General features: G+C 39.5%; 2 protein-coding genes and 1 long non-coding RNA gene across 3 annotated transcripts; 2 read left to right on the top strand and 1 right to left on the bottom strand.

Annotated features, from left to right (window-relative positions):
* Nucleotides 1-25,688: 25,688 nt before the first annotated feature.
* On the bottom strand, nucleotides 25,689-54,168 carry LOC148184215 (uncharacterized). Its single transcript, XR_015772803.1, has 3 exons — nucleotides 54,091-54,168; nucleotides 50,651-50,748; nucleotides 25,689-26,173 (listed from the first exon to the last, which is right to left on the bottom strand). It is a non-coding gene; the product is annotated as an uncharacterized LOC148184215 (long non-coding RNA).
* Nucleotides 54,169-56,241: 2,073 nt separating this feature from the next.
* On the top strand, nucleotides 56,242-99,033 carry INTU (inturned planar cell polarity protein). Its single transcript, XM_088057101.1, has 16 exons — nucleotides 56,242-56,363; nucleotides 60,041-60,627; nucleotides 77,165-77,250; nucleotides 82,600-82,803; nucleotides 86,346-86,464; nucleotides 86,761-86,850; nucleotides 87,253-87,330; nucleotides 88,144-88,327; nucleotides 90,673-90,726; nucleotides 91,899-91,961; nucleotides 92,986-93,207; nucleotides 93,565-93,987; nucleotides 94,501-94,598; nucleotides 95,209-95,398; nucleotides 97,110-97,264; nucleotides 98,129-99,033. Exons 1-16 carry the CDS (start codon nucleotides 56,242-56,244, stop codon nucleotides 98,238-98,240), a joined length of 2,787 nt encoding a protein of 928 aa, XP_087913227.1. The 3' UTR covers nucleotides 98,241-99,033.
* An 8,004-nt stretch (nucleotides 99,034-107,037) lies between these two features.
* On the top strand, nucleotides 107,038-130,316 carry HSPA4L (heat shock protein family A (Hsp70) member 4 like). The gene is made up of 19 exons (XM_005525538.3): nucleotides 107,038-107,222; nucleotides 110,631-110,688; nucleotides 111,309-111,449; nucleotides 112,390-112,512; nucleotides 113,879-113,978; nucleotides 114,855-114,988; nucleotides 115,620-115,864; nucleotides 115,950-116,026; nucleotides 117,202-117,353; nucleotides 117,835-117,941; nucleotides 118,349-118,482; nucleotides 119,702-119,904; nucleotides 121,946-122,047; nucleotides 122,539-122,676; nucleotides 123,026-123,151; nucleotides 123,776-123,883; nucleotides 124,849-124,968; nucleotides 125,299-125,460; nucleotides 125,902-130,316. Exons 1-19 carry the CDS (start codon nucleotides 107,116-107,118, stop codon nucleotides 126,094-126,096), a joined length of 2,532 nt encoding a protein of 843 aa, XP_005525595.2. The 5' UTR covers nucleotides 107,038-107,115; the 3' UTR covers nucleotides 126,097-130,316.
* The last annotated feature ends 13,863 nt before the right edge of the window (nucleotides 130,317-144,179 follow it).

Genomic DNA, 144,179 nt, shown 5'->3' with positions numbered 1-144,179 from the left:
CCACCTCTAGCTATTTTGGTCTCCTTCTTTAGTGGTTTTGTAATCCACAAAACACCATAATAGCTCGTACAAATCATTTCAAGAGACACATGGTTTACAGAGATCTACAGCCAACGCGAGGAGACGTTATTTTCATTTCATTATTCATCTTTCCTTCTCACATGTCAGCTAGAGTGGTTCAGATTCTGTCTTCCATTGACGTCAGTTGGAGTTATGCACATAATACTCAAGAAGAGGATTTATGATCCAGCAATTTTACCTCTGATTTTAAAAGGTTATATACACTACATCCAGGCCATGGTATGAACCAAGGAACATATGTTTAACCTGCTCCTTCTAAGGCATTAAATTCCATTTTCTTTATGAATTCTTCCCAGTTTATTCCTGTATCTAAGCATGAAAATGACTACCAAATTTCCAGCATTCTTCAAACTTATCATCCAAAATTTTCTGCACTTAGAAGAAGACAAAGTTGCACTTAAAACAGAAATTCCAAACTATGAGCCATGAGCAGAAAAGCTATAACTCTGCTTTCTCTCATCCATGCCAGTCCATGATCTAGTCCCTTGGGGATTTCAGAACATACCAGAACAGCATTCATAGTTGACTGCCATTAAATAAAGGATAATAGAGCCTCCCAATCTAATTAGGACAATGCCATTTGCTTTCATCTAGTGTTCAAAGCAGTAACAGGCTTCAGGCCTTGTCCCCTATTTTCACCTTTAGAAGACCTTCTCTAATCTTCAGTTTTGACAACACTAAACCTCAGCCAATTCTGAGGCTTTTGACAAGAGAGAGGAGCAGACCAGTCATATTTTTCTGACCAAACACACAAGACAGATCTGTCATGTGAAAGTCCTAACACAGGATTTTCTCTCCTGTACTGTTTTTACCCGCAAAAAGTCATTCACAGTGCTGCCCCACTGACTGACAAATGAGATCCATCCACTCCTATTGATACTATGAACAAATTTACCAGCAGCAGAATAGTACAACTGGAGTCTATTTAGTTGCTGGTGATTTCTTAGCAGCTTCTTATATTTCTTACCTGGAAAATAGGATATTTTTGTCCCCAAAATAACCCATTCACCAGACAGTATGGCTAAAGGAGCTCCTCCAAATACTTTGGATGGAACAAAACTGGTAAGCAGAGTTATTTCTGATTGATCTAGCCACAAAAGAGAATGATTTAAGAAGTCTTGAAAGAGTAAAGGAAACATATAAAAAGGAAGTCCAGAGAGGCTTTTTACTTTCATCTTCAGTTTTGGTAGCTTTTCCTCTCCCCAGTGCAACCCTTAGATCAGTTGAATCCCTTTGTATTTCCATAGGCTTCAGTGGTCTGACAGGAGGAATGAGTTTTGCCTTTTCATCTCTATGTAAATGTTTATGCCTAAATAGATACACTGGCCCAAATTCTGGGCTGTGTTCCAGCTATTTCCTTCTGTGAAAACGAGATGGATGTCCCCAGTGGATAATCAATTCCTTCATTGTGGTGGAAGTCCAGATGACAGAAGCTTAGCAGAATGGTTGTAGTCTTCCCTCAGGTTCCTCTGGGAATGGTGAGGGGAGACTTTGATGAGGGTAAGACTTTTATGAGGGTATGATGAGTTCTGTTTGACTGTTCAGTTGTCCCTAAGACCACTGTAATGGTCACTCTCCTAAAAAGTAAGTTCCCAGACAGTCATGCAGATGTTTGAAAAGGTGTATAGCACAGAAAAAAATATTTTGCTGATGCCCACTGAGAATTAATATTGATTAAATGGCTTGGAAAGTGGAGGGGTTTTATCTGTTTCCACATTTGATTCCTCTTTTTCAACACCTGAATTCTTGTCCATATCAGTGGGTTATCAAGCACTGGAATAGGCTGCCCAAGGAAGTGGTGGAGTCACCACCCCTGGAGATAGTTAAAACTGGAACTGGCAAAACAGAAACACATGAAGAAGGACTGAAAATCTATCTCATATGCAACTGAAGAGTTAAGACTACCACCAGTCTCTGGAAACAGGCTACTACAAACCATAACCTATAGAGCAGGCTTATTCCACTTTCCACTCTCTCTTCCCTCGCAGCACATGTGCTGCTTGGAAGAGTTCAGGAATCACAACCATTTCACATAAAGGGCAAAGTCCTGGACATTCACAGAAGAAGGAATGGCTGTCTAAGGTGTCATTGGCCATTTTAGGAAAACATTTTATACTCAATGACAAATTTCAAAAGCCCTTCAAATACACAGCAGTTAAGACTGAAAAGAGGCCTTGTTGTAGAGTCCTTAAAAATCACCAACTCCCCTACTTCAGCACAGCCAAACCACCAGGTGTGGGACTTGCTGTGAGCACCAGAGCATCACACTGAATACAGAAACTTGAAGCAATAGACCATATATATATATGCTAAAATCTCGAAGAACTCCTTTCTAACCCATCCTGTTTTAGCAGGAAACCTGGGCAGAGTCTGTGACCTCAGAGGTTAACTGGCAGACTTGCAGCCACTATTCACAACAGCTTCTGCATTGTTTACATATAAAAAATGCTTTTAAGACAAATAATGTGTTTCATATTTTCTCTCTATTGTGTTTTATAGTTTTTCCTTTTGTTTATGTCTAGAACTGCCTTCAGTTCTGGGGAGGTAACTAAACCATGCAATTTAACCTCCACAAAGAAAGCGTTGACCTGGGTTGATTTTGAAGGAAGGGGAAGAGGGAGGTTGCACTCCATCCAGAGGCTCTAAGCCAAATAGATCTGAAATGGAGGAGTGCCCAGATTTCTTACAGCGTGTGTGCACCAAACCATAGTAACTCATTGTGTACTGCAATTCCCTGCAATTTATCAGATGCCTGGAAAAGGGTGGTCTCAGATTTTGAAGCCCTGTGACCCCTATATTCACAGCCCTGGGCTCCAGAACAGGGGGTCAGTGTTCCCATGTCTGCACAAGGTCAGATGAGCTGCCCTTGGTGCAGCTCCTGATTATCTAATTTTCAGATACTTTTGATATGGTTGCATCAGAAATACAAACAAATCTCACCGACATTTGTGGAGTCATCCCTAAGGTCCGTCACAGTTTGCTCTCCATAAAATAAACTTTAAACTGATTAAAGAAGCAGCTCTGTCATGCATCTGTTTGACTTTTGCACTGAAGGTGCAAAAGTGCCCTATCACCAGCTGCAGGCAAATCAGGTGATCTTCTTACCATTCCTGTATAGGAGAATTTCACCAAGCATGCCATTTGTCTTTTTCCGATATTTCCTGCAATATTTCTTGCACTTCTGAACAGGACCTTCAGTCACTAAGCCAGCAATGAATAGATTCTCTATGGCTTGTTGAAATATATTTGGAGGAGAAGAATCATATATTCATATATTCAGACAGCATTATCCCACAGTTATCCCACAACCATATGGCAGATGTTCATGTGATAAGCAGGCACCAGACAAAACAAATACTGTGTGTGGATTAATTCAAAATCAGTCCTTCATTTCAAAACTCAGATAATGTTGCCACCACACCAGAGAAGGTCTGTGATAACTTGTGTACCTGGAGTTCAACATCCACAGTCTTTGATGCACTCCAGAATCTTCTGCTCTAAAAAATTCCTTAGAGGAACTTTCCTACTCTGTAAAATCAGTCATTTTCTTGAGGAACAGAATACTGCTATCTCTTTTCCAAGGTAATTTTGGGAATCAATTGCAATCTATAAAGTATTTTGATCGTGAGAATTTATGATACATAATAGCAATTTAACTACTAATCTGACATGGTGTTTTTAGCTATTAATCAAACTAAGTAGTGCTACCCAAGAGTTCAGTAACAGCACATTTATAAAGTCTGGTGCTATATTACAAGCAATTTTTTTCCAGTTGAGTATTTTAGGATAAAATCTAAAGAGAGGAATGCTAGTGTCTTTCCTCTAAATTTCCTGGCTTTGTTTCACAAATATTCTACTCCTTGGTATTGTCTCTAGCTTTTAATTTATATTTCATCAGCAGAAGAAGTTAATTATTAAATGATGTGCACATTGGCTATTTTCTGTTGTGGTGGTGAATTAATCAAAAAGGGACAGGAAGACTGTTGATCTTGGCATTCCAAATCATGTTTGACAGCTGATCTCATAGTATGAAGACAAACTGCCATAGAAAAAAACAGGGATACAGAAGAAACTTTTACCACAATAGGAAACTGTGTGATATAAAGGGAGAGAGGAGAAAAAAAAACCCCAAGAGAACATAGATGTTTTGTCATTGTCTGTTTTGTAAAGCATTTCAGAGTTTTAATTTAACATTTTATTTCCCTTTTGGAAACAAGTACACAAAGTCCTAAGAAACTTTATGCCTCTACCTGTAAAATCTATAATGATTTTACTCTTAGAACTAGAATCTGACATCCAAAAAATAAGGGAGATTTAACTTTATAATGTCTTGGTACTCTTTGCATGGTGGCTCATTTTCTTTCTACTTCTATTTCCTTACCAGACTAAGTTGACCAGTAGCTAAAAAACCCCAAAGCTCAAATTCCCTGTATTTTTTGAGGGACAAAATCATTGGAGTGCTCAGACTTCAGTTATAAAATACTGTACAAATACTACTCCTGTGAAACTTGCAATCAAAATTTAGTGTTTTGTACATAGCCCTTGCTTCCGGAACTGAGAGTTTACATCAATATCTTTTTTAGGATTTTTAAACCAACTTTTCAGACCTTGAAAAACTTAGTAATAAAAAAGACTTAGGACTTCAGAAATCAGAAAGCCTTTAACATACAAAATCATTGTTGCTACTTAGCAAATGAAATTACTCTGGAACTCTACAAAATTCTTTTTTATTTTTTTTGGTCCAAGTGTTAAAGAAAGGATAAATTGCATAGTAACCGGTATCAGCTCTACAGCTGCAAGACTGCAAAAGGAAAGGGGAAAAATGCACACATGGAGTAGAATGTCAAAAAAATAACTTAAACCACAAAGAAAACAGTTAGGTGAAAAAAAATCAGACCCAAGCTATGATTTTGAAAAGCTGTTCATGTTTTTAGGAGTTTTAGCGTCCTTATTTTTTTTTCCCATAGTTTGGATTCCCCAGACAGCTCAGATCTCTCAGCACACACTGCAGACTGGGACAGTCAGAAAGAATTTATATTAAACAGCACAGATTTCCAATGATTTAAGAGTTGTACAATAGTTATATAATTTCTGTCCTGCTAATAGCAAAACCTATATGAAGCAATAGTTGGAGAGGATGCATAATGTCAGGGGAACCGAGAAACAGTTACTTAAACACAACTGTTTATGATACAGATAGCCATGGAAATGGGAAATTATGACCCTCCACTCCTTTTGAGGGCCCAAACTCCTCTTTCTGTAAGGTCTCTTCTTCAGGGCTCCCTATCTCCTTGCCCTCTAGCCTCCTTCCTTGTTCTTGTTTCACTATTGCATAGAGAGATTCCACATAGTATTTCATTTCCATAAGGCACTGTCATTTCTGCTCTGCACTGACTTCCAGACAATACAATTCCAGTCATATTGCACTATGTCCTGAGGTTTTCAACAGGAAAATGAATTAGCATAGCAGATTCAGGTAAGCAACAGAATGATTTAGAACTATAAATGTATCTAATTTCAAACTTGAAAAATCCTGAAGGAATATATACCAGGAACTCACAGAGACAAGACTGTCAGGAAGATGCAGCACTGGGCAATAGTGTGGCCTCTATCAAATCGAAGTTTTCAGCAAAGTCTGAGGAGAAGAGAAGGAAATAATGGTCAGGACATTTTTTAAGTACTTGCTGAGTGATCCAGCAGTTTGCAGGATTGTAGGAAGAGTGTCCTTATTAAATTCACCAGTTCAGTGAGTTCTTAAGCTCCACTGTGACAACACCAACAGAGAAGTCTGGGAATTAGAAGTCTCAGAACACCTAAAGAGGTTTCACTAAGCAGAGTTTCAGGAATGGGAACCTTTCACAGGAGCTGAGGGATGAGAGGGAATTCCAGGGCATTCCTTCAGGAGTAAGAGCCACTAACCAGGCTGTGATGGCAGCAAGACAGTTTGGTCAGTGTCCCACCCAGACTAGCATGACCAGCTGATGGTCTGTGCTAAGCCACCTTAGTTTTCCACTAGCACCTCTCTTTTTCAACAGCAGGCTTAAAAAATTATGAAAACTTAATGTTTTGTGAAGTCATTTAATAAAAATCCTAATTTATTAAACAGTGGCCCATTTAAAGTGTCAAAACTTGCTTTAAAGAAAAATAAGTAGGAGCAGGGGTGAGAACCATGGGAGCCTTCCACTTACTTAAGCAAATAAAATTGAAAAAAATATCGTTCCAACAATTAAAAAGAGGTTTTATTTTTCTTAAAAGTGATTAATGCTCAGAGAATAACTCAGAGGCTTGAAAAGAAACTGTTCATGGATTTGACTACTGGAAATTTTTTTTTTTATAACTGACCCTCAGAACTGTTAAGCAGCTGAGAAATCATCTACTTTTATATATTTTATTTCAAAAAACATGGAATTTTCTTTAAAAGAACATATATTTTATTTTTAAAACTAAAAAATGGTTCTGTTGTCTGAGGGGAAAATATAAATGCAAATATATAGAGGTTATTTTAATCTTTTTTCATAAGAAAAGTTCAAAGGCCTCATAATATCCATAAACTACTGTCCAGCATTAAAGTCAAGGTGGGAAGCATTCCAGGAAGTGTCCACTAGATTAAGTTGATATGCAACATCAGGCATCAGTTTGAAGCAGTGTAACAAACAAAAAGTAAGAAAAAAACCTGAAATATTCTTAAAGATAAATAATTTTCAGAGATTGTTATAAGTCTGAGACATCATTTTTCCATTAAGATTCAACTTAGAAAATAATCATGGGGTTCTAAAACAAATTTAAGATTTTAGATCCTGGTTCTCTTTTGCTCTCATAAGATGAGAACTCTTTTAAAAGCAATTCCTTTGCTAATGCCAGAACCAGACAAGTACTGGCTTCAGAAAACCTCCACTGTTTTTCTACTACAGGCTTCCATTTAGTAAGAAATACATGTTTTTTAATTAAATTTCCTATGAAAAACAGTGATTTAAATTGAGGGAAACTGTGCCTCACAGAAACTCAGCAATATTATTGAAACCTACAGCTTATTTGAGAAGACAGGAGTGTTCACAAAAATCCTAAAAACACCCATTTCTCTATTTCTGAAGGCAAGTAAACCCTTCACTAATTCCTCCTCAAGCTTCCCCATCTGGGTTTTCCTGGGTGGAGAAGGGCAGACAATGCTGTGTGGTGCTTCACTGGTGTTTTCTACAGCCGTGTAGCTTGGTAGCTTGGTAGCACCAGGGCACCCCAGAGCGGTGCAGGGCTGGTCTGTGTCCATATTCCAGATGCAGCGCAGCTGTGTCCTGCAGCATTGCCAGTCCCCCAGGGAGAGGCCCAGGCTCAGTGTACCTCCTTCCTGTCCTGGGAAGCCAGATAGGAGGTGAGGAGAAGGGGATGTGATTCCCTATCTCATCCTAATCTGGAGGGAGGATTTGACCTGGCTGAGTACCTGCAGCCCAGAACTGTGGTGTTCTCATAGACCAAGCTGGTCAAAGCTCAGGAAAAGCCAAGCAGAAGAGCAGCAGAGGAAAACAGTCCCTGCTCCACAGAGAGAACCACTGCATTTCACAGCACAGTCTGTGCACTTTGGTAATGTCCTGCCATGAGTCCCAGGACAAGCACAGGCACCAAATCTCTAAGCATTGGCTTTGGAATTCCAGCTATCCACAACTGTTCAGAGCAAATGTGTCCAGTGACATCTCTTTCAGGAGAAAACAACTACATCTACCTCCAGCTGAAAACAATTGCTGTGTCTACCTCCTCACATTTCCTCGATACAGCTCCCCAGGTAGCTCACACCACAGCCCAATGTTTACCTCCTTCTCACTCACAGGAGCACAACCTCACTCATTCACATATGAACAGCAATTCTATTTACTTTACTCCTTTTTAGCAAATAAATGTCTTTTTTTTTTTTATTAGCATGTTCCAAATGCATTGGATGCCATGTCTTGAATAGGCATTGTTACCAGTGATGAAAAATCAGTTTCCAAGTTTCCTGCAGCAAAATTGGTGCCTTAAATCAGCACAGTACCATACAATGTCTTAAACCATTTTTCTCTCTTTGCTGCCTGTCAGCTCTGTACCCAATGTCTTTTATTTCTTATGGAAATATGTCATACAGGAACACAGTAAATTTTAAGGCCTACAAAGCACTTTAAACCATCATAAATTGGACCTGACACAGAAGGCCACCCTTTCACCTCCTGCACTTCTCCATCCCTCAGGCCACCACAAGTCTTTGGGCTGTGGTGCAATTACTTGGATTGATACCATATCTACCTGAGATCCAGGCTAAACACGTACAGCTTTTTGCTGGGTTAGGCTTAACTCAGATCATAATTACACCAGATCAAAGTTGGCCTAAAACTGCTGTGGTAAAGTGAAAGTCATCTGTTGACAAGAAATCCAGATGTCCTTTGGTTTCTCAGCCATCACACCATCTAGAAAGCAGCACAGATATCTTGGCAAGAGTGAATAGGTCTTGCAGCCCTAACTACCATCTCAGGTTACCAAATCTAGTAGAGTTCCAAGCTAATCAGGCTAATATTCCTCTAAATACAGGCATTTCCCTCCCCATTTTTGGGGATATTAGTTTTTAATGTGGACCTCTGCTGCACAAGGCAAATATTTGTAGAGGGTTCAAAAGACAAGCACCAAGTTCTGAACACTGTTAGAGCTTTTATGCAAAATGAGGGGAAGATCTGTTTGTTTTCCAAATTGCTTTCTTTAATTTACATTGACTTCCTTAAGTTATGATACCAGCTTCAGAATCCACATTTGGAAGTGCAGGGTGGGAAAATCAGGCTTATTACAGCAGGAAAACGCTTATTGTTTCATTAGCCTCCATCCAGGAAAACCAACACAGAGCATCAAGGCCAAAACTGCCAGTTCATGTTCCAGAATGGTTAATGGTAATTTATCAGATATGGGAATGGTGAGGGTGGAAAGAGAAAATAATGGAATTGTTTGCTCCCTTATGGCTTTAATTGAATAACACACATACACACACACACAAAAAAAAAAAAAAAATCTAGTTATAGCAAGAAAAGAAAAAAATCTTGGCTTATGTCTGCAGCAGCCCTAGGTTTTGGACAGAAGCAATGTTATAATGTATAATTATATAACTTGCTTGAACAGTTGCTTCCCATATGGGAAGTAACAGATTTGCCCAGCTGCATTTTGGCAAAGCCTGAATCTAACATTATTCAGGATATAACAATTTTGCTGAAATTTGGAAGTCTTACGAAGGTATCTTACACATTTCACTGATGGTCTTTGACAATACTTCTCTTCTTTAGGAAAATACATGGCTTCAACCCCTTCTGCAGAGGTCCTCAGCCATATTTATCTCCCAGGACTTTCAGCATGATTGTGTTCTGACTACAGACGACTAAGTCAGCACTCCTTTCGTCCCGTGATGAAAGAAAGGATGGAGCTTCAGGTTGCATGGAAAAGGTAGCTTTGAAAGTCTCATTTAAACATTTTGATTTTGGATAATCTTCTAAATAGACAGATTTAGTTCAGCTGCATTGCAATCTTCATCTCAGGTTACTTTGTGTCTTCCATATCAGTCAGGAACTGAAGCAGGGAAAATTCAGCCTTCAGTAGCCTCAAAGCAGCAACCAGCATTTGCTGCTTATTTCAGTAGCTTAGCTATAACCCCAAGGTTGATTACACTTCTTAAAATTCTGCAGAATACCAGACTTTCAATATCTATGAACCTGAGCTAACAGTGGCCAGAACTACTTTTTTTTTTTTCAAGAGTCCTTCTCCAATAGTTAGAACACTAATTGATCTCACCAGGTTCTCAGACACCCATTCTAATGTGAAGAACTGGGAGATTTTCGAAGTAACACAAAGGAAAGTTACAGGCGCAGATGTTTGGCACGTATAAGCAGGATATAAGTTGTTGAGTGTGAAACTCAGCGGAGAAGCCACAAAAACTGTCACAGTTTCACAAGACTGATGCCAAAGTGACCTAGTTACCAGAATATCTGAGTTCTCAAGTGTGAGTCAAATACATATCAATTGGAACTTCCCTCACAGCCAGCCTTTCAAATACTGGACAGGACATTACTCCTCAAAAAAACCCTGTTTTACAGGCTTATTTCACTTAATGTTGGAGGAAACAAAACAAAGGTGTCCAACTTCAAAACAGACAATGCAGTGTGAATTTTGGTAGTAGTGGTTCCACAAATGCCACTGCAGTCTCCTGGGGAGTGCAGCAGCCGCATAGCCCATAACATTTTCAGTATCCCAAAGGGAAATTACCTCAGATTTCCTGCATTCTCATTTGTCTGACACGTGTTTTTGTTACATTTTATATCTTTAAGTGTTTTATATTCCATGAAATCACTCCAAAAAGCAATTTACCACGTTATATTACTTTCTGCTATCTTTATGTATCATCAACATTTTGAGAACTAAAACTACTGTGGTTTGGAGAATCCATGGAAGGCATCTGGTACAATTAGCAGAGCTAAAGAAGAGAGTACTTTTGTTGCCAGATGGTCCTCTGTATTTTGCACGAAACAGTTGTTGAATAATAGACAGGAACAGGCCTGGGACATGGAAAAGAACTGAAGCATGTGGGTGAGAAGTTTGAATCCTCACAGGCAGACAAAGGAACTGCAGAAGTCCCCACACATCCTGGCCAGGTGCCACGAACCAGAAATGTACCAAGTCTCACCCCCAAAGGCAGCAGTCCTGAGTGGAGGTCTCAAGTGGGTGGAAAACCTCCTTGAACCTTATGACAATTCAAATACAGCATTCAGCCTGTCTTTATCTTTCCCCCATGCCAGTGGTGGGCAGCTCTGCGCTCAGCACAGCAGCTGCTTTGGGTCCCTGTGTCTTGCTCAGCATTTTGGACACCAGCTCTGATCTGGCTGGCTCTGATTCGTAATTTGCAGCTGAGTTTTGATACCAACCCTTGTCCATGACTCCTGTCTGCCACTGAATACTAGGGAGGAAAGGAAATTTGAGATGGAGGCACGATTTCTCCCAAATGGTAAATACAGTGAATGGTCCTGTGGAATAAATCCATCCCCACAGTGTGTACAGCTCAGCCGTGACAATAAAGAGAAGCAGCTCAGGACACAGATTCTTCTTTCAGGAAGAAACAGAAAGTGAGGAAATGCACCACAATTCATGCCTTAAGGAGCACCATTAAAGCAACTAAACAGCTGAACACATTGTCTTATTGAGACACAAAATACTTCCTCTACAGGAGTCCTGTTGTACAATCACTTTCTGAAGTGCAGAATTTTGCTGACTTTACATTCCAGCAAGTGATCTGGAGTAGCTTACAAATGTTGCCATATTTATGCAGAGGGAATAACTTCAAACTGCCAGCCCTCCACAGGCCATGAAAACAAACCTTCCCCTCAACCCCACTGTTCCTACTCAGTGTTTTGTGAACTTGAGGCACTGACAATGTATTTTAACCAGTTCTTCTACAACTGCTGTTCTAACTTTCTGCCACTGTCAAAAACTGGGATCCTCTGTGTTTTCAAACCAGTTTAAAGAAAGCTTTCTGTAATTTGCTTGTGTCCATTTGATATATATGAAGACAGAGAGGCACACACTCCTAATCAGAAGGTTTGAAAGAAAATTAAGCAAGATGATAGATTATACAAACCACCCTCTGGCCAGGGATGGGTTAATGCAGCGCTCTGGGCTCTGCCCCCCTGTGCTAGTAATAGGAATCAGGCTTGTAGGGAAGGATTTCTTGGTGACTGGCCAGAAAGAGAGCCTATAATCTGCAAAAGATGGGGTCTGGGGCTGAGTCAGGAACTGCCTGGGAGCGTTCTGCCTGTCAGAGCCTCGCTAAGAGCAGCTAAGTCTGCGTGCAGCAACCGGGGGTTCTCACCCAGCCCATCTTCCTTGGTCATGGAGGCAGGGCTGTGCCCAAAGCCAGGAGCAGCCAGACAAAATGTTTAATGCCCTCCAGCCCTGCCACATTTGGGGCTGGGATTGTGGTGATTCTTATTACAGTTGCTTCTGAAGTGACAGTGATCAAAGGCACATGAAGTGGGGACATTTTTGTATTGTTTGGTTAACCCCAAACCATTGGCTGCCCTCACTGAAATGACCAAGCGGCGCTGGAGACGCAAAATGGTGAAAAAGAGTCAAAGTTTTGTTATTGGGGTGTCTGGAAAGGTGTAACTTCACAGAAGGAAAGCACAGTTGGCGAAATCTCTTCAGAAGGGTCCATACCAGGTCTAAAAAATAGATGAAAGTTGCTGAGTGAGAAAGGCTACAAAAGATTCATTATCACTGTAACCTTTCCACGAGGAGAAACTGTGTCCAGTGTTCTGCAGTTCACCAGCTCAGTCAAAAATCACTCCTAGTGACACAGAGGTAGAAAACGCCCAGGATGAGAATTTTCTGTGTTCATTTCAGCTCTCTCAACTAATACACTACTTCTATTAAAATGACAATCATAATGGTCAAATACACACAAAAGTAAATACTGAACACCATTCTCTGTTAAGTCAAGCTGCTTTGAGTGAAATAATCATGTGTGCTTACTGGAAGATGTCTTCAAACAAGAAAAAACAAACAAACAAAACAAAAAAAAACCCAACCAAACTGTTGTTTCACTGTAGAATTATCAGACTGACAATGTCAAGAAAAATACATAAACTGGAAAATTCATTTGCTTTCAAATCCAAAAAGTAACTGTCAGGAAAGATCCATGGTGCATCTTCCTATTTTACACATTTTACAAAAGCCTTCCAAAACCAGTGATGTCATCTTTGTGCACAATTTATATCAAGATTATCATAAAACTATTGATAAGCTAGAAAATAAATACCTGTTTGTAATTTCTTCTATAAGAAATAAATCAGCATTTTTCTTCTTTTGCAGTCCTCAGTGATAAAAGTTTAATAAGGAGCACTTAAAGAGCCAGAGTGCCCTCTCGTGGTCCTGTATCATCCCTGTTACTTCATTTTAGGAACAAAACAAAACAAAAAAAATTAAAAAAAGAGAAAGGCTGGGTTGTGATTATTCTACACAGAAATCTTATAGCCATCAAGCCAACATTCCTAAATTTTCTCTTAACAAAGATAATTTTAAGAGCTAGACAATTAAGTATGCAGATCTAGACTACCAGATATCAGCCATGGAAAATGAAGTCCAGAAAAGAAAGCCCATGCTTTATCTCCACCAATTCCAGACATCACAACAAACTGAAATGCAAACCACAGCTTAGATAAAGTTCTCAGTGGCTAGCTTGGCTTGATAACATAAAAACCACACTGGCATGACACAGAAGCAAGGAGAAGTAAGGAAAGCGAAGAGAGACTTCCAAAAATTAATTCTGCTGTATCCAAGACAGAGGATTAATTCCTTCCAGGAGCTCCTTCTCCTGGAGTGGTACCTGCTGGAGGCCAGGTATGAGGCTGTGTTGTGCACAGATCTTGAGTCACTGTCACACATTTTGGGCCCCTCTCACTGTAATCTCAGCTGCACTACAGCTAATACAGACAGGGATGAGTCAGTTTCCAGGGGATTTCTGCCCTGTGCTGGATGGAGAAGGAAAGGATTTAGCCCTTCAGTTTGTCCATCCCTCATCTGTTTCGCAGTTCTTCACAGGCTAACTCCGGTTTTCTCTCAGGAATGGCAGCTTCCCCTACAGCAACAAATGGACAATTTAAAACTAAAAATGATAGACTATTCCCCAGTTCAGAAGAAGAACATCCTGCAAGCAATCAAAAGCAGATGGGTATTTGAATGCCTGGCTCCAGCAAGATGCCAGTCACGGCATGACTGCCAGTCATGGCTGGACCAACATCTGCACTGTGAGAGGTGCCACTGCGGGCAGAAGAGTAAAATATTCTGATAAAAGATACCAGCTGAGCTGCAGAACATGTGCTGCTAGGTCACCACTGGCACACTGCTGGTACGAGGAGGAAATCTAAACTTTCAGAACTAATTCAAAGACAAACAGATATCACCAACATCAAAGGCAACCAACTCTACGTCCGCTCCCAAGAGCAGAGCAGCAGAAGCTCTCACTGAGAATACTTCAGATCGCTTTCCATGGGATCTCAAACATTCCATACTAAAGGTCCAATAAACACTCCATTCAATTTTTTTTTCTAATGTGTCCAAAAGCAACAAAACTAACACTCATTCTTCAATGAGACTAAGAAACTAGTTGTAAAGCAAGGCAGAACTGGAATTAAGAATACATATTTTCTAAATATCAGATCTTTTAGTTCCAATACAGTTTTAGCCTTGAACTATGAAACAATGATTTAATGTACTACTGCCAAAGTTACCCAGAGAGAGCGAAAATACCCTCTCTGGGCAATCTGTGTGCAAATGGAACAGTTTATTAATGCTTACTTAATTGAGAACAAGTAAACAAGGGTCTTAGCCACATTGAACCAATTTCTTGAGGCAAACTTCATGGTCTGAGTTTCCAGAAACACACTGGAAAATTAGCATAAGGGAATGTCTTTCACTGCTTTGTTTTTAAGCCACAGAAAACAATGTTAGGCCACACCCACAAAAAGGTCCATTTGACTCCCTCTGGCTGTAAGAATAAACACAGCTTTCAGGGGAAAAAAAAAAAAATCAGGTCAAAAAATCTCTGTTTAGCACATATTCCAAACCATTATATGTGACAGAGAGACATCAATACCATTTTGTGTCCTGAAAGCCTCAAGGTGGTTTTTACTTCTTTGTTATTGCTGCTGATTAACAGCTTCATAATTATCCAAAATTTCCTGTTCCTCAGCTGAAAATCATCACCTTAATGGTGACTGATTAGCACAACTTTGCCAATTAACCTGTCCCCATTTGCCAAGGTCAGCTGAAGCAAAAACATGTCTTACTAACACAAATGGACAAGAAGAAATGTGTGGTTCCTCTCTGAAAAGTGGTTTTGCTAAATAAATAAATAAGAATTATTTCTTGCTTAGCACAAACTGCTTTCTGCTGCTGAACTTGAGTCTGCTCACACTACTACAATATCAACCCCTTTACTGTTAGAACAGATGCTATGATCTGAAAATTGGATGGGGTGAGGTGCAGACAAAGTAACAATATGTCAGTGCTCGCTAATTTCAAAATACTCATTTTGGATTCTTAGGTCAATGTAGCATTAGGTATTGTATTCATAACTGTTACCTACAATGCCTCAAGTAAAGACTTTTCTGATGGTACCACAAAGCAAAGTGTAGCACACTGCATCTAATTAGGCAAGACTTGCAAAGGAATATTGAAAATTTAAACGAATCATCCTTTATTCTATAAATGCTACATGCCAGGGAAGAGAAACCTCTCTTTAAATCTGAGGAATCAGTAGAGAAAATATCAGTAGGTCATCCTGGTAGATTACTGTAATACAAAGAAGTGTAAAACACCTTTATGTGTGACATGAACAGCCTTGAGGTCACCTAGAATTTTCACCATACCAAATGTGCAGCTGATATACAGAAAAATGTAAAAGAATGAAGGAAAAGCAGTCCACTCTTAGAAAAGTCTTGTGTCATGACAGAAAACTATCAGCAGCATTTTTTCTGTAATTGGTAATGCTTACTCAAAAGATCTTATTTTTCAGTGGTTTCACTTAAATCATTGCTGTTTGTGAGCAGAGAAAATGGAAGATTTTAATTATCCTGACATGAAAACCACAGGCATCTGAAGTAGCCTTTGGGTTAATTTTCTTATCAGTAAAAATAGGGGACATCAATGAGATTGATTCGGTTAGGAGAGCTGCTTGGGTAAGTGGAGCCTTAAGTCTACTCTAGCTGGCAATAAAAGATCATTTCCTGAGTAAACAAAGATGTAATTTTGCAGTTTTCTCCTTTTCTTCTGCCCACACATCTCCTTTTTTCCCAAGGGTCAGCATTTTTAAAATTTCAATCTAGAATAAACACATGAAAGTGGCTAAGATATCCTCTAGGACACAGAATAATTTAGAAACGTATCTGCTCTAGGAGGTAATGCTTAATCTAGCAATAAATCCAACACCTACATGTAAATCAAACCCAAATAAGCCCTGTGTTTGGGTGTGAGGCACATGGATATTCATCAGCACATGGCAGTGTCACAAAACTCAGTAGCACTGAAGTTTCCTTTCCTTACAGTGGTCCTGCTTCCAATCACAAAGGTGAATTTAGTTGGTAGAACAACCTCACCAGTCTTTACCTACTGCAGGCAAGAGCTGAGGTATAAAATACAAACCCTTGGGTTTCTGCATTTCAAGGACAGTAAGGCTCCTTTTCAATTCACAATTTCTGTTGACAATTACTGAGTTATTGGAAAAATGCTCTGGTCAGCTATGACTTACAGAGGTTGCTTTAAAACGACTCCATCTTGTGGGATCTTCCAGTGTAGTTTTGACTGGTTCACCTAATTTTCAAATCTGACACATTTTTGGGTAATAGAGATGTTCCGTTCAAATCTATAGAACTGAACATCCTGTTGTGGCTGCACAGCACAGGAAACTCATCCCAATACTTTTCCAGACTTTTAGATTCATGGAACAACACCTTTAGAGAAATCAGCTCTTTTGAATGCACTGAAGAAGAACAAGGATGCCCAGATATGCACATTGTGAGGAGAGGGGGGATGACCTCTCCTATATAAGTGAAACTTGAGCCAACAGCCTTTAAAAGTTTTCTGTCCTTCCATTGTTGGGTCCAAAATAATCTGACTTCTCTTCTAAAACAAAGCCTAATTCTTTTCTATTGATTTTAAAGTGCATTTTAAAGTTTGTATTTTCACCAACAGGTGGAGCATCAGTTCTGAAGTCCTTATCTGTTTGTGATCTAAAACAACTTAAATATTTACTAAACAGTAAAATAAAGTGTGTTTCACATCCCTGCTGCTGTGAAAGCAAGGGAAGTTACACAGAGTGAAAAGGAGACCAACTATTGAGCCAGGACAGGAAGAGTAAATAGGGAAGTGTGCCAAATAGAAATGTAGTGTCCAGTGTCATCATGAAAATATAAGCTGTTCTTAGTCTGAGCTGTACTAAAAGAATTTTCCCTTTTTAACTGATTTTCTGGAGCAAAAGTTTCTGCAGCCAGTAAGAACAACTTCTAATAATGGCTAAAGTATTATAAAGTTTGATTACAGAGAAGGTAAACAAGACAGACATGTTTCAGAGGTTTACACACACAGATCACATTGGAAGAAGAATTTGTTTTACTCAACAAAACTACTATAATTTCTATATTTTGGACAAATTGTGAAATTTCAGGGCTGAATTATACTTCTGTATAAGTGCAACTTCCATCAATGTCTTAAAATAACCATTCCCCAAAAGTTACCAAAAATAACATTCCCAAGCAACTCCATATTCATCAGGCTGTTATTTTGGGTCTACTTAATAACAAATTTTCTGTCTGCTGAAGTATCAAATTAAGATTTCCATACTAGAATACATGAAGCTTTCATGTACAAATAAGCAGAAACCATTTGCTTGCTGAGGTTTTGGCTTTACTTCTGTTTATAAACTGTGCAAAGCAACAATCCTCTAGGCAACATTTGAGGGAAAAATATGAATTATTACTCCTTGCAGAACTGCAAAGGTAAAAACACTATCAGATCTTTTAAGATGCCTAGAGGAGCAAAATACTGAAGTTTTTTTCCTTGGTGCAAACCAAGATGTGTAGGCACTGCCATTCACAGCAAAAAGAGCTTTGTTGGGTAGGAAGAAAAAGAAAGGGGTACAAGGAAAAAGGAAAATTTTTGCAAGTATAGGAACTTATCAGCTCAAAGGAGAGGGTCATATTCTCACTTTAAGTAAATCAGCATAAATTCATTGATACTCAGTTGTCAGACTCAGAGTTTAGGAGGCACATATGGGCTGTGTTCCAGTAACCCAATTCATCAATCAAATTTACCTTCTTCAATAAATTTCAGCCTCAATAATGACTAAATAAAATCTCTAATCCAATATTACAACTGCCTATTCCTACAATTTCTCTAGAAAAATCACAGGACCTTTATTCATTCAAATATTTCTGAGTCTTACCAACTATCCCTATTTTCTTCAATGCAAATATATTCATGAGTGAAGACTGAAGGATCAGAACAGGGTGCTTTTTCACCCTGGAAATCTGTCTATGTTAACTATCCATAAATCCCTCTGTTTGAGCCATGTGCCCTTTCCTGCTCTAAACAGACCCTGTGCAATCTCTATCTGTATAATACAGAAGAATTTATATATAATAATAGATATATATAAATATATAAATGATTATAGCATATATTACAGAGCCATAGAATCATAGAATGGTTTGGGTTGGAATGGACCTTAGAGATCATCTCATTCCACCCCCCTGTCATGGGCAGGGACACCTTGCACTAGACCAGGCTGCTCAAAGCTCCATTTAACCTGGCCTTGAACACTTCCAGGGCTGGGGCATCCACAGCTTCTCTGAGCACCCTGTGCCAGGGCCTCACCACCCTCACAGAAAAGGATTTCTTCTTAATATCCATTCTAAACCTCCACTCTTTCAGTTTGAAGCCATTCCCCTTGTCCTGTCACTAAACACTTTTATGTATCTTAGTATTTCTAAGAGGTTTCTAGATTTGATGTATTTTTAACAGCTTTCATACACAACAAAAAAGTGAAAAGTCTCCTTCAAGTGCAAGGAGATCAATAGATTTCAAAGAGTGACAACACCCTTCCTGAAGAGGACTGTGGTATCTTCTTATGATTTTTTTTTTTTTATTTAATACAAATTTTATTATACACTTATCTATTCTGTGAAAGTTAAAAAAAAAAACAAACAACCACTAAACTATTTTTTCCTGGTATTGCCATGTGATGGTACAGTAATGACAGGACTGGGTAGCTCACAGCCCAAGTAAGAGTTTGGTTGGTACTAAGGTCACTGAGATAACATTTTTAAAAGCACTTTGGGAGATCAAAAAACTCAAAAAGAGGGAGTATGAGGAAACAGGCAGGGTACAATTTATCACATCATTTGTGTCAAAAGCAGATGAATGGAATGTTTACAAAATAAATTGAACAATAGAAGTATGTTACCAAATCTCTTTCCCAAGTAATAAAGCAAAAGTCAAATCTTTTGATGATCTTCTATGTGACTTAAAGGATGGGGATATTTTAACAGTTCATTTTCTTCAATCAAATTCAATCATTTTGAAAAATGGCATCCATGAGAGTTCCTTTTCGTGTCTTGGGTGTTAAAAATCCCATCCTGAAAAAAAAATCCAAATACAGCATAAGCATTTCTGCAGCCATCGAAATGAGAGCAAAGGTTTTTCTGAATATGCTATTGTTGAGGTCTATGTTCTTAGCCAACAGATGCCAGAAAAAACAGAATTTAATAAATGAGCTGAGATGACAAAGTTAAATTTAAGTGAGGAAATGAATTGGCAAAACCTTTTACTGACATATGAATCTGAAAATAATGTAATTTGATTTTACTTTGTTAATTGCCCCAATGTATTTAACTTGTTATTTTATATGCCTCTTTTATATATTATGAATTTCTGAAGGGAAACAGTGTTTTAAAACATATTTGAAATTAATTTATCTTGATTATAAGCCCCATTTCAATCCCAGTGATATCACAGTCATTAAGTTTCAGAAGGAAAATGAATGCAAAATAAAATCTGTTGCATGATGTGTGAATAAAAGGGAAAGGAATTTCTGAAGGTCACATTTATGAAAGCTTGAGAGGAGATTAAAGTCATGCTGCTGATCTTCTGTTGGTTCTTAACCAGAACCCTCTACAAATATTTAATTACTAATACTTTTACCATGCTGAGAGAATGCTGCACATAAATTACTGTGGAAAATTGTTATTTAAAACAGGAGATTTGAAATCAAAGAGAAATCCTGCTATTCCCACCAGGGTTATCATGTTTGAAATTCCAGACACTATCTTCAGTGCTACACAGGCAGACCCACTTTAATTCTCCTGAAGTTCAACAGATAGGAAGAGCTATAGAAAGAGTACAAATTAATGTTAATTTGATTAATTACAATGTTAATGTGTGATAAATATATAAATGCTATACCAATTTCCACTATGTTACCTAAAGCAAAATGACCTGACTGCATAAATTAGAGTTCTAGTTCCAATGGGCAAATTGAATTTAAAAACATACCCAGAGATGTATCTAGCAGCTAGGCATTCTTTTGCTGCATAATCCTCAGAATTTTGCTGTCAGAGAGATGTAATCATACTCAGTAGATACTTCTGTCTCTTGGTTTGTAGCTTCATTTTACCAGTTACATTCATTGGCAATGTCCAGTTTCCAAAGTTATTTTCTCTGCCTTTTGAGCTGAATACTGAAAATAATCCCTCATCAATACCTGGCAGGTCACAAATTGCTGGAGGCAAATTCCTCTCATAGACCCTTGACCAAAGCAGAGTTTTTATAGGTGTGCTATAATGTAATTTTGTCTAACTTTTAATTTTCTGATTTGCATTCCGGGGCCTCACATTACCAGGGAAGAGAGGCGGTATAACAGAGCAGCAGTCTCCTGAGTGTTGCAGAAGTTGCAAATGGTTACTGGAATACAGTTATGGCTTGTGCCACATGATCTGCTGCCTGGTTAGAAACTCTTTTATTCCTGGACTCATGTGCTCTCTGGGATATTTGTTTCATGGCAAACATTTCACTGGCTTCTAGTTCACCAAAAGAAAATTATGACTGTCTCTGTTGACAAGCAATTTTGTGTAACCCAAAAGGAACAAGAACCTTTCAGAAGTATTTCTATTTTTTTTTTCTTTAAACTGATATGAAATATTGTGATATAAGAAAGCTACAGGAGTAAACAAAAGTACTGAGTTTCAAAGCAATTTATTCAATTCATTACCTCCTGAAGATGACTGCCTTCCACATAACCAGCTTAAGAGGTAAAGTACTATTTTTTAGAAGTCAAGAGAATGTCATTGTTGTATTCAGTCAGTAATCTTTGTGTTTCCAATTTGTTTTGTGCATGTCAAGTGGTCCAAAGTGCAGAAGGAGTCAGAGACTTCCAGGAAGGGACTTGTCTGATAGATGAGAATCTTAAAGAGATAAAGAGTTCCTATCCCTAATTTCACAACAGTTAAAGCACTTACTAAAAGAGGAATAGAGACTGTTTGACTTTGGAAAAAAATACCACTAGAGCACAAGTGTACATAAGGATTTTTGTAACTGACAGAAACTATTTAAATCATGTGGAAAAGAGGTGGGAAGGCAAGGATAACTATACAGAAATAAAAGGAGAGCATGCTGCTTTCCAGTGTCAGCTTAAATTATTCTTCAAAAGCAATCCAGTGCTACAGCAATTCCCTGATGGTTCACACAGCCTGGGATTTCTTTACTTCCTTCTCTAAGTAGAGCACACTGATAAGCAAAAAGCAGCAGCCTACACTGACATTTACATTTCCACTTCAGCATGTTATCTATTTTTCTACAGAAATGTAATTTATTTTCTATTTCCCTGTAGAAATACTTAGAGAAGTTTTATGTAAAATAAATAGTCACCCTTGCCTCTCAAGCAATAGTAGTTGTAGGATTCCTGCTTTTGTTTGGTGAATCTTTTTAATGAATTGATACATTGATGAAAAAAAACCTGAAAAATCACAGCTAATGGTAAGGTCAGAAGATACGTTGAACAGTTGTATGCAAAACAAGGAAATATTTATTAAAATGTGTTTCTGCAACAATCAAATAAAAAATTCTTTAGGCCTTCCCTGTATTATATTTAGGATATGCACTGCATCTACATTGAGAGGTATATCTTGAAAGAGTCTCAGCATAGACCACAAAATCCTCACAATTTTTCATATCCTAATTCTTATAAATGTATGCAAGCTACTCAAACATTAACAGTTAAAGATAAGTAATTATATAATTTGCAGGTAAAAGAGCAAGCAGCAAAAGTAACCCAAATGTTATTAGCATTAGCCTCTTAGAGTTTAATTCTTCCTAACTATGTAAGTTCCACAGCAATTCCAAAGCCAAGTTATCATTCCTTTACATTTCTCTGTTTTAAGGGATATATAGGTTTCTAATTCATGATCTCATCAACCTGCAAGTGCACAGGATATTACTCCACTGAATTCATTGATACAAAACAAAAAAGTCTCAGGTTCACCAACACACATCAGTAAATTAATTGTTTTATTGAACTCCTTGATAGAATCATTCCTGTAGGAGCTACATTCCACACAACAGGCCTTACTCTCAAGGCAAACAGGTATTTGTGCTTCTCTATTCCATAGTGTCCTACTTTTAAAAGCTTTTTCTTCTTCTGACTGAACCAAAACCAATGACAAAGATTTTTATTTTTTTCCCCCAGAGAAATGGTCCTTTGTGGCAGTATTTTTGCAGTTCTCCTGGGTAGTGCTGCTGAAGAAGTGAAGGCTGCAGCCCTGCTACTCATTTTATGTGCATGAGAGTCCTAGGAAAAGAGAGTTGTTGCTATGGATGCCATAATATGAGGGAGCTGTTTCCTGTGGGACAGCAATTAATACACTGAGGGGTAATAGCAGGAGCTGATTTCTCCTTCTGCCCCCCTTCTTCAATTAGCAGAAGCAACAGTGGCTCTCTGGCCTTCCCTCATTCTCACAGGCATGCAAAACTCTGCAGAGTAGGAGGAATGAAGCATAGTGGAGAAAAGGGGGTTTTGGTGATTAAAACAGATTTTGGAACTCCCTAAAAAAAGAGCATGGATGCAAGGGCCAGGGAAGGCTACATAATTTCACGAAGGCGGGAGAGGGGAAAAAAACAATTACACAATTTTCTCAACCACTTAAAACACCCCTGGTTTCTTACCCATTCAGATTATTTTCTAGATATCCTTCGCTCACTCTCTCTCTCTCTCTGACTCCCACCCCTTTACTCTCTTGTTCTCAACTTCCCTGTTTTCTTCAGCACTCTTGTCATTTGCACCCTCTTTATCTGCCCCAGTTTTCATTGATCCTATCCAAGTGCTTTTCACCCAACAGCTTTTCACCACCTCTGCCAGAATCACAGCTCCACAAAACTGAATTTTGCTTGCACTGTTGAGAAGCTCTAACCCAATTTTGCCTTCACCGTTGAGGGTCTTTGATTCAGTTTTCATTCTCCCAAATTTGGAAATGTTCATCTGGTCTCCAGTTCTGCAGAAGGTCTAGAGCAGAATCACTCTGCCCTGTACAAAAGCATTTCTGCCCAAACAGAAGATTAAACCAAGGCATTAGGACAGAAGATTCACCCTAACAGAAAGCAGGTGATGTTATAGATCCCAGCTGGCTCTGTAAATCCTGCGTTCCTTTCTTCATCCTGTGTTTTTTGTCTTTGACCCTTCTGAACTTCTTCCTCACATGGACACATCAGTCAAACAACTTAGTGTTTTATTTGGTTAATTAAACAGGGATAATATATATGATATATTAATTTAAGTAATAATATGTATTATATTTTAATTTAAACAAAATGCAGAAAGCTGACACATCATCTCTTTTTACCAGGTTTCACAACACATGAAACTATGCATCTTCCCCTCTCCTCCCACAATACTGAAGAATTATTTGAATACAAATAATTTGAATTATTTGAATACAAATAATTTGAAGAGTTATTTGAATACAAATGATTTGAAGACAAAGCTTAAATTGCATTATTATTTTCATAAATATGTATGTAGATATTTAGACATCGAACAAACCCAGCGCTGTTCAACAGATGTTACGAAGAATGAAAGCCAAAACACTGAAACTGTTGAGTTCCTAATGAGCAAACTGCTCCCTTTTTTATTGTCTCAGTTGTGGTGCATTGCTGGAATCAGCCAGCCATGATACATGGAATGATACAGAGATAGTCAAACACTGTGCAGGTGTGCCTCATTAATGTCAGATATGGAAGGATGGCTCCTCTGAGACTGGAGATTTATAGAGCCAAATGCTTTACATACTCTGTGCTGGAACAAGCTAGATGCCACATGTCTAGGCCAAAGCAAAGCCAAAGTTCACAGCTAGACTCTACAACACAGCTAGCAGCTAACCATCTGAAAATGGAAAGCAGAACTTCTGCTTGCAAAGTACCATGGGACACAAACTCACATTTACTTCCAAGTTCCACTGCAGCTTGAGTCTGAAGGTTTTTTATTTTTCTTTTTTTTTTCCAAGTTTCTCACAGGACAGGGTAAAAAATATTATTGCAAGAAGAAAAATCTGTTTTGTTTTTTTTTCTCAGAGGAGAACATACCATGCTGGGATTGATTTGATCACCAGTTCTTTGGAAGAGGGCAATGGAAGCTTTAGCCTGCTGTCAATGCTAACTGGTGTAGCCTGCAATTCCTCACCATGTGGCACAGCCATGGCCCTGTGGCTTCCTCAGACACAGGGTCCTGGTGTGATCCTGTGATCCTTCCCATTAAAATTGTGAAAATAATATCAAAACAGATTGGGCTTTTAAACTCAGGTGTTATGACTCTTCTTCCCACCATGGGAATTCTAATTTGCTGCTCTTATTCCTGATTTTTCCCATGTGCCCCAAATAGGACAGCTCATGTAAAATGTGAATAGATGTGACAGTGTTTTAATAAAATTAGTTCAAAAGCAACAGATTAGTTCAATATCTATAGTCTGATATTAGATATCTAATATAGATATATAGAGAGAGATAGATATTGATAATGGAGTTTTGATTTTAAAATTCTTTCACCTTTTCAAATTAGAAAATCTCTAGCCTATTTCAGTTTTAAAAAACCCCAAAACTGTTTCATTTAGTGCAGACAATTCAACTGACTTTTGGAACTTAAAATATTCCTGACTTATTTTTCCTTCCAATTTTTCTGCTTCCTATCAAACATTTTCCTTTTGAGCTGACAGGCTAGGTGCCACTGAACTAAAGGTTTCAGCACACATCAGCAAGAATTTTCATGGGCTGTCAGTACACAAAAATATCAGCAGACACCCACATATTCTCCAGGGAAGCAAGTGGGACACAGGAGAAAGGGAATGTCAGAATGTTTTTCGTACCCATTAATGTACCACTGACTGCCAAGGAACCTGTGCAAAGGTGGTGGTGTTCATCTGCAGATACTGCTTGTCTAGTAGGAGAGGGAATCCAGGATCCTGTAGCACTTCTGTGCAATACTCCCTTTCCCTATCATAGGATATGACTTTTGACATCATCTGTTGGTATGAATTGAATTATTACGGCTTATGTTATAATGCAAACATCTGTAAGTACTCCTGTAAATATTAGAAATTTCACCGCACACATGTTCTAAGGTCTGACCTCTTCAAGGAGGGAGAAGGGGAGGTTAACTTCCAAATATAGAGGTGTTTATCTTATAAATTCTTATTAGAAAAGGCTGCAGTTGTCAAAAATATGAAGTTTTTCACTTGAATGCATATGCATGCATTACGGATATTTCCAGGTTCACAGCAATGTGGATCACATCTCCAGCTTCAGGAGGAGACTGAAAGACTGAAATGTTATGGGTAATACAGAAAGACTTTTCCACCTAAAAAGCAAAGTCCAGCAATTTTTCTGAATTGCCCCTACATACAAGACAGAAGTCAGGCTTGTGCAAAGTCAAACAATTTAGGAAAGACGCCAGAGATTCATAGAAATTTTAATTCACAGCTTGAGAAAATAATTCCTATGACAGTGCTCCCAGTGCGCTGGCTGCATGACTTCAGAGCAGTGACAGGTTCAGAGGAATCTGGGACAGGGGCTGTGATGCTCTAGGTCCACTTTAAATGGCAAATGTTCAGTGGGGGTTACAGATGGTACATGGATCCCTGAAAAGTGCTGGAGTGGATGATTTTTGTCCGTGGCTAGCGTGTGCTGTGTTGCTTTGAAGGGCCAAGCAGCTGGGAGAAAAGCTCCCTGTTCCCATTGTACTGGCTGCTGTTTTCTGGGCTGAGACAGGAGTGTCACCCCCTCAGAGCAGGTTAACTTGCTCAGCACAGAAAAGGCACACTTTGTAGTTCAATGCTCTTTTCATATTTGAGGGAAGAGCTTCATCACAGGAAAAATGGATCACAGAGCCACCTTTAAATTCTGGGCGAGCTGGAGTCCTGTTCCAAGCTTTCCTTCTCTGCTTTGCTGTGGTTTCATGAGCTGCCAATACAGAAACAGAACCTTTGTACAAGAGTGCTGGCTCTGAGGCAACCTGAAAAATTAAAATGTTTCATTATTTTCTGTTCCCACCAAGACCAGCAGCATTTCAAGAGCGTTGCCATCAGCAGATCTTTGGCCTGTCAGAAAGCATGCAGCTTTGAAGTGAGAAAAAATTAATTAGCTGGGTATGCCATTAAAGAAAGAAAACAATAGAGGGAAATTAATTCATCTGTCAACAGCCTTCAGAACAAAGAATAGCAACCAACATCCCCCAGAATAATGTGGTCATCCCTGCTGGCACCAACATCCAGTCATGGATGCAAAAACCACAGGGTATTGATACATTCAGTGATGTGGATCCATAAATGAAATTAATCTGATAAATAAAATAGGATGAAACTTTCAAAAGTGTTTATTTTTTCTCAAGGCCAGATAACTCTAGTGGGCATTTTTCACCTTGTGTTTAGGGCAAATTAGACAGATACTGAGATTTTCTGACAGCCCCACAAACAGGGCTTAACTTGTATCTCAATTACTGTCATGTAAACCACTCACTCGAGGCAGCTGAGTGACATCAGATCAGATCAGATCAGATCCGACCTCACAGCTTTGACTGCTGCCAGCACACCAGGTTCATTGGATAATAGACTCCATAGCAGACTGGGGATTTGGGAAGTTCTCTGATCCACCCCATTGCCAGGAGGCAGCATTAAAGACACATAAACCATCACTCATACATGTTTTTCTAACCTGTTCTTAAAATGTCCAACAAGTTCTCTCTGAGACTTGCTCTGTGTTTATCTGTCTCAGCTATAGAATACCAGTAATGCAATATTTGATCCCATAAAAACACTGTCAGTGGTTATTCCTACCTCAACACAGTGGGTTTTACACATCGTGAGTGAATTGTACTTTTAACTACTTCAAAACTTTGCTGCAATTGATCAAGATACTTTAAAATTCTAAGATTATGTATTAATTCTAGTATGAAATTATTAAATCTAAGATTATTTGCTCCCCAGGAACTTGAATAAAATGTTCTATTCCATCACTCAAGTTATTAATGAAGCAATGAACAACAATCAACGAAGGAGAGACTCCTGAAGAACTCAGGAGTCTTGGTGTATTAGAACTTGGTGTGTTTTTCCATTTTGCTTGGAATCTTTGATACATAGAATATTACTTTCCAGCAAAATCTGGATTCACGTGGGAGTAATTTAATCTACACCAAATTGTACTCATTTGTTTAGCTGAATGTCATCTGAGACAACCTTAAAAGCTTTCTTAAGGTGCATGTGACATGCTGTTTCTAATCTACACAAGGAATCCTGCCAGAGATGAAAATTAGATTGCTTTAATAGGATTTATCTTGAAAATTCTATGTTTGTTCTTTTAGTCACTTAATTACCTGCTAGGAAACTGCAAAGATCAGCTGATTATTTCTTTGCCTATTTTTCTATGAGTTTTAACTTGGGATGATTCATGTATAATTTCCTTTCAATAATTTCATTGTGAAAACAGGGTTACCTCTGATGAATCTCACCTCTTCTTTATGAGTCCTCAAATATTTTGATATTTGATTTATATTGTATTGTTAAACCAATTTTATCTTCAGAAAGAAACCTTAAGGAACTAAGGTAGATCTACATGAATAATGAAAGACATGTCATATCTGATGGTGAATATTAGAACTTTAATGAACCCCTTTAAAATGCTTGCTTTTATTTTTCAGAAGATCTGTCAAGACAGGATACTCATTTTTATGATGAGGATATATTAGGCTGCACATGTTTAATCTTGAGTGTTATACACTGAAAGTGTCATGTATATAATGATGCTGCCTAGTAATGTTTTACTTAAGTATGTATGATAGAATAACTGACGAGTCAAAAGAGGTAAAAAGAGTTTTTAATCTCCCTTGCAAGCCAGACTGTAGGTATTAGCCAAGTAACACAGCCCTTAAAAAAAAGTGGAAAACAACGTTGCAGGTGAGCACCTTTCCATATCTCTGAAGTCTTACTCTATTTCTAAATCAAATTCCAAATGAAAGCACTTTAGCTGTAGCTGGTGGGCTGTAGCCACTTGCCAGATTTCAGTGCAGAAGAAAATCCAAGTATCTTTACCCTACAGAACACTTGCTACAGCAACAGTGAGCACCAGATTGCCTCCTGTTTCTCCATGCCTTTATGTTATTTTGTACTACACAAACTATTTCTCTAAAATTTAATGAAATGGCTTTTCTGTCACTTGGCTTGTAGATCAAACTCTTGAATGGCATACATCTCAATTTCAATTAAACAAACAACATGACCAAAAAAGTGCTGCTAGTATTCTACACAAGATTATCTGTCACAGCCTTTTGTGGGAGCACAACAAAAGAGCGTGGCTATCCTCTCAGTGCAATAGCTTCAACCAAGAAACTAAATAAATTATATTTTAATTGCAAAACCCTGTGTATTTTATTACCTATTTTTGAATAAAGTTTGGGGACATGGAAAGTGAGGCTGAGTGCTACAAACAAACTTAGCCAGTCTCAAAATGGGAGTGTGGAAAGCCTGGCAAAACTGCACTTGCTTTTAGGTTTCACAGGCAGGGGAAAGCCATTCCACCAAAAAGCACAATCAAAGAGTCAAAATGTAAACCATTAGAGCAGCAATTTCAAACTAAACTCAAGAGCAGATTTTAGCTATTATACCACCCAGGACCACCACAAGAAGGCATCATGAATATGTGGCAGTCTTTTTCACACTGCAATATCACAGGAATGACCAAGTTGCAGCTGGCTCCCACACAAAAATGGAAAATGGAGGTAAAAGGCAAGAGGAAGTATGTGGACAATACTGCCGAAGAGGCTGAAGTGGTTGCTGAAAGAAGGAATAGTAAATCACCTTATCAGTTGAATAAAGTTACAGTAAGCCAGTTTACGCTGTCTGGAAATGTCAGTAATAAACAGAAAAAAAACTTTAACAGAGAAAAAAAATCAAAAAGTGTCACTTTTCAAAGATTAACTCGGCAAACATCACAGGACACCTCACCAATGAGATTACATTCTCAGAGCTAAACATTATACACGTTGCATCACAAAGTGATAATTAGAAGACCTACAAATGGCTGAAGTTTGTGGAAGAGAAGAACATAGGGGAATGATATGGGGCCAAGAAATGCTTTGGTATAACAGCACTTGAAATTGAGATACCAGAAGTATTTCACATGAGTGTGATTTAGTGTAACAGGGATTGAGGTGAGCAAAACTCTGTGCATAGTCCTTTAAAGCACCTTTCTTCCTTTTTATTTCTTTTAGAGCTGAAGTAAAGCAAGAACAAGCTGCAAGAACAAGCTCCATCTCATGTGTTGGACAGATTTTTACCCTCAGTATAAACATCAAAGAAAGCATCAAATACTGTTTTTACCACTCAGCACAAACTTCATAGATTTCCCCAGCACACGCAGAGCTTCTATCACAAACCAGTACAGAACAGCTTGAACAGTTATTATGTTACAACAAAAGTTATTGCCATCATTACAGTGGGGCTTGCATACATCAACATAGGCTTGAAGAAATGGTTAATCGTATAGACTGATATTAAACAATGATGTTGTCATGTTTGGTATTGCCACTGAGTTTAATATTAGAAATATAGATATATGATATAGATTTTGAAGATCTAGACTTTGTTGATGACACAGCTTTAATTGCTAGTTCAATAAAAGGGAAAAGAAAAAAGCAGTCTCATATTACCTCCCAAAAAATATTTTTCTGTTATGAGAAAAAAACAAAATCTAATTAAAACCAAAGTAAACTCAAACTCAAACACTCAATTAAAAAGACAAATTAACTACAATAAGAATCAGTCATTTTCCATAAACTGGCAGTAATGGAAAATTACAGGATTTTCAGAAGGAAATCATTAATAAATGGGCAAGGTGGCAGGTGCCTTTACCAATTTAACCAAGATTTTATTAATAAAAATCTCTAACTTCAAGACTGATCTGTGAATTCGTAACACACATTATTTCCATCATACCATGAATCTGAGAGTTAGACATTGACCAGAGGTCAATGGAAGAGATACATACATCCTATATTTACAATTATCCATAAAGAAAATGGAAATATTCAGGTCTTGTTAAAAGAGTGTCAGTCAAACTGATCAAAATTACTTTGTCATAAATCTCCTGGGAAAAGTGTATGGGAACTAGGACTCTCATCCCATTTTCATAGAATCATAGAATGGTTTTGGTTCAAAGGGACCTTAAAAATCACCTAATTCCAGCCGCCTGACATGGGCAGGGATATCTTCCACTGGATCAGTTTTCTCAGAGCCCCATCCAACCTGGCCTTGAACACCCCCAGGAATGGGGTGTCCACAGTTTCTCTGGGTAACCTGTTTCAGTGCCCCACCACCCTCACAGCAAAGAATTTCCTCCTAATATCTAATATTTCAATTTAAAATCCTTCCCCCTTCTCCTGTCACTCCAGGCTCTCTGCATCTTTCTTGCAGTCTCCCTTCAGGCACTGGAAGGACACAGGGCACCCCAAAGCCTTCTCTCTTCTAGGCTGAACAATCCCAATTCTCTCAGCCTTTCTTCATAGGAATCCCTCTGATCATTTTGCTGGTCTCCTCTGGAGTCACTCCAGCAGCTCCACGTCCATCCAGTGCTGGGACCCCAGAGCTGGATGCAGCACTGCAGGTGGGCTCTCACCAGAGCAGAGGGGCAGAATCCCCTCCCTTGACCTGCTGCCCACAGGGCTTTGGATGCAGCCCAGGGCACAGTCAGAACATGGCCCAGAGCCACTTTAAGACAGTGGTGAAGACCTATTAAATCCATACAAAACCCTGATACCACAGAAAGACTTCAAATTATATATGAAAGTTATAAGCCAGGTATATTTTAAAAAAATATTTACTTGGATTACACCCTATTTATAGTTTTTGCAACTGGAATCACTTGCTGAGAATTTGACATTATAAGAAAAATTACAACATACTCGATCATTAGCTATAAAAGAACAGGAGTCCATCTGGAAACCATGTAACAGATATTAAAAGACTATTTATAAACGGAACTTTAATTTAAAGTGTTTCTGAGATTTGATCCTTAAAAAGTTCTCAGTTTATTTCAGCTGGGCCAAGCCAGCTTTATAGCATGTATGAAAATATGTAGAACTGCTTCAGGTTATTGATCAAACATGCTGCCAGTGCCATACTCTGCATTTGGGATTAAACTTAACGTCATAGTAGGAAGCTCTGCTAACAGAAAAATCCTCACCCCCAGCCCTTTATTACAGATGCTTATTAGGCAGCAGTGCCAGCAAGGGCCACTGGAAGAATCCATGTTCCTAAAGAGTGGCAACCACTGTCATGTTGGATATCCCAGGGCATCCAGGAGTTTTGCCTGTCTGGGTCTGACAAATGGAAGAGCTGGTCTGGAAGAGCTGTCCTTCCTTATCAGCAGCTGGTATGCCAAAGCACCCAAAATAACACTAGATACCTACACCTCAGGTATCTGACTCATCCTCATTTTTATATTTTTGTCTGTTTTACTGAAGTACCAAAAAAGGAGTCACAGCCTGATTAAAACACATACAGTATGAGGTACAACTTCTAGTCATAACTTAATAACTTAGGAGCTAAGACCATGAACACACATCAAACAAACAGATGGAGGGAGATTGTTTCATTTCCATGTTGCTGCTGTTAATCAGTGTATCTGAATAATATTAGTTTATATGCACTCATATCACTGTTTAGATAAAAATATTTCATTTGGAGGAATAGGTTTTTGAATAATTTTATCCATATGTTGGACAGAAGCTTCCAAAATAAAAGAGTTTACAAGTGCCAGATCTTATACCCCTTATTTATTATCACAGCTGGGAGGCAGGATGTTGTCACCCAAATACCCAGTATAGGACCACCTTGTTTGACACAGAGAGATGTGGAAGTAACTAGTCCTGTTATTGAAGAGGGATGGGATTTAAAGTCCAGCTCATGTTGTAGCCAAGATATTATTGGATAAAGAATGAGTATGTGCAGAGAATGACAACAAAAGCAAAGCAAACAATCACATCCCTTCCTCTGACTGCTCTGTTAATAATTTCAGACAACCCATCCATTCTTCAAGAACCTGTTACCCATCCGAAAAAGCCCAAGCTGTATTTCAGACAACAAGCAACACAAAAGACATTGCAAAACTACCACACAGTGCCTGACTGCCAGCTTTGAAACAAACTAAACAAGATGCCAGGAGAAAACAATGCTAATCCTTTTCCATTTCCAGTGTTTTTAGCCAAGTACTGCAATGACTCTCACTGACAATTTTGTGTCAGTAGGGTAATCTATTTTTAGCCCATGGAATTTCCTGTATCCCTTTACTCCGCGGAACAGAAAATGCTGTCAATGAATCTAAGCAATGACATCCAAGAAATGACAGAAGTTACAGAATGTGACTTTTTCCCATCCAGGCCTTTTCTCTCCTCCCAAACCTAATAATTTTTTATAGAACCACTGCCCTTCCAGTTTTGTGCCATTTTGTCCAATGACCTCACAAGGCTTAGCCTTGTAGTGTAAAATCCACAGCAAACACTTAATTAAAGACACAAATAATTGTAAACAATTATTAAGAAAATCATAAAGAATGTCCAAGCCGAATCAGGTGCAGTCCTTATTGTTCTTTAATCATATGATTGCTGGTTTGGGCACATATGAACAGGGCTTGAGCTGCTTTTCTATTTTCAGAAAAGACTCTCTTACTATATTATACAAGGGTACAAAAACTCTCATAAATGAGGAATATGTGCAAGAGCAAGTTTGTCCCCCAAGGCAGTACGGACCATCACGTCACAATGCAGTTTTAGTAGCAGACATTATTTTCATCAGTTCCACTGACACAGCTTTGAAGACATTGTATAGCAAAAGTGTAACCTGAAACACCATTCCCAAATAAATGGATAACATTTCATTCTTCTGAACTTTTTTACTCCTATGCCTCTGCAATTCTTCTAAGGATAGATATTCCCTAAATTATTGAAGTCACACGGACAAAGGCAGACTCCCCTGTTGAGGTGAATTCATTCCTGTCCTGCCAGGTGACTGGTGATGTTCCCTCAGAGCATTCAATAATGTAAAATCTGCCAGTATTCACAGCATGATGTGTGTTTTACTTGATATACCTGAGTCACTGATGAAATCATCACAGGAATCTTAACTGAAATTTCCACCTTCCAAATGAAAACTCTGCCTCAAAATCACCTCCAGATAAGAAATAGTAAATTTTCCCCATTACTTTCATAGTTTCACTATAGAGATCACTAAAAAAAATAAAAAATCCCACATTTTCTCAAAGGCTGAAATTCAAGGAAAACAGCCTTTGTGAAAGGAAAAACTTATATAGTTCTACAAAATGGCCAACTAAAACTATGATATTGTTTTTTCACCTATCAAAATCTTTGGAATTTATGTTTTAGTTTAGCTCTTCCTTTTACTTATTCCTATGTATGTAATAGAGGCATATTTAACCCTTACTACAAGTGTAACTAACTCAACTTCTGTTGCAGTAAAACTAGATACTGGAGCAATTAAAACTTTTACAGGACACCAGTCAAAAAAAATTAAGATGCTGCACGACAGCAGACACTCAAAAGAGACAATTGTATTTATATGCATTAAATCCACAGAAACATTTGTGCTCCAAGTTTTTGTTTTCCTTACTGTGCTAAGGAGAAAACACCGTCTCCCCCTCTCGATTACAAACAGCCACAGGAAAGTCACTGGTGTTAAAAAGGAATGCATTTGACCCACCCTATTGACAGAAACAATTACCATGCTTGTTGTAAGAGCAAATGGACTAGGTTAAGGTTAGGGAAATGGGGAAGAGGAAAGATTTGGAGCCCTGGAATCAGTAGAGTGGGAGGCAAAGAGTGAGGTGAGCCAGCTGTGCTCTTACACTAGAAGAGCTGCATATGGGTTTAAAAACAACAGGTGCCATTTGTCACCTCCAGAATCACTCCAGACACACAGCTGAGGGTGAGTTCTAAGAGGAATTATTGATGTATGACACAAATGACTATGCTAAGAAGGCAAATTCTAATGGAAACTTGTTTAATGTGTTTTTTTAAATAATTATCTGTGAAACTTCATAATGCTTTTCCTTCGAAAAAGAGAAGTGAGAGTTGTTGTTCTTATACTTAATGCATTTTTTAAAAATTAGCATAGTTACTGTCTTTTGTGTGTGCAAGGATGATGCAAATTGGCCTCCATGTAAAGAGACTCACTTCTACTTTACTGTAATTTTTGAAATTTCTTCAACAATGCCATTCAAAGAAAGAAGCCTGGGTTTTTTCCTCTGTTGTTAGAACTCAAATAGTAACAAAACCTAGTGAAGAGAATGCTTCAGAGTCTCTTATTTTGTTCTCTGAAATGGGATTGCTGATTTTTAAATAGCTGCTTTTCAGCCGCTTGTTCAGGATCCCTTATACAATCGACTATGCCAGCTTGCCTGTTACTGATCTGCCTGAGGCACATTGCTGTTTTCAGAACAAACAAATATCAGAATACACATAGATTTCAGCTGCATGTTAAAAACAAGGCAGTGGAATCTGTTCACAGCTCTCGGCAATGTTTTCATAACGATTGAGACATTTTATTGAATCAATTTAAAGCTTTGTTTATCACAGAATTTCTATTGATGTTTTCTCTCTGGATGGCCTATTTAAATCATCATGAAGTGATACAATGAGGCTGGTTTAAGTCCCCACTTTATCACTCTCTCCTCCAGATTTTATCAATCTGATGTTTCTGGACTGTGAAGGTAGGTGTAACACCATTTGTAAAGAGAATTGTGACAGAGCAACACTGTGACTCCAATGTTTATATTCTGTGTCTACAAACCTATCTAGTCAAGACTTGTGTCATTTTTCAAATGGGAACATGTAATGTTACGTAATTATTTTTTCTGCCTTGCATTTGTACTCTTGCTTGTTAACCATTCTCAAGCTTTACTTTATTTTTCAAAAGCAGGTAAAATCCTGATTTAATACTTATATTAATACATATATAACACATATAATATTTTTTAGCTGAGACTTGGAGTTTTTGGTGCAACAATGATTGTAGAGAAATTTAGAGGTCATGCTGAAATTAGTAATGAATTGCTCTCTCTTCATTAATCAATGTTCACAACTAGCTGGCACTTCCTGTGAAATTGGTTATTTATCAAAAGGAAGTTTTACTTGCTGAATTTGTACAGTTCCTATTTTTGCCTCAACACCTTACCTGGAAGCGTTTTAAGGGTAGGCAAACAAAATGAAGAAGTCTGTGGTGGCCCCTAAAACACAAGGGATCCTAGTTGCTGGTTTTGAGATGTTCTGGATCTCCTGTGTCTCCTGTGGGAACAGTTAAACTGTCCCAGATTAAGGAACAGGAACTGGAACAGGAACTGGTTTGCTTCTAAACTAAGAGCTCTTGTCACCAAGTCAGAGAACTGTTCTCTCTCAGTCCTTCTGAGTCAGAGCACATTTCAGTATCTGACAGAAGATTCCACAGCTTCTGCAGCAGTACCTTTACAGAGGTACAAGACAGCCCTGCTCCCATGTAGTTATGATCCTGGGAGACAGATTTTTCAGGGTCAAATATAGAAATGTCTCCTATTTTTTTTAAGTATATTTCATTTAATTTATTTGTAAGCTCCCCACGAGCTTACAAATCCACAGGTCTACTACTATATACAACAGAATTTCCTAATCTGCAATACTTATTTGGAATATGAGTTGAAGGTTATGTGATTGTATCTTGAACACTTAGTGACAACTTAAGAGAGAGGCCCTACAGAAAACTTTCTATTCCCATCCCTTTCACTTCAACCCCTGCCAACTGAAATGTAACCAGGTCATAGTAAACAAATGAATGTGCTGGTTCCTCTGAAATAGGCAGCTCTGCAAGGATCAGCTGACTCTTGTGGAGCACGGGAAATGATCCCCACAATGCCAGATCAGGCCAAGCTAAATTGTAGCTGAGCTGTCCTTTTGGTCACAAAGTCTGCAGGCATGTTTATGAAATACAGGAAGAAGTTGGAAGTTTGTGTTGGAATGAACAGGCTCTAAAAAGGACTAATGAAAGCATAATTAGATCTCAAATTTTGTACCTTCTCAGCCGGTCATCCCGACCTTTAATTTTTTTTACATTAACTGCATAACTACTGTAAGCTTTCTTTATTTACATAAATGTTATTTACATAAATGTAAATAGTGCCTTAGGGTACAGGATGTAGCAAATACTGTATTTGGTAACTGGTTACACCTATCTTACTCTTTCCATGTAAGAACTACCTTGTACAATCTGGGACAGGTTTTACTCCAGCCTTGCTGTATCTGAGCAGGGACTTCAAGATGCATTAGTCATAAACACAATAGCCTTAATTAAGCCACAATAGGGCTTAACTGGGAAAACTGCTGGTTCTTTCCAAACAATTCAAGATTTAGTCTGTTAATTCTAAGCTCAAAAATATCTAAGACAAGTTGCTTTGCCTTAAACTTCCTTTTTGACCTTTTCACTGGCATATCCTTTTACCTTATACTCTTTTCCAAATAATCTCAGCTTTTTCTTGACTCGAGTCCAAAATGCTCTGTTTGAACTCTCTCAGCAACAATTCCTCCTCTACACAATTTCGTGTTATCTGCTCGGTTTTTCTTGTTTTCTTTGACATTCAGCAATCAGCAGGCCTGGCCTGTGATCAAATAAGTGTGAGAGCCGAGTCCCCCTGCGCACATGCAGTGGCTGCTGACATCACAGGGTCAAATGCAGGATACACTTTCCTGGAGCTTTTGCTATAGGGTATCAAATGGGCTGTTAATTGCTCTTGTCCTGAGATGTTTTTATACCCATTCTTGTCCTAGAAACTCTCACACAATCCAGGAAAATTCTATGGGCTGAAGCTGCTGGAGCAAAAAAGTATTTACCAATGGGTCAAGCTGCATTGCTGAAGATTTTCATTCACTGGTTCTTCACAGTGAGGATTTTAGTTCTGGCCTTGATATCTGGTTGATAGCAAACCAGACTCCAAGTAGTTTTTATGCAATGCCTTATCCTCCACACCTGCAAACACCTGTGCATGGGATTCACCACGGAAATCTCTTGCTCACATTTCCTCTTAAGACTATCTTGTCCCAGTCCAATTCTAAACATTCAAGAATCAGGAAGTATGATCAGTTCCAGTTAGGAGCAACTTGAATCTTTAAGTTATTTAAGGTCTCGCTCCTCTATATATACAAATCTAATAGCACTCTGCGGTCAGTTTAGGAATGTCCAGAGAACCAATCCAACCCAAACAGTCTGAGAGCCTAAAAACTTGTGAGCTAATGTTTTTCTTGTTTGTTTATCAGGAAATTAGGCTTATATATATAATTTAAATTCAGGCATGATCAGCCTTTCGATATACATAAAGAATTAGATCTGATATCCTAGTGGAGCCAAAAGAAATTACATATATTTTGGGAAAATGAATACATGGCCATTACATTTCCCAAATCATACCACTACAACTAGTTTTTTCTTTTACATACATGATAACCATACCTCTTGAAGTCGCTTCCATGACTGTTCTATCATAAAAATTGAGCTCTAAGGAAAGATGAGAAATTAGAGCAGCAAATACTGAGTGTTAGAGCAATGAAGAAGATGTGCCAGTAGTACAGGCCAAGAAGGGAAGAGAATGGAGGGAGAGGAGCTGTTAAAACCTCTGCAAGGGAAGTGAGGGGGAAAAAAAAAAAAAAAAAAAACAATACCAAGACTGAAAGAAGAGTCAAAAGAGAAGGGGAATAAAAAAAAAAATTAAAAAAGGAAGGTGGATTATTTTTGTTGTATAAAGAAATATGTTCAAGGTTTGGGGAGGAAGGAATAATCAAGGATAGAAAGCTATAAAATTATGAGTTATTGCCTGGAATTTCATCTGAGGCTTTGTGACTTCAGTTTCACTGTTAATAATTTAAGTTAATAGACCCACCCGCTATTCTGATAGAAAAATGGCCCCTCAGTTTATACTGGGCTGTTTATTCTATATTTAATACTCCCTGTAGGTGATGGAACACTTGAGACTGCCGACTCTCAACACAGCCATCTGACATTCAGTATTAATGAGTCAATAAATATGCCCCCTTTGTTATGTGCAAAGGCCCAAGATGTTCTTCTGCCTTTGATTTTTCCTATTCATTAAAAATACACAGCCTTTCAAAGCATTCCCTGTCAAACAGAGATAATGGACAGTTCATTGGCCATTGCCTTGTGCATGCTGATATATCTTCTAAACAAAAGTGTCAGAATGTTGACACAGAAGGAATCTGGCCAGCTGGAGGGCTTTAGCAAATAATAAAATATAAAATTAAAGCATTTGTAACTGTTGTGCTTAATATAAAAAATCTGCAAAAGTTAATGACTGGATGGTTAATTTAAAACAAAAGGCCCAGCAGGCAAGGAAATACAACTAAGAGCTAGCAAGGGGAATTCTTGATCCAGCTCTCTGGAGAGCATAGTTGGAACATGGCATGTATTTTTGCAGTACAAAGCAATTACAGGCAACTCCAAACAATAAAAATCCATAATATGTTCTGGTGTTCTGATTATTTGTTTTTCATTAGATAAGGTTGAGAAGTTACAGGATCCCATTTCATGCTGACAGCTCTCCACATCTGATAGGAACACTAGGAGATAAAAATGCTTAAGTAATCAAATGCTGTGCATATTTTTAAATGCACCCATTATGTTTAGTACAGCATCATGAAAATAAACACGTGAACATGTAAAAATTGAGAGCTGCATTTGTCCCTCAAAGAATCAGTTTCAATGCCTGTGCACGTGCTGAAACAACCCGAAGTACAGCCACTACAAATGTGAAACATCACAAAATCAGATCTGGCCTGTAGTAAGTCATCTGAATTGACTTTTGCAGCCTTCTGTTGATGGTGAGCATATCACCCACAGTGGGAAAGTCATTCATCTTGTCTCTGCAATCTGATGGAAACTTTCAATACTCAGAAGTAAAAGGGATTTTCAGTTATTTTGAAAACCAGGATGTCCTGCTTCCAGATTCACTCTATAGAGACAAATCAATAGCAAACATGGTTTTGTTAAGTTTCTCCCCGCTCTAGTTAATCAAGATGGGTTAAGCTGTTCCTGATAAGAAATTTTAAACATAAATGAAAAAATATATCAGATTCATTTGAAAAAAACTTTGCATTGTAAAGAAGTGCAAAATAAAAAAGCTTTCCTTGATTTATATTTGGCTTTGGACCACATTATAAACTGAATGGCAATATGTGTAGATTTTTTAATTATATCCAAAAAAATTATTCTTTAAAATAGCACACTAACTAGCTTGAAAAAATTTGCTTATATATCTCAAAGTGTATATCCATTAGAAATCTTAATTCAGTTAAACTGCATCTGATAGGTTTTTCCTGGTATTAGGACTAAGTTTACTAGTATTTAGTATTTTGATCAATGATCTGGAAGTACATATAAAATTGCTGTTGATAACATGTGTGGAATTCAAGAAGAGTGCCAGTCTGGAAATCTGGGGGATGAGCTGGAGAAGGTAATGCCACAGACATGAGGGCACATTCTGCTCTCCTTGCATCACCTTAGAGTGAGAGAATGTACATTGGTCAACCTATTTATTTTAAAAAAAAATAACCAAAACCCAGCAACTGAGGAGTTGTCACCTTCAGAAAAAGATAAAAGATAAATTCTGTTTAACAAGAGCAATGTGGACAATGGCTGTAGCTGAAGGAAGACAAATTTAAACTGGAGATAGGGCACAGATTTTTAACTGCATTCACCATTCAAGGAATAGATGCCTCAATTACCAAACTTACTTCAAAATACTAATGAGTTTATTATTCTTCACCATAGAAGGACAGGAAGGTAACAATATTGTCTCATTTAACTTCTTAGGAGTTCTTAAACCGCCTTTTTATAAGTTAGAATGCTGGCCAGCAGCTAAAGAGATAGCAAAGTAGGGAAGGAAATCTTTCAAAATGCTTCTTGTTTTCCATTATACCTACAAGGTTGTTAACTACCTTTGCCCAAAGGAACTCTTCCATGACTCGGCAAACACGACCACAATTGTCAGTAGAAAATATCTAGGATTTTGAAAGTTCATGTGCATTGATTGTATCAGGTAAGACAAAAGAGATAATGACCCATGGTACAGAGAAGGGTTATCGAGAACCTCTTACTGACATATGAAGTGTAAAGTAATTCCAGGCAATTCTGGCCAAATAACAACATAAAAAGTAATTTGCAGTCAGCTGTTTCCTGGCCTCTCTCCTCAGCTCAGTGCTCAAGAAAAGTTCCCATGTTTTCTGGGGAAGTAGCTATCTGGGGCTGTTTTCAGTGGTTTTGCAGATTAAGCAGAATTTGCTCCTTTAAATCCTGTACTTCAGAAAACAGGTTTTGATTGAGCACAAAGTATGAGCTGGAAAGTTTATTTTTATATCTGAGAAACCAAAAAAAAACTTTTCAAATACAGAAATATTATTTAATGGTTATCCATAGTATAAGTTGTTAGGCGTAATGACTTATTAACTTAAAAATAATCTTTAAAATTGATGAAATATGTACTGGTTTTAAATCTTTGCTTGAATATATTTTAAAATTGCACAACATTATTTTTTTTCATTAAAAAAAACGTCTTCTGTGAAATCATATTGTCTGCATTTTCCAGCCTTTAATCAGTAACACCCTGCTGTTACTGTTGGCCTCTTTTGTGGAGGAGATCAAACTGGGATTCTCTCCAGAAATGTAACTCCTTAACCTTTACAGAATTCCTTAACTGGCTAGAGGGCAATTTGTCGTCTTCTCCCTTTACAGAACCGAAAGAGCTGCCTCTGCTGCCCCGCAGAATGATGACAGCAATCAGGCCACATCCAGCCTCAAAAGAATCCTGGAAAGTATCTTGCTAGTAACTTTATGTTCTGTTTTGGGGGTGCAAAAGAACGTCCTGGACTTGCTCTCTCAATGCTTTTCTCAATATTTATATGAAATCAGAGAGATTCTTCTGGAAGGTTCTATCTTCTAGTCAGATGCTGAGCTTCTCTTTAAAAATCTGCATACATTCCAAAATTTTATTTATTATGGAACTGATGCAATGTAAATGACAAAGTTTTATTTCTTTTTTCATGAAAGGCCTTAAAGCTGAGAATCCAATTCTCCAAGTTTAAGAATGTGTTTTTAGTTACTCAATCAGCTGCTGTTTTCAGGGCTCTTTAACTATTCCTCTCTGTTCTGAGCATCCATTTTCAGTGACAAAAAGAAGAAAACTGGATGCCTGAACCAGTAAATATCCAAAGATATGCACAGCACCACTATGGGGTGCTTGTCAAAAAGGGTGCCAGAGCTACTAAGATCCATGAGCTTTGAAGTATTTGTGTATTAAATTATTTTTAAAAGCATTTTAAAAATAACATCTACATGTAACGCATGCGGCAATATTCTAAATGTTTCAAATAACACTTCAGGGAAAAAACAGGAGTATTTTAGAGTTCACTGTGAAATGGAAACTAGTGTATAATCTAAACAATATGATTGCACCTTGCCCTTCCAGCGATCTCCAGTAAATCCATGGCCTGACCTCATCGGTTACCAATCAGAAAACATAACACTAAGCTACAATATGACTTTATGGCATACCTTGTCACTGATTTATTACAATAATGAAGGTCTGTTATGCATCTTGACATAACTGGGCATTAATAAAAGCAGAGTTGCATTAGCTCTGCCTTTATAGATGTTTCTGGAATGTATCGGTATTATTTTGGCATGCTGGTTTAAATTGAAGAGATGTGCTCTGCTGTACTGCAGTTGAATTTTTTCTTCCTATAAACCACTTGTGCTTAAGAGAGCTCCAACTCAACATAAGTTGCAGTGGTTTGTGCAGCAGGTACCAGATATTACAAGGAGTTTTAAGTAAGTTTATGTTCCAAATTAACAGAATCATTCCTTTTTCCCTGTATATATCATGGTAGTCTCCTTCAACACAGCCTGGAATTTTCATATCACTTTCCTGATTGGCAATAGGCTGATCTGGTTTCTCTTCTTAATAATCTTCCTGATAAATCCCAGACTTCTTTCTCAATAAACTACTGAATATTAACAGGCAGTCACACAGTTGTTCTAGGCACATTAGATATGTACACATAATTTACAGATTAAAGCACTTGAGATTGTCCCGAGGAGTAAATGAGGCTGTATCTTGCTAATTTAAAAATGTAATTACATCTGCATAAAGTACACTGTGACTTTAATGTTCAACTCAACGTACATGTTTTCCTGTTGAAGTCAAAGGTGGTGTAATCAGGTAAGACAGCAGCAACAGTCAATAAAAAGTCCTTTAATTCATTTTGGCCACGTTCTGGTTGTGCATCTGACTCTTCAACCTGGCTACAAACAGTTGTCCCATGTTTTACCTGGGCTGTGCCAGGAATGTGCTGGAAGCCCTGCCACAGTGTGTGCCAGGGACAGTAGACAGTAAATATATAAGTTTATGTTGTTTGGAACCTGAAAACTGCAGATTAATGCATGGATTGCTGTGGCAAGTTCACCAGCAAAGAAGCAAAAATAATTTTCTGACTAGCCGTAGCTAGAAAAAAAATGATTATATCATTTGCCACTACCTGGAATGGATGACAAGTAAGCACCAAAGAGCTGCCCAAGTTCTTAACTTACAGATGATTATGAACAGATAAAATATTTGAGAGGTAAAGAAGACAAGGTTTAAAGATAAATATAATGACAAAACATAAGGGTTCTTTGGTGCAGAAAGTGCAGATACTGTGCTTGATTTCCTGAAGACCTCTTGTTTAGTAACTTTCATCTCACCAACTTTGGGCTGATCTGCCAGCACCTAAACTCCCTTGTCATAACAGCTGCTGCCAGACAGCAGAACCCATGGCATCTGACCCTGAATAGAAACATTTTCAAATCTTACAGTGCAATTGCTCCAGTGAAAACTAGAGCTAGTGGCCACTCCAGCAGTTTTTCATAACAAGAAAGAAGGCAATTCTTGAACTGTCTAACACAAATCTGATGCTGCTCCAGTGGAAAACACTACAGGAGTTCTGGTCCTCATTTTGTAAGCTTCCACTGCAGATTTTCTGTAATTACCAAACATTTCTGTGTGACCTCAAGCCTCACAGATTTTTATTGACAACTTGCAAAGAATGCAATAAGATGTCTGTTATTTCTGTAAGCCCCAGGGCTTATGACAGATAGAGAGAGCGCATTTGATGCTCTCCCTTGCTGAAAGTTGTTCTTTCTTTTTGTTAGCAGATAAATATACAATAAACTATAACCTTGTCACAAGTGTTCTCAGAGCTGATCACATTTCTCTTCTTGTTTATCTTGAATTACCAGATTTTTTTGTAAATGAAACACTAATCCAGTGATGAAACAATTTCATTTCCCTTTCTTTTTCCCTACAAAAATTACTTTTTTAAAATTGAATGTAATGTAGTATATTGTAGATGAAGTACAAAATTCAGGTCCTCAAATAATATACTTTCTCTTTGTGAAAGCGTGACTTTAACCTTCTTTTAATCCACTACTTTTATCTGCAAGTCATGTGTTACGTTCTACACTGGATTTTGCATAAAAGCTTTAATCAAAAGAGAAGTGTTGTCTGCTTGTTTTCCTACTGCAGAACTTCCTAGGATTCCTGCCTACGTGTCTTCATTCTCTAATAGGAATATGCCTTTGCTGAGACTGGTCTAAAGTCACGGGAGGCAAATTTCATTGGAGTCGGCTTTCTGATTTTCTGATATTCCTGATAATGACATCTGTGTCTGTATGTATCCTAGCTCTCCATTTCCTGCTACTTTTCCAAAATAGAAAACTCAGTTAGAAAAATGAGTAATGTCTTTTCCTTGATACGAAAACTACAACTTTCCTGAGAACAGTTCAGTTGTGACAGACACTGTTAAACAGCTACATGGGATGGGTAACTCACCAATATGCAAAATGACTAAGGAAAAACATCATTTTTGGTTAACCACTAAAGCCTGTGACAGCGCACAGCTCTGTGCAGGTTTGCCAAGCTGTCAGGAATCAGGGAAGCTGGAGGATGCTGTCTTTCCTTGCATCACTTTGCATCACTCCCTCACCTCTGACACCGTGGCACCATTTGCACTTTCCAAAAAACCAAACAAACAAAAAAACCCAAACAAAAACCACTCAAAAAAAAAAAGTACAAAAAAAACCAACACAAACCTCTTTGAAGTCTGACATATGCAGACACAAACAGGCATCTAAAACAGATAAAGAGATAAGGGAGGGTAAGCAACTTGTCCCCTCAAAGGAAGACATTCCTCTGTGCATCCTATATGAGCAATTCTGTCTCAAGAACTCTCTGTGTCCTTGGAATTCTTCCTGCACTGTTATTTCCAGGAAGAACAATCAATTTTATAGTGGACAGAAGCTTCTGAAAAGCCTGAATTTTTGGCAGCAGTATCAAAGAACAGTCTTGCAAATTCTATTCCCATTGCTGACTTCCAAACTACTCCAAAAATCCTCCCTTTGTGTATATACATTCTGTCTGTACTTTTCTTCTCTCCTTATAAAATCACATACACAGTTTTGAACTGACCCTCATGAAATTGTCAGCAGGTTTGTTCGTTTTTTTTTTAATTTTGAACAGAATTTGTACAATGCATATGAGGAAAAAATATTCTACTTTTCACACCAGAGAGGGCTTGGAATATATAACCCTGCCAGCTGCCAGTCACAAGTCACACAATTCTATCTTCAGAAATGGATGTTCTTAACATAGCTTTGCTTCCATTTTCAGAGAAATCCATGTGCAGCTTCACATTCTATTGGTTTTGATAGCGTGTGCTGTGTGTGCTTGCTGACCCAAGCAAACACTGTATTCGTCATTTAATGCCAGAAGTTTTTCTGCAGTCTGCAAATGGTCTCCGCAGCTTTTCCCATCATGTTAGCAAGCTTTTATTAGTTAATCTGAGTTATTTATTAGTTAACTGAGAAGACTGCTGTTACAGAAGAGCGCTGTGGAGTTACTACACGGATGACCACAGAACTTGCAATGCCCTCTAGCGTTTCTTGCCCAGAAATTAAAATTTAAGTGAAGTTTTGTTAGCAAGCTTGGTTAGTTGCACTTCTAAGCCCCTCCGTGGATACTGAAAACAAACCCATTGTAAATACAGCCACACCATGAAACACAGATCCTCTGTAAGACTGAAGGCAAACAAATAGCTGAGATTTCAGAGAACAGAAGAAATTAAAGACGCACTGAAGTTTGATTAGAATTGCATTATCTCAGAGACAGGGAGAGCACCCCATCCTAAACCAGCACTCTATGACTGCCCTAAATTTTATGTGTGCACACAGCGAGAAACAGTCCTGATGCTGGAAGACAACAATCAAGCCAAGACATGACACAATGTATTTACAAAGTTCTCTCCCAAAACGGCAGAAATCATAAAAGCTGCATGAACATCAGGATTTCGTCATCTAGCTAGCAACTATCTAAGAAATAACAATTATTTTTGGAGCAGTGAGTGCTTTGATTAGACATGCAGCACAGCAGTAGCAATGTGTCATTACAGCACTGTGCCCAAGCTAAACAGCTTTGATCGTGCTTTTATGTTCAAACAACTCTCTCACGCATATCACCCCTGTTCTGAAAGGTTCTGGCTTGGTAGCTGAGATCTCCCCACCCTCCTGCTGTGTGCACTCAGGAAGATATGTCCCTGGTATCTCTTAGATTCCCAGTCAGCAATTTCTTAGTTCTGCTTCATTAATCTGAAGAAAAATCCATTATTAGTTGGTTTTCATACTTCAAACACATCAAAACACAACAGAAAAAAAGTTCCAAAACACTGTTGCGGCAAACTACTCATTTGTGAGAGTTTACCTAGTTGTTTGTTTCTTCACTTTATGAATGTGCTGATGTCTATCCCAGGAATGTGTCAGCTTTATAATTTTTTTTTACTTCACAAGAAATGATACACAATTCATTTTAAAAGAGCAACATAAGCAAAACAGTAGCACAAAAAGTGCTGCTTGTGGGACGAAGTGATCATAATGTTACCATCAATCACTGAGGAGGAATGAATGGGGAAGTTTTTCAGAAATAAATACATGATGCCTAGAAATTGAATTCTCAGGGATTCATCCTCAGGCACTTAACTGCACATTGATTTTGACACGTTTCAGGCAGCTGAAGTCCTTTCAGGATACAGGGATTAACCTCAACTATGCTTTTATTTCTGAGCACCACAAGGAAGCCCAGAAATAATTAGAAACAAAGAAAAAGAGTGGTGAAGTTCACTTTTATCTGGAGTTTCTCATCATCCTCAAATCTAAACCAGCTGAGGAAAAGCCTAGAAATCATATTTTAATCAATAACTCCTTACACATATCCAGAATGTTTAAGCTAGAAGAACTTTTTCTAAAAGTCCCTAAAAACTGGTAAATAATGGATAAAAATTTAGAGGGAAGAAAGGTCTGCAAGGAAAAGGAGCAAAAGCATTAATAATAGAAATAGTGATAAGGTTATTTCTTTATCTGACCTCAAACTGATACTGTGAAAGCCACCGATTTATCTGTACGTCAGTAATCTCAAAGTGAGAGTTTGGAACTGATCGTAAAAACTTTGATCAGCACCAGGTGGTGCTGTTTTGCTTTTTTAAAACTTTGTAGCTTGGTAAAATATTTACATTTTAAATAATCACCTCTGATGAAAACAAAATTAGTGAGAAGAGTGTCTATTTTCTCATGCTGCAAATTAGTTGTGGCTGCTTTTGGTGTTATGCATTTATGTATTTAAGAAGCAGAGGATTCCCAACACACCTGACAAGAAAATTAAAAAAGTCTTTAGCCTTTAAAATAATCCTACTTCTCTCACAATTAAACTAGTTTTATAAACTGTTTAATCCATAGAAATTCTACATATGCTTCTCTCAGATTCTCACACAATAAAAGAAAATTCATGTTAATCCAAAAGTGCTGTTTTGTGAGGTGGCACGTATAAAGTGCGGGTATTTGCTTGTAAATTTTTAAATTACAGACAGGCTGTTCCAAAGCAATGCACCAAAGTCTGTGCCTCCAGAAACTCAGACAAGTCCAGAAGCTGGGGATAAGAGGGAGAGATTTAAAATCAATACTATAAAATAAATCTGGGGTTAAAGTTCAAAGATTTTTTTTTATTATTATTATTTAGCATGTTTGCCACATACACTTTGCCCAGATGTTCATATAAAACGTAAGTTTCCCCTTTTTATGGTTCTGATCTGATATTTCTCACCAGAGCACATGGCCACAAACTGTATTTATAGACAAGTTTACAAGAACTTTATCAGCTTCAGTTTAACAAAGTCTAATCATGTTTTATCAGTCTTTGCAATATATCAGTCATAATAATTTTTAGGGTGGTGTTTTCAATTAGATTTAGGTTTCTCATTGGTACAAAAACTGTCTTAGAGGATGTAATAAGAATCCAGCAAGTTATTTTAAAGGCCATGAAGTAGCCACGTGTTGCCAACCTATCCCCACTGTTCTGCAAACTGAAGATTCTTTGCAGAACTGAAAGATTGATATTAAATGAGTGACATCATCCTATGCTGCTATTCAGCTTATCACTTACTCCTTGGATTAATGGTTTCCCCATGGACTGTAAATTCGTATTTCCAGGGGTTCCTGTACTGCTGACTTCACCAGTTTGCCTTTGTGGCTGCTTTTGAAGAGAACCCAGAACTGCAGGAGATTTGTTTGACAAATAAACTGGATTTTCTCTCTTGCTGCTGCAAGGCTGGACTGAAGGCAGAGCCTGGAATGCACAGAATGCTTAGTGCCCCTGCAGCCTGAGAAGAAGAGATCTTTAAACTCACTGTAGAAGAGCTGTTCATTCTTCTCTCTGCAGTGCAGTGCTGATGTAACACAAGGAAGGTAACAGAACAGCTTGGGGAACCCAGCTGTGTCCATACAGACACAAAGCAAGGAGCTATTCTTTAAGGGATGCAGTAACACCAAAATCTGTGTTTGGGGCTTTTTCATATGCTGCTCGCCTCAATGAGAATAAAAGCAAACCCAGAGGTGGATGTCCATATCTGATTAGAATAAAGGGAAATCCAGAGGTGGATGTCCATATCTGCTTATGTCAGAAGTGAAAATTAGAGTGTTGTCTCCGCCTTTTAGAATTTTTACAATTGTTTGTAGACAAGAGGCAGAGCCTGGAAACATCCCCTTGGAAAAATACCCTACCAATCCCACTCCTCAGTCTTTCAAACATGACAACAGACAGGCAGTAGCAGCCTGAGCCTGCATCTTCTGGTGAGGGACAGCCTACCCTGTTATCCAAGTACAGCAATACCCACACCACAGAACTGCCATCAGTGTCCACTGTTAACCAGCAGAAGATCAAGTCATACCAGAAATAAACCACTGTAGATTTGAGGAATGCTTCTAGATAGAATGGCAGAACAGGAAAGTAACCTTGTACCCTAACAAACATTTGCCGTGGTCCTTACTTTGGGAATTGAATACATAAAGTACAGTGTCCCTTACTTATAGGTATGATCAAACAGAAAAAAAAAAATTTAAAAATTTAAAAATTAAAAAAAATAGGGACTTTTTTCCTTTAATTGAAGGAATGAAGTCTTTCCCTAAACATTTCAACTCTCCCCATCATTATGACTCCTGACATAAATGACGCATCATACATACGAAGTAATAAACTGATTTCCATCTCGGGCAGCCCATGAATGCTGGTTAATCTTTGATCCCTGGGCACACTAAAATTCACCAGCCAAGTCAAGGAGATTAAAAGTGTTTGAATCTTGCAAAAGTAGCTTTACAACCTCTTTTAGTCTTTTCCAAAAGTGGATTATGACTCAAAAACTTCTGACCTTGTCAGCATAGGAAATAGTTGCATAATCTGTTAGAGCCTAACATCTGCTGGAGAAAAAAAACCAGCATAATTTCAGAAAGAGGAGTATGTCATTAACACAGCATCATAGTATTTTGCTGTTTCTTTTTTTCTTCTACATCAGCAACAGCAGAATTGTTACAAGGCAGAAGGGTTTTCATAAGGCAGTTCAGCAGGCAGCAAAAGTACCACAATTAGAAGGGGAGCCCAGGTATGCTATTGTCACTTCGTAGGCAGGGTGTCTCATAAAATTCTCTATTGTTGTCATTTCTGTGTGTTTAAACTGGTTGAATTTCCTCCTTCACCAATCTCTAATGGCTTGGTTTTCTCTGCATTGCAGGATTTTATGATCTTTCTCTAACTGCACGTATTGGATTCAGAAAAATGTGCTGTAGCACCATGTTCTCATCTGTGTACAAACACAAGAGCTTTAAATGGAATAGTGACCTTCTTTTCAGGTGGCTGAAAATCTTGCAGAAAATACAATGTAATTGCACTTTGTATTTTAGTGAAACTGCAATCTATAAAACTAAAAATAAATTCTTATAAATGTCAAAGGCTAGGGTATCTGTAGAAGTTGTTACAGGATTAATGCTAGCTCAAACCCCCGTCTTTTAACTTTAAAAGCTTATGTGCAACTAAGGTAATGTAAATATATTCAGGGAAAAAATATAGGACTCTGCAAGTATCCACTGTATCACTTTTGACTCTCTGCTCCTCTTTCATTTTCCAATTGTGTCATCCATAAATATTGAGTCTAGGCATACTAAATATGGTAGAAGTTGTAATTCACACCTAGAAAAACATTCTATTGGATTTTAAAATTAGTAATTTGGCCTGTTTATCAGCAGTGTGGTGCTTTGTGATCTTCCATTTCATAAGCTACACAAAACCTAAGTCACCTTCTCTCATTTTGTCACATTTTGAGGGTCTCTATACTTGTATTTACATGTTCTAGTTTTGCTGAGTTGTAAGCAATTCTAATAAAGATGTTCACAATCAATTTAAGCCCATGCAAAAGTAAAATACTAGTAGCAGATGATAGTACCATTAAATTCAGCATTATTTCACTAGTTTAAGAAACACAAAAGAAAAAAAGAGTCTCCCAGTGAAAAGGAACCCAGGGAAAAGGAAAAGCTGACAAGGATCTTGGAAAGGCCTTCTGGACACACAGGGTGATTTTGATGGTAATGTTAGGGGATTTTGTTCTTTTCTACCATCAAATTCTATACCAGGATGTGGGGCTTGTGTTGTCCTAAGTGAACTGGGAAAACACACCCCTGTTGTGTACAAATTGAACATCTCTGCTCCCTCAGGGCATAGAAAAGGTACAAAGGTTGAAATATGGATGGTGCCTAAGTGTTTTTCTAAGGTAATGATGACACGACCACCATGAATTTTGCATCAGCTTTCTGAAATCAAGATGTGGGTATTGCAAAAAGTTATTTGCTCAGTGCCAACTGTGGAAGCATTATGCTGATCTTGATCCTGTGCATACCAATCTCCTCCAGTCACTGCTACTTAGACACAAAATCCTGGTGTACATTCAACTTCCCTGGCACCCTGGTGCTGAAGATTTTATGGTCATAATTGTTACCTCTGCTTGCTGTTGCTCAACTCAATGGATGATGGTGGTTCCTCATCTTTGACAGAAGTAGGATTCAGAGGGGATTGTACTTCCCTTAAAATTTCATGCTGGTAACAAAGAAAAGAAGATAAAATTTTCAGAAAAGGAAAAAATGTTAAGACACCTAAATATTCGAGTCATATTACTTGGTGAGAATCCCACCCACAGACTCATGGAAATTCTGCATTCACCCTCTCCAAACTGAGTTGTTTCCACTGCCTACTCAAGCCAAAGTCTCCCAAAAAGCTGAAGCTTTTGCTCCATGTGGTGTCCACCATCCCACGGAGTTTGGTGCCAAAATATTCAGTGGTTTCCAGTTTGCTATCCATTGTGTATCATGCCAGTGGTCCCCCTCTTAATGGTCTTTCTGGGAAACTACTGCATTGCTGTGCTGCTGTAATTACCTCAGGCACAATGTCTGAGGGAAACTAAAATCCATGGTTTTTATAACAGATTGCAAGACTTTATTAGCTATTGATCTTATGTCAGCTGTTGGAAAAAACCTGGAGGAGATGACCACATCTTGAAAAATTCTCATCATTAGAGAAAACTGATCTCATAAAAGGGAGAAGAGAAAATAAATTATGGCAGTTCCCAGGAAAGAATAAAAACGGTGAAGAGATGGGTTTTATACATTCACGTCCCTGTTCATTCAATATACTGCATCAGAATTTTACATTTGGGAACCCAGTACAGAGTCCTGTGATCACCTGAAACCACTTGTATCTAAAATTTTGTGAAAGAGGGAACCAAAGACTGGATTGGATTTTGTGGGATTGGTAATTATCCATATTGTTATTTATGGAAAGAGGATCGACTGGGTAATTCACTGCTTTGACCGACAGGAAAATACATGGGGAAAAACTATTTTCTCACATAGCGGGAGCTGGATAAGAAGCTCTGGGGGGAGGAAATAAAAAAATCCACGGCCGCAGCTAGTAACTGCTTTGCTGCGTTTACCAGCAAGCCGGGCTTTCAGGGATTCAGCTCCGCGACAGACAGCATCCCGTGCCGCAGCGCGGTCCCGGCAGGAGCGGGCGCGCTTCCCCCGCGCCCCGCGGCGCGGCGCCGCTGGGTCCCGGGCGGGGCCGGCCGGGCTCGGGGGCTCCGGGGCTCCCACCTGCCCTCGGCCGCCGCAGTGCCATGCGGGGCTGCCGCCCGCGATGTTCGGGACGGGCAGGTACAGCATCCCGCGGCCCGTCACCAGGAACCTGGAGGACCTGGACTCGGTGCAGAGCGTCCTGCTGCACAGGTCAGTGTCGGGGACGGGGCGCGGCCGCCCGGGATGGCTTTGCCGAGCTCGGGATGCTCCGGTACCCCTGCCCCTCCGCAGGGCAGGACCCGCCGGGACGAGGGACGAGGGTCCCCGGCGAGCTCCCCTGTGGTCCCGGCGGCAGGAAGGGACATGGGCTGTGAGCCGGGGCTGCCTCGGGGAGCACGGCAAGGCAAGGGGAGGGAAGGGGCGGCTGCCGGAGGGGATCCGAAGCGCCCTGGGACTTCCCTCCCTCCTTCCTGGAGAAGGGGAGGACGTGCAGGTGAGGGGAGCGACGGGGCTACGCCCGGGACTCTTACATGTGCAGAGAAAAGTGCTGATGCTCTGGTACGGACTGATGCTGTTGCATCCATGCCATAAGCGTTTTGAACCCTTCTCTAAGGGGAGGGGATAATGCATTCTAACGCGCACACAAATCCGAGAGGGATGGGAAAGAAATCCCTAAGTGGATGTGCAGGAGGCGGCACGCTGTATGCGAAGCAGCTGCTTTTCCTCCTGCATTCACCATCCCTAACGTGCGATTTTCCACGGTATCCCCCGACAAAGACACCTCGACAATAGGATCTTGCCCAGTAGGCCCGTGCAGGACTCTGAAAGCCACCCTAAATGGCATTTTCCATGTGCTAGCTGACAGCCGCAGAGAATTTACAGAGAAAAACGCATCCCATTCAGCAGAATCCAAGAGAAGCTCATCTCCAGTTCTGCTAAGTGTCAGTTTCCTGTTTCTCAGCCACGCTGGTTTATTTCCAGCTGCACAGAAAAAGCGCACGGGCACTTCGAGTGCCAGCTCCAAGCAGCTCTTGCTATGGAAACTAACAAGCGGTTATTAACTCCAGCTCAAGGCGTCAGACGGAGCAGCCGTGTGAAATCCATTCCTGTGAGCACTAGGGATGCAAATACAGAGCACAGCAAGGAGGATCAGCCTGCTCCGGCACGGCACTCTGAGGCTGCTTTATGCACAATAAGTGTGCTTGTATGCCAACATGACACCGTGAACTTTTCAGTGACTTCACAGAAAATGTTCTATTTCAGAGATGGATTAAAAACATGCTGCCCCGTGGTATTGCTTACGTGAATATATTCTGAGTGGAATAAGGCTACTCATGCCTGCAACATTTGCATGTTGACTGCAAATAATGGTTTTCTTTCATGCCTGACATGCTTGCTATGCATAGCAGGTGATCCTAAAAAAAAACATTTAAAACATTTAGGGTGAAGTAAAAGCAGTAGGAAAAAAAAAATTAAAATTACAGCTCCTTTTCATTCTGGAGAGAATTCTTAACTCTCCAAGAGTGTTTTTCAAAAGAATGAGATGGGTTGTACTACTCTTCACGGGTTGTACTATTCTTCAAGGCTGTCTTCGTGTCGATTTTGTGTTCCTCTGAAATACCTTCTGTGGTCAGAGTTGACACAGAAAGCTCAAGAAGTCAGAATATTCTTTCTATTTCATTTATTGAGTACTAGAGGGTTTGCTCACAAAAATTCTGCTCCTTTGGTGCCAGAGGTCGCCTCCATTCTCCATGGAGTCTGTTTATATGTAAAAATCCCAACTAAAATGACAGCCCAGTGTCACTCTTCAATTCATGCCACTTTGCTGTGGGTGGTCTCTACACAGTCCTGTCAGAGGAGTTGTGAGCAGAAGATTCTGTCATCACAGTCTTACATGGTGTTATGGAAAACTTATAATCAAAAAAATCTTAACTACTAAGGGATCCCTGTGAAATATATATATTTTCCTTTAAGAAAGACTTGGGCAGGGGAGGGGAAAGTTGCATTGCTGACATTAATTTTACAAAAGAGGGAATTATTTCTGACATATTTTGCTCATGCTGTGCACTGGAGGAATAAAAAACCCCAGGAATCAATAGCTGGAATATAATGTCACTCATATTTTTATGTGGGGGCTGTTTTTTCTTTTTCAATAAAGCAGGTGTAAGCAAGAAACACAACTGAAAAAACAAAGAGATGAAACAATTTTCCTCTTAGTTTTATCTGCTTGTAACGTATCACATTTTATCAGTGTATCATTTGTGTCCGTCCAGTTGTTGATAGTGCCTTCCTAGAAATATTAAGTGATCTGAAACCAAGGAGAAAGTAAAAAAATGAAACATTAACAAGTTACTTAGGGCCTTCTTACCTCATTATCACTAATGAAGAGCTGTAATTTGAAGCATGGAACCAGTGTGTCCTATACCCTGTCTTCTTTTAACTTCAGTCTCCTCCTGAATAAAGGCATAGATCAAGGCAGGCTGTTATTTTTAAAGCACAACAGCTTCTGAAACAGGTTAAGGAAAAAAAAAAAGTAACAAGAAACTCTTGTTCAGGAAATAAATTCCTACACGTGGATTTAGTTCTTTGCAGGAACAGCTAATCAGTTGTTCAGACAACCTTCAGGCTTTAATTATCCACTCCTAAGTGCTCATTACCCAGTTGTCCACAGTGAGGGTGAGAAGTGCTATTGATGCCAGTGATGCCCCCTGGAAGATTTTTTACCATCTGCATGTTAAAAACAGTAACTTGGCATAGAAGGCTCATGGATTCCTTAGTGAGGAGCATCAGCCCCAGCTACTCGGATTAAGTGTAAAGTGTCTGCCAGAAGACAAATTATTTCAAGTCTTGTTCTAATATTTATGCACAAGAAATGAGAGGCTTTCCTCTCAAGAGGGATTGTGTGAGAAAATCTGTGTCTTCACTAAAATAAGATCCTGCTGTGTGAGATATATCCTGCAATCTTTAATTGTTCCCACAGCAGCAAAAATTCCACATTCATTGCAGCGAAGTCTTTAGGTGGCTCCCAGCTACTCCTCTCAGAGGACCAAAGCCTTCCATCATCCTTCCACTCATAATATACTGATTCCTATAAAATAGCAAGTGGTGTAAGACCATTGCCTCCTTGAAAGAGAGCCTGTATTTCTCACTTAGTGAGCAAACAACTGGAACCAATTAATCAACTCTTGAACTCAGTGAAATTTAACTAACACAGCACCATCTGGTACCACAGCACCACTTCTCTACAGAAACACTTCAGTGTGCTGAAGTGTGTATTAAAAGTGCTTGCAAATGTAAGCACAATTAGGGAGGGTGGGACAGTATATCTCACCTACTTTCAAATGAAACCATAGTAGAACAAACTTTTTTCTTTAGGGAATGTTTCTGTCTCCCTCTCTGGATAGGTTTGTAGTCTTGATAACCATACAAGAATAATTTATCTGTGAAATCAGGTCTTGTACAGGGACTTCAGAATGGCCACAGAACTTAATATAGGTATTTTTACTCCAGTTGAAGCCTTAATTACATGGATGTGAGTCCGAAACATTTCTATCTGCTAATTCACTTGAAATCACACCTACTAATATACGCTTCCCTAACGCAGTTTCAAGTACTGGAATCTCATACCAGGATTCTGTCACTCCTCCATAGCGTTCCAGCGCTATAAAACCTCACTGCTGAAGCTGTGCAAATATCCCACTGAGCAGAGATTCAATCCAGCACATTGAAAATGTTCCAACAATTACTCTCCATCCCTTTCCCTACTCACCACGTGTGTCCTGATGGGTTTACTGACACAGCTACAAGGCAAGTTGTCTGCAGGGCTGCCATAGGTCTTGTTTTTCATGATTGTGAATAATTTAAGTCCTGAAAACTGAGCAAGGCTTTTTTTTTTTTTTTTTTTTGTCTCTCTCGACTGTGCATGATTTTACACGTGAAAATTTATTTTAAGGTATTTTAAAATATGCACGGGCTATTTTAAGGTACCTTGTTTGGGTGTGTCACATCCTTGTTTCTCCTGAACCGCACTGCTCTGCTGACAAACCTAAGGAGAAGCTACTTTAATTTCTCACAGCTCGTTTAATATAATAGCACATAAAATAAAGCACAGAGGCATCCCATTGCTTACCAGTTGACCCAAGAATCACTTTTTACCTCGTGTTTGCCCCTCCTGATCTGTGTTTGTTTACAACGCTCTGAGCCTCACCCCAGGACTCCCGAGTTTCACTAAGGGTGTCCTTTATGGGACGGGTGCTGGGACCTTAGAATCAGGCAACTAAATAAAGTCTGGTTCTCCATGATGCGCTTCTGTTGAGCCAGGGAAAGTCGTTCGAGGGCTGGGGGAACTAAGCACATGGAAATTTCCACTACAATGGAGGATTTATCCCCGCGGACGGATGGCAGCGCGGCCTCCCACGGCCGGGCCCTCGCGCTTCCCGCCGTTTCCATGGCGCGCGGCGGCGCCGGCCAATGGGAGGGCGCGGCGCGCGTCACGTGCCCCGCCTGGCGCGCGGCTGTCATGGCGTCCGGCGGGAGCGACGCTGCCGAGGGGATGGAGCCGGCCGGGGCAGAAGACGCTGAGCCCGCGGGCACCGGCAGCGAGAGCGGCTCCTGCGGCTCCTCGCCATCTGCGAGCTCCGAGTAAGGGCGGGGCCGGGAAGGGCGAGCGGCGGTGGCCGGGGGTCGCGCCGCCCCTGCGCAGCGGAGCCCAGCGGGAGGCGGTGGGAGCCCCCCGGCGCTGAGGGCGGTGCGGGGCTGGGCTGGGCTGGGCTGGGCTGGGCTGGGCTGGGCTGGCTCGGCTCGGCTCGGTTCGGCTCGGCTCGGTTCGGCTCGGCTCTAGGAGCAGAGAGCGGTGTGAGGTTTGTGGCAGTGTCTCTGCAGAGCCCTGGCTGTAAAGCGGCGGGGGTTCACTCGGGCAGTCCTTGCACCGAGTCCCACATCACAGCTGGCAAGCAGAGGAGATGGAGGGACTTTGGCACATGCTTTAGCAAGAAAGGTGTAGTCTTCGTCTTCTAGTGTCCTAAGTCAGAAGGCAGTTCTGTAATCATATTTTAAAGTTATAAATGCAACCTCTAGAGCTTTAATTTATTTGTAACTTTTTTTTTAATTCGGATGAAGTTAAACTTAAAACATTAACTTGGGTTCCCTGTGTTAAAACAGCTCTGCCTGATGCTTCAAATGTGTATTTCAGGGCGTAATTAATAGCATTTCATCCAGCATGTTATTTTCATCACACTGTGTGTGCAGTGGAGGGAAAAAAAAAGATTTAAGTGAGAGAAGTTAGAATTGTGTTCAAGTGTAGTTTAATTCATAGCTGCCCTGTGCCTCTGGCTCAGAGACAAAGCTGTTGTATGTACACCTACCTTACTTTATTTCTATATTTATAAGCTAGAAGTCAACTGTAACATTTCAGCCTGAAGCCATAGTTTTTTATATTTTGTGTGTTTGGGTTTTTTCTCAATTCTTTAATCTAAAATGCTTTTTTACTGTCATTCTTTATATATGTTTAGAGAATAAAGCTGTTTGACAGACTTCAGCACATAACACATCTAATATTAATTTCTGTAATACTTTAAATAATTTCTCTATATAACAATTTATCCAGCAGAACTTGGATCCTTTCTTTCCTAAATGGACAATTTCAGTCAGCACAGCTTTTCAGACATTTATCCCAAAGTAAAAATACATGTGTGGGATCAGAGAACCTACTCTTAGAGAAATGCAGGCCTTCAAGTTTTTTAGCTCCCCTGACTGAAGCTTCCAGTCCTAGAGGCAAGTTGAGGTTATTGTGTAAGCCCTTGTTTTGACACAAGGGAAAAGAGATCAAAATAAGATTTATTTCTTTTTCCTCTTTTTTCTTTCCTTGCTTGGTTTAAATTTATCGTGACACTACAGCATTGGGGGAGAAACCTCTCATCCTAGGTGCAGGCTTCTTGTTTCAGATTTGCTTTTCCAGATGTCTGTGTGGATCTGTATGGGGAAAGTGGGAGTTTTTTGCAGTACAATTCCTTCTTGACTTCTCTCTGGAGTGGTTCTGTTTGGGTGAACCTAGAGTAAACACCAGATATGCCCACACCATTTTATTTTCCCATGGTCCATATTGTTCTAATAAAAATAGAGAATAAACCTGGAGAACATGAGTGTATGAACTGACAGCCAGGTTGAAATTTTGACATCTACCCCAAAGAAGAAACAGCTTTTCCAAAGATCACAGTCTCTTTTAAAGAGGGAATAAAAATCCTATCATACATGACAGGAGTTTTGCTTATCCAGATGTTATTTCTTTGTAAATTTCTAGTGTTTCCTTTTTGTTTGGGTTTTTTTTTGGGGGGGGGGGGGCATTGGTTGGTTTGCTTGGGTTTTGTTTGGGTTTTTGGAATGCAATTTTTTGTTTGTTTGTTTTTGCTTAATTTTGCTTACATATGCCAGAATGTGGGAGTACTCCTTAAAAAGCAAACCAAGGAAAAGCTCTTCTCTTGTTATTTCTTGCCTACCACCTTCTGAGAGATGTTGAATCCGACTGTGCCCTTGACAGCCTTTAGGTTTTGTTAGCATTCTGATACTTTGTTGAACAAGAGCTCAGGATTTGGAATGAAACTCAGCAGAAATCACAAATTTGGATTTATCCCTCAGTCATAGCCAAATTACCACAGGTGGTGGCTCTTCCTTTAAACAGTGTATTTGGGCAAAAAAAGCTAATAAATGCAGAGGAGCTAGGTGATGTTTCATCCTGCAAGACCCATAGACTTTTCTCAATAGCTTGGGCTCCTGAAGGAGAGCAGTGCCAATGTTTTCTGTATTGCTAGTCCAGCCAGATCCTCTTGTTGAGCCCCTAAAGGTGCTCTGGTGCAATGTCTTTATAATGTTCTCTGTTCAGCTAAACTTTGGAACTTTATCATTTATCTGTGTTTGCAAATTAATGCTCTATTTGAATATTTATTACTAGCTTTAAATCTGATTTGCACTCTTTATTCAGTAATAGTCTAGTGTAAAATGTATTAATGTTAACATTAAACTACTGTATATAATTATGATGAAAATCTCCAGTCTTGTTTTTCCTTATATGATTTTTATGAAACAGAGAGACCTCTTTCTCATCTAGTTAGGAAGAATTAAGTGGTCTTGTCTTTTCCTGAAAATCTTCCATGCAGAGCATTCCAGATAATTAAACCTTTGAGTACTCTTCTTACTTTGGCCATTGTTGATTCTCATCTATCTGGAGTAACACTCCATGGTTCACCTCAAGGTTCATTTGGTCTGTTGTCCCTCAGCAGGCATTTTTTGGTTGGTTTTGTTTTTTTTTCCTCAGCAAAAAGAGTATGAGTTCCTTCAGTCTCCTTCCCTTTAAATGTGTTTATAGGCTACTTAGCATTTGTCTCTTTGCTCTGGGTATGTTCCAGTTATTACATCTTTCTTAAAACCTACTATCCAAAAGTGGACATGGCTGACACATCACTGTTGCCAAATTAGGACAAAAATTTTTTTGCACCATGCTGATGATGTTTCTGTTATCCTAGAGCTGCTTTGCCTTTGCTTTGCAGAAGCGTCTTGCTCTTGACTTCGGGTGATCCATGCCAGCTGCCAGATCTGTTTCTGTAGCAGTGCTGCCTCTTTGCATTTTTAGTGTTTCTGCATCTGCTGTTTGGAGCTTGGCTTTTAAAAACTGTTACCTAGATTTCATCTTAGATTGTTTTGGGGGTTTTAAATGTTAAATCTAAGTGATTTTTAAAATGTTTATCTTCTCTTCCCAAAGGACTGTCAATGCAGTCTGTGTTCCCATAGCATTACAGAATATCCTGAGTTAGAAGGAGCCGACAAGGAAAAACAAGTCCATCCTCAGGCTTTGCACAAGATGACCTCAAAAACCATGCCATGATTATATTACAAATGCATAAGGAAAAAAAAAATGGGAAAGAACAAATAGAATGGACATTTTTTTCTTAAGAGAAAGTCCCATTGTGCACATGAATGTAATTACTAATTAAAATTTGCATGTCAAAGAAATGTTTGTTTTCTGAAAAGAGAATACTGCTTTTTGTAATAGCTGGTTTTCTCTCAGGCATTTGAAGAAACTATTTTACTGGAGAGAGGGATGTCTTTCCTTGCCATATCCATCATTTATCTAAAACAAACTCTAACCCTCATGGCAGACTTCAAGCAGTTGAGCTGTCAATGTTCAAGAGGCAACTGTTTTTTTTCCTGCTTTTTATTCAACCCTTGCACTCTCTCTGTCTCCTCCCTACTTAAAATAATCAGATCTCTCTTGCATAGTGATCTTCCTTATCAGAACCCACTGATCATTCTTCTTTCTTTTCCAGTGACCTCGAGCCTGAGTGGTTGGATAGCGTGCAGAAAAATGGAGAATTATTTTACTTGGAATTAAGTGAAAGTGAAGAAGAAGTTCTGCTTCAGAACAGCTGTCCAGAAATGCCAGCAGTGAATCATGTCAGGTTTCGTGAAAATGAAGCTGAAATTATTCAAGAGGGATCGCAAAAGGAAAGAAAGTATGAACTGAAGAAATGGACCAAAATGCTAAAAAAGAAAAGTCTTTTACCAAAGCGTTCCAGTAAGAAAGGCAGTGGAAGCTGCAACCAGGAACCCTCTGGTCCTACTTCCATATTGAAACACCAGTCTGCTCATAAAACGGGTGTCACTGTTCAGCAAAAGTACAAAGATGTATGTGTTTATGTAAATCCCAGAAAACTCTATAGTGCTGGGGAAGAAGAGCAGCAGAGGCTGCTGGAGGCCTTAGTAGGGATTGTCCATCAGTCTTCATGGAGCAGCAGAAGAGTGGAAAAACAAGGCAGGAGGGATAAAGCCACCAGAGGAGTCAGTGAAGAGAAGCTTGTGGTACATGGCTTGGTGCCAGGTAGCTCTGCAATAAAAACAGGTCAAATCCTGATTGGTAAGTAACTGAAGGAATAGCTGACTTCTGCACTCTTCCTTTAATATGAAGATTTAGGGGTTTTTTGCTGTTAGAGGCGGCTGACTTGAATATTCCTGAGATGTAAGCGACTGCATCAGTTCTCAAGGGATTATTTTAAGTCAGTGTCGTTGTATCTGATGTGGTTTATCTAGCGAGTTTTACTGTATTACTGCTTTTAAGAACATGTGGCATAACCTGAAAGGTGTTAATACAACAAGGAGATGACCATCCCTTAGTATTCTGAGCAGCTTGGAGCAAGAAATACCTCCCCCCACCACCTTTAACTTCGGGATTTGACTGAGGATTTGATCAGTAGATAAGTGGGACTGGAGCAAACCTCTAGTCTGCCAGATACTGTATTTAGATTTCATTCTTCTCCACAGCATCCCCCTTAGATAAAAAAGCCTTACCACTTTAAATATATACATATATTATATTTATATATGCTTTAAATGGGTTTTGTATCATAAAAATGAGGGGAAAAAGTACTGAGTAAGATACATTCTTATGTTACAAACTTTCTCCACAGCCTTGTTTGGTTATTTTTCTGTTTAGCAAGTCCCAACAGCAGCTTCCTCTGCAGCTGTGACTTTGGGAGGCTCCAAATCCATGGCAGGGCTGCAGTTTGGGAAGGCAGTGAGCCAGTACAGCCTTTGTTTTGGTTTGGCTGCTTGGGCACTTCCATGAGCTGAGGAAATAACCTGGCAGAAAACTAACCCAGAAGAGAAATCGGCTTTCTAGTATTTTGCTAGTGAAGTAAATTAAACTTGGGTCACAGAAGGTCTGACAGGCACCCAAACGTGAATGATGGAGGGGAATGAACTGCTGTGAGGGGTAATGAGGGAGCAGAAATACTCCCACTCCCAGCATTGAGGCCACTCAAAACTTGGCACTCACAGGACATTAACCTCGGAGACAGCAAATGTGAGACAACCAGGCCACATCTGTAAAGGGTGAAAGATTACTTAATTACTCTTGAAGCTGGTTGCTCACAGAGTGGGAGAGCGAAGATGTGATGTTGGTTAGAAGATCATTAAAAATCTTAATGCTATAATTAGCACAAATCCCACAAAGTCAGCATGAGTGCTTTTGAAATTCCAGTGTTGTGTGTGTAAAAAGGCACATAGTGCTTCAACTGGCTGATTGCTCCAGCGTGTGTTTTTGGTAGAGATGCTAGAGAATACTCCAGAGGGAAAATTGGATAACTTTCAAATTTTACCAGCAAGAACTGATTAGTCAAAAAGTGTGGGGGATGTGGGCTGAGGGGGAGGAAAGAGTGAGTTTCAACTCGATCTGCTTAAGGCTATTTAATCTAATTAGTGTAAGAGTGGGTGTTTGTAACCTGCAAGTTAATTTTGGGACACAGATTTATAAATAACATTTTTGTGAGAGCAGGTGTGAAGTCAGAACAGTGTTGGTAAATACCAGATCCAGGAGATCAAGCTGACCTAGCTAGAGATAGTATTTCATCTGCTGCACTTAATGCTTCCCAGAGCTAGTGAGCATAAAAACTGTGAGGCTTTTTTGTTTGTTTGTTTCAAATAGCAGAACATTTAGCTTAATCTAAGAAGAGTCTTGCACTTTATTATGTCCTAGGCTATCATCAGCACTTGCCCTGTTTTTTTGCACATTGAAAATAAGCATACTGGGGTTATTCAGCTCTTAACTGGGAAAATGAGCTGTGTTCAGTGCCAACAGTGGAAAATGTATAATTTTCATATAAAAATACTTTCAAATTATATATCTATAGTGAAGCTGAGTACTCTGGAATTTTTATGTGGTGTCTAGAAATAGGGATGCTTTGCATAAATTTTATGCTCAGATTTCAGTCTTGTCTGCATAAAGAATATGCAGTAAAAAAAATTCCATTCTTGTCAAAAATCTCTCCGGTTTACTGCTTCTGTACTCCACATCACAGAGTGGGACTGCTGTGGTGTACACCCAAAGCCTGATTTAGAATCCAGTAGAGCTCAATAGATGGCTCCTCAGAGTGTCACAGGAGCTGAAGTTGGACAAAAAGTTCAAGAACAATAACAGAAAAACTTTGCCTTTCAGTTGTTCTTGATCATAGTAGGTTTTTGGAGTCGTGTGGAGAATTGTGGACACAGCCACTAAAGGATGTTTTTTGTGGTCATTCTAAAACTGAAGAATTAGCACAAAAGTCAGCAGCTTCTTAGGCCATCACAAGGGAGGAACACCTGATCAGCACAGCACAATGCCTGCTGGCTGCTCTGTTTATAACTTTGTTCATCTCCATTGACATGTATGTGCATAAACATTAACCTCTTCTTGTTTCGCTTTATAATATTTCAGTGGCCTTCAGTGGTCGAGACCAGCTTGGCAGTAGTCTTTGGTGAGGCAATTCCAAATTATATTTTCCTTTAAAAAATATACATGCTTTAAAATGATATCTGGTTGTCTTCCTTGTGACCGGTTTGCAGCACTCATTTTTGACTCACAAAGTGGTTTATGCTTTAGCATTTTTAGTAGAAGTAACTTCTTTTTCCATCCTTAATAATCACTTTCCTCAGGTGGCTTCTCATACTTGTTTTGAAATGTGTATCCCTTATAGCTTTGAACACTTAAAACATCTGTTTATTATTTGTGCAATACACTTTAATTTTTGGTTTTAAGATTGCATATGGAAGTCGTAAGTCTTGTTCCTGTACTTTATTAAACAAGTGGAATGCAGGCACTGACCATATGAAAGTAAATACGGCGATTTTGCAAGCTAAAAAACCCTGCTGCTTTGTAACTCTAAAAAGATGGCACTCTATCCTTGTGTTGTTTATCAGTTCATTTATCTTTTCTTTTTACATTTAGCAGGCCAGCACCCATCTTAAATTTTTGAAACAGAAGAGCCCTCATTAATTTTTAAACTCGTCGCCACTTTCATTTTGGTTAAGAAGAAATACATTTGCTTCTATCTTGTGCTTTTTAAGTGTCTTTTGTATTTTTGGGCAGAATATTTTCCTTGCTTCAGTTAATTTGCAACATTATGCAAAGCTTGGTCTGCTGTGGAAGACTTTGAGCATATCTTCAAAGAGCAAAAACTTCTCAAAATACTCACATTTTGGTCCTGACAAATAAGGGTTGTTATAGATAATGCCATTATAATTTGGTTCCCATCCCCCTTCAGATTGAAACCTGTTGGATTCACACTAGGAAAAAGTTCTTGTAAATGCTGATAAGCATCATCTTTACCATAGTAAAAATAAAAAATTAATTCCAATGACACTGGAAATACAGAAAAGCTCTTGTCACTAGCAAAGCGTAGTGTTTTTATCCTCCTTGAAGGTGTCTTATTGCTCCCATAGCCAAATAGCTCAGCATTAATCTTCTCACTTGATCAGTACGTACAATTGTCAAAAATTTGTGAAAACTCCCCACTGACAAGAATGAACTGTGTTTGATAGTGAAGATGGGCTTTGATAATCCCATTTTGAACATGTATGCAAAAGCTACAGGTACTGTTGCTAACTTCACTTGAAAGGTCCATATCCTTAGAGTCCTATCAGGAAAGAAAGCCCTTGAAAGGATCAAAATACTGGGAGAGATTGAGATTTTTATGTGGAATTGCCATACATGGTGTATTTGTTGAAAAGACTCTCCAAAGTAGAGATTTTGGGCTCACAAGATGGAAACAGTGTTTGTGTAAGCTTTGCTGTGCTCTCACTGTGGCGTTTGGGATGTGGCTTTTGTTCTTTTAATGTCCTGTTGAAGCACAGCAGCACTGGTTTGGATGAAAGCAGCCTGCTAACTACAAAACAAGTAATTGATCTGCCTTTCTTTAGGAGGAATGCGTTCCATAGCTTGCCTTTTCTGGAGAGGCATATGGGAACTTTTATAAGTGCTCCCACCGAGTCATTACCGGGAACAGAGAAAACTAAGTATCAGGATTCCATGACAAAATTGTCCTCCGTCCTCTCCCAAGGGAGCAACTTGATTCTCATGATTTCAGAAAAAAAATGTGCACTTCCCATTGCAGTGTGGAAGTGGTGCTCACTTGCCAGTTGGTGTCCCTTGGCTTAGTGCAGTGGGGAGTGGGGATCTAGTTTTAGAAATGGTGCTTGCGGGTTATCTCTAGGGAAAGGATGGTTAACAGAAGTCATAGTCTTGTGCCTCAAGTGGCAAAGAGATGGGCAATGCAGAAATAAATGTTCTAGGAATGCCACCAGTGCCAAAGACTTTCCTAAGCTTTGTCCTTAAAGAGCAGGAATAATTCCATCAGCTGTGTGCAGACTGAGTGTTTGGAATCAACACACACTGGTCAGCTGCTGCTGACTGGATGGGAGAAGTCTCTTCTTGACTCGATCTTCTCGAGTGTGGCCCGGCTAGCTCAGTGATGAGGTTTCTCTTCACTCGAGTTTCGAGCCAGCATATGTTTGTGGGGTTCACTGATTTTCTTCAAGAATTCAAGTCTATAGAGCGAGTAAAGAAATCAGGGGGGGACTCTCTCTCTGGTTTGCATTCCACAGTTTATTTCTGCGAAGGGGAATCCAAAGAACGAGAGACCAAGGATTTGGGGTTTGGGGGGTCTCTTTTAACAGGGTTTCTCGGAGGGAGGGAACATCAGAGAGGGAACCAATTATTTTCTCAGTTAGTACATTTTACAAACTTTCTACAAATCAAGGTTACACACGCCAAGATAAAAAAAATCAGTCACTAACATCTTCAAATGCCCACAAAGGTGTGGGAGTAATCTATACAGAGGGGGAGAGGGGGAGAGAGGGGGGGCTTGGTTTCCTGGCAACACAGGGGGGAAAGAATGGGAAGGCAAGGTAAGCATGCCCTCCTCAGCTTCCCATAGTTTAGAGGCATTCGGGGCCAGGAAAAAGTTACAAACTTCCGTGTAGAAAGAAGAGTTCTCTTCTCCCAACCCCCGTGCTTTCCTGGGCTAAAGAAAACTTCAAGCAGCTGGAAATGTCGGTAGGGTCCCCTCTGTACTCTACTCGGCCTCTCGTCGTGGGGCTGAGGAGAGAAACTTCAGTAACCATGTAAACTTGACGCCAGGTAAACAGGAGAAAGAGAAGCTGGGGGGGAATCACAACTAAAAGATGGGAAAAGATACATTTCAGGCTATCAACTACAACATCTCCCCCTAATTTTTTCCAAAAGAAGGAAGGGAACTTGGTTTTACTTCTTCAAACCAAGGGGAAGGGGTTTGGGGTGTATTGGGATTTGGGAATTCCACAGCATTTATCTGAGGTGCAGGAGAAATTAACTTGGTGGTGGTGGTAACACACCAACGTTGCAAAACAGAAAACATAATCAAAACAACAACAACAATTGCAAAAAACCCTAAAACAGTACGGAAAACAGAAGACAGCCATCCCGAAAATCCCCATCCTGAGAAAATGTTTACAAAACTGTTATACTGAGGATGGTTTCTTCTTAAAATACAGGTAAACAAGAACAAAAACCATTAGCTAAATTCATCAATAAACAGATTCAACAGTGGAAAGTCAGGGTAGAATGGAGAATCTGGATTTCTTTCTCCACCCAAATACCTGTTTGTTCTTTGAACTTCTGCTACTGAAATATCGGGGGGTCTTGTGGGATGTTTTTCAATGTACAGTTTTACCCACCTCTGTGGGACCCACCGCAAACCCAGGGGTGTTGATACACAAGCGTATCCTCTTCCCCATGTCACTAATTTGTAAGGACCTTCAATTTTTTCCACTTTCAGGTCTCTCATCAGCACTGGTGGATGTTCCTTGAGCTTGTGTTTGCCATGAGGGGAGAAATGCTTAACCACTGGGGGGTTTTGATCTTCCATAGAACAGTTTAAAAAATTGAGAGTGAACAGGGCTTTGCATAATCTTTCCTGTGGTGTTAACTTTACTTTGTTTTTCCATTGATTTTTTCAAAACTCTTTTGAGTGACTGGTGTGCTCTCTCTACTATTGCTTGACCTGTTGGAGAGTGGGGGATTCCTGTCTTGTGTCTCACTCCCCATTCCTGCAAAAATTCCTTAAACACTTTGGAAATATATGCTGGTCCATTATCTGTTTTAATTTCTTTAGGGATTCCTAGTACAGAAAAAGCTTGCAACAGGTGCTTTGTGGCATGCACACCTTTTTCTCCTGCATGGGCTGAGGCAAAAATTGCTCCCGAGAAGGTATCAATGGATACATGTACGTATTTTACCTGTCCAAATTCAGGGATGTGTGTTACATCAGTTTGCCATACTTCACAGCTTTTCAGTCCCCTTGGATTGACTCCAGCACCCAGGGATGGCAGAGCTGTGCGCTGACAGTGGGGACATGTGGCCACAATGGCTTTGGCTTGATCTCGTTTCAGATTAAACTTCCGAATCAAACCTGGTACATTCTGATGAAACATTTCATGGCTTAATTTTGCCTGTTGAAACAGGTCAGGGAGTCTGGCCAGTCCAACAGGGGCAGCAGCCAGGGAAATCAGCTCTGTCATTCCCTTCTGCTATGAACCAGGTAATTCCATGTGCGAACCGGTATGCATAACAAAATAGGGATGTTCTCGATGGGAAACTGCATAAATTAATTTTGAGAGCAATTCAAACAAAGTTCTGTTTGAGATCTCCTTGAGGACTGCATTTTCTGCTCTGGAAACTACTCCTGCTACATAAGCTGAATCAGTGACCAAAATGAATGGTTCTGAAAACCTCTCAAATGCTCTAACCACTGCTGCTAACTCAGCAATTTGAGGGGATCCTTCTACATAATCAACATCTGTTTCCCACTGCTGCGTCTGAGGATCCTTCCAGGTCATTACTGACCTTCGGGATGCTCCAGAAGCATCAGTAAAAACAGTCAAAGCTTCAAGGGGCTTCTGACTCCTCTTATCTTTTGGTACCAAATTAAATTTTGAATTAAACAATTTGTGTGCAGGGGCATGAACTGAAATCTGCCCAGTAAAATTCTCCAGAGCAATTTGCAGGGTCCTCTTGATTCCCTCAAGAGGTGCTCAAACATTTCCCTGGTCATCTTCACTGAGGAGGTTTCTTCCTCAGAGAGGCTTAGGGGCAAATGTATACATGAAAAAATCACAGCCAGCAAGTCCTCTCATTCTCAGCCTGGCTTTTCCAACCAGCTGGGCCATCAATTCCTGTGGCCTTGTAATATTTTTGGACCGATGGTGACTGAGAAAGACCCACTCAATGATTATCAAATGGTCTTTCTGGTCCTTGTCCCACTGAAAAATCAACCCCTGAAGGTGTGGCAATTTCCCCATTACAATAAATTTGAAAGGCAGCTCTGGATGGCATCTATGTGCCTGTCTCTTCTCCATCATGCTGCTTACCTTCTCTAAAGCATCCCTGGCTTCTGGAGTCAGAGTCCTTGGAGCACTCAGCTCATCTCCCCCTTTCAATAAATTGAAAAGAGGGGCTAGGTCATCAGTGGCAGTGCATAGCCAAGGCCTAACCCAATTCAATGTTCCACACAGAGAGTGCAAGTCGGCTAAGGTTTTGGGATTGCTGTTAAAAGCTAATTTTTGAGGAACAATTGTTTTTGCAGTGATTTCCAGACCTAGGTATTTCCAAGGAGGCATCTTTTGTACTTTTTCTTCCTGAAGGGTGAGTCCTGCAGTTGTTAAAACTTCGGTCACCCGGTCCAGTGTGGACTGGAGCAATTTTTCCTGGGGGGCACACACTAGCACATCATCCATATAATGCAGGATAATGGCTTTCCTCCACCTCAGCTCGCACAGGGATAACAAGGCAGCAACATACCATTGGCAAATCACAGGTGAATTTTTCATCCCTTGGGGAGGGATGTCCAATGTAACCTTCTCATTGGGGCTTCTCTGTTGAGGGAAGGCACAGAAAAAGCAAACCTGGGGGCATCGATAGGGTCTAGAGGAATTTTGAAAAAGCAATCTTTGATGTCAATCACAGCCAATTCCCAATTTTGAGGAAGCATGGCAGGAGACGGCATCCCTGGTTGAAGAGGTCCCATGTCTACAATGACTTTGTTAATTTCTCTCAGATCATGACTAATCTCCACTTGTCTTTCCCTGGCTTTTTAATGACAAACACAGGGGAGTTCCAAGGGCTAAAAGTAGGTTCAATATTGCCTTGGGCCAATTGCTCATCTACTAACTCGTTTAGCGCCTTTAATTTCTCTTTACTCAGCGGCCACTGGGGTATCCAAATTGGGGAATCTGTGGTCCATTCTAGTTTTCTGGGTCTGGCGCTTCTCAGTGGCCGCAATCAAAAATCCCGAGGTGTTTTCGGAATTTCAATGCGGACACTCCCCATTGGGACATGACATCTCTTCCCCACAGGGGAACCTGGAAATCAGTGACAATGGGGCGAATAGATGCTATTTGCCCATCAGGTCCTCTAATCTGAATGGGTTCCTTTGATATCTTGGCCAATTGGGCTCCCCCTATACCTTGGATGTGGCTAACCATCGGTTGCAGTTCCCATTGTGGTGGCCATCTCCTTTCAGGGATGACAGTCACATCTGCTCCTGTGTCTATCATGCCTGTCATTCCCATGCCTTCACTACCTTTTTTCAAATGGCATGAGATGATGGGTTTTGTTTTCTCCTACTGCTTGAGCCCAGTAGATCTGAGGTGCTACATCATCTACTGGGATCCCTGATGGAAATGGGAATAGCTTGAGCAATTACTTGCCCTTGTGCCAGGTAGAATGGTGGGTTGATGCACCGTGCCAAAAGGATGAGTGCATCCAAGTCAGCTGAAAGAGTGACAGGAGAAATTTCAATCTCTGGGGGTGTGTTTTTTGTGTCCCCAATAACAAGAAACTTACAATTCAAGTCGGGGTCAGTTTTTCCCTCAGTGGGTCAACGGAAACAACCGTCCAGTGGCGAGACCTAAAAAATTGATCTTTCACAGTAAACAATTTGAGAGGTAATTTTGGCTTCCAAACCTCACAACCATTGGTGTTATTTCGGTGGCAGAAGTCAGACCTGTGAGAAACGTCACATTTAAGAGTGTTATATCACATTCAATTTTCCCCCCCCCCTGCGCCTTTTATTCTACTTGTGTCTCTGCGCGGAATAGACTCGCGCTGCGTATCTAGTTTTTTTTTGGTTCTGAGGACCCCCTCCCTTTTCCAGGTTTCTTTGCCCTTGCTTGTTAGGAATATGGCACTTGGCAGAACTTTGCAAAATGTCCTGGCTGTCCACTACCGATGACAGGTGAACGCTCCCTTCGGCTTTGCTGGTGATGCCAGAGTAGGTACAGTTGTGGCTGCAATCCTTCCTGGGGTTCTTTGGGAATCCTCAGTCTTGGCATTGAAGTGCTGATTACATCCGTACACATCTCGATCAAAGTTGTCAAGGTCGGTGGTGGATCTTTCGGCAGCACCCGAATCAGTGCTTTGCAGGCTTCATTCGCATTCACTCTAGCCATTTCCAACAGCAAGACAGTATGCAGGGTGGTATTCTGCACTTGTCTTTCAATCTGTACTTTTAATCTATTCACAAAATCTACAAATCTTTCATCAGAACATTGTTTAACTTGAGCATAGGGAACAACAGATTCAGAAAGAGGAATATTGAAAAATGCTTTCTCTGCAGCCTTCTTTATTTTCTCTCCAACTCCTTTTGGCAAATTTTGGGCTTGGTCAATAGGTTCGCTCCAATCACCTTCACCACATAAATGATTCATGGTAATTATTTTACCCGTTTCATCTAAAGCTTCAAAATCACTGCTCAGTAATTCTCCCAAAAGGGTTTTCAACAATCTTTTCCAAGCCCCTTCCCAGAGCAAATATTCTCCTGGGGATAGAAGGCAGGAAAACAAATCCTTCAAATCATGGGGGACCAATTGGTTGGAGGAGAGGGTTGCCCTTTAAAAGACTTTTAAAAAATTGGCTTTCCTTTCCAAACTCTTTTGCTGCTTTGCATAATTCCATTTTCAATCGAAATGACATTGCATTCCATTCTGGTAATGTTCCTCCCCTCCCATAAGTTACAGGTGCTGCAAAGAAGGCAGGCCTCTGTTCCTGGTTTGTCCCTTCACTCCCCTCCCTTCTCCTCACTGTGTGAGCTGGAGTGAGGGTCCTGGGTGCCAGCAGCAGTGAGAGGGCGGGCGGGGGTGCAGAGGGTGATGGAGGGGACAGGGGCGGGGTGCCTTGGAAGGGAGACACCCCTGAGTGGTGGGGCGGCGGCAGAGGAGGGAGGGTCTGGAGGACCAGGAGGGGGGAGGTCTTGAGGGAGGAAAGGGTTGAGGGGGGAGGGCAACAAAGGATTGTGGGAAGAAGAAGCAACCTGGGGTTGGACCATGTGCTCGCCACCATTTTGAAGTTCCTGGGCCCTTTGTGTAACACTTGGGGGGAGGCTCACCATGTGGTCTCCTCCATTTTGTGTACCCAAAAGACCACCAGGAACAAGAGGAGAGGGATATTGAGGGTAAAGAGGGGTAGGAGAGGGAGCTGGGATGGGTTTTAGGGAAAGGTTTCCAACAGCTTGGCCAGAGCTACTGGAACAGGGGTGCTGAGAGGACTCCCCCAGCTTAGGGTAACAGGGTTGAGGTAAAGAAACAGGGTTATCAGGGTTAGGATTGGGTAACCTTTTTTCTTCTTTTTCAATAAGGGTTAGTCTAACCAAAACAAACAAATGGATTACTTTCTCTGCTGAACTATCTCCAGCATTCACAGATTCAGTCAATTTTGTCCCCACTCTGTTCCAAAAGGAAACAGAAGTTACATCTGCAGGAGACACTTGAGGAAAATTTTAAAAAACCCCAATTCCCAATTTTTTTCCCTTTTTTCTTAAAAACCGGTTTCTCTCCAATTTGCAAAATGCCAATCACTTGATTAAAAAATCCCCCTTTGTGCTACAGACAGTCTTGCACCCATCTCTGTGATCTCACCTGTCCGTCGCAGCTATTTCACCAACGGCTCCAAACTGCTCTGCATCCAGAAGTTTCACCTGGGATGGGACTCTTCTCTCACCCACTCCCTCTTCACCACTTCCCCCCTTTGGGGAATTCAGTCTTCTGAATCCTCCTGCCGTTGCCTCGCTCTCAAAAGCAGCCCCCGGGTCCACAGGGTTTCTTGCTTTTCCCCCCAACACGTCTTCCACTTAGAACAGCGAAGAGACGCTTCTGGGGTAGATGTCGTCCCAGCGTGGTCAGAATCTCACCTTCCGTGGTTCTTCTGTCCCCTTTGTTGAGGGACAGGCCAGCCTCACGTTCTGGGCGTCATCTGACTCGATCTTCTCGAGTGTGGCCCGGCTAGCTCAGTGATGAGGTTTCTCTTCACTCGAGTTTCAAGCCAGCATATGTTTGTGGGGTTCACTGATTTTCTTCAAGAATTCAAGTCTATAGAGCGAGTAAAGAAATCAGGGGGGACTCTCTCTCTGGTTCGCATTCCACAGTTTATTTCTGTGAAGGGAATCCAAAGAACGAGAGACCAAGGATTTGGGGTTTGGGGGTCTCTTTTAACAGGGTTTCTCGGAGGGAGGGAAACATCCAGAGAGGGAACCAATTATTTTCTCAGTTAGTACATTTTACAAACTTTCTACAAATCAAGGTTACACACGCCAAGATAAAAAATAACAGACACTAACTTCTTCAAATGCCCACAAAGGTGTGGGAGTATTCTATACAGAGGGGCAGAGGGGGAGAGAGGGGGGGCTTGGTTTTCCTGGCAACACAGGGGGGAAAGAAAGAGGAAGGCAAGGTAAGCATGCCCTCATCAGCTTCCATAGTTTAGAGCATTCTGGGACAGGAAAACGTTACATACTGCAGTGTAGGAAAGAAGAGTTCTCTTCTCCCAACCCCGTGCTTTCCTGGGCTAAAGAAACTTCAAGCAGCTGGAAATGCCAGCGGGGTCCTCTCTTTACTCTACCCGGCCTCTCGCCGTGGGGCTGAGGAGAGAAACTTCAGTAACCATGGTAACTTGACGCCAGGTAAACAGGAGAAAGAGAAGCTGGGGGGAGAATCACAACTAAAAGATGGGAAAAGATACATTTCAGGCTATCAACTACAACATCTTCTGATGAGAACAAATAAAATAGAAAGAATTCCTGCCTCGCCTCTTTCTGTTTCATCACTCAAGTAAAGCTCAGCCCTGCTTTAACATTGTGCAGAGAACATGTATGGATGTCTTACAGTTTCTTTGTGAACTGAAAATCTTTCCGCAGTAAGCGATGGAACTCAAAAGCTTGATCATTGATTATTATGACTTTTAAGTAATTAAACTTCATTCCTTACAGAGAGCATACAACAGTTTGAGTTGGAAGAGTCCCTAAAGGCCATCTAGTCCTAACCCCACGCTACATCCACCCAACCTGACCTTGAACACTTCCAGGGATGGGGGAGCCACAGCTCTACTGGGCAACCTGTGCCAGGGCCTCACCACCCTCACAGGAAAGAATCTCTTCCTAATACGTAATCTAAACCACTTTCTTTCAGAAGGACTGTCTTTTTTCTAAAAATAAATTTATTGACTTAAGGAATGATATCCTGGAGCTGCCTGAAGAAAGTTCCTCTTCTCTACTGCAGTGGCTCACTGCATCTCTAAAAATGGAACTGAGTGATACTTTATTCTGATGTTTCTCCCTGTAATTCAGTGATGTTTTAGATTGGGGTGGTTTGACTTAAATCTGCAGACCATTGAGTTAGACCAACTTAAACAATTGCAAAAGCTATTTACACTTATTTCACTTAACCTGAATTGTTTAAGCATTAAGTAAGTGAAATAAGATTAAACTTCATACAGTTGTATAATTTTTTTTACATAATTAATGTCTGAAAACCTGAATAAGTCTGTCTTTCCGTAAGTTTTTCACACTGCTAAAGGGCAAGAAACAATTCTCAAATAAAATGTAGATATCAAGCTCTTACAAAGTACAACTTGTGTGTATTAACTCTTTCAGTGCAGTTAATTGTCACACTGAGTAGATCTTGTGGTCATGTCCTGTTTTAAGACTACTCTGGGTTTGTAATTTTACATAGCTCATACTTTGCCCAGTGATGTCATTTATTCTGTTACTTCATAGTCTCTGTTCTTTGACTGCTGTTGTGTGTGGCAAAAAGAAAACTAAAAAAGAAAAAAAGCAAACAGCCAGCCTCACTGCCTCCTCCCCCAATTCTGGAAAAGCCATACTAATCAGTAAAGATTTTCTGTTGTGTATCAAGTTGCTCTTCTTTGATAGGGATATGGCATTTTCTGGCAGATGGAAGGCAGCCGTACAGGACTGCTTGGGCTGTGTGCTATGGAAAGTTGTTCCATGTATGGTCCATGATTACATTTTTACCAATTGGATGGAATAAATATTTACTGCTGCAATGAAAGTTTTACATGTGTACATTAGGCATTGAATAAATAAAACACTTGGGGTATGTAACATGTAAATACTGATGGCTCTTCTCCTTTCAAAGTGTTTTTGTCTATTCCACCCTGGGAGATGCAGTTCCAAAACATACCCTCAAGTGCTAAGGTGTGGACATCTTCACAAAGTGTGTGCAGCTCCTCTGAATGGCTTTACAACAGAATTCCTAAGGATCCAGTCAAACAAACAGTGCACAAACAACTTTTGTTTAAGCAGATGAGCGAAGATGAGTACAAGAGCAATTTATGCTTTCTCTTGCAGTTGCGAATAACGATCTTTAATACAGTGTTCTTAACAAGGAACATAGTAATCCTGTTTATAATTCTTGTTATATTAGAGTAGCCTGAGTGCTCTGCTTTTCATTACTAATTTTCATGTCCTGGGGCTCTGGCATGGAATTACTGAGTTCCTTTTAAATGCTGTTTAACTTTCAGCTTTTCTGTCTTTGAATTACTGTTGTGCTGAAGATTTGACAGGCTAAAACTTAACTGTGCTGTGCATCAAGAAACACACAGGTTGGGGAGAGAGCTCTTTCCTGAAAAAGAAAATCTTTAAACGTTTTTATGTGTAGAATGAAATGTAACAGTGTCTTGGTTTTGCATTCAGGAGTAGTAATGACTTTCCTCTTAATGTAAAAGAAGAGTGAGCACCTGGTTATTGCCTGGTGTATTAAAGAGGAATATTGCTTCCATTTTGGAGGTATTCAGTGTTTCCTTGCTGATGGTTAGTTAAGAAGTGTTCTGTCTCTTGTTGGCCTTGATTGTGTGTTGCACTGATTCTGAGCAATCAACCTTGTAACTGGGAAGAAGCCCAGTTGCAGTTTGAAGGTATTTAAAAACAAGGTAGAACATAGAAATAATGGTAACTGTCAGTCTTCTTCTTGAGCATTCCGTGGCCTTGAATAGATTCTCAGGGAACTGAGAGACCTTAGAGAGACCTTAGAGACTCAGGCTGTGCTTTTCCATAGTGTGCATGTCATTAGCACCGTGTCAGTTTGAGCTGAGCAAGTCTTCTCTCCGGAAAATTTAAATACACACTGAACCTTACAGTGGTTCAGTGCTTTATTTCTGCAGTTGATGACATCTTTGTTGCCAAGTCAAGGCTTAAAATATAACTATGCTACACATGCACTTTTTCTGCAAATCCATATCCTTTTTCTAATCCCTTTCCACTGCCTGAGTGATGAACGCTTTGTTAATCATCTTGGAGAGGATGTGGAGGTACTTTCTAGGGGAGTCTTTGTCCAGCTCAAGCAAAATGAAGCTTGGTTTCAATTTGCTCGTTCATAGGAGCTCTTGGTATTTTTAGTTCACACATAAGAATGACCTTGGAATTGAGTCACTTTCAGTGTTAAGTAAGAAGCTAATTTATTTTATTTCCCTATCTACAGAAGATACAAGCTAGAAACTAATTAATTGATTTTCATAAGAGAAGGCAGAGACAACTGAAAGTGCCGCCAAATAACAGCAAGTAGAAAATAAGGCCTATTTTGTTGCTCTAAAGTTGAATATTTGCCTCATTAAAGGAACTAATGAACACCAAATCACCAAATATGACAGTTTTTGTCATAAATTTTTGTTGCTTCATCTTAGGTAGTTTGCTCTTTATATATTCTATATATACCTTTATAGAGAAAGTTTTTTAGAATTCTCTGGTTAGGGTCTGCAGCACCTTCTGATTTCCACTCTACCTGCTTTCTCACCTAGGCTCTGCTCACCTTGTGTTTAACCAAGAGATTCTTAATTACCCATTGTTCTAATTTCTAATTTTCTAATTTAATAGTTTAATTAATGGTGTTAATTTCCCATGTTGCTTCAGTATTACTTCTGTTTATCTAATCCAATTTGATTTCTTTTTTCTTGAGCACAGGTGAATAGGACTGTAAGGAATACTCTGGATGGGATCACTCACCTACATTCCAAGAAAAGGCCAAACAGTGAATGGTCCAAATGCCTTTATTTTTGCTTTCCAATTTCTATTCAGGTCTATGTAGTTTTATCTGTTGATGTTATTTTACTTCTATGTTTTCTAGTTTCACAAGTAAGTTTTCTTTTCCACAGGTCTCATATCTGTCTTGCACACTCCATGCTTAGACATGCATCTTTTTGAGGGGGATGTGGCACAGGTTATCAGTTAATCACCACTGGGATACTTCTTGAGAATATTTTCCTTCACTTCACATAGAAATCCCAGTTTGATTTTTGTACTTTAAACTGGAGTGTGGATTTTAAGTTTGTAAGCTATAATTTGGTTGTGTTTGCTCTTGTAGGTGGTGTCTTTAATTTTTCAAACCTTTTCCTCTTGCAGTTAATGACTTTATCTTTGGGATCCTAAGGGGTTTTTTCCCCATTTGCAGTGATGGTAAGGGTGTCAGATGTAAAAAACACAAGGTGCCATTAGGCAGGAAAAACTAGCAGATAAAAACATGGAGAAGAGGACCCACAGCAGGGAACAAGGAATGGAAGAGAAAAGACTAAGTTGAGAAATTTGCTGTGTTTTCTGGTCAGGTAACAAGAGTGATACAAGCCTGGTTGGAGGGGAGAGGCTCCAACTGGAGAATTGTTATACAGGAGGGCCACCAAGATGATCAGAGGGGTGGAGCACTTCTCTTTAGGAAAGGCTGAGAGAATTGGGATTGTTCAGCCTGGAGAAGAGAAGCTTCATGGTTAACTAATTGTGGCCTTGGAGTACCTGAAGGGAGCATACAGGAAGGATGGAGAGACACTTTTTAAAAGGACATGTAGTAACAGGACAAGGGGGAATGTCTTTAAACTGACAGTAGATTTAGGTTGGATATGAGAAAGAAGTTCTTGACTGTGAGGGTGGTGGGACATTGGAAAGGGATGCTCAGAGAGGCTGGGCATGGTGGATGTCCCATCCTTGGAAGCATCCAAGGCCAGGTTGGATGAGATTTGGAGCAACCTGGTCTAGTGGAAGGTGTGCAACGGGATTGGAACTAGATGGTCTTCAAGCTTCCTTCCAACCCAAACCACTGTATATTTCTATGATTTTTGTTCAAATGATATGAGCATGGCCATGAGGCCTTAAGAGCACTGAGGTAATAGACTAAAAGTGGTAAGTGTTGCATGTAGCAAACACCTACTTAAATATAACAAATGAACATTTATGACAGCTTGAATGGCATATTAATTTTTTAAATAAGACACTGTTTTTCTCTGTATTGTGATAGCAACTGAATTTCTCATTTCTTGTCTGTTCCACCTCCAGGAGATGTTCTTGTTGCTGTAAATGATGTCGATGTGAATTCTGAAAACATAGAGAGGGTTTTGTCTTGCATTCCAGGTCCTATGCAGGTACAGTATACAGTACAGTTGAACATTTATTCCAAACATCCTCTGTAAAAGTTAATACTGCTTCTAATCTTTTTCCTGAGGCAACAAAATTTAGGTGGCCTTTTTCTTAAAACTTCTTCCATTATCTTCTGAATGCGTTGCTTGACTTCAGTCAGAGCAGAAATTTCAGTTTAATTCTGATAAAAAATCAGAATCAGAAAACTCCTATGAAAATAGGTAGGTGCTGATGTGTAGCTTAAAAATAAACACGTCAGCAGAACAGTAGTGGATTTTTTTTGCCAATTACTGTATTTAAAATGGTAATAATTGCTCTGAAAATACTTGAATAGAGTAATTATACGTTCATCAACATAAACAAGACTCACAAACCACAAGAGAGTAAAAACAAGCCTGAATTAACAAGGAATGCTATTAAAAATACTTAAGAGCATTTAAATGGTGAAGTTGATGCTGGTTTAATATTTAAATACAAAAAAATAATTATTGGGATTCTAAGAGATGTTAGATTGAATACTTTTAAGATCTTTTAAAACTCAACAGTGATGAAACAGATAGAAGTCAGTAATAAAAATTGATACCAAATAAAAGTTACAAAAAATATGACCTGATGAATGATGTTTCTTGCCCCAAAACCTACTGCATATATCTTTTCTTCTAGCTGAATAATTTTGGAGCTCTAATGAAGATTTAAATAAGTAATGAAGAATCAGATAGCTATTTCAGAGCCAAGCCAGCAGAGTGTTACATATCTAGGATGTTACTGGCATAAAATGGAATTTTTTGAGTCATTCTGCTAAAATTCACTTCCTGATGGACAGGAAGACAAGATAAAAGTTGAAACTTTTAGAGGTATGAGTAGGAGCAGGTTAAAAATTAAAGTGTCTCTTGGTAGTTTTTCTTCAGGTAGAATGTACGAGTTGATGATAATGATAGAAATATTTTACAGTCCAGAGATTTTTAAAAGTGGAAATTTTGTGTTTTCTTGAACACAAAAGTTCTGTTTGCAACTTACTTTGTGCAAGTTCCTGTGGAAATGTATCTGCAGCTGCAGTGAGATTGAGTACTGGGGATGTCAGTTCAGGAAGCCTTCCAAGATATCTGGCAGCCTGAAGTTTGCCTGAGCTGCTGGGGTTGTGGTCAGGTACTGGCAGAGCTCCGTGGGAGAAAAACCTTCTCTTGTCCGTTTTTGACCAAATACGGAGTTGCTGTAACTGTTATTAAATACAGAATGATTAAAAAGGCAGAGATGATACAGTTTGTGTAATTGCATCCTCTCTAGATTAGGGTGTAGGTATTACTTGTTGCTAAAATGCCATGCAGCCCTTCACAGAGCAGTTCCTTGTGATGCGGTGTCAGTGTTTGCACTGTCAGTAAATCTGTCAAGCAGGCAGCAATTACTTGAAATGTGTAACAGTTTGTCATGGTGGCTTTCCAAATCCTTTCATTAAAGTGCAATTATTCCTTTTCTACTGTGCAGTTTGAGCCAAAGCCAGACGAGTGGTGGCTAGAATAGACCAGTGGAGATGTAAATACTGACTTCTGGGTTTTTTGCAATGCAGTACACTGCAGTCATGCTGCTGAAGAAACAGGGTTGCTGTAGCTGACATTTTGTAATACAAGCAAAATTGTTACTGTGTTCTTGTTCATCTTTCTTTGCAGAATATCGAAAAACAATGCAGTTTTAAAGCCTTTTTACTTACATACGAGTTATTTACTTAAGTGAAGTCCCTGCTCTTCTGGATTCATGTTAAAAATTGCCAGAATTGATTTCAAAAACTTCACTACCTAGATTCAGTTGCACCATGTGACATATCTCATTGTATTTCCAGAATTTTGTTGGTTTGGTTTGGTTTTCTTACCTCAGTTTAGGCAATTAGATCCAGGCTTGTAAGGGCTAGTTTAGTGCATTTACTGAGCAACAGAAGTCCAAATGCTACATTAGTCTTTTGTTTCTCATTTCTGTAATCAAAATAATTGCTGTTCCCTAGCACCACGAGACAGAGAAGACAGAATAGGAAGGGCAAGATACGCTTAAGAGATTCTAAGAGATGTTAGATTGAATACTTTTAAGATCTTTCTCTTTAAAAGACTCTTCTTTACTCTGGTACTCAGAAGTTGCAGAACCATTTTACTCAAAATTTTCTAAAGATATCCAGCCTGAGGCAGACATCTAGAATCAGAAATTCCAGCCTGAAATTTTGAGTTACAGTTGTGCAGACCGTAAGCATGTGGCAAACAGATACTGAAAACAGGAAGCTGCAGGCAATCTTCAAAAGGCAGGCAATGCCCCTAGCTCTGTCTAATAAAATCTATCTTCCAAGCCATGCAGCTTTCTTGCAGATGAAATCACGCCTTCCTGGGGCAGACCAGGGGTACAACAGCTACATTTTCTCTTTCAACACTGAGAAATGTATAGTAGTATTAAGAAGCAGATTAAATACAGAGTGACCTTCCAATCATTACTTTCCAGCTTCCAGAAGTTAATAGTAAAGAACTTGTAAAATGAGTTAAGGGTTTCTTTGTTTTTTAAAATTCCTTTGACCTCCACAGCATCCTGGAGCAGTGATTTATGTCACTGATTTGTATTTTGTTAATTATCACTGGCTTTCAAACTGCCATCTAATCGAGTGCATGTCATACCCCATGTTTCTGTGTTATGAGAAAAAGGTAACTGCTCATGTCTTACCCTGCCATGGCTGTGGAGAGCTCTGTCATGTTCTACTTTGTCACCTTTCCTAACCAGAAAATGATGATCCATGTCCCTCACAGTTTGCTGTTCCTGCCACCTTCTTGCAATTTGATTAAATTCTTTTTGAGAAATGTTCTAAGTATTGAGAATGCGAGCATGATATATAGAGTGGAATATTAATGCTTTACCCATTCTTCATGTCATTTTCTGTTGTGCATTGAACTGATTTTCTTCAGGAGAAGTGGAATCAAAGCTGTGGAAGGTTTCACAGTCAGTACTTATAAAAGGGGACTTCAGTAGTCATATTTAATCAGATCCTATGCACTGCTCAGGATGAAGATTCATTTCTTCTCCATGAAAAAATAAAATATTTTTTTAGGAAATGTAGAAACGCAGTCTCTTGATCCTTTTCTATTACAGTGTTGTGGGAGGCAGCATGGATGAGTCCATGTTGAAAGAGAGTTAAAGTTCTGTTCAGTTCAGTTTGTTTTGAGCTCTTCCCTGGAGGATCATATGGTTGTGTCTCTAAGACGAGACAGACTAAGTTTGTTTTTTTAAAAATGGAGAGACTAAAAGGTAGACTGCAGCAAGAATGACATCTGTGTGTCATTAGTATAGAGATTGTAGCCTAAGTGTCATGACTAAATGTCCGTAGACAAGATGCAGTAGAAGTTGAGAGAAATAACTATTGAGGCTTGAGGAAATCTGTAAAATGTTAAACAGGGTGTGAAGAAAATATTCTGAAATATATGCAGATGGCATGACAGAGAAGCAGAACGGGGTCTTAAGAATGCTGAAGAAAACCTGCACTTCTGAAACTGTCTGCTGTCAAGATACTGGGTCTTAGAAAGCAGCCACTTCTTAGCTGGTTGTTCATGCTCCTGGAGCCCTATTCATGTGCAGTGTCAGGAATCAGAAATGAACTGATGAGGAGAGGGCGAGGGATGAGTCAGAAAAGAAAGGGTAGTACAGGACAGGAGAGCAGGACTGACTGCAGTGCTGTACCAGGGAAGAGGAAGAGAAGAAAGGCTGATAGCAGCCCAAATAGGAGAGGAGAAAATGAATGGAAAGTGTTGGGAAAGGGAGTAAAGTGGAAGGGGAAAGTGGTAACCAGTGACATAAATGTAGCTGTACGAGCTGATGATGGCACTTCTCTCCAAGCTAGTTTGACAGGCAGTGGGTGTTTTAAAGCATCATTACTTCTTGCTGGCACTCCTCTCTTAAAGTATGTGTACACACATACACAATTACAAAAATGATATGTTTTTAAATGTATAAATTACCTCTGCTTGGGCTTCTCAAAATTTATCACATTTGGGAAAATAAAAATTGGTTTTGTTGCTTCAGTCCTCAGACTAAACTGTCACTGATTTTAACAAAGAAGCAGGATTTGGTGTGATGTGTTATGTTCAGAACTTCCCAGTAAATAGGCATGTTGCAGGTATTTCAAGGCAGATAAACAGCCTTGAGTAAAAACATGTGAAAGAGGGAACTAAGAGCATGCCTACTTAGTCCAAATATGTCTTCAGTTACTTTGAAGACTGATAAAAAACAAGGTCTCATCCAAGAACATAAATGAATTTTTTCTCCTTGGAAATTGCGACTTTATGCTCAGTCAAGAGATAGGTGTTTCTCACATCTCCTCCTTTCATTCTTGGGATAATGTGTTCATTCACAAAAAAGAAAAAATCACTTTCATCACTGCCGAAACAACTAACAAACATAATTTTTTAAGTCAGGGCTTAAAAAAATAGGTCTATAAAGCAAATTTTGAAACATGTTTCCACATCAAGTTTTGGATTAAGTGTTGTTTGTGTGTCAGGAAGTACGCATTTATTCTAAAACTCATGGGTTTAAACTTATTTGGGAAATAAGGAACAGTAAACATCATACAATTTTTTGGCAAAATAAGCTTGATCATCTAAACTTTTAAGGTTTTGTTTAAGAGAGGATGTTCTGTTTGTGTTAATTTTCTTCTGAAGACATAGCACATTAAGGGGTGTAAACAATTGTTAGGCTACTTGGTAGTTGTGTAAATTGTTAAATACAGCAACAAAACTCTTATTTTCTGATTTTACAGTTAAAAAAAGGGAAGTCAACACATTGAAAATAAAAGCATTGCTACCATTACAGTTTAGCAGACTTTTGCAGTACAGCGTAAATTTAAATGGTTGTCCCTGTACAAATGTGTCAGTGCACTCAAAATCATAAAGAAATGCTCAAGAAAGAGCCTTCAGGATATGTTCTTAGTAAACTGCTGACATTTTGAAAGTCAAATATGTGAAATGTGTTTCAAAGGCACGGTAATGGGTTTTTGTGCTCAAACAAAGCCAGAGCAGTAAGTATATTTTTCCATTCTCAAAACCGTAAGAATTAAGTATGAAAACACAGCAAACCACATGCTTACTCACATGGTTCCTAGAGCATGTAATAGTTGGCTTTGTCCTTTGTAATAGGTGGTTATGTAATGTTGAATGTATAATTGGTTTTCTTGAAACAGCAGGAATTTTGTTTGCTTACATCTTCCTCAGTAAAGCTGAGGCTGAGAAAACCTAACTTCTTAAAGGGCTCAAACTGCATCTGTTCCATCTGATACTGATACAATCTGAAAGTAATTGTAAGTACAGGCTCATTCTCACAGTAATTAATTACTTTAATAGGTTAAACTGACATTTGAAACCTCAGTATTTGAGCCTGAAGGAACTTCTCAGCAAGGGAACAAACAGACACAGTCAAGTATGAACAACCTGGTTCGGCTCCTGTGGGGAGAGGACAGTTTGGACCTTCAGCAGGCTGTGCAGGATGTGCCTCACATTGTCATGTTCCTCACACTGAAACTGGACTCTGAGACATCCAAGGATGAGGTAGGTGGCTGACTCAGCAAAACTGAGGTGAAAGGTAACCACTGATCAAGCAGCTGCTAGGACATTTGATATAAAAGGATAAATAAAAAAATCCTCTTAACGATTTGGAGTTGTGAATCATCCGTAAAATGCCCATTTTGGCCGAAATAAGGCTTGAAATTCCAGGGGGGAAGAATCAGCATCACTGCTGACAAACTCCTAACTGGCCTTATACTCAGCTGAGTGCGGCTGGGCAGCAGCAGGTGAGGAGCAGCTGGGGTGGTGACTGCACAGCTGAGGTGCATTTGTTCCCCAGTTCCCCAGTGCCCAGTCAAAAAAATATCCCCCAGCAGGAGCTATTGGCAGTCCACATCCATAATCTGTCTGGCTCCTTCTGTTTTGAAATGCTAATGTGCCTTTTCTTAGAGTGCTCTGGCATGTCTGCTGTTAGCAGTCAGCTGCTGATTCTTGCTCAGGCAGCGTTTTTAGAGCCACTGAAGTACTTTTCCTGTGTCCTGTAAAGCTTCCTTTCACATCTCTTTCCTTCTTCTGTTCTTCAGGAAAATTTTGCCAGAGTGCATGTAAGCCATTTTAAGTTTGTGTAGTTGTTCAGGATGTAGCCATAGCTACAAATACTCCTCTCCATGCAGGGAAACAGAGCTGAGGGTGGCCTCTTGCCCTGTCTGGAAATGGCAAGTGGACAAGGTGGACTTCTTAGGAGCTGACATTTGGGAGAAGACTCTTCTGCCTTTGTGTGAATTCTCAAATTTAGCATTATGTCCCAGTGATCTGATCTGTGCTGAGGAGACGTCAAACAAAGCACAGGCATTTCCAGTCCCCAAGGACTAAGATGGCAGGACAGTAATGGAGTGGGGAGCAGAAAGAAAACATTTTACTTTCTCTCCCTTGGAATTTATCCTTAGATTGAGATACCTTTACTGTTTTTTATACTATTTTTCAACTGGTACAAGTCTATGTTCTGTTGGTGATGTGTAATAGAAAAAAAATGTTAGAGCTACACAAAATAGGATTTAATTTTATTTTCTAGAGACAGAGCTGGGAAGGAGAAGCCTAGAAAATTATATAAAACCATAATATATACTAGTCCAAGACCAGTGTTTCCTTGACCACATAAACTTTATGAAATATTAAAAAAAGTAATTTCAGGGCCTCTGACTCCTCTCTTACACATCATGTAAATGCCTGATTGCAATTCTGCACTTCACAGTAAATTGAGTACTGGTTTCTTGCTCCATTGTTCCTTTACATTCTCCCAAGAAACGGGATTAATCCTCAACATTGAGCAGAGGTAAAAGAGGGGTTGTAATGCCCTTGTTGTCCCTTCACAAAATCGAATAATTGTTTCCTGAGAAGTCTTGGCAGTTATGCAGCCCCAAATACATTGAGAGATGCTTTGCTGATATAATGAAGCTCTTTATAACATTTCCTTGCAAAAGAATGCCGCCTTCTTTAAGGCATTTGTCTTTAATTTCATTTTCTGAACTTCAGGCTACTTCTATCCTGTAGATGTACTGTCTCAGATTTAGTTTAAACAGTACTTTAAATGAAATTTTAACATTCCTGCACAATAGAAAAATGATCCTTTAAGAAGCTGCTTTACCCATATCCAGAGGAGGCACAGTATGCAGATCACATCCGTATAAACTGTGGCAACTGGAACTTGTAAATAATTCTTCTACTTGTGAGCTTTTGGCACCTAAAATAGAATTAATGAGCTTTAAGACTTGTAAGCTCTGTCTGCTCAGCTAGACAGGGAGGTAGTATTGGGAATCATTTGGGGGGTGTGTGTGCCTGTGGGGGTGTCCCTATGGTAACAGTTTCTCAGTGAGTAAGGTAAATCCTGCTTTTTTTTATATTTTATATTCAGGTGGGTATTACAATTACCAGTAATTGTAATTTTGGCAATAGCATGTCTTAGAAGGAATAATGTTCATGTTCCTCCTACTGTTACTAGAGGACTCTGTCCAGGTTTGGGGGTTGGGTTGAGGGGGGATTTACACCTTAAGAAATGAGCTACTTTTATTTATTGATTCCATTGTCGTTGGCCTGTGACCTTTGGGCTTGCTTTGGAGAGAGCTGATCTGGTGGCATGTGCTGGCCCTTGCTAAATCACTATATCCATACATGATAACAGTTTGTTACAGTTGGCTTTTCTTTCCCTGGGAATGTGTTCAGATAATTCTCAAACAAATTTTGTGTAAAGGCCCCAGTTCATAGTGAGGAGAGGGGAAAAAGGCTCTTTCTAGCCCTTTGCAGTGCTACAATTAGAAAACAGCAGGGCTTCTCCAGTTGAGGGATTGATTCCAGAAAAAACAGATCCTTGTCACTAATGAGTATTTATAAATAGAGTTAATTAAATTGGATATGAATGAAGAGTTTGTCAGGTCCTTCTGTAATGAAATTTTGCATTCTTCTAGTCTTGATGAAGGAAGATTTTCTAATGGGTATTGGCACTGCCTGAATGTGCTTAGTGACATAAACAGGGAAGTTAATCACGTCTGTGTTTCATTTGTTTGTGGAGAAAGATACTTTACTATAATCTTTGCAGTGGATAAGCTTAATATTACATGCATTATTTTTGGCCCATCATGATTTGGCAGAAAGCAATAAATGAGTGGAAATCACGTTCGCTTATTAGTATATTTTTATAGTTGCTGAAATAATACAAAATTTTTGAAAGTGCTTGAATAAAAGAAAGATTTTTTTTAAATTATTAGAAAAAGAAAAATATCTCTCAAATATTTATCTCTATAAGGTTTAGTTTCAAATGACTTCTGTATCTGGTCAGATGTTTCATGAGGAATCTTAATGGTGTACTTTGAAATTGGAGCATATTCATCAGTTATGTTTTATGCTATCCATATAAAGCAGCTAGGTAGGGTTATACAGAGAGACTTAAGTTTTCATATTCTTATGTTAGTTTTGAAGAGCTGTATGTCTGATGATGGTTTAAGTCAAAATTTAAATATTGAAAGAACTGTGCTAATGCTTGAATCAGAGAGTGACAGAATGGTTTGGTTGGAAGAGGCACTAAAAATCATCCAGTTTCAACCCTATAGCCATGTGCAGGGACACCTTCCACTCTACCGGACTGTTCCAGGGCCCATCCACAGCCTTGAACACTTCCAGGGCTGAGGCATCCACAGCTTCTCTGGGCACCCTGTGCCAGGCCTCAGCACCCTCACAATAAAGAATTTATTCCTCTATTAACAGTGTACTTAAAGCTGTTAGATGCAGTGGCCATAGTGTTTGTCATTTTACGTTTCTCCATGTAATAATTATTCTAAATAAGTCATGCTTTTCAATAAAATAGAGGATTTAAAACTGTCAGAAACATTCATGTGCCTTTTAGAACTTTCCAGTATGCCCATGCAGCACACTGCTTGTTTTAATCTCCTATGAAAGGATATGATAAAAGATTTCATGTTTTAAAAAAAACCCAACTGTTACCACAAAAAAAAAATATTGTCTTGTTTTCTGTGGGGATTTTTTGGAAGGGTTTGGTTTTGGTTTGCTTAACTAACACCTAACTTTCTTCACAGCAAGAAATTATTTATCAGTACCCCATATCTGAAGCATCCCAAAAACTGAAAAGTGTGAGAGGGATATTTCTCACACTGTCTGACATACTGGAAAGTGTTACTGGTACCGAGATTATCAGGTAAAAGTGTTTGAAATGTAATTACTGTTTTTATTACTTTATACATACATGTACAGCAAACATGGGTCATGCATCAAGTTCTAGACAAACCAGAGCAACTCAACCTGTTTAGCAGTAACACTTTAACTACAAGAGCATGCCTGAAGTTGGAGTGCTCAACCTGGATGTAAATTGATTTGGGGAAATTTTGTTGTAGTGGGTAGCAGTGACTAGGATTTTTAGTTCAGTGAAATGATTTTCAACTCCTTTATAACTTCATAGTGTTAACAGAAATACTTCTGGCTTCATTTTTCTAGTTCCTCCCTTTTCTTATGTGAAAAACTGGTTCAAGTTGTTTACTGGAAAGAATCTGACAAGTTGCTCGTAATTGGCCTTCCTGAAGAAAAGTGAGTTTCAAAGGAAAGGTTTTGTTTTCCTTTAAATTTTGTGTCATCAAATTTATTTTGTGTACTCTTCTAACAAAAAAGGCAAGAAAGGGCTTTAAATGTACTCTTTTTACTGTAACTAGTTTTTATGTCTGTGATTTCACTATTTTGATTGACTTTATTCACATCTTTCATATATCCATTGTTGTAGTTCCTTTTTCACTTCCTCTGAAGAGAATAAGATCCCAGAAATATTTGTAAATTAGAAAAGAGTAATATTGTGGGGCTTGGTAAACTCAAGTTCTTTGCAAAGACTGCTGAATAACATCAATAATATTACATATTTACACATTCTAAGAGGACTGCTTATTCATCATAAAGATGTTATAACCATAGCTGTACATTTCAATTTTTATTTGTTAGTGTGCCCCTTTCTCAGCTGAGGAACATGATTCAGGATGTTGTCAGGACCTTGACATTCATGTACAGTTCTTTGGACAGGTGAGTTCTTTCAGAAGTATTTCTTTTCAGTCACTGATTTTTTATTGGTGCTCACTGAAAAAACAAATACTAGGATTAATTTTAATGTTTCAAGGGAATTTCTTTGCATGTTCCTTTACACTTGTATAAAAACAAGAATTCTGTTGTGCTTACCTTTTGGTTTCAGTCTTAACACTAGTAAGACACTGATTAAGAAGTCTTTGTCACTTCAGAAAGTTTTGTCCCTGATTAGGTTAAATCATTACTATAAAATCCAAGTCACTGTGGATGTCAGCAGCACTCTGCAAATGTTATCCTCTGTGTCTGTAAAACAGACGTGTGTATCAGTGTTATATTTTTAACAGAGTAAACACTCTGGACTTCTCCAGAGTGAGTGTCTGGAGTGCCAAACTCTGTTCGGCAGAGTGAGTGTCTTTCTCTGCATTTGGAAAGCACCCAGGAGATTTTTCAGTCTGACTGTTACCTAAATAAAATTACCCAGGTGGATTACACATATTCTTGCATTTAATACGAGGTTAATGTGTGTATGCCACAGTGAACAAAAAAGAATAAATCTCAGTTTCCAAAAGGATGAGGCAGATGTTTCACTCAGCTTAAGTTACTGTAAGACATCTACTGTAATACCATACTGGTTTATTTTGTCCTTTGTTTGTAGGTGCTGCCTGGATATCAGCCTAGTGTTTTTTTTTTCATGTTAAAAATACATCCAAATGTAGCATCGTTCTGTAAAGAGGCTTGTGTAGCACTGAGGGTTATATAAGCAAGCTGCAAATTTCTCAGTGTTATTCTAACTTGGAGTTCATGTTTGTCCAGTGCTTTTTGCCAGGTGGAAAATGTTTCTCGCCTGGATCATTTTTTCAACCTGTTCTTCCAGCGTGCCCTTCATCCTGCGAGGCTCCAGTCTGGCCCCAGTGCTCAGCACCAGGATTCCTGCAGTGCCCTGTTCCTAGACAGCCTCCCAGGCCTGCGCTGGCTGACTCTGCCTCAGGAAATCAAGGTCATGTCCTTTTCACATCTCTCCAGGAAAACCTGGGCATGACAGGCCAAAAAGTCAATACAGGTGTCTTCTGCTCTTCCTGTCTGATTTACCTAAGTGCTTTGCCCATCCCAGACCATCCATTTTCCTGTAAAATTCAAGTTTGGAGCTGCACCACTGTTCCCACAGGATTGCTATTGTGAGTGTACTTTGGTGACTTTACAGTTATCTAGGACAAGTAGAGAAAGCAACCCCTGGTATGTAGCTGTATGTTTGATTTTGACCACTGAAGTATTTTGGCAGGCAGGAATTACTATTCTAGAAGCCCATGTATTGCTCATAATTTAGGAGAGTTATCAGTGGCTATTGGAGAATCAAAATAAATAACCCACATGTCATTTGTTGATACCAGAAAGGTACAGCTTTTCTGCACCATTTCCCTGTGCCAGGTTACGTCCATGTTAGAAACCGAGTTGTGCTTTAAGCAGGACTAAGACTAAGGTGGATCACAGTAAATAAAATTATAGCTGCCAGTCGTAAACCTCATTTTTATTATTTCAGTATCTGTGACTCCAGTTTAAAATGTTAGTCTTGTCATGGTATAATTTGTTTTTTAATGAGTATCTGCTGTGTTTTAATGCAAATAAAAACAGCTGGGAAATTTTAAATTCAGAGTTGTCTTTCATGGAGAGACCCAAAATATTTGTAAGTTTGTAGAAAACATAGTTAAGGCTAATTCTAATTATTAGAAAATGTTTCTAATCTGAGCTGACCATAAACTTATCCAAATTTATTTCATCAGCAACAAAAAAAGAAACCACATTTTACTTGCTGAACTTAAAGAGGCTGTGCAATGGAAAATTAAAATTGCTTCTCAGAATGGCTCTGGGAAAGGGCCAAGTCTGGATGTTCATAATGACTTTTCTTCTGCAGAGGCATATTCTGTAATTTATAGGTATTTATTTGAAGATAACATTAACGGTGGCTTTCTTGCATTTCTCTTTTTATGTTTAGTAAGACCTCAGTGTATAATTTTCATGGGAGTATTTGGAGAAAGGGTGAAGGGTTAAAGTCTTTCAATTTATTATTGACAGGGTTTGCAGAGTTATTTCAGGTTTGCTATGGTTCAGTAGGAGTTGTCAGGGATGTCACAAGTTATGCATCAGTCTGTGCCATTGTTTCCAAACAGGTTTCTCTTTGCTGGTGGGGCTTTCTCCCATTTCTCCTCTAAAGGAGAATTGTCTTCTCTTTTATCTTTAGTCACAAACTGACAATTACTTAGTTCTTTCCATCTTGCACTGTAGATTTTTTACTACTTTTTTTACAATTTGTTGGTCAGGAGTTTTTCCATGCTTTTTTCTCAAGTTTCTGTAGAGGGGCTCTGTTGTACTTTGGTCTCCAGTTTAGCTTGCAGGCTGCTTTTTTTCTTATAAAATAGTAAGTTTTAAAAGGACTTAGAAAACGGCATCATTTATACTTACAATACAGACATCACTTTCCATAGCTGAGATCATTTCCATTTGCCAGAAAAGTGTTGTTGTTGCAGAAGATGACATTTCCAGTTAGTGTTTTGGTGAAGATCTATTCTATATGAAATATAAAACTAAAAATGTCAGTTCTTCAGGCAGAAAGCCATTTAAATTTTGACTGGAGAAAAGCGGAGAGGGTGGTTAGTTGTGTGCCAACAGGCTTGCTGACATTTCTCTGTTTGAAAACTGTCTGTATTTCGATTAGAGGCAGCCTGTTAACACAGCCCAAGAAATTTGTAATTATGGGATATAGGTTCTTTTCATTAAGTAGCACATTTATGTCATGAGTTTCAGTGCCTAGGACCAGGGAAAGTACTCTTAGTAAAACCTGATTTAACCAGCAGCTCTTGCAGTTACAGAAATAAGGAAGCTTAAAGTAGTTTCAATAGAACAAAAATAATGTGTGAGAGCATTTTGGCGACTTCCATAAAGACAAAAAACCTAAATCCATTGGATAAAAGAGTTTTCTGAAAACTCAGCTGGATGCAGTAGTGTGCCAGGTTTGTCTCTAGACCACGTGTTTTAAAGCACACTGAAAGTAAGATTGACATCTCCTTTATACCAGACACCGGGGTCAGCTGGCACACAAGCAGAGAAATTGTACAGTTCTAAGAGGAGGGAAATAGACAGCAATTAGAAAGGATTTTTTTCGTAATTCTGGTATCTCCAGGTGTTCTTGATATTTGATGTAACTAAAAAAATAGGTGCAAACTTTTATCCACTCACTTTGTACTTGTGAATCCCAATCTGAGATGAGCAAGACAGAGCGAGTTGTGCTATTACTGGGAACTAATGTGTTGGAAATCTCTATTAAAAAGTATTTTTTCACTATTTCAGATGGAAATTGACACAGCACTGAGTGATCTGGAAGCAGCTGACTTTGCAGAGCTGGTAAACATTTTATTTTTGATTGCTTTGCACAGTTATCTCCTGCCTTGGTGTCACATTCAGTGGTTTAAACAAGCACTATTTGCAAAATCCATTAACTTCTTTTAATCAAGTGGGAGTCAAAGCAGTTTATCCTGAATTCCTCTCCATGCTTAACATTATATTATAATCCTATAGGATTGGTCATTGAAAATCCATTATTTAATTTAACTTAAACCCATGGGATGTATACAAAACCACTGATTTCAACAGAGATGATTGTTGTTATATTTCCTGTTTGTGTAAATAACTTGTCCTTCCCAAGCAATTGTGTGCAAACTTGAAAACATCTGTGGATCAGAATTTAATTTTCCAGTTTAAAGAAGACAAGTACAAATTCTGCTTAGTTTTAATACTGTTAAAAAAGGTAACAGTAATATAATTTACTTAAGTAACTCTTAGCTGTGTAAGGTGTAAACATATCGACATTTCAGCTTTACTTTGTAATGAAAGAACTCTCTTGAGCTCATGTTCCAGAGCAGTTACTCTAAAATTGTATTCAAAAGAATCCCTGCACTAAACAACCTGGATGATTATTTACAGAAATCAATGTTTATAAGTTACAGTTTGTTGCACAGAAATTGATTCCACCTACTTAACATAAAATACAGAATATCCATCTAAAAACAGTGCTGCTAATGGGAGAGCACTGGGCATTAAAAGATGAATGAATGGGAATATTTTGAATTCAATAAAAATTGAATTTTTATTCAAATTGACAAATACTGTGAAAATGTCAAAGACTGTGAAAAAAATACTTTGACTTGTAAGTTTTACTCTAGGAGGGCCCCTGGTGTCAGTAGTTATACTAAAGCTACTTTGCTGTTAACTGTGAGAATGGACATATCCTAACAAAACTAGTTTATGAACACTTAAGAGTCAAATAGAAACTAGTTATTTTGAGCTGAAATTTTTAGAGAAAATTGTAATGATACAAAATTTAATAATGGATGCTAAAAACTTGGTATTTCCCTTAACTGCTCAGTATTAACTGCTGTATTGCTAGTAAGAGGTGGTCAAATGTGAAAGTATTAAAGTATTGATTACAATTGACCAGAATTAGTTCGCTTGCATTTGGTAAATAAAATAAAAACACTAAATTAAAAATTATACAATGTTTTTTTTTCCCCCAACAGTCGGAAGATTATTATGACATGAGAAGATTATATGTGATCCTGGGCTCTTGTCTCTTTTACAAGGTAGTATCAATTCAATTAATAGAGTAATTAAAATCTGAAATCTCAGATTAAGATCTAATGATTAGGAAAATTAAACTAGAAATCTGATTTAGTCTTTCAGACACAAATCTGAAGTGAATATATGACTGATTTAAGCATGTATTTTTAGTAACAGACCTAAAGTTCAAACACCATAACAGAAACAATCAGTGTCTGGAAATGATATGTACTGTATGAACAGCAAAAACAAAAATACTTCTTTAAAACTGAAATTTCTTGGTGCACAATCCAAGGACTAGAAAGAGAGCATAATAAGAAAGTAGTAAGAGTCAGTTCAACTGAGACTGTAGGATATTCTAATAGGAACTCTTTTGTTCATTCCCATGTTTTAATAGCAGGTGCTCTACCTTGAATATGTCTTTAAATCCAAGACTTGAGAAATTGTATTGACAGCTTTTTTCACTTTGGCCTCATTCATAACTTTATTTCTCTTTGGTAAATATAGACAGTGTAATCAACAGTATAAAGAGCAAGGTAACAGCCCTTTAAGAAAACTTGCATTTTAAGGATTTTATCAGGCACTTCTCTTTTGGGAGTTATGAGAGAAGTGGAACTGCACAGTATCTACAGTGACAGCACTTCAGTTGTAAAGCCCTTAGAGCTGGAACCACTGTACTATGGATCGTCTTTGGAAATTATATTAACTCCAGTGAAAGCTCACTATTTTTGGAGAGAAAATTAAATGAGAATTCAAGCACCTTAACACTGTAGCTGTTTTGCAAGCTGGGAAAGCCCAGCTCACCTTTGATAACCTGCATATATTCTGGTGGTTGATTTGTTTATATTTAGTGTTTTGGTTATTTAGATGTGGCCCAAAAGCTCAGTATTGTACAGCTGTACACCAAAAAGACAGTCTGTGGCCAGAAACCTTTGGATCTCAGTGTGTGTGGAGCGGGGATATCTCTGTATGGAAAGTACTCAGAAGTGCTGTGTGGTGGTGGTGTATTTCTCACTGAACACACTTTATTTTCTGTGTTTAATTCAGGGTTACTTGATTGGTAATCACTTGCCAAAGGAAGACCTTGTTGATGTGGGTTTCTACTGCCGGCACTACTGTCTGTTACCCTTGGCAGCAGAGCAGAGGATTGGGCAGTTGGTGATTTGGCGGGAGGTGTTCCCACAGCATCACCTCCAGCCGTGTGAAGAGTCGAGTTTGACGGGATACAGGGAACCTGAAGCAAGATACTTCTTACTGATAGTTGGCTTGGTGAGTTAATGCTGCATTCTCCGAGGCTCTCTTCTGCTGTTGTGAGTTGTCTGTTCACTATGCATTTCACTGGGTAATTTTTCAAAATACTCAAATTGTAGCTGTTCCATGGTACAGAATTTCCCAGGGAGTAGTATTATTTATACATCTACAAAGCTTGTGACGTTTAATATAAATTCTCATTATTTTTATGCCTTTTCACTTCAGTTGAAAATGTTTCTACCTTCATAATCTTCTCTTTCCAGACAGCTCATGTCAGAAATGTCTGGTTTTGGTTTTCTAAACGTGAACTTTCTTTAAAGCAAACAGCTGATGTTTATAAGCGGTCTTTTATGTTTGCATCCTCTGTATTTACAGAGACACTTTGTCCTGTGTGTCCTGCTGGAGGCAGGGGGCTGTGCATCCAGAGCTATTGGGAATCCAGGACCAGACTGTATCTATGTAGATCAGGTCAAAGCAACCATACTCCAGCTGGAAGGAATAGACAGCAGCATAGAGGAAAGGCTGGATTCTCCCTCCATCCCACCTGTAGCCTGTGCTGACTGGTTCCTTCCTGCAGCACGGGATAGACTGGAGAGCTTGAGCACCTCACCAATGCTAAGCAAGCTCCAGAACTCCTGCAAACCTGTGAATGTTCCAGGGCTCAGGAGGAGCCTCTTTGGGGATACTTCCCACACCACACGGAAGCAGAGTCCTCCAAGGAGCAGTGGGGGAGCCGAGCAGGGCAGCGAAGGGCCCGCAGAGAAGGAAAGCACCAGTCCACAACCTGTGGCAGCCCAGGTCAGAGAGAATTGATAAGGTTCTGGGGGGCTTGGAGAGAGGGCAGTTCATTCAAACTCAAGGTAACTTTTATAAAAAGCACACTATAAAAAAAATAAGTCCTCGAATTCAGTAGAAAATACTTCTGTTGCCTTGGGAATCTCTGAATCGGCCTCAGAACCATCACACTTTTTTATTTTATCATTGCTTGTAAATATTTGGGGATTTCACATGACAGAAGTGGGCACAACTGTGTTGAGAAAAGCAGATATTATTGGAGAATATCCCCAAAATAACCTGTCACAACTAGTGGCTGTACAGTTGTAGAACTGTAATACACAAGAGCCAAACACAGTTAGAACTGCTTCTAACCAAGTTTAGTCTAAAATAGGCTATAAAATACATTTATATAAATTATAAATGGACCTTATTTAAAATGCTACATTGTCCGCTTTTTTCTGTTGGTTTGTTTGGATCATGTTCTTTCTTTAGCTGTGTGTTCTCGGTTATTTCACCTATCTGCTTGTTTTTCAGGCCACTAGGAAAAAGCACACCCTGCCAAACCCATTTAATTCAGGAAACATTAAAAAGAACCCTTCAGAGAAAGATACAGAACTACTTAATACTATCAAGTAAGAAATTATTTTTTATTGAGTATATCATTTTTTAGGGCATGCTTGGATTGTTTTTTGAATATACACAGATCACAGAGGTCCCCGCATGATTTTATTCCAACCAAAGCTTTGCTAGGCAAAGATTATCAGAAGTGAATCTGTTAAAACTGAGAGCTTAATTAAACATAAAAATTTGAAATAATACAATAAAAGACAAGTGTCTCTGAATAATATGTCGGTGTTGTCCACACCTGTCCCACATCTGTGTGACCTTGGAATTTCAAGCGGAAGTTTCTGCACCACACATGTACTTACCTTGTGCCTCCATATTATCTCTAGGTAGAGGTACAATGAACAAAGCTTTTATTTCACCTTTGTTTTTTTGGAGACAGTTTTTGAGAACAAGTGCAATGCCTAACTAGCACCACAGTTTTTTAATTTGTTGTTTTTTTTAAATTGAGTATTACAGTCAAAATTAGCAGGATTTCCTTGTTGTGGAGATAGGAACCTTTTGAATGCCTGTATCCAGTTTGTACCCTACTGTAATTAGAAAAACAATCCTGCTTTAAGAAACAAAAGCTGCAAATTATCTTCATTTTAATTAAATGAATTCTCCAATTTTTTTAAGGTTGACATCTGGTCCTGAGAATACCCTCTTCCACTACCTGTTTTTGGAGACAATGCAAGGAATCTTCATTACTCCAACTCACAAAGAAGTAGCACAGCTTGGTGGCTCCATCCACCCTCAGTTAATCGAGAATTTCTACCAGTGCTGCCTTTCAATTCGTTCCATTTTCCAGCAGTCCATGAGGAAAGAGGTATGGAAATTTGGATTTCTCTTTGTCCAATCACATTCTCAATTCAGTATTTCAAGATTCTTTTCACTTCATTATTTCAGTGGTTTACAAGCAGTCTGTATTTGCACGTCTGCAGACTCTAAACCGAAGCGGACTACTGTCAGTTGAAATTTTTAGATCCTTAAGTTGCAATTCAAGTGAGTTAAGTGAGAAAAGGGGAAATGACAGTACAAAATTAATGAAGGCAAGTTTGCAAATAGCAGTATAATTTTTCTTACTGTTTCTTTGATGTTACTGAAAAAGTCATTTCTGGTTAGACCCATGTGCCTTGTAAATCTAGGAATTTTTAACTTAAAAAATAGATAATTTGGTGGATCAGTCACATGACACTGGGGTTTTGCTGAGTAGGACTCTGCCAATAAGCCATGTATTTTGGGCATTTCTGTTGGGAGATGCAGAAACCCAAGAGCAAGCAGAGAGAATAAATGAGCATTTCTTAGCATCAGATTGCCTTTGGCTACAGCCATTAAATAGACATTTTATAGTTCAAGCCATAAAAACTGAGAATCAGAAATAACTGATGGACACATCTCTTTCAGCGAAATTTGGTGTAGTCTTTTGCATATTGGCTCCAGCAATTAATGCTGAAATTGGCAGGCTGTATTACAGCACCAGGAGAATGTCAAAGAAAAAACAGCAATTTGCCCTGTTCATAGTGCAGGACAAAAAAAATCAAACACAGAAATGTACTATTATACTGTGTATTCTTTGTCATCTGCTAAATATTGTTATGGTGTAGGATCCAGAGAACTGCACCAGTAATGCCAAAGTTACTGTAAACTCATCAATAATCAATATTGCCTTAATTTTTGAGAACAGAAAATTCACAATTTAGCTTTTAAAATGTGTACAGGAATTTTGAATAAATTTTAAATTGAGCAAAAATAAGCTCTGTCACCTTAAACCCTAAAACAGGATGTTCTGATCATGTTTTCTAGATCTTCAGCCCCTACATCTTCAATATTGTAGGCAGATTGAATGATGTGGTTTCTGCATCTGCATATGGCAGACAGAAGTTCCTTGAGTTGTTTTCTAAAAAAACCTTTTCTTTCACCTTTGAAGCAACTGTTTCACTGGCAGACCCAGAGATGAACTGGAACTTTTGCAAGGTTTGCTCAAAAGCTCTGCACAAAACACAGCTCTAAAAGCTGGAGAAAACACAAAAATGTCTTTATTTTCTATGCTTTTATGTCCTCGTACTGAGTAAGAGTCAGAAAATGCTCTGAGCAAAGTGCTACAGCTGTTTATTTACAAAAAGAAATTCCTGCCTGGCCAAGTTTATTCAATAGACTCTTACTATCACAGTTCTTAATTAGAGAGGCACATGGAGAAAGATGAGATCTTTAGCTGTTGTAACACACTTTTTAAAAGTGCTGTAGTAACTCAAATGTCTTATTAGAAAAGCAGTGTTTAGCTAGAAGGAAAAAAAGTCAAAAAAGGGAGTATGTGTCTAATTCCAACTTGTGTAGCAATGGAAAAGCCTTTTGATGCCAAGGTAACAAAACTGTGGATAAAAGAATCATGTAAGCAAGTTAGTTATATCTTCTAACCCTGGCTTTTTGACAGCAGAATCATCCATCAGAGAGTCCTGAACAAATCACAGGGTTGTATTTGCTCGTGTTCATGTCAAAATGTCTCATGCTCTACTAACATTTCACCAGTTGTTTTACAGAAGAAGGAAAAGGCAGGCAGTGGGATTTTAGAATTTAATAAGGCAGCTGAGGACCCAGGTCTGGTGAGAGAACACGGCCTTCTGTTTGAGTGCTCTCCTGAAAACTGGACTGACCAGAAGAAACCACCACCAACAATGAACTACTGGGTTGTGGGGTAGGTTTAAAGAGAAATTTCACCTTCAGGTTTTCATTTTGACCATGCCATTGTGTTCTTTAAAAATAAATTTAACTGTAGCACATCACAGGAATACTTAAGCTGACTGATAGATTTGAGCTTTAATTTAAAGGGACTGGGAAGTTGCATTGATGTGAATTTTCACCTTTAACAGTTGCTGAGTCAATGATATAAACAAATGAGGTGAACAGTTATAATTACTGTTATATTATAAAAGAAGCTTTTTCACTGGGAAGAAAAATGTTTAGAGAGAAAAAAGAAAAATAATTGTTTCCCATTATTAATGTACATAACTGCAGTTCATGTGGAAAAATTAAAATCTTTAATTAAAACGTTAGAAAAATTACACTACTGTTGATATATTTTAAAAAATAATTACAATGCACAGGTATTAACAGCTTCTCTATTTTAGCTCTTTTCCTAGAAGAGCTCACTGGGTTAATACATGGGAATGTAACTACCCAGATGTCATTACATTTAAAAATTAGTAAATGTGTGAATCCTGGGGCTTGTTCCCAAGGACCCTGATTGCAGCTTGTAGCCCAGAAATTTGGATTGCTGCTAACAGACCAGTAACACAGAAGATCCTGAAAACCTGAAGATTTTTTTCCCTACACAGCCTTAAAGAAGCTGAGTAGAGAATAACTTGATTTAAAAATCCAATTAATTGAAAGAGGTAAGGTAGCACAGGACAGACACTGAAATTTGCCAACTGTCTTACACAACAGCTTGTTTTAACATCCTGCTGAAACCTCCCAGTACAACCAGGATCTACCATTTGAGGAGAAAAAAAAATAACACCTGTGATGATTTTCTTCTTTTTATTCTTTTTTTTTTTTCCAGGAGACTCATTCTCCATCCCAAACCTCAGGAGTTTTACGTGTGTTTCCATGACTCAGTGACAGAAGCTGCTGTGGAACTGGCCTTTAAACTGTCCTTTGGCTTAGCTGCATAGATGAGCTTCCTGTACACTCAGGCATCCTGTGTGGTGGTGTTAAGTCTTTAAAGCATCCCATATAAAGGGAAATGAACTCAATTTGGGTGCCACCCATGGGGTATCTTTGAAATGCTTAAAAAAAATCAAATGCCTTGTGGTATGACACAGTTAAAACTTCAGTGGTGCTTTAAATGAGCTCATCAGCTGAATACTTAAAAATATTTCAGAGAACCAAAGTTCTTATTTTTATATACTGTCACTTTTTTATCCTGGTCATAACTTTATTGTATGAAAACACCACATAAGTTGTAGGTTCACTGCTGTTCAGTGTATGATATGCAACATAAAATGGTAAGCTAATCCTCAAAGTGCTCTATGAACATGGAAATTGGTGATGGAGGAAAAAATAGTTCTCCAGTTAAAATTTTGCACCTCCTGAAAAACCCAGAATGTTTCCAGTAGCATTATGTCAGTCAAAACAGAGGGAAATATTTTAGACAATTCCTAGCACTTAGCCTCACAAAACTAATGGCTTACCGTTTCTGCTCTCCTGCACACTCGAGGACTATAGTGTGGTTGATTTTTTACTTGACTCCGTGAGTTTTAACTATAAATAATACTTATATTTGTTAAAATGTAGTTTTGAAGACACAAAGAAAGATGGGGGGCGGGCAGGGTGGTTTTAAGATGTGCATGGACTTGGCTTATTTTACATTAATAACTTTATAATAAAAATGTATATTTGTTAAAGAACAGTAAAGCATTATTTTTTTTATTTTTTACTTAATGTATTCTTTATTTTTCTACTTGTTTTTCATTAGTGCTTTTCATAAAATGCAGAACTAGAATTCCATTTTAAACAATGGGATCAAAACGTTTAAGAGTTCAGGAAAGCAAATTCAATTTCACGGGTTCTCATGACGAAATCTTTAGATCTTGTTTTCATTAGTAAATGACGCAGTCTGGGGTAGTCCTGAAACAGTCAATCAAATGCTTGCAGTGCTCACAGAGTGATTCACAGCTTGTCTTGATCACTCAACAGCTGCTTTAGTTCCAAGCAGCAGAAGTCTTAGGCCTGAAGTGCATGGTTGAAGACTTTGTTAATCAGCTTTCTCCAGGATTTATGGTTCCTAGCAGATGAGCAACAGTATTTCAGTCTGAGCCACACAAATCACAGCAGCAGTGTGTTAGCTGGGTTTCCCACTTATAAATCAGGGGATGTGAGAGTTACTCTGTTACACCTCACAAAAGTCTAAAATAGGTGAGGTTTGGGTATTAGATTTCCTGACAGATGGAAGAAGGAACGTGGAAGAAAGCATGCAGTCTTTGCTGCAGTGCTCTTAGCTGTTCATCTTAGTGTCCAGGAGAACCCTTTCTTTAATTTAGGAGAATAATGTAATTCTAGGAGTGCCACCAAGTTTCTGATACCTATATAAGCTGTCAGGCGTTGCTTTTAGATGGAGTGTAAGCACCCTCTCTGTCAGCCAAAATGCTTATGGAGGCTGCTTCAGGAGAGAAATGTCTGCACAGCCATCTAAATACTCTGCTCTCCTGCACTTTCCATAGGTATCCCTAGACCTGGAAATGGATGAAGGAAGTTGAAAATTTAAGCTATTTCTCGTATTACTGATGTTTCACTCATAGTTTGAGATTTTCAAGTGCTAACACCAAATTCACATACTGTTGGTAAGTTTCAGAATAAATCTGTACTTCCAAAAAGAAGTGCTTGAAAAAGAAGGGACCTGAAAAGGAAGATTTGTGGCATTTGTTGCAACTCACACCAAATAGAAGAGATACTATATAATATCCTTGGTGTAGTATAAACTTGGGAAATTTTAAAATCTCTACTTATTTTTAAAAATCCATTTCTTTCTCTGTAGAATTTTTGGCACTAATGGTTTGGCAAATGTTACACAGTATTTCCCAACACAGACTCTAAAGGTTGCTTTTAAGGACAAATACAAGCTTATTTTTATGTCCACAGAGGATAAAGGTAAAAATAATCTTTTGCATATTAATTTTAATAAACAAACTAGATCTGGTCAAGAGCTGTGCACTGCTTTCCCTCAGCATGGCTGGCAATTAGTAGTGGTAGAAAGAGGCAGGTTTCCTGTGTACCTTATTGTTGCAGCAATAAAATCTGGGGTTTGATCTTAAATGATTAATGACTTTGTGAGGTGCCCATAAACATCCCTCCAATTCAGATGGATTTTTGAAAGGCACCCAGGCCAACACCCATGGAATTAATTCCAAGAAATCTTGGTCTTGGAATATGAAATCTTGATACTGGCATTTGGCAAACTGCATAAAATTCATTCATATCAGCAGAATGGAAAACAAAGTATTCCTATCTGATTTGTTTAATGTGAAAATAGATGGAAAATCTGCTTCATTTGTCTCTGTCTTAAGTTATCTCTTTTAGGAGTTCTTCGATTAGGTTTTGATAATGTAAACAAAAATCCAGTGTTCTGTGATTTCTCTTGTTGACAGTTCTTTACTACACTGCCAGAAAGTTTCCTTGCCACAGGCTTTTCTGGTAGTGCTGACCAGGAGGAATTCTGTCAGTCACTAAAGTTCAATTAATCTCCTGATATCGCATGCAAATTCTTACACAGTCCTTTTTCAATTACAGTAATTTTGTATATAAAGAGTTTAAGGTTGTTTTCTTTCTTTCCTTACAGTGGAAAAAAGTAAAACAGGCATTATGTAAATAACACTGTTTATAGTTCTTAAAATCTCCCATCTCCTGGAAGTGCTTCCAGATGGCTCACATGTGTAAGAGCTCGTGACTCAAATTTTAGAGACATTCCATGAATAACACTCAAGATTAATTTCCTTAGAAGTACGATATTTAGCAAAGTGGCATATCCACTGTTGAAGCTCAGGGTCTTTGGATGCTTTCTTACATGTTCTGTTCAGGACAGGAAATGGAATACTACAGCTGTGGAGTTGTTCCCAAACTGGCAAATAAAAAATGATTTTGGGTACATGCACATGGTCTAAATTTACTACACAGGATGTGTACCCCTGATGCAGTTAAAGCCAGCACAGCTATGTCAGGGCTCTAAGAAGTTATGTAAAATGTTTCTTCTACTGTGATCGGCTTTTACAAGTGAAAATATTAAAAAACCCTCAGTGTAGGAATTGCTCTGAGACTGCCACATTTCCTGATCATTTTGTAAATGCAGTGTTTTGGATAGATCTTGTTCTTCGTGCTTTGAAGTTTAATTTAATACAAAGGTCAGTATTCTGATATTGTAATGCTGTGTTTTCATAGCTGTGTCCAGCAATCTTTGTGTTCCAAATGCCTTTTGGAAGGGTATTTTGGCAAACCTGGCTGCTGGCAGAGCAGCAGGAGCAAGATCCACTGAGATCAGCTCAGTTGGTCAGGGAAGGGCAGTGAAATCTCTGCAGTGCCAGTGCCAGGTTTACCTGATGTGCCTCAGGCATTATATTTACTTCATTCCAGAGACAGACCAATGCACAATACTAGCAGAATCCTTTCTGTTACTTAAAAATTTACCAATGTGCAATTACAAGCATAAAAGTAATAATAAATGCACACTCTTTAAAGAAGAGGATGAAGTAGAGTGAATGAAAATATTCTGGAAATAGGGCTGTAGCACAGCTCTCAGTTTTTGCATTATTTTAGGTTCTGTAGGGAAAAGTTTTAACTGAACTTTGCCAACTTTGGGTGCAGAAACCAGAGGAGTTTGGGTTTTCCTAACTTAAGGTGTTTATGGGGTGCCATTTAAAGAATTAATGACCATCCTTGTTCTGTATCAAGAATATCAACTGAAGATTTTCTCAACTGGAGATGATTTCTGGGTAGTTTATGTCTCTAAATCCATTTCATTCATTCAAACAGGTAAAATTAATTTCCTGAAAAGTGTCTGGAAGGCTTTGTAGTATAAAGAGAAGTCTCTGGGGCTGTTGGCTTTCCTGATTTGCCAGCAATGGACAATTTAACACTGGTTCTTGTCTGTGCAAGGTTATCCCAGGAATTGGCTGCTTTGCTTCACCTGTTGCTCCCTATGCCCTGTACTTGGGCTGAATTAATAATTTTGCTATGCCTTTGGTATAATAAGGTATACAGTTTGGAGTTTTTCCTTCAAAGGTTGGTTTATTGCCTGCCATGTTTTCACCTGTAGAGAATCCCAAGAGCTGGAAAACAGATTAAAAATCTACAGATATAATTTTAACTTTTTTTGTCACATAGATTTTTTTAACTTTTGCTCCACTATAAGGAAAAGCTGAAACAAGTAACGCTTCTCATACATCTGAGCAAGAAGGTGTGGGGAGGAAGAGAAAGCATGGTACTCCATAGAAAAAAAATCTTCCCAGAGAAAGGGCGAGAGAATTGGATCCGTAAGATTTTGCTGAATGACAGCAGCACTGGAATGGTAGTTACTTGACCTGGAAAGTGTTTCAGCAAATGCAAGTCACTACCAGTTCGAATACACAGTCTTCACCCCTCCATGTCTCTATGCTTTGTTAAAAACAAGACAAAGCAATGATCTCCTCTGTTTAAATGTTTCAGTTATGCAGGCAGCCTGTACTGAAAAGCAAGGTGTCTGCATGTGTAACAGTGTGCATAAATTTCTTTCCTATTAGGTGCTGCTGAGCAACAGTTCCAGGAACCGGGGACTGGATTATTAAAATTACAAATACAGATGGACTTTCTGGCCTGTACAGGGATTGGGTAGTTCTGTACACAGGGAGTCATGATGCACCAGGCCTTCAGTTTTGGATGTTATGGACACCATTAAGGTAGCTTTTACAAACAGATACAAACACCTTTTAAATCTTTATCATCACACTTACTACAAACTCATGAGGGTGTTAGCTACAGCTTTTCCACTTAGTTATTTGTGCTTGACAGACTATTAGTGAAGAGCCAAGTCTTTCTACAGTAGGATTACTGTAATTACAGAAATTGGTCAAAATTACATGTCTTACTTGTCTACTAGATCTGGTGTGCAGCTTACAGAACTTGTACTTCTTCCACTTCTGTTTTGTTAAAGTATGTTCAGCTCACAGCTTGGTGAAAGCTTTTAGTAGAAAACTAGTACTGGCTTTCCTTTTCCTTCTCAGAGCCAGCTATTTGGGGTAGGAGAAGTTTGTGGGTAGAATAATTTTAATAGGTCATTCAGTAGCATTTGAAGTACATTTAATAATACAAATTCTTCCTATTATACAAATAATTTAATAAACAAAACACAAAAATGCTCTTGAGAAACCAGGACTTTGTTCCCCGCATCCCTAAGGAAGTTTTGCCACCCGCTAACAGGAAAGTTGTTAGTTCCAAAGTGCTTTGTTTCAAGGATCTCCTCTCTTGCTATTCCAGGAAGTCAACAGAAAATCTGAATAAATGTTGGCATGGAACTTGCTTAGGTCATTTCAGAAAATGCCAGGGATACTTAAAATCTTACATAATGCCCTGCATACCTCTGGTAATCTGTCCTAAATATCACAAACCTTGAAGCTTACCCCATTAGCACTACTGACGTCTTCCTTTCAGACTAAATGTGATTGCACTGTTTTATGCTTTATCTGAGCAGCAGTCCATGCTGGTTTTATTTCAAAATGCTGTGCCTCTTGAGGCTTTAACAAAGAATTGCCTCTGTTTCTGGTCATTAACTTACCACTAGGATAGAGAAGAGTATCAAGATTATTAGAAACATAAATTATAATAATTTAGAGTAAGATAATGGGTTTACTAGCACAAAATATGAGAATGAGATTTATATGTGTTGTGGCTGTATAAATGTATTTTGTGAGTGATCCTTGTTTCATTCATGTTGTTCCAAAGGTTCAAATGAGGCTGATTAGTATGACTTTAACAATTTCTTATCATGCTGCTTATTCTGATCCAAGTGGAGGCCTTGAATTAATTATAGCACCTGACATTTCTCCAATTAAGACTATATTTTCCAGATGTGATAACTTTCAGAAACAAGCAAACTACAGTTGCTGCTTTCAGCAAAACTGGTTTCTGTCAGCTAAGCAGCAACTCTGTACCATTAGCAACCATTATCAAATAGCCTCTCATTTGCCTATATTCATGTTGATCCAAACCAAAATATGTGGAATGCTTTTTAGCTATGTTACTACATTTACTTGTATTGATCATGTTTCATCTGTGTGGCCTAAAGTAGACAAGACTATCTTTCTGCCATTCTGGAGAACCTAGAACCTTATCTTGACATTGCAAGTGGATTTGATTTCAGATGTAGCTAAGTTAAATCTTCAATATTAATTAAAAAAAAAAAATAAATACCTTCTCCCCACTAGAATTTGACATAATGAGAGGGATTTGGATTTGTCTCTCCCAAAAAAAATTGTGCATGTTTTTTGCTGGTGAAGACAAAAAACCAGTGCTGGTTCCTAAAACAGCTCTTAATATGTTTTAGAGGACTCTATTGATCACTATGAACTGCAATCTACTTGGTATAAAACTATTTCACTCATACTAAAGAAGGAAAAAAAATGAGCTGTGCAAGTTTTAATAGCATTGAAAGAACTCAGAGCACCCTTAGGACAGGAGTGACCTCATTTAATTCCTAAGCCTTCTACTAGCCCAGTAGAGCTTAAAAGAGGCATCAGAAGAAGGATCACAGCTTTTCTAAATTTAGCCACTGGTACCAGCTAACAGAGCGTGACACCAGATAAATATTTAATAGTCAAAAGATCCCCCTTTGGAGTGATCCATTAGGAGAAAAGTTCCTTAGTGTTCTTTACCACAGAAAGACCAATGAATCCAAGAAAATACTTATTTGCCTCTTGTTTCGAATTCTCAATGTTTCCATTTTGTTCATACTAAAACAACATTGAAAAGGCTCTTACCTGGCTGGCAGCATTTTAAGCCAAAACACAGCCCAAAAATATGAAGAGCTGACACCTAGACACCCAGAACACTTAGGACAGTATTGCTTGAGAAAATTAATAATAGCTGAGGATTCTTCTCAGTTCTGAGGAAAAATCTTAGCATGTACATAAATAAGAAGACTCTTATTTCAGTAATAATTTTCAAGAGGGAAAGACCAAACCTTGTGGAGTATTGATAACTTAGGATCCAAAAAAAGCAATTAGATGGCATTTAAATGTCTGGTTTCAAAGAAAGGTCAGCAGCATTCCTAAGATTTCACCCCAGCCATTAATTTTACATTAAACCCTTGGCCCATGGAGTTTGGACAAATACTCTTTTTGAGCTACTAAAGTACCAGACGTGATCCACAGGCCAAGAACTGGAAAGACTTGGGGCAACCCCAGGCCCAAGATTGCTACAGAGGCAGTCGATGATGAGAAACGGGGCTGTGCTCACGCAAGTCTGTGGCTTATCTGGCTGGAGTGAGTTTTGTTCATACTAACAGACTGGGCATCAGCGTGACACTGAAGCACACAGATGGCTTTTAGGAAGTGCCTCCAAGAGTTTGGCTCACCCTGCTCCGCATCTCCAACTCTTGACAAAGCAAATAAAAAGCCCACTGGCACTTTCTGGTGCCAGTCAGGAATGTTTGCACAAGTCTGCTTCAAACCAGCTGGCTTGGGTTGCACAACCACACAGGAACATTTGCATTTAATCTCCTTGCCCCGAGGTTTCTATTCAGTCGGGAGTCAGCCTCAAGTGGTGCTGCCATACCTTGAACCACTGTTTTTCTAACAGGGATGGAAAAAGCAGAGCAGGACCTGGAGCTGGGGGATCTGCCTCCCTGGCTACCAGGGCTGGACCTGGTTTGCCTTTCTGATCCTAATCCTAGCAAGTAAAAATGAGATAACTGAGGCAGATAAAGTAGTTGTGTTACAAATGATTCTGTGTTCCAGTGGTTTCTCTTACCTCTGGAAGTTTTAGAGGGAAAGAGTATGTTTTCACTAGGAAAATTCTGCTTGTTTAGTAGACCAATGAAATCGTGACAAATGGGAGAATCAATCCTCTTGACAGGGATATTAAACTAGTTTAGTCGTTTTGTGCTTATTTTTAATCTCTCCAGTGGAACAGAACTGTGCAGTGCAGTGTCACATGCTGTCACAAAGACGTCACATTGCTGTGTGAAACCGTGTCATTTTTAGAAGCAAATAAATACTTAGGGAACTTTTCCAGCCCGTAGGTTTGTTTTGTCGAGTTTCAATCCACAAACACCCGGTACCCATAAAACGTGGGGTAAGTAGAGTTACCCGGGGTTCGAGATGACTCTTTTCCCCAGGGAAAGGGAACACACGAGGCCGTTCCTGGAAATACACAGGGCCCATCCCCAGCCGGGGACGGCTCTTCCCTGGTTGCCAGCAATGGGCAGAATGAAGGACTCGACAGCCCAAACTCTGCCTGTTCCTGGCACCAGGAGGCACCAAGGGCCATCCCCACCTCTGTCGGACACAACAAGGGCCTAACTGGGCTTCCAGCACAGGGCTCACCCCGTACCTTGGCCCTCCGCGGTTCTCCAGGTTCCATCGGCTCCAGGTGCCTGCCCCCTCCGCACGGCAGGTGCTAATGGCCGCGATCGCCGCTCTGCACTAATAGCTCCGGATTGTTATAATCTCATTAACCGGGACCGTGCAGCAGCGCCAGGCCCGGACAGCCGCGCTCCGCGGACCCTTTAAGGCGGGCGGGGCGGTCCCACCGCAGCGCTGACGCGGGCGCGGGGCGTCGCTCTGGGCGGCACTGCTTCCTCCCCGCTCGCCCGCATCCCTCCCGTTCCAGATCCTTCTGGAAGGGCAGTGCCGCCCGAGCCCTGCCGGAAAGAGCCGAGGCGGCGCCGGGGCCGGGCGGGCTCCCCGCCGGCGGCGCCTGCGCACGGCGGGCCCGCTGCCGGTTGGTGCCGGCGCTCCGCAGTGGGGGAGCGGCGGGCGCGGAGCCGCGGCCGGTCCCAGCGCCAGCGGAGCACCGGGCGCAGCCATGTCTGTGGTCGGCATCGACCTCGGCTTCCTCAACTGCTACATCGGCGTGGCGCGGAGCGGCGGCATCGAGACCATCGCCAACGAGTACAGCGACCGCTGCACGCCGTGAGTACCGGCGCGCCCGGGGCCCGCCCGCCCGCCGGGGGCTGCCCCGCGCGTCCTCCCGCGGGATCCCCCTCACGGCCCGGCCCCTGCGGCCGGCCGAGCCGGGAGCCGGCACGCTGCCCCTTCCTGGGAATGCGTGTGCTGGGAAGACACTCGCGTGTCCGGGTGTGCGTCCCGGCTCCCGGCGGTGCCGGCGTGTCCTTGAAATCCCGCGCTGTGCTGGCGGAGGAGCTGCGTGGCTCCCCGGGCTCGGGGCATTGCTGCCCTCGCAGCGCTCTGCTCTCGGGTAGCCAGAGATCCCCGCGGAGCGCATGTGTTTCCACAACTCCGGAACGGCTGCCAGGGCTGGGAGCGCTTCCATTAAGAATTGTATGAGTGGTAGCGAGACTGGCGAGGAGGAGGAGGAGGAGGAGGTTGATTCAGCAGGGAAGCGGCGCGATGAGTTCCCTTTCTTTAAACCTGTTCCTACTTGCACCTCATCTGTGGCCCTGGAACACCGAGGTCTGGCAAGGAAAGGGGAGGGTGGGGGGGACACTGGGCAACGTCCGTGATGATGGGAGACGCAAGAGTAGGTGGAGATTTTGCTCCTCTGTTTCTATGGGATACGTCTAGGATATTTAGAGCTCCATCTGTGCATAATTTTGAAGGAGGATTCAGGAATTCGTGTAATACTCATAAAAATCGGGGGTTGGATGGTGCTTCTCTTTTTGCCAAGGGACTTGTAGCCCACAGAGAACAAGCTGTTTCCACTGTGCGAGACAGTAGTAACTTAAGCACTGCTGCCCTGGTCTCGGAGAAATGTAGCTTTGCTTTCTAAAAAGTTGATTTTTAAAAGTACAGAGAAGTTGATTACTGAAAAGTATGCCGTCTGTTTTCAGTGGGAATACTCTTGAAAATTCATTTTGCTATTTAGAAAATAATGCTTTTCATATTAACTCTCAGGAAGCAATTATCCTTGTGCACTAGATATGCAGTGAGAACTGAAATTCTCTGGCCTTTCAAATGCAAAGTATCCCATGAAATTGTTGTCCAGAGAATCCTCAGGCAGCTGCAGTTTCCTTCCCCCTTGTGATGAAGAGCACTTCCAGTTTTTTCTATTTTTGGGGGTGTGTTCTTTGCAGGTAGGCTTACCTGCATTTGATATTTTCTATACTAATGTCTGATTAACTGTACTTTCAAGATATTTGCAAAGTGATTATGAAAGAGGTTCAGGTTAGCAATTACAGCATCTGGAGTGTTCGTACACTTAAAGATAGTGCTTGTCACACCTTAAGTGACATTTTCGTTGACCTTTTCTGTTTCAAAATGTAGTAATACAGGAGACCTTGAGCAACATCTTTTCTACTGTTATTGTCTTGGGAGAAATCAAGCAAAGGTAAACAGAAATGTAACAGGTTCATTACTGTTATGTAAGTTTATTGTGGTAGCTAAATCTTTACTTCAAGTGGGATTTGAGTGATGTAGACAGATCTAATTCTTCAATCATCAAAACTTTCCTTATTGCACATAACACAGTAAAGGAACTTACTTGAATGTTCCTGTTGAGGTGCTCACATCATGCAGGTACTTGAGTTAGCTATTAGTTAATTAAATTCTGTAATCCAGTGCTTGGGATTGTCGGTGTTAGTATAGCCGTGTATCATCCTGGAAGCTTTAGCACAAATACTTTACAAAGTGGGACAGATTCTGCCAATAAGCCATGCGGTTCTGTGGAACTTGGATATTCCCTGGCCTTTAGCCCTGTATCTTTTTGAAAGTTAACTGACACTTGACTTTTCCTGAGCTGGGAACTTCAGCAGGTCTGTTTAACACGTTTTCAGTGCTTCTGGCACGTTAAACTCATGGCAAATGGCCCTTTCAGGTGCTCTGCCTCACCACTGTGGTTTCGTGGAAAAACAAGATAGTTGTTGATAGCTCATAAATTATTTCACACCAGGTGTGATTAATGCAATCACATGCTGTAATTAAGATGATGTAATACGGAATCATGGAAGCAACTGAATTTTTTGAAACTAAGGAGGACACATATATTTTTTTGACATCTCTGCTTCCTAGCAGCAGGAGGGAGAAACCATCCATCCTCCTGTGCTGGAAGTGAGTAATTGAGATAACCCATGGCAGGAGCTCTGGGGCCTCTGAGATGGTGCTGCGTGCTCTGGATGGGGTCCTGTGCAAGTAGTGCTGTGCTGTCTGTGAGCAAAGGCAGGTTCCTGCACTGAAAAGGTCTAATGCAATACCATTAGTTTGTAAATCATTTGCTTGCTGTGGAAATGGCTCATTTATCTGACTTCCCCTAATTATCACAAGGCGTAATTGGGAGCTGTAGTGTTGTGATGTTAAAAATTGTAAAAGTTGGTTGTGAAAGCTGAACTGTGTATTTGAAAGTGCAGGGTAATGCCTCGTGTGTTTGCAGCAGTTAAATCTGGAAAGGGTTTTGGATGTTAGAGAGGAGAGGTTGCTAGAAAATACTACCAGAGTGCAGTGCCCTCAGTGATGGAGAGGAAGCAGTCTGCTCGAGTGACCTTTATGCATTCATTAAACAATTACACCAGAGCTGTATGAAGTCTGGGTTTCTCTGTTACTCCGGAGTGGTCATAGCCAGATTGGTTGCATTTTGGGGAAGAGTATTTCAGGCCTGTGATGTGAAGGTGTGGTGTTAGTAACTTCCAGAATAGAAGAGAACATTTCCTTCTGTGTGTGAGGGCCCACATGGTGGCTGGGGCCTGAGCAGCGTTTGCAGATCCAGGGGGGTGTTCAGTGGTAGCCAAGAAGCTTCAGGGAGCTGTGGATTACAGTAGAGCTTCCCAAGCAAGCCCTGGGTGCCTGGGAGCTGTTCCCGGGTCTCTGCCTTTCTGCCTGTTTGCTGCATGTACCTGGTAGTTCTCAGTTGTGCAAGCGCTTCACAGCTCGTTCAGCTCCCGGGGTTTGCGGGTTGTTTAATTGATGTTTTAGGATTGTTGCTAAGGGCTCTTAAGAGTGTGAATGTGGCCCTCTCAGGCTCAAGGGTTGTTGAGTCGAGAGAAGCTGGTAAAGATCAGGGTTTTGAATTAGAATCCCACAGGCTTCTTAGGTTTTTAACCTGTGACCCAGAAGTAACTATCAGTGCCTTTCCTTCATGATAAGATCTGTAGAGCATTTAAGCTTTTACAGAATTCCTTAAATGCAGTTAGAGTGACAACAGTTGCAGTTGCTTGCCATTTCTAAACTAATTTACCAAGAACAAAATAACTAGAATTCCACTTCAGGTTCTGGTGCTCCATGCAGTAATGCTGGTGTTTAACACATCCATGTTCTGTTGCTTGAATTTTTGTGGGTGTTCTAAAGTACCATGGAAATAATTCGTGATGTTTTCTTTTAAAGCTGATTTTTTTTTCTTTTTTTTCTTTTTTTTTTTTTTTTTAAACTTAGAGCATGTATATCTTTAGGATCCAAGACCCGAGCCATTGGGAATGCAGCAAAGAGCCAGGTAAATGGTTCAAAAACTTTTCTGGCTAGTAAACAAGTTCATCTTGGGAAAGATTGTCCTGGAGTAGGTTCTTTTGGTAGCTTAAATATTGTGTTCACTAGGATTTGTTTGTTTTGGTCCTTTCTTTGTTTAAAAGCCTGTCCTGAAAACAGCTAGGTTAAAACACTGATGAGAGAGTAGGTGTGGGAAGGTGTTACATTCAGATGGGATCTGAATTAGAGGAGAACTTTAAAGGAAGGGAAATGTGTTAATTTATTGAAGGTTCATTTAAGGTTAATATTGGTAATAACTCCACTAATTCCTGCAGGCAGCCACTGCAACAATATAGGAGCTTAAATATTTCATGCTGTATTAGAAAGCTTCTCTAAAATAAAAAGTGCAGTGAAAATTGATGGCAGCAAATTACTGGATATGTCAGAGAGAAGTACATATTAATTTTTCTAACAGAGGCCACAGATTAAAAGGTAGATGATTCTTTGTCTCCTCACATTTTGCTTCTCAGTGAATCTGTGGGGCTTGACACAGGGTCAGTGTGTGCATTAAGCCCAACTTAAAAATTCCTTTCTGCACAGCCCTCTGTATCAGAATGTCATGGGTAATGAAAATAATATTTGCCGCAGATTGTCACAAACGTAAAAAATGCAGTACATGGCTTCAAGAAACTGCATGGAAGAGCATTTGAAGATCCTTACATACAAGCTGAGAGGGCCAAACTTCCCTATGAACTTCAGAAGATGCCAAATGGTTCAGTAGGAGTAAAGGTGAGTGAGAGCTTTGGGTGGAATCTCTCTGGTGGTGGAGGTGAGCACTTAGGGCCCTTGTCACTTAACTTCCTGTGTGGTCACTTACATTTTCCTTAAGGAAACCAAATACATGCCTGTGTCTCTAAATAAGTCTGTACTTTCTCCAAGATGTCCATGGAGGTTTCTTACCAATCATACTGGTTTTCCATAGTTGAATTAGCTTTTCACTTGACCTTACTAGATTTACCTTCAAATCTGTATAATTGCAGTGTGAGATTTAGTTCCCATCAGACATGCAGAGACCAAGTGTCAGGAAAACAGCATAACGCTCTGAATATGAGATTTGAAAAAGTCGTTTTTAATTTGCTTCCAAACTAAATGGCAGGAGTGCTTGGGATTGCTGGAGAGACAATGGCTTGTTAGGAATTCAGGGCACAGAACCTGCCATGAAGGCTGAAGATTCAACTGCATTTCCTGAGCAGGGCAGGACTGTTGGAATTGCCTGGAATACACCTTCCCTGCCTCCTGTGCTTGAGAGACTGTTGCAGGAAGCAAATGTTCCTTGGGCTTGCTCCAAAGCTTGTATTTTTAGCTTGTGTTATAGGACAATGTGATCCTACGTGTATAACACTCCTTTTTTGCTGCTGTTTTTTAAATTCAAAGTACACAAGCAGCAGAAATACTGTATCATTGTGAATAGTCCCTTGAGATAACTGAGATATTAAGCTTCCCACAAAAAAAACACCAAAAAAACAAAACAAAAAAAAAACCACAAAAAAAACCTGAACTGTTGAAGATTTGTTGTAGGGAGCACAGATCAATTGACAGGGAGTTACTTGAGTCTAGAGCCTGGTGTTCAATGGGTCTCAATGCTCAACATCAGGAATAATGTCCAAGCTGCCCATCTTGAGCGCGAAGTTGAGGTGATTGATCCAAGAATCCCAATTCTCTGTTTCAGGTGAGGTACCTGGATGAAGAGAGGCTGTTTGCAGTGGAACAGATCACAGGAATGCTGCTGGCCAAACTGAAGGAGACTTCGGAAAGTGCTTTGAAGAAACCAGTGGCTGACTGTGTGATTTCAGTAAGTTGTGATGTATATATGGCAATCCATAGGCAGCTTTATGCAAGGTAGGGCCATTTATATGGTGGTACAATGCTAGGAGGCACAAGTAGTGGATAGAAGTCTTATCCCCAAAAATAGGCCTTTTTTATAGGTTCTCCAGATGAGAATACTTCTTGAAGAGCATGTGTGAGGAGATTAAAAAGTTGTTACATTGAGAGTGTATTTTCAGAAAGGACACAGTGCTTAAACTGATCCAGTCTGTCTGTCTCCAAGGGCTACAGACAGTATTTCTGATTACTGTAGTTCTAGTTACAAATGAGAGCTGTCGTAGGTGTAAGCATATCCTCCTTGCTTCCAAAGAAACTTCGTAAATGCATGTTAAATTTCTTTCTTGTTACATGAGTGAGCACTGTTGTAGTGCAGTTGAGAGTCACCTGAACGTAGGGCTCTGAGGGTCATGCTGATAATTTGACACACCCAAACTACTTGGCTTTGTTTGAAAAAGTGTTTTTGTTTTGCTGGATACGAAGTCCTGTGTGTGCTTTTCATGTGGTCTTTGTTTACTGGCCCTGGTGGGAAGTTTGGGCATGAAGGATTGCAGTTAATCCCTTCTCTGTCAGGCAGAGACATGGGAACTGGAAAGCTGTATACTTCAGCTGTTAGAAGTCTGCTTTGATCTTTTTCCTTGCTTCCTTACACCTTAGGAAGACACTGGGAGAATACCTCCCACACACCCAGGGATCCTTGGCAATGCCCCACAGTGGTAGCCAGCAAAACACACAACAAAATGGAGCTCTACGCTTGCTGAAGAGGTGCCAGCTGGTTGCAGCCAGATCCTAAATGGGCTCTATCATGCTATTTTTGGTGGCACTGAACCTTGTAGCATGCTGTAAGCTGGCACTGTGGTGGCAGTGATAGCTGAAAAATTGATACAGGTTCAAGTTTGATTCCATCATTGCTGCAGTGCTTCTGCCATTGGTTTACTGTAGGGCTGTGTGAATATTTGTTGGGTTGACTTTTTCAAACTGGTGATGATTTTAAGATGAAAAACTCATTAAAACAATCTGAGAAAGCATTTTCAGGATTTTTGCTTTTTTTGCTTTTTTTTTTTTTTTTTTTTTTTTTGGTGTGGGTGTTAAAATCTGCTTTATTTAAAACAACCCTGATGCCACCTCATTTTTGTTGTATTTTGAACTTTTTAATTAAAATATGCACTAAAATGAATTAGCTAGCTGTTTCAGACAGCCTTATTAATTTGAGGTAGGCTTTTAAGAGTTTCTTGTGGTAATGCCATTTATAGGATAGCTTGATGGGCAAGTCTGACTACTCTGAATTAAAAAATCCATATCCCATAATATCCAGTGTCATTGTTTTTTGGAAACAGGTCCCTAGTTTCTTCACTGATGCTGAAAGAAGGTCTGTAATGGCAGCTGCACAGATTGCAGGATTAAATTGTCTGAAGCTGATGAATGAAACTACAGCAGGTAAAGGGCTGGGACTTCTCTTGTCCTTTGAGGCCGTTCAGGCTGTTGAATGTGAGGGTGATGACACCCTGCTGTTACAAAATTGGGAGTTTGGGAGAAAGCTGTCCAGGCTAGTACTGCCCAATCCAGTTTGGGAACTGGAAACACAACAGTGGGGTGATGTGCAGCACTTGGGAGGCACCACGAGAGCTGGGGTTTGCTAGCCTGAACATGGTCACTATGGGAATAGCTTTGGAAATAAACCTGGGATCTGTGCTTAAAATTGTGGCAATCCTTTCAGCTGTAGCAAAGGCACAACTGCTTTTATAAAGTAATTTACTCTCCTCTTTTGGTTTTGATGAGTTCTAAGGTAGAGCATAGAAATACATAACACTTCATGGGGACTAAAGCTGGAGCTGCTTAAATCAGTAATTTTTATTTTTCTTGATTCTCTTTGCTTTTGGAAAATCTCAAAAAGCTTTCCAAGTGAGTGCTGGTAGCGAAAGCTTGGACTCATGTAAATTAGTCTTCCAAAACAATTTCTGTATTTCTTGCGCATGCTTGAACTTTTCAAAGCTAAAAAATTCTGAAAGCAAGGCATTTCAAGGGAGAGGTGTAGACATGAATCTTAATCTGTGCCGCTTCACAAATTGCAGTGTTAATTTGTCTACAAGCAGAATTGAAATGCAGGGTGAGTCTTTATTAGTGCCATACCTTCACGTGACATCTCCTCTCTTGTCAGTGTAAAATGTGTTTCCAACATGGTTTTGACTTTTTAGTAAGAGTTATGAAGGTGTTTAGAAAGGGTAAACATGAGCAGTGTCTGTCTCTTGGTGGTGCTTTCAATGCGTGGTGTGTGTGGCTTCCCCTTACATTCCATGGGTTGGTGTTTTCCAGTTGCATTAGCCTATGGAATATACAAGCAAGATCTGCCAGCCTTGGAAGAGAAGCCAAGAAATGTGGTCTTTGTAGATATGGGGCATTCTGCATATCAAGTTTCCATCTGTGCTTTTAACAAGGGAAAACTGAAGGTAATCTTTTAAGTCATATATTAAAAGCCTGAAGTATTTAAAACTCAAAATACTACTCTGTGGGAAGATTAGTTCTTCTAAAAAATAAGTGTCTATAGAAAATATATTTTAAATGTGGAATACAAAAAAAAAAAATTATGTTAGATTTTGACTATTTCATCAAGTCAGTTTTCGTAAAATGCAGAAGTGAAGCATCCTAAAGTGTGTTTTGGAAAGTGCTTGACAATTGAGGACACTGCACAGGTTTTACCATATCCCTGAAGTATTTGCATATTCAGGGAGCCTCCTAAGCATTGTAGTTGTGCAGCTGACTCACTCATGGGAGATTCTTGAGTTGCCTTGAGTCACTCTGAGATGTTGGGTTTTTTTATTTTTTTTGGTGCCATCCATGACAGTTCAAAGTCTGAATCCAGTGGGATGTGAAGTAAAGCTGAGCAGTCTTTGCTTTCTGGCTTGGAGAGTTTTTTGTCTGTCTACTAAGAGCCTAATGCTTTTGTGGGCCTGTCTCTGGTAGCCAATGCCACCTGAAGCTGTGTGGAAGGCGATGATGTCACATCTTGCTGCACTGAGTAAATGACACAGAACAAACCTTGTCTGATAACTTGTGATCTTGTTCTTTGACTTCTGCCAGGTCTTGGCCACTACCTTTGACCCTTTCGTAGGTGGTAGGAATTTTGATGAGGCTTTGGTAGATTACTTCTCCGAAGAATTTAGGACAAAATACAAACTGAATGTAAAAGAGAATCCCCGAGCACTGCTGCGATTGTATCAGGAATGTGAAAAGCTCAAGAAGCTGATGAGTGCGAACGCATCTGACCTTCCACTCAATATCGAGTGCTTCATGAATGACCTGGATGTCTCCAGTAAGATGAACAGGTACTGGGTGTTGTTCCCACTGAGGGGCAGAGGGTTGTGGTCTCTGAGCAGCCTGGTAACACCAAGCACTCTCCCTGCCCTGCAGAGCTCAGTTTGAGCAGTTGTGTGCTGCCCTTCTGGCCAGAGTGGAGCCTCCTCTAAGAGCAGCCATGGATCAAGCCAGTAAGTAGAAGTTACTTGAGGTGCTGCTAGCAATCCAGTCATTCCTGATCTCTTTAATGATTATCTTTTCAATGTATTTTTGTATTTATTAGAATTGCAAAGCTAAATACTGAAAAGTTAAATGTAAGTTCCATTCATATGCTTGCCATGAATGCATGATCCCATTCCCGCCTCATTTAGTGCACATGCTACTCTGCAACCTTGGTTATTGACCCTCGTTCACCCTGTGTCATGGAAAAGGTTGGCACTCTGAATTTATTAAAAAGCACCAAACAACCAAACCAAAACGATGATGGTAAAAGGTATTATTCTTTACTGCAACCTTCTGGCCAGCCTGTTCCATGTGATACTTATATGTCCTCACTGACCTGGTCATTTGGCAGTATATTCTTAAATTGAGTTACCTAAAGCATGTGCCAATAACAAAGTAATTTTTTTATATTGTTTTATTTTCCTTTGTCTAATGTAGTGTGAAGGAGAGAATTTAGACTTTTAATAGGAAAGGTTTTACCCTCAATTCCATCACCTTCAACTAAAAGAAAGGGAAGAATTCTGGTCATCTTGTGACTTGGCTAGATAGCAAATACAGAAATACAGGAATTAAAAAGCTGAGTAACTGCTGAACAAAGCTGTTCAAGGACTGACAGTTGTTTGAGATGACTTCATACACATATCCTGATTTCAGAATTAAAAAGTTAACCTTCAAGCACACTGTGTTATTTCTTAGATACATTAGCTTAAAAAAGGTTTTCTTCTTCTCTTTTGGCAAGCAAAATTCAGCCAGACACAAAATGAGATCTATTTGGGTTTAATTTTGTTGGTTTTGTTTGGGAGAGGTGAGGTATTGTCCAATAGTGCGGAAGACCCAATTTCACCCTTAGGAGTTTATGCACAGCTGAAAGGGGATGCACGTGGACAACACACTTAAAGGACAGCTGTTCTCATTCCGTGCAAGAATGCTTGGCTTCTGCGTTTCTCAGGTTTATGCAACTAGAAAACTTTGTAGCCTATAGTAGAGACAAAGAGTTTTCTTGTCAGCCATGAAATACATTCAGTGCTTGTCACAGTGTCTAGATAATAAGAGAACTTTTATCTTTTTTTCTCTTCTTTTTTTGTCCAAAGATAGCTTTCTGATATGTTGATGATAACTTAAGGGCATGCACTCTCTTTTCTAGAACTTCAGCGTGAAGATATCTACAGTATAGAAATAGTAGGTGGGGCTACTAGAATTCCAGCAGTGAAAGAACAGATCTCTAACTTTTTCTGTAAAGAGATAAGCACCACGCTAAATGCTGATGAAGCTGTTGCAAGAGGCTGTGCCTTGCAGGTATAGTTCCTGAAATAAAACTTTAGTATTGCTTCTTTAACATAATGTACTAATGAAATACAGCTAACCACAAGCAAAATGTACTGCAGCTGAAACAAGATGCAGAGTCTTACTCATTCTTTCACTATCTGGTGACTGTGACCATGTCAGAAATGATTCTGTTACATTCATTAATTTGCTGCTGTGTCATGTTAGAAGGATGGGCTTGCTAAAAAGACCTGTTAAATTCTGCTGTTGCACTTCTGTGTCATCACTTGGAACCTTTGCTGGATATCTTTACTGAAAATCATTGAGGAAATAACATCTATTACTTTAGTTAAGTCTTTCAATTTAGTGAATTCTATGAAGTTTCTGTTAAAAAAAAAGTCTGTGATAAGCAGGACCTCCATATGGCCTATATGATAAGTATTAATTCTTGTACTTGCTGTTTACTTGACTGCATGGATATAATAAACTTCTGGTCTTTTTTTTTTTTTTCTAGTGTGCAATTCTTTCTCCAGCTTTTAAAGTGCGTGAGTTTTCCATCACAGATGTTGTTCCTTACTCTATAACACTGAGATGGAAATCATCTTACGAAGAAGGAACAGGGTAAGTTGTACAGTGCCTACAAAACCGTGTGTGTTTGGATATAAAGAAAAATGTTGAGCTGTGGAAAAAAACAGGCCTCAGGCTTTGAAGCTGTTGTGCACTTGTACACTTGAAATTTTAATTTTCTTTTTTAGCATTTTACCTTTCGGGTTCCAGTTACTGCTTAACAATGGGAAATACAATTAATTAAAATGTTGGGGTGAAGTTGCCTAATTTTTAGTAAGTGTGACAAAATGCAGAGTCCAGCTTTGAGACCTAGAGGCTTTCAGCCTCCAACTCTTGTTAAAAACTGACCTAAACTAAATCACTGCTGCTTGGTTAGGAGTTGATTGTTAACATACCTTGACTTTGATTATCCATGAAATTCTGCTTAGAGGTTTAATGTTATCTAATGTTTATTGCTTTAGGGAGTGTGAAGTCTTCAGTAAGAACCATGCTGCTCCATTCTCAAAAGTAATTACTTTCCACAAGAAAGAGCCTTTTGACTTGGAAGCTTATTATACCCATCCACATGAAGTGCCTTATCCTGATTCCAGAATAGGTAAGGACATGGGAATAAAACCCCCATTCCTAACTCCTGTTGATACAGGAAAAAGTGGTTCTTCTTTTTTGTAAGATGCATTATCTCCATATTTTCTAGCTTACAGAAAAACTTAGGTTCTTTAGAAAGTCTCAGCACAGGCTTCCTGATTTAAATGTAGTGAGCAAAACCATATTGACATCTCTGTTGGACATGACTGAAAAAAATTCTGCCTTCTGTCTATCTTTACAGTTTCTGAATGCTTCAAAAGAAGTATGCAGTAAGAGTTCAGTGCTCTGTTGTCTGGTTCTTTCAGTCTCTGTAAAATTGATAAGGATCTTATGTGCCTGCCAGCCTGGGTTTTTCAAAGAAATTGGATTAAAGGAGCTGTTGCCTGTCTGGACAGATAACTTGTCTCATGTGATCTGTCATGTCTCTTTCTGTTAACCTGAGAATATAAAATACAGGTGTTTCCTCAATTTAAGCATCTGTAGTAGAGTCTAAAGAATTAGATGGCATAAATAAGTTTCTTGTTAGCTAATGCCACCTTACTTGCAATTATTAGTACACTCCTTGGCTTCATTAATTCATTATTTTATTCACTGACTTATGAATCAGGTACAAATTTATTGCTATATATTTGGCTGTCTATGCAAGAAGTCTGTGGTCTTGAGGAAGAAGCATTCTTCTTCACATATGCACATCATCTATACTTAAATTTTCAGCAAGTTTCAAAATAAAGTATCAAACCCACAGCTTTTAGAAACCTTTCTGAGCACTGATCATTCTCCAAAAAATGTAGTGTAGCCATGTTACCAAATTCAAACAGAATATTTTATCTCTGTTAACGTTTTATTTTTCAGTGTGAAGTTTGAGTTACGTGGACAAAAGAAACCATTTGAGATGAATCAGAGTAGTTTCTCTAGTGTGGTTACAGAAGGCAACAGAGAAGTAGAACACCTAGAAAAGTACTGTCTTGTTTTTTTATGGAATACAGATAAAGCAAAAACATCTTATTAATTATCAGTGAACTGGTAATAATTGGGGAACCAGCTTTTAGTTTATCTACCTGCAGCTTACATTGTAGGATTGTCAACTACGTAGAAAGTTTCCAAATAGTTTCAGTTATGTGAAGTTGCTATTTAAGTTAACACCCTTAAAGGAATGCATTTGGGTTTTTTTTTTCCCTCATTCTCTGCATTTTGGTACAACAATTAAAGCCACCTCTGTTGTTTCCAAGGGCGTTTCACTATTCAGAACGTTGGTCCCCAGCATGACGGCGACAACTCCAAGGTGAAGGTTAAAGTGCGCGTCAACATCCACGGGCTGTTCAGCGTGGCCAACGCGTCCATCATAGAGAAGCAGAGCATCGAGGGGGAGCACAACGACACCCCCATGGACACCGAGTCAGCAAGTAAGAACCAAGGCAGAGATGAGGAGCTGGTATGTAAAGCTTGTAAACATCTACACTGTCGTTCTGACACCAGAGCTGATAATTGCAGGGTAAATCACCGTGCTCCGCTTCTGACAGTTACTGCTTCTCCACCCTTAAATTACTGCTTCGGTTATGCAACACATTTCTTCATGTTTATTGCTTAAGTGCTGGTGAAGCGTGGCACTAAGAACAAAGAACGGAAAAAACGGATTCTAAAAAAATGAAGTCGTTTTTTCATTGTTCTTCATAATCTCTCTAATAGTCTTAGCATTATCTAGTGTCACTAGCAAAAGGCAACGTATTTAATGAGATCTGTCGACAAATTCCAAAGGTTTTTCTTCACAAGCTATGTTTTTAATGAGTAAAAAAAAAATATGCTATTTCTTTATACATGGAGAGCTACACTGCCTCCTGAAAATAGCTCCCTGTGAGGTGCAGCTGGGCCCCTTTGCAGTGCAGAGTTGAGATCTGCGTGCCAGGGAACGCTTTGGAGCTGGAAACAGCAGCACCAGCGCTGGCCCTGGCAGCATTTCTCCTAAGAATTTGCCTTAGCTTCTCCCACTTTAGTTGGATATTCTACAGGAATTAGAGCAAATGGTTACACAAGAAGGATTACATAATTGGTATAAGCAACTTCTTAAATACTATGCCACTTTCCAGGAATGTGGGCATATTTGAAGTGCTGAACATGGTGCAGGTCCTTGTGGGCAAGTGCTCCATACATGATGTTTGTAATGAAGTGAGCAAAGGTTGGGAGTGCTAGAGCTGACATTTGGAGTAAGAGGCATGTGGAGCTTACTGGTAGTGTACTGAATTCAGAATGAGAGTAGCTGCTTCCATGCTCAGGCTTTCTGTTTGTAGCACTTCATGCATCTAACACATCTTCTGTTTTACAATGGTGCTTGTCAGCAATTACCTTTCAGTATTGAGGATGATCCCCTCGACTCTGAGGAGGAGGTTTGTGGTGTCTATGTGTTCTATTATTCCCTCTCTAGCTATTTCCTATAGGCAAAGCAGTTCCTTCCAGTTGTTGGCTTTTCTGTGTGAACAGTAAGAACAGCAAATGAGGACTTAGATATTACTTATTTTCTACTCTGAAGTGACAAAACTTTAAATTTGGTAGAAGTAGCCTTCTTGTTTTCCACTTCAAATTGCAACCTGTGCTAGAGTTTGAAATCCTTAAATAATTGTTTTTATTAATTTGCAGAACTAGTAGTAAATTATCCTACATGCATATGTAGTCTGTGAATTCCTTGTAATGGAGGCAATCTTGGGCCTTTCAGACCTTAGCTACAGCTTGTTAGTTATTAATGCTCTGGATCTCTGATGATAAGAATCATCCTGGAAACTTCAGGCTTACCCATTACTGTGTCATTAAAAGTGTTTTTCAGTGATGACATGGAGCTGTATTACTTAAACCACGTGATCTGCATTAGTAATTTAACAGTCTTTCAGACTGTTAAATTTAGAATAAGTGATAAACTTACTGAAAAATTTAAGTCAGGCTGTCTTTATTTTGGGTGGCAAGGAGGAAAGATAGCAGCCTCTTGGGAGTACATGAGCAACTACTACAGATGCTAATTTTTATTGTTTTCACTGTCTTGTGAGACAGGTGCAGGTAATAATTGCAGTGGTTAAATTATTTCTGCTTTGGTTTGCAAACTTTAAAGTTTTGGTCAAAAATTACAGGAAGTCAAAGTTCTGGCTGTTCCATAGAGAATCCATTGTTGTTTCCTTTGGTGGTGGTGTGTTGCTAGAATGTTCTTTGATTTCATTTTATATGTATTTGTTTCTAATTTAAAGTGAGTATTCACAAGGCTTAGTGTAATTATGTAACAGGGACAGACAGCAAAATCAAGCAACAGAGTAGAATTTTCATTTGAATTTGAAAGATATAAATACTACATCAAAATGCCTGTTTAAACATAGTGAAGGATAAATTTTTAAGATTGATTCTGAAATTCATGTGTTGTCTGTGATTTGCTGTAATTGATACCAGTCCTAAATCTTACAGCAAACCTTTGCATTCAGTTATGTAACTCTCTGCAGGATAAAATGCAGGTTGATCAAGAAGAAGGTGTGCAGAAAAGTCAAGCTGAACAACAGAACCAAGCAGATGAGGAAAGTGAAAATGCTGGAACTGAAACAAAGGTTTGTATTCAGTATTGATATAACATATTTTTTGCCCTCTATTCTCACATTTAATGATTTTGCTAGTTGAAAAACATGGGACTGTGTTTAGAGAACAGCTATATTGAAATGGTTAAGTAAAGAATCCTACCATAGCACTTCAAAGTTTTAATCATGCTACACTGGAAACTGAAGTAGGTTTCTGCTGTTTAACTTGGTTTTACAATGAAGATGGAATTTAGGAAGATTAGGAGACGTTGTGAAGAATAATACACAGTGCTTTAAGCTTTTCAAGTTTTCTTAACAGTTCTTTAAAGAAATTAAATTTTACCTGTTTGGTTCCAAACTAAGGTAATAGTGATTTTGGATACAGAGGAATAATTAGGTCCTTAATTTACATAAGATTAATTTGTAGCTGTCTTAACTAGTTTCTTTGTCTCTCTTTTTTGAGCATAAATGTAGTAGTATATCCATTCCTGGGAGGTTTCTCAGTAGTGTCACTTTTTTCATAGGCTTCTTCTGGAGAAAAGCAAGATCATCCCTCCCAGCCAAAGGCTAAAACAAAAGTTAAGAGTATTGACCTCCCTATACAGGCGAGCCTCTATAGGCAGCTGGGACAAGATCTGATCAATTCCTACATAGAAAATGAGGTAAGCAGCATAAAGAGGTGGCCACTCAAATTAATGTCACTGTAAATAAGTATCTAAAAAATATTTGCAATCATCAACATAGCTAATTTAGAATTCTTTAGGAAGTTGCCCTTAATTATAACGGGTTTTGTGGTTTGGGGTTTTTGGTGAAATGACTCAATTTCTCTGGACTTTCCTTAGCCCATTGTGGTTGTGCTTGTAGTGATGACTTACACAAAGGTGAACGTTTTTATCAATAATTGTGAATTACCAGGCCTCTGCCAAGTTCTCTGGTACAGTTTCAAGAGTAGTGACTAAGCTGAACACTTAAAAATGCTTTCAGTTTTAAGTGTGTCTTGCTCCACCCTAGGGGAAGATGATGATGCAAGACAAGCTTGAGAAGGAACGAAATGATGCTAAGAATGCTGTTGAAGAATATGTGTATGAATTCAGAGACAAACTGTGTGGAGTCTTTGAGAAATTTATCACTGAAGAGGTAAGACTTACCTGTATGCTTCAGCTGTTGGAAAAAGTTCCTTTGTATTTATAAATTTTGTGTATGTTTTGTGGAGGCTGCAGGGGTCTCTTGGACTAGTTTTGGAATAGGAGATGCCTTGGCTTCCCAGCAGTGAAGCTCAAGTTAACGCTTACACCTGGCATTTGACTTGCAGAGTTCTTTACTGCCTCAGAAACTCCTCAGTGGTAAGGAAGGATCAGGGATGCAGGAAGAAAGTAAAAACCCTGTGGTCAGCATGGGAAAGTAGGACAGATCACCATGAGCTTCTGAATGGCATGAGTGGGTAGGAGTAAAAAGGAAGTGAACAGATGATGTGGAACACTCTTCAGAGGTGCATGGACTGTCTTAAATAGCCTCGAGACTGATTTTATAACTCTGGTAAACTTCACCTGCAAATCACATGAGTAGGGCTGTCCTGCCTCTTTAATCACTGTAAAATCTTGGCTTTGAAGTCTGTTAATTACTGTTTTTCTTCACTATCACTTTGAATATTTTAAGCTGATGAAGCAGTCCTGTTTTGAGTAGGGTGGGTTTTTGCCAAGGAGAGAAGTCTCATTTGATGTGTTCCTTTCTGACTTGGAGTGTCCATAACTTGCTTTGTAGGATTCAAACAAGCTGACCTTGATGTTGGAGGACACAGAAAACTGGCTTTATGAAGATGGAGAGGACCAGCCAAAACAAGTATACATGGATAAGCTTCAAGAATTAAAGGTAAAATTTTAACTCGTTTTCTAGAAAACTCATTCATGTATTTTTGGGGGTGGGTGTTCAGGTTGTGTATGTTCAGTTATGAAATGAGCATAATGTTTAGATCTAGAAGTACAGTTTAATGTGAGTTGTGTTCCTAATTTGAAAATGGTTGAACTGAAGCAGACTGTCACTAATGACAATAGATTTAATTGCTGTGGGAATTTTCTGACAGATTTCTTACAGTCTGAAAGAGGCTTTTGAGTAGTTAGACTGCACTCCTGGGTGATGAGAATTAAGTTCCAGAGTATATATTCTGTTTTCCTGTTCTCAGTGATCTTCTGCAGATGTATAATAAGACCAATTTTTGGGTCTAATATCCAGCAGTAAAGGCTCTGGAGTGCTTTAACAGTAGCTTCCATTGTATCATTTGATTATTGATGACAAACACCCCCTAAACGCTTCAGATTTTAAGGATCTGATGGGGAAAATGTGAGTTCTGATGAATAGCTACCCACTTCCTAGTAAGCTGAAGTATGTGTCTAGCCCCTGGGTTCCAGCTGTTTACTCTGCAGTCACATTTCCTCAGGGGGAGGAATAACTAATGCAAACAGCAGTGTAGATCCAGGCAGCTGCCTGGATACCAGCATTCAAGAGAAAGAAAAAGCAAACAGTGGATAAAATTAAAAGTTTTCAGATGAACTACTTGAAAATTAAAGCATCTGTTAAAGCCTAACTGGTTTCTGTTCCAAATGCTTTTCTTGCAGAAAACAGCAAACTACCAACCCTAGAAAGGACAGTTACTATTCCTGTGTTTTAACTTCTGCTTTTTTATGTTGTTGGACTAAAGCAGTATACAAAGACTTGGCTCTTTGAATGGGTGAGGAAAAGGAGTTAAAGGCAGCCTTCCTTCCCATGCTGCATTTTATTCTTAGAGCACACTAAAGGAAATACGTGTTCTGTAAAGATCTTTATGCTTAATATTCCAGAAATTTGGACAGCCTATCCAGGAAAGATGCATGGAACATGAAGAGAGACCAAAAGTTCTAAATGAACTGGGAAAGAAAATTCAGCTCCTTATGAAAGCAGTAGAAGCATACAAAAATAAGGTAAAGCCAAATGATTTCAGCTGTTCAGTGATTATAGGTGTTTTGATTTTGGCTGTAGAGTCTTTTGTGTTTAAACAAATCCTGTAAAGTTTCCTCTTGCACTGCTTTAGAAGGGCTGTTGTACTTCTGAGAACTTTAAACCTGTTCTGCATTGCTAGCAGAAAGAGCTTCTTCATGAGAACATACATCAAAGATTCATGTGCTGGCATCACTTGAAATGGATCTCTGAATTTACAGCTGTTACCAGTGTATCTGTAACTTCTAAGATTAACTCAATTGGGTGAGCAGCATATTTTAGTGGGTGCTACAAATACATGTCTCTCTCCTCAGGATGAAAAATACGACCATCTAGATCCTGCTGAGATGGAGAAAGTTGAAAAATACATTAATGAGGCTATGAATTGGTTGAACAGCAAAATGAATGCCCAGAATAAACTCAGTCTAACTCAGGATCCAGTTGTCAAAGTGGCAGAAATACTAGCAAAATCTAAGGTAAAAAAATAAAAATTGTACTTGTTGAGTTTTAATTTTTCCTGAACCAGGCTTTAGCCTAGAACTGAACTAGAATATTACATCTGCAGAGGTTTTAAAGCTATTACAAGATCTATACAGAGGGAGCAGCAGTTACAGCACTCTTCAGTGCTGGCTCTTGGTTTACAGTAGTTACCTCTGCACAATCCTTTTAAAATAGCTGGAGTTACAGCACCAGGTTTCTACAGAATGGGTTGTCATACAGGTTTGTAACAAATAAAGAAGTCCTCAGGTAGTGAAAGACCTTTTTTGAAGTTTCTAGGCTTGATAGAATAGAGAAGTCTGGTCTTTGATAATGAAACTCCAGGCCATTACGAACCAGAAACAAATTAGAGACGTTCTAGTTGAATGCAGTTGCTGTGCCACCAAATGACCTTGCTGTCTCACCTGTGTCACAACTAGGAATTGGATAGCTTCTGTAATCCCATTCTATCCAAGCCCAAGCCGAAGATAGAACCTCCCAGTGACGGGCAGCCCAAAGCTAATGGGGAGCACAACGGGCCAGTGAACGGACAGAGCGCTGCTGAAACAAAACCCGAACCAGCAAAGGACAACCCGCAGCAGACCAAACCCCCCGGAGAAATGGAAGTGGACTAAGACCTTGCATTTCTTTTACTTCATTAAAATAGTGCAAGTAACCACAGGGTCCATTCTTTTTGTCTGGTACACACCTCAGATGTTCAGTTACTCTTAGCCAAACTTCTGTCATTTGTTGCTGAGTAGTTTTGAAAGTGTTTTATATTAAGTACACCTCTGATGTTCATTTCCACTGATGCTGCTTATGTGGAGCTTTAGCCAAATGTAGATTGTATAAGTCAGTTGAAGCTTTCCCAATATATTTTATATCAAACATACAGAATTGATATATAAATGGCAACAATCTACCTTATTTAAAGCTTTTATTGTGGATAAACCTCAGCTCCTTTATTCAGGAAAGGATACTGTATTGCACTACTGATGCTCAAGTGTAGATCTAATTGCATCTTTATTTTGGAAAAATATTGGAATTGAAGTGGCAAAAGCTGTCACTTGAAGCACTGACCTTTTCTAGTTATTGTATTGTTATAATTTAAATATTAAAATAGAGGTTAGTTGGCATACCAGTCCATCTTGTTGATGTACCATGAAAATTGTACGGTCTTTTTCATAGGAACTGAGTAATACGAGCTTAAGCGTTTTTTGGGTTCCCATGCCACTACCAGTCTTCATTACAAACTGCTCCAGCATGTGGCTCTGCCGTGTGCTGGAGTTCCTGGTCTCTGCACATCGCTGTACATACCCTATTGCGCTTAGCACGGGGTGATGCTGGTGAGAACAGGATGAAAGGGGAGAACATTCAAGGCCTGCTGCGTAGCTGTCCCTTGAAAATGTCTTATTGCACGTGGAACTACTTTCCACTTCTTTTGTTTTGAATTCAATTTACATCTTGATCGTATCTTGGCCTGGGGAGGAGAAACAGCACAAACAGTGCTGTGTAAACTGGGTATCACCACCCTGATTTTGAGGTTGCTTAAATGCTGTTTGGTGCAAACTTGAAAGAAATGCTGAGAGCTTATTTAAGCCTTGATGCTCAGCACGTAATTTTTTTGGTCAAGGACCAAAACAAAAGAGCTTAAAAACTGGATATTATTACCCCAGAGATGGAATCTACTTGATGAAGTTGTATAGCTTACCACTTGGCTTTGTCATTTAGCTCTCTAATGAAAGTGTCTACAATGTATTACACAGTAGAGTCACTGTTATCTTTGATACCTCTTAAACGTTGTCAAGGTCCAATGTATGTTCCAAATATATTCCAAATGCTTCTGTCGGTCACTGGGGTACTGCAGCACTTACTAAAGCCAGTCACTATTGACTCCAAACAGCTCTTCTGTTACCAGAGTGGGAATGGGCTACTCTGACTATAAAAAGTAATTTCTTTACCCAGCATAAAAAACTGAAATAAGTTGAAGTGTATTGCTTCAGTGACTTGAACTCTGTCCTAGAAACAAATCCAGATGTTAACCAGGCACTCCTACAGCAGTTCTCCTATAGGAGGTGTTGCTGTTGTAAACAAGAACTACAATCTTTCTGGCTTTGGCAGCTGTTTTATCTTCAGCTGTGCCCTTCATCTTCTACCACTTCATGCTACAAAACGTGATTTGTGAGCCCTGGGATAGGTGAATTCCACCCTCACATATCTTCACAGACAAAGGAAGCATAATTTATGGCTGTACATAAATCTGCCTAGACTAGTTCAAGTACTGGAATTGTATCGTCACAACTGACATCAAGTGACTGAGATGCTTGTACTTGGCTCCCGTTCCTGTTCCTCTTCCATGCAATCAGTGTGGATGGTCTGACACCTCAGTTTACATGTTTAATGCCCTTGAACTAAAACTGAATGACCTTGAGGAGAGCTGTTCTGCAACCTCAGTCTTGAGTTCTGCCACGGTAGTCACACCTCTGGCACTGAGGGGGTGACGGTACTGCAGCATCAGCTGTCCTTTGTCAGGCTGAGCTGGCTTTGGTCTCATAGGCTTTAAGACCATTTATATCCTAATGGCTTTTACCACAGCAGTGTAATGAGTAGCATTCTCAAGTACTGGCTTCTTAAAATCCAGCTACACAATAATTTGTCTAGGTAGACTTCTTGGTACCTGTGGCAGAAGAGCACAAACTGCAGGAATCTCCAATGTCAGCTCTTCAGTAGCTAAAAGGTCATGTGCAAGAACAATGTCCTCTGCTCATGGCCATCAGACGCTTAATACTACATCACAGATGTGTGAGGCAATGCTTAGGTTAAAGGCTAGAATAATTCTGCACGCTCAAAACCAGATATGGTTCAGACAAACAGTTGTAGTCAAGTTTTCTTACTAGAATAGGGTTTTTTTTGCTGTGCATCTGGTCTGTCTCTAGATCCCTGCTGAAGAGGAGTGCTGACACAGACTGCCCACAGAAGCTGGCTCTTGAGGTCCATGTTAGGAATCCCATTTGGGATGGCAGAGTTGATCCTTCCTCAGTGAGTTGACATTAATATATGACTTGCTCGTATGTAATCTGGTTCCTGTTACAGAGATTTTACCAGGACAGATTTAAGTACTTACGTACTATGCGCAACTTGAGGTTTTGTGTGTCAGACTCAATGAGCAAGTTCCCTCTGCCTACCCTGACAGCACCAGAGTGAGTCTTTGCTACATAAAGTTTTGTTAGGGAACCAGCAGTACTCTGCTGCTCTGCATCTTGTATATTACAACAGCAGGAATTTGTTGGTAATGTCTTACTTGAAACTTTCTGCTGAGGGCAAGATATATTTCTGATATTTGAAAATTGTTCCCTCTGTCCCACAAAAAGAAAAAAAAGGAAGCAACACTATCTTTGTAAAGGCAGTAGAGTTTGTTTAAAAAACAAAAGTTTTATAAATCAAGTTCTAAAGTTTCATGTAAGGATCTGATAACAAACCAGCATAAATACATTGTTTTGTTTTACCAGTAAGAGTTTCCTTGCCTTTAAAGAGGACTTCTTCTCTCCTGTCTGGAGCATTAATGAACTTGCTCAAGAAAGGACTTCAAAATTAATTTAATTTTCTTCACTAAACTAAGTCTAGTTTAGAGCTGATTCATGAGTTCCTGTACACTTTTTGTATTGCGGTACTTTAGGCTCCAGGGAGTTTCTTTGAACTTCATTCAGATGTAACATAAACAGATTTGTAACACGTAAGTTAGGGTTTTATGCTCTCCTTTCTTGAAGCTGCTGCTTCATGACAAAATACCCCTTGATTCTGAATGAAGGTTTTGATTTTGTTGTTGCCTGAATTTGAATGAAGACTCCTCTCCCTTCCTGGCTTCTGGCAGTGTCCTTGCATTGCTTAAATACTGCCTTTGGGGCAGGCTTGCAAAACATGGAGTGGTGAGCAGCTGGGTCCTGAATGCTCACAGGCAGTTGGGGAACACCCAGCCTGTATTCCACAGCCTGTATTCCCACTCTGCCTCCCACAGCCCCGGGGCAGAGTGAGGGGGAAGGTGCCCTTTCCCTGGCACCACAGCACAGGAGGGGCAGTGCAGTGTCTGCCGTGCAGCTCCACCATTCTGGACACCTTGTGGTGTGTGGGATGGAGGCTTTGCTTCTCCCACCTACAAGTGGAAGATACTGATGTACAGCATCCAATCTGTGTGTTGATGAGATTTCTTTGTATCTTCGGCATTGGAAATTCCTTAATATTTTCCAGCATCTCTGTGTGCTGAACGCCATCTCTCCTACGGATTGCTAATAACAGTTCTCAAATACCCCATATTTAAGTGGGAGTTTTCCTGTAGGGATTATGGAAGCGTAATTTCGGGAAACAAGCAAGGAGCTGGCAGGAGGTTTTTCTTCCCAATTATTTTTTTGACATCAGTGTGAAAAATGAACAGCCTTAACAAAGCTTGGAATCTAAACTTCTCAGAGCTCTGGTTTTCCATGCCTGTCAGTTAACCAATGCTAGCGTCTAAAACATGAAGCCATGCTGCAAACACACTGCATTTGCTGGTTCAAAGCACCTGCCCAGCTGCTGTAGAAGCTAAATTCAATTCCTGTAGACCGGTGCCATCATGAACCTCATTCCTCAAAATAGGACTTTTCATTGCTGTGTAATCACGCTGTAATACTTCCACACCTCTGTGAGCCATTCTCAAGTGAAGCTCAGATGCCCAAACTTGAGTTGTGGGCTGGTATAAGGTTTGCTTGCTTATTCTTAATTGCCACTAGCTGTGAGTTTAATGGAGAAATATTCTATTGCCTCTTACACTTCTGCTACTCTTAAGTTTTTTCATCATTCAGGCACCAGGAGACAGAAACTCTCAAAAGAGGTGGTAAAAAACATGTTTAACAAAAGGCGTTAATGCCTCATAAATTTTAATTTCAACTCCCAAGATAGCAGTTGGGAGTATAAACACAAGCTCTTAGTAGCTACAGAAAGTCTGTGGTGGCTGACTCCTAGCTGAATTCTTAATTCTCTCTGGATGAAATTTGAAGACTTCAGCCACTTACTACACCTGTAAATAACAGTGAAAACAACTAAATGTGACTGTTGGCACTGCAGAATACTAAACCAGGAATGTGCTTGATGTGACTTACTTGATACAGCTGTTAAAACTTGGATTCCTTCTTTCCTGGTCAGGAGGAAATACATCAAGCAATGAAAACCAGGATTCATTGCAATGAAATCCATCAAGAATCATTTTAAACAAGAATATAATTGAGCTATACCCACCAGCCACCTCTGGCCACTTGGTCAACAAAGTGTTGAAATAGTTTAATTAAGCTGATCAAAAAAGGTGGTAGTCCCTGAATGTTGCAGTGGTTGGAAAAGTGGAAAAGTTTCTTTCCATAGTCGATAACCATATCTCCATGGGTTGAGGGGGGGAAGAGATGGGAGCGTCAGAATTTAAAGCGGTGTTTAAGTATGGAAAATGTTTACGATGTATGTAAATGGGATTCTTAGTAGTGACAGATCATGTGCAAACTGACAAGACTTCAATTTATTTTTGAATGGCAATGTAGATTGTCAAGGTTGTGTATAATGATAATAAATATATAAACCGCTACTTGAACCATAAATGACCACCCCAGACGTCATTTTTGCATCAGTGTTCTTAAAAGCAGCTTTGTCTGATGTCCTGGGTGGATACAAGGTGACTTTGTCCAAAAGGTCACAGGTAAGAAGATAAAGGCATTTTTGGTGCCTCACCTGTCCTGCTGTGGCTTCTCTCACCCTTCTCTGTGCCAGGCTGCTGCAGCCCAAGCATAGCAGTGCTTTGCCTCTGGGGAGCTGCAGTTATTTTCAAGCTGCTGTCACATCTCTGCGTTTGGATGAGCACAAATTCCCAAGTTTCCAGGAATTCGTCTTTCATGAATGACTTACTGCAACGTACAAGTTCAAGGTAGTTTTCCTGTGCCTTGAACTGCTGGGGGAAATTGATGGCTTGGGGCACAGTTGATTCTCTGAGCAGATGTGGAGGTGCAGCTGGAAAGCAGCAACCAGGGGATTCCTCCAGGAATTTTTCAGTGTGCTGGCAGTGTAACAGGAATCTTGTGTCCTCCAGCAGGATGCAATGACTGTAGAATTCTGCATAACCAATGTAAGTGCACAAAGACGACGTGACTCAACATTTTTATATCTGTCTTCCTCAGTACACTTCAAAAGTGCCTCCAAGTCTGCATTTCTTCCAGATTTTGCATTCTTAGATCTCAATAAATAATAAAATATTTCAGCTATATTAATTTCACAGGCCAGGTTTGGGATTTAGGGGTGGGGAAAGGTCCTATTGAAAAAACTATCTATTTACATGTATATACATGCACATACATAGTGCATGTGTAAAAATGTACAACTAGAAATCAGCTTGATACCTACCTTATCAGTACAGGGGAAAATCCTGCCCTTAACCTACTCTGCTGTCTCAGCATCTCAGACCACTCAATCAGCTCCTTCATGCTCCAGGTTTAGCTGTGTTCACCACCAGGAAAAGTATCCCATTGTCATACAGCAAAAGGACTGTTCTAGCAAAACAAGGTGAATGTTGAAAGAATCACAGAATATCCTGAGCTGAAAGGGAGCCACAAAGATCATCCAAGTCCAAGTCCTGCCCTGGAACAGGACACCCCAGCATTCCCACCATGTACCCTAGAACATGGTCACAATGCTTCTTGAGCTCTGCCAGGCTTGGTGCTGTGGCCACTTCCATGGGGAGCTTGTTCAGTGCCCAGACACCCTCTGGGGGAAAAACCTTTTCCTATCATCCAACCTAACCCTCTCCTGACACAGCTTCGAGACATTCCCTCAGGTCCTGTCAGCTGAAGGTAGCCAGCTAAAACTCAAGGAATTAAAAACACAGCTGCAATTTAAGGCTAATGTTATTTCCATCAAAATACTGAAATGTATTGTGAGGCCCTAGTTTTCAAATTTTGCCTGAAAACCAGATTCTCTGAACAGTAATACCCTAACACTGCCTCAAGGGACTGGCTTGGTGCAGTTTCAGGGAGAAACAAGCGGCTTGCAGAATAAAAACAATTTATTCATAGGGACTGTGTTTGTCAAAGAGCTTCTGAAACAGGAGTGTCCTCTGTGATCATTACCATGGCTGCAACTAAATATTATCCTTTACTTTCTCAGCTTAACTCTGTCCTACAGTCTTCATTCTTCCTACAAATATCAGCTAATTCTACAAATTAGCCTTCCTTTTATAAGGCTAATTAGATTTTCAGTAGTGCTGAAGCACTTGTAATTAGAAGAAGAAAATGACACCTACAGCAAATACAGCATTTACAAACTACTGGTCAAGAGCATTTTACTTGCACATTTCTTTGGAAAATAGCCTTATCCTCACATCAGAGAACATCCCAGGGAAAAAGCTGAACATTTTATAAGCATTGAACAGAGAAAAGTAAAAGTGGATTACTACTTACGCCTCTGAAGCACAGTGAAATTAAATGATTCATTCAAGTCATAAAATATCTACCACAGGGTAGCACAAAAAATGCTACGCTCCTGGAAAGGGAGCCAACACCACCAGGAAGGCAACACACCAGCACAAAAATCTTAGGCCAGAGCTTTGAGTTCCTCCTGCGGAGCTTGGCAGCGACCAGCAGAACTACTACTGGAAAATAAAATGACAAAACAAAACAGGAAACATTGTCTTGACAGTACTACAGGAAGACGAAGTGGCCCAAGAAGTTTCCTTTCTCAACCAAAAACAACCTTTCCCATTTTACTTGCTCTTTGCACATCTTTCATATGTTCCTGTTGCAATAAATATTCCCCACCTACTCCATCATCTACCTGCACTGCCTTGTCTACAATATCAAGGCAGGACAAAATACTCTTATATGGTGATTTTAGCATAGAGAGTAGAGATGGAAAATGAGATCCAAAGATCACTCACTCTATTTATGATGGCATTTCTAAACCTGTATTTTGCAAAGACACTGATGAAATAATCACACCAGCTCTTGCAAGCTCTTACTAAGTGAAAATTACAACGTACTCACAGATATTTCAGAAAAGTCTGTGGCGTTACCTTTGCTGGCTTTGAGTGCTAATTTACAAAGAATAAACAACCCAGCTTATCTTTCTGTTGCTTTTTCAAAAGCATTTCCCTTTTGCTTGTAATACCAAGTTCACAAACAACAAGAAAGTTTACCAGGCTGACACCTCTGGACCTTAGAATGACAGAGGTGTCGTTCAGTAGTATTCAGAGTATTCAGTGAGTCAAACAGAAGCAAGCTTCTACCACAGGAAACTAAGTTTCTTTCACATTACAGAAAGTATGAAATACGCATTCATCTCATTTGACTATATTTAGTAGAAATATAAAATGTATCTAAATTCATTAAGTTGCCAAGACTATGGAAACTGTAAAGATAATTACCCTAAACTTTTAAATATACAAATAGAGTATTTGCATTTGTTTTTGCTTGCAAGAAAATAAACAACCATAGTCCAATTTGCTAAATTCTCGTGATAGCTTTTTCAAGACAAACTAACTGAGCTCAGACAACATAAGCTTATTTTTCAGTATCATCCTGGGGGTGGAACAAGCCATTAGAGAAGTATTTTGTATTGCTTTCCTTTAATATCATGTCAGAAATAAACACCACAACAACCTGCTTGCCCCCAAAAACGGCAGTTAGAAATGTCATTTGTCTTAATATGCTAAACTGTTGATCAAGATCTTTTGTAAACAACTGGAAAAATGCAAAAATTATACCTTTATGCTCAGGTGACATTTTGTTTACATGGATAACATCAGTAAACCAATTTTCAAAGCCAGAGGAGCAGACATGTATCCTGACAGTGAAGTAGGAACTGAAAAAAAAGGGGGAAAGTATAATTAATATTTTAGTTAAGATTTAGGACAATAAAATTATATTTTGTTGAGGAAGCCTTCAAATCTCACACTGCATCCGTTGTTACCATCTTGAAATCCACCTGAATGAACTTGACAGATATGATTACCCAAGGGATTCAGCTTCTTTGCAAATCCAGCTGCTTGCTTGGTAACTAAGTGCTAGTTACAGCTAAAAATTTACAAAAATTACTGCAAAGGGAGTCAATCAAGATTTCCAACAGAATAGCCTGGGGAAATACTGAATAGTTTTGTATTTAAATTGGGTTTTAGCTCTAGGTATCCAAATAGCAGCGTTGCTACACTGAGAAATCTGTCCTTGGGTTTTCAGTTTGTCTCACTTTGCAGGGCAGAACATCACTCATAAGAGCACATGATGCAAGTGCCAAGCCATGAGTATCTGCACTGATCTGAAACTCCTTCAGCTGTGCTGTGATAATGTTATTTTCACTTTGGGGTAAGGCATTCTTCTCACTGATGTGAGCTTGTCCAGACTGTGTGATGGATTTAATGATAATTCCAGACCAAGCTAGGTCCTCTTAATAAAAAATTCAAATACTGAGGCCACCCTTTTTCATGGAATTTATTTTGACTTGCAAAAGTTTTCTCTATTAGAAACTATCACTTAGTGCTTACAGGTGCAGTACAGTCAAAAGAGTCACAGAAAAGGCATCTGGAAAAACTTGCACAGGGGGTTCATGTCCTGCTCAGGAACAGGGCACAATCTGGGGCTGTGCTCCACACAGCAACAAATACAGACACCTACAACAGGGGCATCAGCCAAATTAGCAAATCATTCCAACGACCTCATTGTTTCCATAACACAGGCATGATGTCAGCCTGGCTCCAGTGCTAAATCACTGACTAACATCACGCTTGGTATCTACAAAGACAGGCTCCACTACACCACACAAAGTTACAAATTCTGTAACTTCATTAAGATGGACAAAAGATGGGGGGGGCAGGGAAAGGCTTCTGCTGGCATAAATGGTAAAGTACCACTGGGCTACCAAATGCTGGCATTATAGTCCAACACAATCAGTAAAAACAAAATACTCATCTGTCTTTGACAGCATTAACACAAGCAACACAGTATTCTTGTAGCATAGACTTAAGGCCTCTGCTGCAGGGCCAGTAACTACATAGGAGGGTTCAAAGTTGGAATGTCTATAAAAATGTGTTAGTCATTGCAACAAAGCCTTCTGCCACACCAAGGATTTTACTCAAAACAGATTATATTTAATAACCAGCTTCTCAGAAACAATCATTCTTTCAACAAACTGGTTTTTTTCTTCACTTACATTACAAATGACTTCCCTCCAGCCACACTCCTGAACTAAGGATGAAACATGTTGTCAGTTTTAGAGATGAGTAAACTAAATCACATGGCTAACAAGTTTGACTTGTTTTTTTAAAGATACAGATTTAAATAAAAAAATTCCTTCTCTGAAATAAATTGAATTTCACTACCAAAGAAGTAGGGGAGGTGAGCAATTTTTCCACATCTTTTTTCTTGATCAGCACAGCAGTGGCACAGTCAGTCTCAGGATGAAGAAGTTTTCAGTTATTTTTTTCTGTCTGAAACACGTTCCCTCTGGAGAACTCCCCATCATACAGACAGATGAGAGCCACAGCCCCTTTCTGTGTGAGACAAAGCATCACAAGTGATCCAGGTCTCAAGGTATTTGTTCAACTCCCAGCCTGTCTCAACACAAAGATTCTGCCATCTGAATTCACATTTCCTCTGAGCATGATGAAGAGAAAAATGTCATTCTCCTGAGCAGCCTGAAGGAATCTCCTGAGGAATCTGAAGTGGAGAAAGTTTTAAAAAAAAAAACACCCAAAACCTGGGCTACTGAAAGTGAAAACAGAGACTGTACTGCACTGTAGCTATGCTACTGTTAGACTTCAGCAATAAACATGCCATGGAAAATTCCCAAGGAAACCAGTCCAGTCTCCCTGGTAGGAGAGAATATCAGGGAGGAGAACTAGGAGCTCAATAATTAAAGCTGAGCATAGGCTTTTGCTTAAGAAAGGAGTTTCAAAGCTAAGTTTTGAACACACTGCTTCATGTACCTCCAAACTTCAGGCATCTTGCAAATATACCCCTGCCAGTTTGAAACTGCCTTGTTTGAGTCCTGGTGCAGCCACAGCAGCACAGAGCTCAACACAGGCTACTTAATCCTCAAACACAGGCCCAGCCTCAGGCTCCAATAAAACCAGGCACACATGGTTGTAAGAGAAGCAACACAGATGTGAAGCAATTAACTCCAAGTACTTCTGAGACTGAAAATGCAGAGGGAAAAAAAAGTTAATTTCACTGGGGGGGAAAAAAACATTATTCTGATTGTTCCTCCTATTCAGTATGAGCAAGGCTCATATTGAATATTATTCAATATTTCACTAGTTCACTAGTGAATATTTCAATCATTAATAATAATATATTATTATATTATAGTTAATAATAATATAATATTTCAATAGCTCACTATTGAGCTGCAAGTGTCGCGGAAGAAATGTAACATCCCCACTTTTGAAAAATTTAAATCCCAACCTAGGAATCAAATTGCACCTTTGTACAAAGCTATGTAACTCCTCTAACTTCAATGGAACTACAGCTGCTTAAGTTTAGAGCTGAAAATAGTGCACTCCAGTTTCTGTCCTTGGAAAATGCTGTCCTATGATTGCTCCAGTGGAGTTGCATGGCCTTCAGGCACTTCAAATTTATTTTCAGCTAAGATGATGGGAAATAACCACATTAATTTAGCCAGTGATTGGTTCTATTGCAAAAACTGACAGAAATCTTATTTTCTTTTGCTAAGCTCCTCTTACTTTAAAGGAAGAGGAAGCTGAGGTTGTTATAGCCCAGCAGCTAAGTGAATGCCACAGGTTGTCTGGGATCCCAGGAATACAGCAATGGTCACTTCAGCTTGTTCATTCCTACAACAAAGCTTCTGTGCTTCATGTGACAGAAGGTAATGCCTGATGGCTGAGTGAATAATCCTATATATTCACATTACCAATAAATACACCTCATACTGTGCTGCACATGACAGGTGTGTATGACTCCTCCTTCGCTGCATGTGTGAAGCATAAAGACAGAGTAAATCCATTCATTCTCTTCAGAAGAATTAATTAATAGTTCTACCAAGGCAGATTAACTATTTTTTTTTCACCCAGGATGTCTTAAAAGATCTGTACTCAATAAGATGTGGGCTTTATAATTCTAAAAGACTGTTGAGATATGAATGCTCCATTCATTTAATATCAAAACTGTTTCTTACTGTATCTTCCTGCATGGAGGCAATAAAGTGCCATTCAAAATCCAGTTGTTTTTTTCCCAGAGGTCTTTTTGCATTCTGTGGAACATGGGCAAGCTTCATGTGCTCACAGTAAGCTCAGTGTACAGATAAGTGCTAATCCCCGAGCTCTGAAAACATATATAAGAACAAATGCTAATTAGAAAAAGGATTAAAATATAAGACAGTAATTACCGCTGCATAGTTCAATATGGCTTGGAAACAGCATTAACAAAGGAATTGTGCCTAAGGGAGCAGTCCACCTCTGCAAGCAAGACTAGATGTCAACACTGGCAGCTACACCCACTGCTGGCAATTGAATATTCACCAAGGGAGACCAAGGGAAACTCCAGCGAGCACCTAAATAAACTCTTAGGAAGGTGGAAACAATGCTGGCGTTGGGCAAAACAACAGACCAGCGAATCCTCAGACAGCACAGCACACTGAGTGTACACTTCACCAATGCCTATCTGCAGGGCTGCAGTTCCAGTGACCGTGGCACTCAGCTGCCAAGAGACAAGGCAAAGGAACACGGGTGAAAAGGTTTACAGAGCGGAAGACAAACAGGTAAAATTCCACCTGAGGATAAATTGGAGAGCAGCATTGCCTCTGGATATTGTGATGCGCAAGACAGAAAGAGAGAGAAATAGTAGACTGAAGCCTTAACATGAATAAAATGCATTGGCAATAAATTGATGCTGCAGTCTTCTCATTTTTCCAGGCTGAATTCAGCTCAGATTAAGCCTGAGGTGGAATGTGCCTTGCATAAGCAAAAAACAAAGCATTTTTCAGCTTGGTCTGGTTTTTTTCCCAGGTTATCTTCTGAGTCATAGAAGAACACTAAATTATTTGGCTAGATTGTAACATGGAGCACAAAATAAATTTTACAGACAATGGAGGTGTGGATAATAATCATAAGGAATAGGTCATATGCTCCTAATGGAGCACAGTCATAGCCAAAACTTTTAATGAGTTTTACTCCAAGCTTCAGCATAATCAAGACACAGAGGTTTTGTTCCCACAAACTTTGGCCCAGTGCCTTTTAAGATAAAGTATGTTAGTGGAAACCCCTTTTTCTGCTCATCTGTTATATTTAACTTTAGAAGCAGGGTATGAAGACTGCAGACCACTGCAAACAGTGAACATCCAGCAAGTGCATTCCAAAATTCACGATCAAACTGCTGAAATACCAGACTGAAACAAGCACCTGGAAATGAATTGTTACTGACAGAAATTCTGCTTTTCACCACTCAAGTTTTTATCAGACAGGTGATTCTAAATGACAAGAGCATTGTTTCTCATCTCTGAAAGCAAAGCTGAAAGGTGAGTTCCAAAGCATTCGTGTGGGTGGGCACAAAATCAAAGCAAATTCTCATTTGATAAAATTTTATATTCTTTGTAGAAACGCAGAATTCAATTTAGTGAAAAACAGACAGAAGCAGCCAAGTCTCCATGATCATGTACTTTCCCTTGAATAAAGAAAACTAACAAAAAATACACAACAAATCCATCACAAACATAATCTCGATTTGATTCAATTTTGGTTTGGGTAAATCCCTCCTTCCTTGACCAAGTTTTCCAGCATTACCATCCAGAATGGAGAATATGGAAGAAAACAATCTATAACTACCTGGAAAGGGCTCCTCTTTCACAGGGTGGCCCTGATAAACAGGAAAACAAAACACGCATTTCAGTGGTGTTAGGCATGAAAAATACCCCACTGAGGTTTTGTGTCTGTGTAACTATGAAGTTAAATTTTTAAAAATAAATTGTTCTTGACAGGAGGAGTTGGCAACAGAATTGCACTGACTCTCTCATGTTGCTGACACACCCTGGCAGGCTCACAGGACTGCTGGGTGCTTGTCCTGCTGTGCCAGCTGCAGTGCTGCTGAAACCCAGCCTGCACAGGCACGCTGCTGGTGAGCTCATCCCTGAGGTCACAGCCATCTCCTCTGCAGATGCTGGGTAAGGCAAGGCACCATTTATTCAAATACTTAGAATAGAAAGTTAACATATCAAAGCAGAATCAGACAGGGCTCCTTTCAACATCTTCCTGCACCACACCTTGTCTTAAGAGAGTAAATGATGCACTATGTAGTTCATTTCCTTTCCTTCCCTCCACCTGAGCTCGAGCTGAATTTATTTCTAGCATCCTTGCATATTGAGGCAGTCATAAGTGAGAGCAGTTATGCAAAATCAAAAAAAAAAAAAAAAAAGAGAGGTAAACACACTACCAGTGCTCTTCCTTCTCTTCAGTGTAGACAGCAATGTAGTCTGACTGTCTGCTCATGGCAGCTGCAGCAGAGTAACTCAAAGATTTCTTTATTTCTCTCTAAGTCTGAGCATATTTTAGTCACATGTCTGGCAAAAGGCAAAACTTTGGAACCCAAATGACAAATATCATTTAATAATTGCTGCAGAATCAATTAATTTTGTTTTTAAGATTGTAGAACATGTTGATGATGTGACAGACAAAATAAACCAGATCTACTATAAATAAAGCAGGGTCAAATCAAGTAGGGGATTCCGAAGTGGGTTTCAGACACTCCACTGGGGTGGGATAAAAAGTCCAGACGAGAGAGAGTCAGACTAAAATATGGCAGAAGTGTTCTTGTATGATTAGAAGAAGAAATATTACAGAATATAGTCTCAATGTGACAAAACAGTTCAGCAGTTTAAAAGAAGCTCTATGATAGTCCTTGTCACAGATACACTGAAACAAAGAGGGGTGGCACTGCCTGGAATCTGGACTGGCAAAATGGCAAATAAAACCCCCCCCCTTTATAGAAAATAATCACAGAACTCCCCTTTAAGCCTCAGATCAGCAAAAATACAATTCTTTGAAGTGTGGAGAAATCTTAGATTTGTTTTTTATCAAAGGTGTAAAATATTGAAAATTTAGAAGACCATTGATGGCCCTCTTATAAAAACATGAGGGCTGGAAGAATTTGCTTTATTGATAACACAGAATTAAAAGGCATCATAAAACCAGAGGGCTGGGTATCCTAGATGATGAATCAGATGACTCCCAGAATTTCAGTAACAGAGACAAAATAAAATCCAGTAATACACATTGAAGGGTCGTGTGTGGATTAATAAAAAATAGTTATGCTATAAGAAGATGTTTCTAAATTTGAAAAATGGTAACAATGGAAGGATTTGAATGCCATTGTCATGAAGACTATTGTAAACTGCCAGTATAACAAGACTAAAATGTAAAATGTGATCTTCCAAAGTACCAGAAGTATTTCTACTAAAAGAATAGCATCACTCACTAAGTGCTAATTTAATACCCCAGCAACTCGTGTTGATAAAAACATGGATTTGTTATACAGGAAAAAAGAAAAGAAAAGCTACAGACTGACCTGGGGAACAGGAAACATAGCACACGATAGGAGAGTAAAATAGCTTGGCTTGTTTATAGTGGTGAGATAAAGGCTTTAGGAGGTCAGAAATGTTGTTTATAAGATGCTATTATAGAAACAGACACTGGCACCACCTACACTGGTAAACCAGACTGTTCCAAAGCATCAGTTTGACCATTGCTCTGCTGTGTAACTACCTGAGCAGTGTAAACACAGTTCAGAACAAAGTGTGAATAGGAAGCGTTGTTCTCATTCAATAATTTTCATGATGCTCAAATTACAAAGGCACACATGAAAAATGGCACACAGCATGCTTCAAGAAATGAAGTCTTGGCAAAATGGTGACAGGAAGGGGCAGAGGGGAGCAATTTATCTGTGAAGCCACCAGTTGCCTTATTGAACTCTTCCTTCTTCTCCTTGAGCAAGAAACAAACCTTCAACATACCACAACCAAATTTTTCGGAAAATCACCAACTAGACCTTACTTCTGGTTTCTTTGCCAAAAAGGATCCATTGTGATCATGGTTTAGTGGGAAGGTTAATTTTCTGAACAAAACAATGAGTCCATTTCAACTTGGAAATAACACCAGGAATCAATGTCCATCGCAAAAGTAAAATGTGAGGAAGAGTGAATTCTTCATGACACTTGAGTGAAGAAAGGAGAGGAGAAAAGTGTAAAATCAGGGTAACTTTTTTTTAAATTCCTAGCAGTCAAACAGAAGCCAGGGTTGATGGATCATTACATGCACACAACTCATCATCTACCCAGGACACACCAGCAATGTTTTCAATAAGATTCAGCTTCTGTTGTCTAGACTGGCACTACCAGATAGATCCAAGAGACAGCTCCCCTGCATCTGTCAAAAGTAGCAATAAGAAAGAAATATACCTATGGGAAATATGTGAAACTACCTGTGCCATGAACCTTGTGGCCAAGATGCAAGCAAAGCTGCAGAGCAACCAACAGCAACTTATTACAATTTGTAAAATATAACTTTATGCTCCCATTTGCTTTTTATAATCCTTCCTACTCAGTTCCTTTTTACTTTTGTTGCTAATCAGACTTCTCCACTTGATGAAGTATGTCCTAAATCTTCACTTTTTGGTCATGCAATAAAGATGAAGGAAGGCCTGCATGCTCTCTTTTAAGGGAGTCCTATTTCTCTCTTAAAACTCTTTAAAGATTTTATGATAGCATTTCTTTCAATGCTTAGGCCTTGAGAACAAGGATAGGTATCTGTGCTCTCTCATGAAAAGAGTTAGCAAAGGATTTGTTACATCGTTGGTTTGTCTCACAAGCTCTGCTCACAGCAAATGCTGACCCCTGCAGTCACAAATGCAACCCAACAACAGAATTCCTTTTTAATGAAACAGAGGAAAGCATCATTTCACTGCATGTTGCAGGCTGGACAATCAGTGGAGGTGCAGCTTCATCACTCTTCAGGTAAATAATCTAGCCTTGAAATTAAACTGAAAGTCTCCATTTTACTAATCTTCCACCCTCGATACACAAGCCAGTGATGAACTGTGAATGTTCCACAGCTCCACAACCCGGGTCCACTTAATCACTCACACAGCTCCTGGTTTACCTGTGAGGATTCTCAGTGACTGACACAAACACTTACCCATTTTATACCCGCTAAGGAGTGCACTAAGGAGAAAGTGCAGCTTGATTACAAGCCACCTCTATATTTCCTTTCAACAATGAAAGCTGGCAGGTCATGGGGGAACTGCTCGAGTTTACAGCCACAAGCTGGCAAACACTGGAGAAGGTGAAGTGCTAAATCACTCCACCTCCTCCTTGCACCCTGGATGCCTGCTGTAGCGAAAATAATTTTGGGAGCATTCCCCTGGTACAGAAGGAGCCAGCAAGATGTTTATGAGGTGGGATAATTCAGAGGGCAGGCTAAACAAATAAAACCCAATAAAAATAACAATCTTTTCCCCAGCCCAAACCAATTCCTTGATGTGTTTCACTGTGTAGCTACATGAACAGTACTGTCACACAAAAGGAGACACAGAGCTTCAGCTTATGTAAACAGTGCTGTATCTGAACATCAAGAAAGAAATAAAAACACAACTGAACAACCAGTTGAAAAATAAAGAATGGGAAAAAAAAGCATTATTAAAAACTGGGGAAAATTTGTTCTGTGCAAGGGACTGCCAGCAGCTTACTATAGGGATTGAGTCTAAATATTGTTTGAAGGCATGCTTGCCCAAAAATGAATTTAATTTTTAATAGAGCAGCTACAGATAGAAAAGCACATGAGATTGTAATCAAACTGCTGAGGTAATGGAGCTTGAAGATGTTCCCTCACATTTTAAATTCACCTTAACTACAGTAAGGAAATTCATCAATGGCGCCTGGCATCCAGCAAAGGCATCTGGCCCATAAAAATTAATTTGTTACAACTCTGCTGCTTTGTTTCACATCAGCCATGAAGTGCTGTAGACCAGGTCTAATCACTGCTGTGACAAAATAAACAAAAGTTAAATGAAGGAGCCAAAGGACACGTGAGAATCTCTATACATGGCTCCAGGATTTTGTTTTACACTATATTTTAGATAAAACACACTACAAAAGAGTCAATACTTTTAAAGTCACATACAGGCATATCACTCAGAGGTCTGCCCAATAAAGTGTGAGCACCTCAGGTTAAAGAAAGATTTGTGTCAAGAAGAGCATGCTAAGCACAGGTGATGGAATGAGGTTCATTCCTGGTTATCTTCACTTGGGTTTTTCTTTAAATTCACAGCTCAGAAATTATTTCAGAAGAAAAATAGTTGGAAATAGCTTTTTCAGAAAATCAAACAAGGTACTTGGGAATTAAATCCACAAAAGGATGAAAGCAGCTGCTCTGCCTCTGCCTCTCAGTTTTGCCTGACACTCAGCACATCTCCTTTTTGTTGTCAGAAAAGACAATTCAAAGAAAAGTTCTGCTGTATTCAAACAATAATTCCAGCAACTATCACCACAAAACTAGCACAATTCCTATTTGGAATTCCTTCTATTAATCTGGAACACAGTAACAGAAGCAGGTATCTTGCAATACCTTTGAAAAAGGTTAATGACCCAAGAGGAATTTGTTTGCAAAAAAAAAAAAAAAAAAAAAAAATTACTTGCAGCTGAAAGCAGTGTCCTTCAGGTCAGT

Source organism: Pseudopodoces humilis, chromosome 6 (genome assembly GCF_049639895.1).
Source record: "Pseudopodoces humilis isolate 2021_Gansu_Grassland_sample_001 chromosome 6, ASM4963989v1, whole genome shotgun sequence".
NCBI lineage: Eukaryota > Metazoa > Chordata > Aves > Passeriformes > Paridae > Pseudopodoces > Pseudopodoces humilis.
The sequence above is the reverse complement of the archived record's forward strand: the minus strand, read 5'-3'. Positions and strand labels throughout refer to the sequence as shown.

Coding starts and splice junctions, on each gene's coding strand:
- INTU (XM_088057101.1), top strand. CDS start 56,242: ATGGCGTCCGGCGGGAGCGACGCTGCCGAGGGGATGGAGCCGGCCGGG. Junction 56,364..60,040: donor TCGCCATCTGCGAGCTCCGA/GTAAGGGCGGGG, acceptor TTTCTTTTCCAG/TGACCTCGAGCCTGAGTGGT. Junction 60,628..77,164: donor AACAGGTCAAATCCTGATTG/GTAAGTAACTGA, acceptor TTCCACCTCCAG/GAGATGTTCTTGTTGCTGTA.
- HSPA4L (XM_005525538.3), top strand. CDS start 107,116: ATGTCTGTGGTCGGCATCGACCTCGGCTTCCTCAACTGCTACATCGGC. Junction 111,450..112,389: donor ATGGTTCAGTAGGAGTAAAG/GTGAGTGAGAGC, acceptor TCTCTGTTTCAG/GTGAGGTACCTGGATGAAGA. Junction 117,354..117,834: donor CAAGAGGCTGTGCCTTGCAG/GTATAGTTCCTG, acceptor TTTTTTTTCTAG/TGTGCAATTCTTTCTCCAGC.